General features: G+C 35.7%; 1 protein-coding gene across 1 annotated transcript; it reads right to left on the reverse strand.

Annotated features, from left to right (window-relative positions):
• Positions 1–13,015: 13,015 nt before the first annotated feature.
• On the reverse strand, positions 13,016–112,613 carry EPHA5 (EPH receptor A5). Its single transcript, XM_055587405.1, has 11 exons — positions 112,544–112,613; positions 108,212–108,317; positions 59,899–59,966; positions 58,508–58,633; positions 57,608–57,793; positions 42,974–43,035; positions 41,824–42,033; positions 38,212–38,361; positions 24,255–24,448; positions 21,530–21,685; positions 13,016–13,357 (listed from the first exon to the last, which is right to left on the reverse strand). The coding sequence occupies exons 1-11, from the start codon at positions 112,611–112,613 to the stop codon at positions 13,252–13,254; spliced, it is 1,434 nt and encodes a 477-aa protein (XP_055443380.1). The 3' UTR covers positions 13,016–13,251.
• Between the last annotated feature and the right edge of the window lie 31,566 nt (positions 112,614–144,179).

The raw sequence follows: 144,179 nt of genomic DNA on the forward strand, positions 1-144,179 counted from the left end.
CCCAAGGTCATACAGCTAGCAAGTGAGGAAGACAGATTTTGCACTATGTCTATAGAACCCCAGAGCCCATGTTCTGGATCTTGAGTGCCTAACATAAAAGGTGCTTAAATAAATGAGAAGATGAATAAATGAGTTTGGGAAAAGGGATTTCTATATATAATTAAAACTTATCTGATCAGCCAAAATATTAATGCTGGTCTAATAATAGGAATGACACTTAAGGTAAAAGGCATGTGAATGATAGCCACTATAGTAATGCAGGCATATGATAGCAGCAGCTAGGGACAAGCTTGAGTTTAGGTTTAAGATTGTAAACTTGTGCTAAAAATCCTGTTGTGAAAGCAAGCTTATTACATTTCACATCCATATAATTTATTAATTGGATGACTCCTTACTATTTTTTTAAAGCTGTTCTCTATGATAATATCATTGTTTTAGATACATAGTACAATTTGTCTACTGCTTAAAATAGTTTTCCATTTATTTCATAACAAAATAGAAATCAATTGATGTTATCTTTAGATTCCACTACATTATGAAGCAATTACCATCAATATATTTTATCTACTGACCATGAGATACAAGAAGTTAGTCTCCTAAAGTAATATCTCCTTCAGAAAAATAATGAAAATAGTAGGAAAGCCCTATCATGAATTGCTTGCTTACAAATACAAGATGTCACTGACTAGAGGATATTCCATGATTGAGTCATGATTTTAAATATTTTATGGTAGTAGCTCCTTAAGAATTTAATGATGATTGTGAATTCTCCTTTCCAAATTCCAAGTTTTGCGATTTTTCCAACTTCCCTGAGGCTATCATTCATAAGTATTAAACAATATTAAAAAGGTTAACAATATCTGTTTTAAGAACTTTTGTTCTAGGTCATTTTTTTTCAGAAATATCTATGCACAATTACCATATGTATTTTCTTCATTTCATGTATTCTCTACTTTTCTGAGTCCTGTACTTATGCACTTCTATATTTATACTTCTTTTTTCCACCTAACAGATAGTATTCTTAGAGGTTAGCAAAATGTGTGTGTGTTGGGGGCAGGGCAGTGCATGCACATGCAGAATGTTCTCTGGATTTTCAGTCTTATTTTCTGGCCTTGGCCTTTTCCCCTCAGTTCCTTAGGGTTGATGTGTTGTGCTGATGGGCTCATTTCTAATAAGATGCTCACCCCATCAGTAGCTACTTGTTACATGTTTCTTTTTCTCAGAAAATCTCTGTTCCCCTGGTCTGTTGCCTTCCTTAGCTAAGAATATTTGAAGAACTCTATAACTTTTAATATTGGATGACACATTTGCCAGGGTAGTAACTTTTGTTTTAACATCTTATTCAGCAACCTCTTATTTTAGGGCCATATCTTAAGTATCAGAAAATAATAACATATGATACATATTTCAAAGAGAATGGATTTGAGTAATTCATTCTTATCTGTCTTAGGGACCACCTGACTGCATGCAGCTGCATTGTAATTGTGTTATTGCATTGGTTCCCAGGAAAAGTAGGCATGTGTATAGATGGATCATTATTCAGATACAATGCACTGAGGCAGTGTAAACCCAGAGTGGATATTGTCTTGTCATTGCCTATAGTAACAATGGTTGAGAAAATATAGCATTCTTATGGTTAACTTGAAACATGTTCCCACAGATGACAATACACTCTTGCAATTAGCATGTAGTCCACTCCAGTACTCTTGCCTGGAAACTCCCATGGATGGAGGAGCCTGGTAGGCTGCAGTCCATGGGGTCGCTAAGAGTCGGACACGACTGACCAACTTCACTTTCACTTTTCACTTTCATGCATTAGAGAAGGAAATGGCAACCCACTCCAGTGTTCTTGCCTGGAGAATTCCAGGGACGGGGGAGCCTGGTGGGCTGCCGTCTATGGGGTCACATAGAGTCGAACACGACTGAAGTGACTTAGCATAGCATAGCATAGTAGTAATAATTACTACCAGCTAAAAGGATTCCATGCTCACATATTTGGGATTGTATTTAATTTTCTAGGCTATGTTTCCTACCTATTGTTATCTTTGACTTTTTTCTTATTTTTCTATATTTGCTGGTAATATATCTGAGAAACATATTTAATGTGAAACTAATAAAATTTTATAAGTTTTAGATGGAGGTGAGGGTAAAGAACATTTAATACATAAATTTTGGATATCTTCTTTGTTAACTGTATATTAGGAGGTTATCTTTTAGTGTGAGTATGGAATAAGATATAAGGTGTGTTGAAGGTAAGGAAGCCAGTTTGGGATATGCTGATTTTAAAGGCACACATTTCAGTCAACTGGATTTAGTAAAAATTTATCTACATGGAGCTATATTTTTGGAGAAAGATGGGCACTGGAGATTTAGAATGGAAAGCCATTCCCATTTATATTAAAACTGAAGACTTGTGGGTTGATACAACTTTGAAGGGAAAGCATACTGCACGAGATGGGAAGAGTACTCATAATTTCAGTAATTATTAATAAAAAGAAGGTAGAATAATAAAAGGTAGTGGAAAGGATTGAAAATAATTGGCTAGAAATGTAAACAAACAAGAAATACTGAGATCTTAGGTGCCAAAAAAGGGAGGATACTTAAGTTGGACATAAAATCGCAAAGGTCTTACTATTTTTGTGACATTACTCAAGACAAGAATAGAAGGGTTGAGGAAAGAATGTCAATAAAATATTGTATCAGGCCCAAGGGCCATAGGAGGGATGTTTGAGCACTTCATCACTTTTAAGTAATGACAGAAAAACATAACACTATTCTGCTTTATCTATTTTAATTCTAGCTCAGAAGAATTAAATATTAATGAAGGAAAATTAATCTATATAAAGGTAGTGAGCAATTACATGAAGAAAGAATGATGAAAATAATCATCTTAAAATTATAAATAAATAGTGACCTGTTGAGTTGCTAAGTTATGTCTGACTGTTTACAACCCCATGGACTACAGCACATCGGGCTTCCCTGTGCTTCACTATCTGTTGGAGTTTGCTCAAACTCATGTCCATTCAGTTGATGATGCCATCCAACAATGTCATCCCCTGTCACCCCCTCTCCTCCTTCCCTCCATCTTTCCCAGCATCAGAGTATTTTCTAAGGAGTTGACTCTTCACATCCAGTGGCCAAAATATTGTAGCTTTAGCAACAGTCCTTCCAGTAAATATTCAGGGTTAATTTCCTTTAGGATTGATTGCTTTGATCTCCTTGCAATCCAAGGGACTTTTAAGAGTCTTCTCTAGCACCACAAGTCTTTTTTTTTTTTATTTTATTTTATTTTTAAACTTTACACATGTATTCCTGTGGCGGATTCATTTTGATATTTGGCAAAACTAATAGCACCACAATTCAAAAGCATCAATTCTTCAGTGCTGAAACTTCTTTATGGTTCAACTCTCATATCTGTACATGACTACTGGAAAAACCATAACTGACTATATGGACCTTTGTTGGCAAAGTGATGTTTTTGTTTTTTAATGTGCTGTCTAGGTTTGTCACAGTTTTCCTTCCGAGGAACAAATGTTTTTAATTTCATGACTACAGTCATCATCCACAGAGACAGTGATTTTGAAGCCCAATGGGAAAAAAAAAAAAAAAAAGGTCTGTCACTCTTTCCATTTTTTCTCTCTTCTATTTGCCAAGAAGTGATTGGGCTGAATGGAGTAGGAAATAGAAACCTAGTCCAGTATTCTGGCCTGGAGAATCCCATGAACAGAGGAGCCTGGTGGGCTACAGTCCATCCGTCACAGAGTGAGAAACAACTGAAGTGACTTAGCATACACATACAATGGGACCGAATGCTATGATCTTAGTTTTTTGAATGTTGTTTCAAGCTAGCTTTTTCACTCTCCTCCTTCACTCTCATGAAGAGGCTCTTTAGGTCCTCTTCACTTTCTGCCATTAAAGTGGTATCATCCGCATATCTGAGCTTTTTATATTTCTCCCTGAAATCTTGATTCCAGCTTGTGATTCATCCAGCCCTGCTTTCCCCATGATGTACTCTGCATGTAAATTAAATAAGCAGGTTGAAAATATACAGCCTTTCCCAATTTTGAACCAGTCCATTGTTACATGTTCGGTTTGAATTGTTGCCTCTTGACCTTCATACAGGTTTCTCAGGAGATAGGTAAGGTGGCTTGGTACTCCCATCTCTAAGAATGTTCCACAGTTTGTTGCGATCCGCACAAATGCTTTAGTGTTATCAATGAAGCAGAAGTAGTTGTTTTACTGGAACTCCTTTGCTTTCTCTGTGATTCAACAAATTTTGAAAATTTGACCTCTGGTTCTTCTACCTCTTCTAAACGTAGCTCATACATCTGGAAGTTGTTCACGTACTGCTGAAGCCTAGGTTGAGGGATTTGAGCATAACCTTGCTAGTTTGTGAAATGAGCTCAATTGTACAGTAGTTTGCATATTCTTTGGTATTGCTCTTCATTGGGATTGGAATGAAAACTGACCTTTTCCAGTCCTGTGGCCACTGTTGCATTTTCCAAATTTGCTGACATACTGAGTACAGCACTTTAACTGCAACATCTTTTAGGACTTGAAATACCTCAGCTGGAACTCCATCACCTCCACTACCTTTGTTCATAGTAAAACTTCCTAAGGCCCATTAACTTCACACTCCAGGATGCCTGGCTCTAAGTCAGTGACCACATCATCATGGTTCTGCATTATTAAGTCCTTTTTTGTACAGTTCTTCTGCATATTCTTGCCCCTTCTTCTTAATATCTTCTGCTTCTGCTATATCCTTACCATTTCTGTCCTTTAGTCTGCCAATCCCTTCATGAAATGCTCCCTTGATATCTCCAATTTTCTTGAAGAGACATCTAGTCTTTTCCATTCTATTGTTTTCCTCTATTTCTTTGCATTGTTCATTGAAGAAGGCCTTCTTGTCTCTCTTTGCTATTCTCTGGAACTCTGCAGTTATTTGGGTGTTCCTTTCCCTTCCCTTCTTGCTTTTCACTTCTCTTTTCTCCTCAGCTATTTGTAAAGCCTCCTCAGGCAAGTACTTTCCTTTCCTGCATTTCTTTTTCTTGGGGATGGTTTTGGTCACTGCCTTCTGTACAATGTTGCAAGCCTCCATCCATAGTTCTTCAGGCACTCTGTCTACCACAACTATTCCCTTGAAGCTATTCCTCACTTCCACTGTGTAATCACAAGGGATTTGATTTAGGTCATACCTGAACGGCCTATTGGTTTCCCTACTTTCTTCAGTTTAAGCCTGATTTTGCAATCAGGAGTTGATTATCTGAGCCATAATCAGCTCCAGGTCTTGTTTTTGTTGACTGTATAGTGCTTCTCCATTTTGGCTGCAAAGAACACCATAATCTGATTTTGATATTGACTGTCTGGTGATGCCCATGTATAGAGTCATCTCTTGAGTTGTTGGAAAAGGGTGTTTGCCCATCCTGAACCCTCCTCCCTCCTCCCTCCCCGTGGTGAATTCATGTTGCTATACGGCAAAACCAATACAATATTGTAAAGTTAAAAAATAAAATAAAATATATTAAAAAAATAAAGTAAAAAAAAAAAAAAAAAGAAAAGGGTGTTTGCAATGAGAAGCATGTTTTCTTGACAAAACTCTGCTAGCCTTTGACCTGCTTTATTTTGTACCCCAAGATCAAACTTGCCTGTTACTCCAGATATCTCTTGACTTCCTACTTTTGCATTCCAGTCCCCTATGATGATGAGAACCACTTTTTTAGTGTTAGTTCTAGAAGGTCTGGTAGGTCTTCATAGAATCAGCCAACTTCAGCTTCTTCAGCAACATTGGATGGGGTAGAGACTTGGATTACTATGATGTTGAATTCTGTTATTTTTGAGTTTGTACCCAAGTACTGTGTTTCGGACTCTTGTTGACCATGAAGAGTTCTGACAAAATGTGGTCCACTGGAGGAGGAAATGGCAACCCACTCCATTATTTTTGCCTGAAGAACCTCATGAATGGTATGAAAATGAGAAAAAGTGTAGTAATGCAAGTACATGAAATTTATGATGCATTCTTTAAAAAAAAAAATCAAATCTGAGTTTGACTCTCCTCAATTTGTAAATCCAACTGCCAATTTACAGGAAATAAAGGGGACATTTGGAGATGGATTTAAGAAAACTGTAAGTAAAAGGTATGATAAAATGGGAATACTGATTGGATATTTTAAAATGTTTCAAAACATTATGAAACTTTAGGTATGATAATAGTATTATGATTATATATTTAAAATAATCTCTCTATTGTGGACATGCACACTGAAATATTTATTTATGAAATGATATAACTTCCATGCTTCCTTTTTTTAATATAGGAGGGAGATAGTGAAGTTACATACAAAACAAGATAGGCATTGAGTTTATAATAAGTGAAGCTAGTTTACATGACAAGTGAATTTATTAAACTTTTATCAAATTTTATATGCTTGAAAGTTTTGATAATATTAGGTTAAAACAAATATTGAATGAAAGGAACAATTACAGTGAAATTAAAGAGAAGAAGAGATAAGAAAGTTAAGATTATTCTCATGTCTTGACAGTGAAGGGATGATAGGGTAGGATATATAAGGATGAATAATATTTACTGAAGCATTATTGTCTAACAGATACTACATTCACTCTCTGTATCAATATTCTTAAGTTATTTTAACAGTTATTTCCTCATTAATAGTTGAGATACCTGAAGGCAGGGAGGTTAAATGATTTGCCTGAGTTCACACAATTATTAAGTGATAGATCAGGTTATAACATGCTGGCTCCAGACCACCACAGTGCTATGTACTCCCTCACAATAACATAGAAGATGAAGTAAAAGGAGTCAGGAAGACTGACAGCTGAGGATATTCAAGAGCAGGACCAATGGATGGAACAGATTCAAAAATATGCAGGAGAGCATCATCTGAAATTCAGGGGCAAAGAGGCAAACTTTAAAAGAGAGAAGGGATATATTATGTGATCTGGATTAAAATCACTTAACCTTGCAAAAGCTCCATTTCTGCCTTTGATCAAAAGTGGAACAGAATAAATGTCTCAAAGAAGTGTTGTGAGCATTGAATGAAGAGTTTTACTTTCTGGAAATTTAGGATTACTAAGAAACCTCAAATTGAAATTAATAATCCCAACATATTTGTATTTGTCATAACTATTAAAAAATTGGAGGGATGACTTAAAAACTATTGCTATGAAAACAGTCATCTATATTTCAGCATTTCTGCCAACTTTATCCAAATTTATTAATTTTAGGTGCTAAGTTCAAGCAAATGCATTTAATATTTTATATAAAACTCTTCTAAATTTGGCTATTGTGGATTTTCAGAAATATCAACTTATTTTACTTTTGGTAGTAACAGTTTGGTAGTAAATCACCTGTAGACTTCAACGTTTTATAGGGAAGTTCAGAAATCATAGATGGAATTTAGTATAATATAGTTATTATAATTTCCTAAGCTTGTAGGTGAAAAAACATATATTAGAAAAATGCACTGAATTAGACTGTGTTACTACTCAGTGGAAGAATCACAAATAAGGAAAAACATAGTTTTTGACTCCCAAGGTCTCAGCTTATTCTAAAAACTGAGTGTGTTAGAAATGTAATCCATCAGATTCTGGTTTCCAGCCAAGGTTTACATTTTGCTTTGGAAAAGTGTGAACATTATTTTTATCACTAACCTTTAGTTCCAGCATCAGTTAAATTAGCAGGTTGGCTTAAATTAATCCATTATGTACATGGCACAATGTGGAATCAGAATAGTGTGGTAGAAAGTATCAGTACATGGGTTTGGTCTCAAATAAATGTGGGTTTCATCCTGTCTTTGAATAGAAGTCATACCTTGGGTAATTTCTTAACTGGTTTGAGTCATTGTTTCCTTATCAGTAAAGCAGAGACAATAACATGTACCTTAAAGGTAAGTGTAAAAAATTGTAATACAAAATAGTGCATTCTTATTATATGCTAATTAGCCTTTCCATCACCACCCCATCACTTCAACCTGGTCAAGAGTGTCTACTTGCAGGAAAATTTCTTTTATCACAACATCTTTATACCTCTGTAGCACAGCAAGAACAAGACTAGACTACTTGCTGAGAAAGTATTCATAGTCTTCACATGAGAGTAAAGCAAATATCAAATGTTATCCCTTGTCATAGTGGTTTTTTTTTTTTTTTTTTTTTTTTTTTTTTTTTTTGCACAGGCAGAGGGGCTAGGGATTATTTCCACAGGCATGGTGATGTTACTTTTTATGAATGTAAATGCAAACCAAATACAAATATGATTCATTCCCTTGAATACAGTAGATTGTTTGCTATGCTCTTTACAGGAGACCAGTATGATACAATACACAGAGAAGAAGAGCATTTGCATTTAAAGACAGTCCTGTAAGAATGCAACCCCTCCAGCCTATGCCATAAGCACATGCTTGTTGATGAGAAAGGCATCAGAAAGTCTTTTTGCAGATAGTACACAGTTTTCTGCCTTTTTTTTTTAGTACTGTTGTATAACACTGTCACAAACTTCTAATTAGGTTTCACATAATTATGTTCATGTCCAATAATCTTAGTGTCAAACTCTAGTTGCAAAATATATTTGAATGCAAAGATTCATGAATATGTCTTTGAGGGAATGGATGCTCATTGCACTTTAATATTTAGCATAAGAAATCCCAACATATTTATCAGAAGGAACTGAAATCACTATACAAAGATTGCAAGTTTAAAGTCTTTTGGGGGAGGGTTAAGCATGACAATTGGAATTAACTGTATTCAAAGGGTTTTTTATTTTCTGAAAAAATATAAAATTTTGTATCTTACACTACAAAAAACATGTACACAAACCAAATGCACACAGAACTTCAAATGGAGAAAAAAAATACAGAAATACTAGTACTTCCTTGAATTAATGCTGAGGCATGGATTTGAGCAATCCCAGTGCCTAACACAGAATAAAATAACTCTATACAGTTGCTTATAACCTGCCTGAAATTAAAACATTAAAATAAACATATTAACAAATGACTGAGTCTAAGTTTTATTCTCAGACTATTATAAATTAAATTTACACACTTTTTAAAAATAATTAATTGTAAAACTAATAGCAGTCTAAAGAAGAACAAATATGTTGACCATGAGACTTCTACTGTTAAGACAGCATGAATAAACATGACGTATTTTGCCACCATCAACTTTTTTCATTTACATTTAGAAGAAACAAATGACATTTGATTCTGATTATTATAAAAGACTCTTTTTAAAAAAAAGAATTGGTGTCTTTTCCTAAGCAATAATTATGTGGTCATTCTGAACAAGAACATTCAATCATCTATGTGTAAAAAGACTTTTTCATAAATCAACAAGAAATGAAAAGAAAGTTCTTATCTATTTCTTCTTTGATACATTGCTATGTAATTAACAGCATAATAGAGAAAATATTCAATGTAACCAGCTGTGCTACAGAGTTGAAAAAATGATGACTTATTCTCGTTATTAATTCCAAATAAAACTAGCACTTTGTTTATTCATTATCATCATCATCATCTTATTGTTGATCATCTACTTTTATTTTGAGGTTACACATCTGGCAGGACATAAGCAAAGACAGTTTGCTATCATACTTAGCTTTCTTTTTTCTTATTTTTAGAAAGAACAAAATGATAAAAAAGTCTTATTCTACTATGGAACATCATACATCTAGTAAATTTCTAACATCTGACTCAACTGGCATTTGCCATCCAATGCACGATTACAGTAAAAAAATGTCTTCCATAGGTAAGTATCTCTGCTTGTGCTTCTGAGAGCCCACTTTACATGGGAGAAAGAATGGTGTTTAAAAAAAAAATCTTTTAACTTTACATGGAGATTAAATAGCAGACATGCAAACACATTAAGTGCTCAATGATATTAATTTTCCATTTAGACTTGAGATAGGAAACTATTTCTTCACCATTGCGCACTGGTTAGAACTCTTACAAACTGAGTTAAGATTGTTCTGTATTGTTTTGACAACTCTAAAACTAACAATACTGATCACATGTAAGTTTAGATAGAATATTAGAATATAATTTTTACAGTAATCCTACAACTTCAGAATACTGACTTGGTGATTAAAACACAAGAAATAAAACACAGGCACATTAATTTTTTTTAAATGGGAAAATGAAAATTTTTACCTTTTAACATACAATGCATACATTTTCAACGGTCAAGAAGAGAAACTGAGTATGTCATTTTTACATGCGAGCAAATGGCAAGATTAGAAAACAAATTATGATTGATAAAAGTAGTCATTGAGCGACTTTGACAGATATCAGTAAGTTGAAAATTATTTTCTGCTTGTACACCTTTTTCAAAGTTAAACACTGAGAAAGACTTATGGTCTAAAGGTATTGCTATTGTTAAAATAACATTATGTTTAATTTGACAAATCTATCTCATGTACTAAAATTATTGAATCTGTGTTTCACTTTTGGTTGTCTGCTGGGTGACAATATTAACCAAAAGAATAAGAAATCACACAATCAAGATTTGTCAAACTTTGCCCTGGGTTACTACCTCACTGTATTTCACAAAAGCTGCTTCTCTCCTTGTTCCACTTCTCACATTTATAGATGAGATTGGCACTTCCCAATTGGTGACATATCCAGTGGAGAACAAATATTTTAGAAATAAATTATTTCCTCTTTTCTGAGGAGTACATCATATAAAATCATATTGACATTCCTTAGAAAATCTCAACCAAAGTGAGATAGGGATGAAAGCTATGTGTTTATTTAACTTTCATCTCAATTTACTTTTGTAAATATACCTCAAGGTGGCAAAAGAGGCAAACAAATTTAATTAAAATTAATTTAAAATATCTCTTATGAAAAAGAGAAAACCTTCATTAAAACGTCAAATTCCAATCACTTAGATATACTCCATCCTGACCTTGCAATCATCTTTGAACACATAAAGCTGGAGAACAATTTAAATATATTTGTTATGTATCTAACTTGATAGACTTTGGCCAGTTCATCAAATTTAATTTTATGGCAGTTTACCTTTTAAATCAACAAATCTGTTCTTACTTGAAGTTTCTCAATTGTTACTTTATCACTTAGATTAGGTTGGTTTTACAAAATTCAATAAGTGCAACACAATCTCTGATTATTTTGTACAAAAGGAATTAGTTTACTATTTTTCCTGAAATGAACAAATGCATCTTTCATAAAAGTGATGCTTGCTTACTTGTGATTTCATCAAGACAAAGTTGTATCCATCTCTAGTTTCTTCAGGAATTTCACTAAACTGAAATAATTAAGCATAGTCTGTGTGGACCCATGGTACAGAATATACCTATAAAGAATTATAGCTCTATTTGACAGGACTCAATATATCATTTGAAATTGTTTATAACTCTCTCCCTTTTCCTCCCTATATTCTTTAGCAAAGAGCTACTTAAGTGAAGGTGGGTAGGGTAAAAGGAAGAATTTATTCCTATACATGCTAACATTGGACTGAAACAGGTGTTGGGGAGAGAGAGAGGGAATACTGACAATATAATGCAAGTATGTTCCTTACGGATGTCACTAATCCAGGCTACTTCAATACACTATTGCTGTTGACAATCTGAAGTAGGCTGTATTTTGTTTAAATGCTGTGCTTCTTGAATAATCATGTCATTTCATGATTTATAAAGTGTAATAATACAAAAGAACTTGGTTATTTCACCAAGGAGTTCAGTTTTGTTCAGGTTCTAATAAATGGTTTAATTTGTATTACAGCACAAATATCACTCTTCACCAAGTTTGGTACATGGCATGTACACAGGACATTTTATATTTCTTAATAAGGCCAATTGAATAGCACATTAGAACGGCTCCTCAAGATCAATTCAATGTAACTGAATACAAGATAAAATTACCAAAGGAAAAAACAGCCATCAACAAATAAAACAGGTCAAGTCTTGCCATAGAGAAAATTCTAAAAGGAAAAAAAAATATGGATGTATTTGACATCATTCCATTTCTGCTTTAGTATCAAAATTTCTAGAGCCAGGCTACAAAGGAAATGGTTACAAAGGATTAACACTTAGGAGTAATGCTTGGTGCTATGTGCTGGATTTAACAATATTAACAGAAGTCTGCACAGTTAAATCCTCCTACATCCCGCTGAAAATGTGCCCTTTGGTGTCAACTTTGCTTGACAAGATATTTTCTGGGACTCAGAAAGGTGAAATTTCTTACAGGGGTGCAAGATTAATGGCTAGAAGAACTCCATTGTCACAGATATCACAAAATGTTTTTAAAACACCAAAGGGGATTTAGTCTTATAGACATTTCCTGTTACTGAATAGAGAGATTTAGCAGCTTTTGGACACATGAGAGGAAAAAAGACACAAGCTTGTGTTAGATTTTGTTTTACTGCTTCCCTATTTCTCCTATTTCTAATATACCCTGGAATGCGTGTTCCTGAATGTTGCTAAAATTAAAATACTATTAACAATGCAAGCTGAATGGTAATACAAACATGTGCAAGCCACACACACACAAAGCTCCAACTTAAATTGATTCCTGGGTATACAGCAAATTATACAGTATATACACATTTATTACCTAGTAATATCTAGAAGAGCAACTAAAAGTAAACTTTATAACACAGAAAAATAAATATACACCCTGTATTGTACTTGGCCTTGATCAAGCAACATGTTTATACACTAGTTTCTATAATTTAACGCTGTGTAACAGCATTTAAAATTACAAAAGAAGAGATCTATTTAGAAATTATCTAACCATATTGCTCTTCAATACACTTATGTAGACAATTAAGACTTGAAGTAAACGTCAGTAAATTGCAGCTTTTGTTAGCCTACAGATGGCTATCAAACTTTCCTTTCAAGTAGATTCTTGGAAGTTTTGAAAGGGGCTGCCTTTATTCAGTCTAAAAAGGTGCTATTTATAGTTATATATTTCATGTATAAAATTTTGTAGAAGTTGGGAGAAGGATTTTGTTGTTGTAATACAAGGTAGTATTTAAACTTCATGTTCTTATTCCATGCAGGTTATATTTGCTTCATGAAAAATGAAGACACCAAGAGGAAGATAAAGAGATTTTAGTAAAACACTGATTACAAATTCTGTGGCTGAAACAAATGCTTTCTTAATGTTTAGAAATCACTGAGTTTTCCCTTTTTCCCCTTTGTTTTTTGTTAAAATAAATCTCAGAGCTTGTTTACAAAGTGCAGAGTCATTCACTTGACGAAGTGACAATAAACTGAAGTTACAATGGCACCATCCCGTTGACCAGCTGCACCTTCATTTCTTGAAGGCTGTTCATAATCTTCTTCTGGTGACCAACAAGAGTCACTCCAAGCCGTCTCAAATCCCTGCATGAAGAAAGCACACATAGGATGTATGTATTGACTCAGTTTGTAGCACAGCACAATACCTCACGTTGGCAAAGAGGCAAACCTTTTGCAGAAGCTAATTAGATTACAGTCCCAATTTAGATATATGGGGTCCAATTTTCAAATGCAGGCTCTAAAATTGTACCTTAAAATCTATTTGCAGTCAAAATATATTTACAACAAGAAGTGAGATATATATATTTGCCCTCCCCTTTTGGATTTTTCGGATGGCACAGAGCAGAGAAAAAACAAATTTGCACGTTACCAATGAATATTTAAATTAAACGGTACAATTTCATTGCATGGTTTTGAAAACGTGGACCTACAATATGAACAAGCACTTTTTATTTTACTAAAAGAAGTAAGCATAAAATATACTTTAAAAAATTTCATAGCTAAGCAGTCGAATACCAACCTTTTCAAATGACTCAAGTCAGCACAATCATTTTATATATCGGGTATCTTCAGGGGATAATCATCACTACATTGCTCTCATAATGCTTAAAATATTTTATTTTTCACTTGGAATCCATAGTAGCACAGCTTTTTTCCTTTATCAAATATATCTTGGTTTTATTGGCGTTTAGAGCATTCTGAAGATTACACGCTATCAAGAGATCTTTTCAAAAGACATTTTTATATTATTGCTTTTTAACAAGCTTATTATTCAAAATAAACTTACAAATGTTTAGATTCCTAAACTAATAGCATATTATGGCATTCAAAGCCAGAGCTCATGGCTTTTAAATATTATTTCACAGGATACCCAGGAGTTCTATTTTTCCAAAATATGCATTTGACATATATAATAATTCAGATATGTTTGACAAATAACAATGTTAATTATTAAAAAAACTGAGCATTAGTGATTCAAGATTTTTCAATGACAAGATTTTAAAATGTTTGCCATGTTAGATTTCTTTAGATAATTACTCTGTTTAACACATTATGCATTCAGTAAATGTACTAATTTCAGACTGTCTTAGAATTCTTTATAATTAGATTCAATTGCACTGGAATTATAGGTAAAACTGAATAGTTTTGGACACTCAAAAAATCTCTTAATTATCAGAAGGTAGAAATTGAGTAAATGGGTACTTAAGCTTTATGTGTATTAGTATTAGAAATATTATTTATCTAAGAGATATGGATTTGATCCCTTGGTCAGGAAGATACCCTGGAAGAGGGAAGCCCACTCCAGTAGTCTTGTCTGGAGAATCCCATGGACAGAGGAGCCTGGTGGGCTACAGTTGGTCCGTGGGGTCACAAAGAGTTGGACGCAACTGAGCAGCAGAGTTGAAGTGACTTAGCAGCACCAGCAAGTAATACATTAGGTGTCTTTTTCCTTTTATGTTTTGTTGATTTCTTATGAGAGTTTTAGCAAATGGCAAATAGCTAAAGAAAAAGCAATGAACACTTATGGTGGAAACATTTCTTTCTTTGAATGTAAATGTGAAACATTTAATTTAGAAATTATTATAGCTACAAGACACCAGAGTATAATAAAACTAAGAATAATGAGGCAATGAAGACAATCATCAACAAAACTTAAAAAGCAGTAAAATTTCGGTTTAAACAAAATCACTATTGTTAGTTATGAATGGTCTTTCTTGGTGGCTCAGCTGGTAAAGAATCCGCCTGCAATGAGGGAGACCTGGGTTTGATTCCTGGGTTGGGAAGATCCCCTGGAGAAGAGAATGGCTACCCACTCCAGTATTCTGGCCTGGAGAATCCCATGGACTGTATAGTCCATAGGGTGGCAAAGAGTTGGACACGACTGAATGACTTTCACTAGTCATGAATAGATTGTAAAACAGCTAATGGCAGACAACATAGGAACAAAAGAGATGTGAGTTTAATCTTGTCTTTTTCAATTAAATCAGGGTTTCTGAGCCTTGCCCCTGTTAACATTACAGGCTGGATAATTCTTTGTTTGTAGGGGCTACCATTAAAGGACATCTATCAGCATGCCTTACCTGGTCCCACCAAATACCAGAAATACTGGATGGCCACTGGCCCTTTGTCGTAACAAGACAAAATGTCTCCAGACATTGCAAAGTGTCCCTTGAGTGGAAAAATCTCCCCTTAAGAAGCATTGCGATAAATATAATAAAATAGATAACAATTAAGATATCCTCTTCCTATATGATAGGAAAATATATAAGCAATATGATATAGATTTTTGTTAATTTCCTTTTGTGGATCAGAAAACAATTTCTCATTTCTCTGAGATATAATATTGACCAAAGAACTTCAAATTACATGCAAACATTGATTAATCTGTGAAATGAGAAATCTGTATATATAACATCAAATATCCAGAATTCCAAAAGAAAGAAGATATCTAATGAAGGAAACAAAACACATGATTATTTGACTGAATTTATGGTAATCCAGTCTATACTTCATGGCAACTACAGTTATAGGCTAATTAACACTGTCATATTTCCACATGTAACATGTATTATGAATTATGAAGAATTTATGGGTGCTCACTACCAACTTTTCTTAAGTCAGGAGAAAAGGGGATAAAATTTCTTAACCTGAAAGCAATCTCCACTAGAGAATGTAAATAATTAGAACTTGAAATAAAGTTTAAAACATATGTTTTATCATGTGTTTTATAAACCTACATGTGATTCTGACAAAGGTTTGAAAGTACTGATTTAATATATACATACTTAAACTGCAGAATCCATATGGCTAATCCAATTATTAAGAATGAGTTTTTGAAAATAGCTATTATAGTTATTCTGACAGACCTGAAAAAATATTACAGACTTTCCTGCTCAAACAGGGTGAACTTTGCATGTATAATACCGAAACCTTAATTTAAAGTGTATGTGTTTCTGGAGTGTGGTGCATGGGCGTAAGTGTGTATGTATTCCATATTCCAACTCTTGGTTGCTTTGCCTCTTATTAAATCACTAGTTTGACTTATTTTTTTTTTCCCACTGTCTTAATCTGTTAATATATGTAAATATAACTTTATTTTCTGCAAATAACCACAAGAAAGAATCTGGTTCAGTGCTTTGGGAATTTACATTTTTCATGACATCTATATCATGCTAAAGAATGAATATTTTAAGGAATTGTATTTGATTAATACAGTTACAGAGTTTGTGTTTATAGGCAAATAAAACCTGACCTTTTCCAGAACATTTCATATATCTAGATGTTAAGTTAAATTTGTTTAAATTTTCCCAAGCATAAATTTTATTTAGGATCATTTTATGACCTGATAATCCCTTAACATTCATACAGAATTTCAGACCATTGAAATTCTCTATCCTTCTCCTCTCTCTTACATTTCACCTCCCACCTCTATCTACACCTCTTTCCATGGGATAAATGGAATTATGAAAATACAGCACTCAGTTTTACATACTGCCATAAATTATGTGTCTTTAATGGAATGCTGTTTTTGAGGTCTGACCTGTCATTTCAAAAGCTGTCAAATTAATGTGCAGAGAATTAGAAAGTAGCATGATTATAATGCATGCAATGTACGTTTATACAGTGTGATTTTAAAAATGTGGGGAAAACCAAGATTATTCATGCAGTTAAATCTGTTCTCAGGAGCAAAGTTGTTTCTTTAAAAATTCCATTTAATATTTTCCTACTAAAATTACAAATGAGAATTAAAAAGGTATTAGGAAAATGTTTCCTGTAAAGGTTAAGTAACTTTATTCCAATATTGATAAATACATTATGGTATTTTCTTTCATGTAGCTTTGTCTCACATTTTTGTGATTTTCAATAATTTCTATTTTACTTCTTAAAGCACCTATTAAATGGTCTATTTAACAGTAATAATGTAAGAAATTTGATAAAAATAAAAGTATTTTCCATTACATGATAAAGGTGCTACTCTATAATTATTTTTGAAAAAAATACTCGAAAATGTGTTATTTTACTCATTTCATTTATCTATATAGGAGTTTTTGTAGCAAGGGAAAGTTTTAGGTGTGTCCCCTTACATATATGATACTAATTTTATCATGACCACGTGTAATCTTAAGTAATACACAAAGCCAATTTAACGATAATAAACTAAATTTCAGCATAGGCTTATGAATCTAAACATGATAGACTGATATTGTTACATAAAAAAGTTTTAGTTTTGTCAACAAAACATGATTAGTTTTAGAAAAGCTGTAAATATAATGAATTGCCCTTGTTGTGACAACATTCCAATCTTTTTTTCAAATGTTATTTCGTAATATAAAATAATGGAAAACACTGGTATTATGGTGTTAAATGACAGAATGAAAAGTAGAAACTAAATAGGAGGTTTAGTTGATGTTGGAGCCAACTCTTGATTATTCAGGATGTAATTTATCCACTGGTATAGGAAATGTTCCCTTACATTCTTCTCCCTTCTGCTTTACACATCTTTTAGCCATATCACTGGTACTTAGCTCCACCAACACAGGCTGGATAGGAGAAGGGAGAAGAGAGGTTAATGAACATTCACTAAATTTCAGTGTTTATTCTTATTGTCATAGTTTTATGATGCAATTGTATATTTGGGATTTTTTTTGGTCACTTCAAAGAATTCTGATAATCATATATGTACTGTACAAGGTATACATATATCTTGGCAAGGGAGGACTTAACCACGACCTGGCTATAACTTTCAATGGATGAGACCTTGTGAGGGTTCAGTTCAGTTCAGTTCAGTCACTCAGTCGTGTCCGACTCTTTGAGACCCCATGAATCGCAGCAGGCCAGGCCTCCCAGAGTTCACTCAAACTCATGTCCATCGAGTTGTGAGAGTTACACTGGATGTTTTAGCATATGCAGAAGATGGAGGATATTAAGTACTCATATGTGTTCTGAGGCATACACTAAATTATGCATAATGACTTTATCAATAAGTTAAATTTGAGTAGAAAGTAAAAGTGAAAGTCGCTTAGTTGTGTCCGATTCTTTGTGACCCCATGGACTGTAGAGTCCAGGAATTCTCCATCCGAGTTAGTGGGCACAAATTTTGGCTCTAGATTTGTGACACTTAATTTTAATATTTTAAGACCTCAATTTAATAAATAAGTAAATAGGAATTGCTTCAGCTTACACATGATTGGTATAATAAAGTTTATTGGATTTTATTCATTTTCTGAATAATCAAAAGTTGACAGTACTGATCTGACAAGAAGTTTAAAAAACAGCTGTGCTACTGTCCTTAATTCCAATATTTGGATTCAATATGCAACTCACCTCAAGCTCACAGATCCCCCTGTAGACCAGAACTCCCTGCACTTAAACACCATAGTACAGATTGCATCATTGCTGCTACAACAATTGTTGTCATATGAGTACTGCACACAGAACAGCCAAGGTTAGGTACAGAGAACAGCAGACAGAAACATCTGAAGTTGAAAGCCACTTTTGTTGAATACATTTTAACTCTAAGTTCTTAAAATATTTCATTTCTATTCCACATCAAGCCTTGCATACATGTGCTGGCCAAAAAAACATAAATCAAATGAAACCTCTATGAAGGAAATTTTCACCAAAGTATGTGGTTCTGAAAAATTATAATTGTTTCCTCTTCCTTGTTCAAAATCCATCATGAGAACGAATTTGATGGCACAAATTATATTAATAACATATTTTTCTTATGTATGTATATGGCAGCTTGGTCTTTTGCTTTATATTAATTAATTTTAACTTTTTTCTAAGCATTTCTTACAGTATGAGTATATTCTTCCAGTTCTCAGTTTCAAAATTATGCTCTGGCAATAATACTGGTATATTTTATTTCATTATAGTTTATACAGGCTACATAAAATTATTATTTAGACATGGGCCTAGTGACTAAACAACAAAAAAGACCATGTAGAAATAAATCTTTAATTATTTAAGATTTTGTCTTTGTCTTTACTAATATTTTAGTTCCTTTGCCACAGTCCTTAATAATGACTGGCTTTTTTTTTTTTTTTCTTTTTGGTCAAGAGCAAGCAAAATGCACATATAGTCTTTTTTTTTATATTCTTGACCAAACAAGTAACTGATTACTCATTCGTCTATGCGTTATTTAACATAACATTTTGATAAATACGTTCTTACTAATAGAGGGAAAATGTGGTCAAAATACAATAAACAAGAAGACATGTGTTGGACTCTCCAATAAATCGGCTTCACTTAAGTTTGGCTGGCTCAGTTCCTTGTAAGGAATGTGGTATTTATAGTCCCAGGAAACTGAAGCAATTGACACATTGACACCAACATTCTCTGAACAGGAAGATGTTGGTAAATCTCTTAATTTCACCTTATTCTTAGGTCAGAGTAAATAAATTAAAACATAAAATATATGAAAGGAGGCAATACAGAAGGCAACATGCTATCAAAGCAACAGAGAGGGAAAAAACTAAACCATGTAGAGAAGATTTGACCAGACAAAAATACAGGAGAATAGAAGTGAGTTTTAGACCATCACAAGATGAGAGAAGAAGATATTAAGTCTTGAAAGAAAACATACAAAATGAGAGAGTTTTGAAACAGAAGGGAAAATAGAAAAGTAAACAGAAAGGAATTATTAGACATAATAAAAAGTGAAACCATAATGTAAAATATTTAACATATTTATAGTATTTGGGGGCCCCAATGAAAGTAAAACAGAGGAATCAATGCAAAAGCCATTATTAGTGATTATAACTATTCTGTTACGGAGAAACAAAAAAGTAGTGGATGTAAATATATACACGTATATGTGCTATTTTAATAAAAAGAGAGACATGGTTTAATGCAAATAGTTTTATTACATATTTACAAGTAATCTGACATTGGGTAGAAGAAATACCTACAGTATCATTTTAATATAAAATGACAAATGACTTTAATAAATTAAAATGACCATTTTTACTGAAAAATTAAATAGCAATCATGTAAAAATAGTTTTAAATTATCAATAAATTTTTCTGTTTACTATTTCAAATATAGTACTAATGAGTTTTTCGAGTGTCCAAAGAAATAATGGGCAAAGTATATGTGCTCTCAAGTAGATATGATCTAGTGGTGATGGTGAGAATGATATTCAATAAATTAAGATAGCTAGCTGAGTGGTGATTTTAGGTCCTTTTAGTTATAGTTATGAAGAAGAGAAATTCTGAGAAAGTGACATTAATTAGTGATCAGTGATGGTACCCTGTTACCTTTTCTGTGGATAGGCAGTGAGTTCAATGAACCAGAGAATGCCAGAGTAGAAATGGTGAGAACAAAGTGCTCAGTGTTCATATTATGTGATGTAATGGAAGAAAGACTGTGGTTTAGTGCTTTAGAAAGTTCTACCATGCTTTAAAACTTACAACAATATTTTAACCTTTGAATGTGTAGGCAATTTGAACTGTTATATTCATAGGTTAAAACATCATTTTTGTTAATGTTATCCAGATGTAACCACCATAACAACAGTTAGTTTTCACAAATTACAAATATTAGGCTAAAATAATAACACGTACAGAGTATATAATAAAATACAAACAACTTACAACCCTAAACAATTCAATTTTTAACTCTAGTGATTTTTATATAATAAGATTTGATAGATTTTATCTTAAACGTGCAAACAGAAGAGGGCACAATTGGTTTCCACTGAGATTGTACCAAATAACAAAAATCAAGGCAGGATCTAATATATCCTTGGACTGCAAGAATATAAGATGCACCACTTATAGAGTAAACGGGATGAGATTCCTGCCCAGGAAGCTTTGTTTAAGCTGTTGTTATTTGGGTATTCGTCAAAGCCGAAACTTAAGAGTATGTTTTGTTGTTACAGGGCTAGCAGCACCAATTGTGCTTACAGTTTGTTTTGTATTTACATTCATATAACACAAGTATCAGTAGAAAAACTTTGTCAAGGAAACATCTTTTCTACAACACAAAGTACCAGTATTTTGCCAAGATGGTATTCCAATCAATCAAATACTCAAATGTTATTTGTTTGAAGCAAAGAAGCAAAGATACTGGCCACAAGTAGCATTAATCATGCAGTTGTTAACAATACAGGCTAAAAATGAAGATGCTTCTTTGAAAGCTGCCACACATGGACAAAGGTTAACTGATTTCCCTTGATCTCATCCAGATTGGTTTCTGAACAATTTTTCTCGCCCCAGCAATTACGTAAAAATTATCAGAAAAATTACTCACTCCAAGGTCACCTGAGCCACAGCGTCCATTGAACTGTATCCATTTTCCATGAAAATCTCTGTATATCGGCCCATTTTGATTGCTTCTAGCCATTCGCCTACTGATCTGTAGGCCCCAGATCCCAGTGAGCCATGTTCTGCCAATAAATTAGATACTCTAAAACACAAAAAACACAAATATTAAAAAATTTATTGTAATATTAACTCATTACCAATGGATCTTTGAGTTTATAAGTATATTTATAGGAGAAAAATATACAAATGCTAACAAGGAAGAAAATAATTCGAAAAACAGAATGAAAAAATCAGCCTATTCAGATTTTTTTCTATCCATAATTAACAATGACTTATAATGGTTTGATAACTGAATTTTCTGTAATATAAAACATTAGAAAAAAATTTCATGTTAGTAATTTAGATGTATTAATTTCCTACTTCAGTTTTGTTTGTAAAATACAGAAAATGCTACCAAATAGAGACATGTAGGATAATTTGTGTAAAGTCAATTGCTTCTAGACTTTGCTAGAGAAACTTATACTCATTTAATCTTATTTCCTAGAAGACCAGAAATTAGTTATCCTTTATTTTATGCTCTTACATAGGAGTGCTTGTTAACTCACCTAGGAGTAGAACTGGAAAGCAAAATGTAACCCTTAATATTAATACATAAGAAAACAAAATAGAATTAATCAAACTATGTGATGCTCTTAACTACATTAAATTTACACTCCTTGACCAATAATATATGAAATGATTATGATGATTTCTGGAAATTTTACTCTCACTCTCCACTCTAAAACTAAAGTATTTCTTTTTAAGTTTTTATTTTATTTCATCTCTCTCTCCCTCAAGAGTTTGTTACTCATTTCTGCATACTCAGCACCTAGCCCACAGCCTGACAGAGAATACACACATGAATATTTATTGGATGAATAAATAGACATTTTGTAGTAATTTGTAGTCAATAAATAGTAGAGTCAAAGATTTGTTGAATTTGGAGAACAGGATCTTGAAATTGAGATAATAGAAGAGATGCAATTTGGGGTAATAGCAAAGTCTAGAATATGACTATGAAAAAGAGTCCAAGGTGGGTTAGAGACCAAAATCACTGAAGGAGAAAATTTCAAGGTATTGAGAAATATTTGAATATCATCTACATGGTTACTCAATTCACCTAATTTTGTGACATGTGTCGGAACAGAGAGAAAGAGACAGTGAATCAGGAACTAACATCTTCGAGAACCAGGACTTGTAGATGAATGAATAAAAAATCAGGTAGAGAATGATACAACCCTCCCCCTAATATCTGCAGCTGACTGATTGCAGGACCAGCCCTCCACCCAGTTAATACCCCAATCCATGGATGCTCAAGTTTCTTATATAAAATGATGTAGTAGAGTCAGCCCTCTATGTCCACCCATACAGAGGGTTGGCCATAGAGTCTTAAGCTAAATCTGTTAAATGAAATCTAGCAAGTTGAATTCAATGTAATACATATGTAAAGTAATATGAAATTCTGTTAGAAAATTTTCAACTGCTCTCAATCTATAATGATGATGTTGAAATTAATACAATTTAGAACTTAGAATTTCTCTTTATGATTTCCTTTCCTTACATCAATTTATGACAACATAATTCAAACAACTAGAGAGAAACACAATATTTTAGATGACAAAAAACAAATTAAAAACAGTTATTTTGGGAATAACATAAGGAGTGATCTCTAAGATGCATTCTCCATTTGCTACCAGAGAAAGCTAATGATGCCTGAACAGAGTTTGAAGATTCATTCCTCATTTGTATTTAAAAATGACTCTTTGTCTAGTAAACAAATGTTTATACCAGAGTCACAGAACTTATGTAACTTTATCAATAAATTGTTTCTCATTTGGTGTATACTACGGGCAGTCAATTCAGCTAACAGCAGGATACCTTTTCTTGTAGAGAATGATAACTGCCTTATATATAATGAAAATAATAATCTGGTATATTTCCTAGTACATAATCAAAATGATGTCCTTTATTGAGAGGACAATTTTGTAATTTTTCAAGTAAACGAGTTAAGAATTCTTTATATAAGATAACATTATTTAAATGCATTTACAGGCATTCAGAAAAATTTAAAAAATGCTCATTTGCTCACACAAGTTTCTTCCACAAGATTACTCATTTATTAGTTTCAAGTACTGTTCAAACTACACAGTAAATGATTATCCAAATGTCTATACTCAACTGGATAAGAGGAAAGAGTTTCTTAAGGAGTTGTTGATGTTTATAGAATATGACAGGTTGATAAATCTAGCTAAGGAAATCAAGAGTAATTGTTATATATTTCTGGTTTAAAATTTTTTCAGTGATTAACTGACTTTTTCCCGTGATCTTATAATCTTATTTCCCCATCCAAACCTATATGGGGTTCAAAGCACTGGAGAGTACATATATTTGGGGATTTTTAAGAAATATTACCTGAATTTGACTACAGTTAACATTTATCTGAAACTGGTAGGTTACACTATTAGATTAGGTATAGGTGTTTTTAAGTATAATTTAATCGTTTATATTTCATTCATGTAAAGAACATTATGCAAAAACCATATTCAAATAAATTAGTGTAATATAGGTTCATAGGCTAGTATGTGTACAAAAATAATTTCATTAACTCGATATCTGTGGCATTAATATGAATTTGCAATATTCAGAAAAATCTCCCCGGTCTGGCCCTGTACCTGCTTGATGCATTAACCAGTGTCTTCAAGCTACTTGGGTTACGGATCAGCTTGTCCAACATGTTGACAATTTCTTCGAACTTGGGCCTGCTATTTCGATCTTTCTGCCAGCAATCCAGCATTAATTGGTAGAGAGCAGCAGGGCAGTCCATGGGGCTTGGCAGACGGTAGCCTTCCTCTACGGCTTTAATCACCTGCGTAAAGTGAAAGAGAACGGGTCCCCCAACGCCACAGATTAAATACAGAATAGTTTGAGAAATTTCCCACTGCTCAGCTTGCATCCTTACTCTTACTCTTGCAATAACAACCAGCATCACTGCCTCTAACACCCTTCATTACTCCTTTTGCTGCAAAATACGATGAAAAGAAATAATAGGCTATCATACAATATAAGATAGGCTTTCCTCACTTATGATAAAGAAAATAAATGATAATCATTTTTACCTAAAATATTGATAAAGGGTGATTTATAAAATTAACTGACATAAAAGTAAATAGTTCATGCTTTATTTATCCTCACATTCTGGAATCAAATAGAGATTAACTTTTTTAGTGATTTCTCTGAAAATGTAATGTCTTTTTAATGAAAAATTACGTGTAGAACCACATTTTTTAAAATAATAGAAGCACAATTTTACTTCTAAAGAGACTTTTGGATGGCAAATGATGGATAAGTCAAAGGCTAAATTAGTACAACTGTCTCATGTATCATTTTATAATATCAAGGTCTGGCTGTTTATTATAATCTACTGTTTTCAGTCGGGAATTTGGAATGACTGTTTAGTATGTGAGCATTACAAACATCATTGATTTTAAATGCAACCACACATATGAGTATCAGTCTAATTGTGAGTTTTTTTTTAAAACAAAAACATTCTTAATGTTGCTGCTGCCATCAAACTATCTAACTCTAGAAGAGAATTGTTTATGTTATCAAACAATAATACATATGTTATTCAATGATTTAAATTCTAATATTTAAATGATACCAAAACCCAATAATGATGAGCATATTTCTCAAATCCTATTTGAATATTTTCTTAACGATTGTTAAGTGTTTGTTTCAACAAACACTTTAGATTTGACCTGACAATTAGAAAAAATAGGATTAGAATAGAGAGTTTATAAAGACAATTTTGAAAGGTTGGAGAGAAATCAGTCTTCTAATGATAAAGGAAACAGCATCTGAACAAAAGCAGGGGCAGATGGAGGAAGACAAAATGGCAGATTTCAGAGACATTTATAACACATGGGTAGAGGTGCTAGTAGAGAAAATTTTTGAGAGAAAGTAAGTTCAAGCCTTTCATGCTGGTTGATTTTTGCTGTTAATTTTAGGTAAGAACATTTATGGGGGTGGGAAATGTTGACAGGTATAATTTGGAGCTTGTTTTATTTGAAGTAAGTTTAGGCAACTGTAGATGGCAATTTGCAGGAATCTGGCTAGAGTACAGGAGATATTTGGGCTGATAATATGAATGTGAGGGTCATCAGCACTTGGTCACAGCTTGAGGTCGGGTGTAGTTTATAGCTCCTTGGGAAGGACACAAAATAAAGGTTCCTGAGAAGCACCAGTAGTTAATTAAGTTCAGGCAAAGAAATAAAAAGAACTCAAGGACTCTGAGAGTCATCTACTGCTTTAGTTGACTCAAAAAATACAAAAAGTTAAAAGGCAAATCATAGTAGAAAATATTTTAAAAATTATAAGATACAGTTAACATATCTAGTGTATTAAAATCTCACAGTATTGAGAAGTAAAATAAAAAAACAACAAATAAGAAATAGGTACTAATAAAAAATTTACAAAAGAAAAAAGTGCTAAATCAATTCTGAGAAATTATTATCACTAGTGATCAAATAAATGAATAGTAAAAATTAAAAGTGCCATTTGCACTCCTATATTTATGAAAGTTCATTAATTTGCTTATTATAAGACTCCACATTGTTTATAAGGACAATGGTTATTCTCTAATAATGTCTATGTAGCAGAATTAAATGTCTTAATAGAGTTTATATCATGAAATATTTTACTATGCAGTGAAAATAGTCATTCATATTTACATAAAACCTGATATATCTTATAATGTGCTTGTCCTCAAAGCTTGATACTAATTATGTCTACTTTTTTTTCTTTGACATCTATTTTTAAAAATTATTTTTTTTCCTTCTCTGACCATCTAGTCTTACAAGTCAAGGGTCCCCAAACTCCGGGATCTAAAGCCTGATGATCTGAGGTGGAGCTAATGTAATAATAATAGATATGAAGTGCACAATAAATGTAATGTCTTTGAATCATGCTCCCTTTTTTGTTCTCCCCCAACAACCCATACTCTAGTCCATGGAAAAATTGTCTTCCATGAAACTGGTCCCTGCTGCCAAAAAGCTTGGGGACTGCTGTTATATGTTATCATGAAATGAATAAATTAAACCAATTCCTTAGTTTTAAAGGAATTTGTAAGTTATTTGATCTGAGAAATTATTTCCAGAATATATTACTTAATTTTCTTTTCAGCTGTAATTTTATATATAGATATAATATTCTGTCTCTAAGCTAACTTAGAACTTGGCCCTGTAATTAGGTCATTGAATTTAATTCTAAATTCATCTTTAGAATGTATATTTAAAATATATTTAGTGCTATAATTTTAGATTTTATATTTGGACATTGTGCAGTTTTTGTTTTTTTTTTCCATTTTTACCTATTGTTCCTTTTATAGCTTGAGGGAGAAATGAATGGTGTTACTACTCTGGTGGTTTGTGAAAAGCTAGAAATCTACCAAAGTTCTATGTAGGCTGTTCATTTTACCATAAAATTTACAATGTATGGCCAATGAATCATAATCTAATGAATTGACTTTGTTATTATGATTATATTTCTTAATATACATGGTTGAGATGAACAAATGAAAAGATAATAAACAGATAGCCAGAATTTTTACAGACAACCTGGCACCATTTCAGACTTCTATAACTGAAATATTGTCATATGCTATGCATTTTCTTGGCACTGACATGTAAATCAATAGTCTGAACACAATTTAAAGAATGCTGCCTCTTCTTCCAATACATATGTCCCAACACTGAGCACTATTATGATAAGGCAGTAATTACCTGATGGTGACTCTGTTGGGCCCTTTCCATTATGCAAGTATCAGGGGTTTCATCTTTCAGGTACATATACCCTTTTTGGGTATGGTTTGCTTTTGCTACCCACAGAGCTCTAGCTAGTATTTACAGGTTGGAATGCCTGATCCACAAACATGAACTCACACCTAACATATCACGTAATGAGAATATCCACATCATAGTAAAGGATCTGTGAGCTTATCACATAGATAAGGATATGCTGGTAAATATTTAACAACTTTCTCTTCTTGAGGGGAATTTATAACATTGCTTTGTTGTTGTTGTTCAGTTGCTAAGTCGTATCTGACTGCTTGCACCCCATGAACTGCAGCATGCCAGGCTTCCCTGTCCTTCATTATCTCAAATTCATGTTCGTTGAGTCAGTAATGCTATCTAATCATCTCATCCTCTGTCACCTTCTCTTTTCGTCTTCAATCTTTCCCAGAATCTGGGTCTTTTCCAATGAGTCAGCTCTTCACATCAGGTGGCCAAAGTACTGGAGCTTCAGGTTCAGCATCAGTCCTTCCAATGAATATTCACGGTTGATTTCCTGCAATGAATATTCACGGTTGATTTCCTTCAGCAGGGACTGGTTTGATCTTCTTGCTGTCCAAGGGACTCTTCACTGTACCACAATTTGAAAGCATCAACTCTTCAGCGTTCAGTCTTCTTCATGGTCCAACTCTCACATCCATACATGACTACTGGAGAAACCATAAGCTTGACAATAAGCACCTTTGTTGGCAAAATAATGTCTCTGCTTTGTAATGCACTACCTTTGTCATTGCTTTTCTTGCAAGGAGCAAGTCTTTTTTTTTTTTTTTTAATTTCATGGCTGCAGTCAGTCTGCAATGATATTGAAGCCTAAGAAAATAAGATCTTCCACTGTTTCCACTTTTTCCCCTTCTGTTTGTGATGAAGTGATGGTACCAGATGACATGATCTTAGATTTTTTTTATGTTGAGTTCTAAGCCAGTTTTTACACTCTCCTCTTTCACCTTCATCCAGAGGCTCTTTAGTTCCTCTTCACTTTTGCCATTAGAGTGGGATCATCTACATATCTGAGATTGTTTATATTTCTCCAGGTAATCTTCACTCTCCACTTCACTTCATTCAGCCTGGCATTTCACATGATGTCTCTGCATAGAAGTTAAATATGCAGGGTGACAATGTACAACCTTGAAATATTCCTTTCCCAATTTTGAACCAGTCAGTTGTTCCAAGTCCGGTTCTAATTGTCATTTCTTGTCCTGAATGCAGGTTTCTCAGGAGACAGGTAAGGTGGTCTGGTACTTCAACTCTTTAAGGATTTTCCACAGTTTGTTATGATCCACAACAAAGGCTTTCACATAGTCAATGAAGCAGAAGGGTTTTTTTTTTTGTGTTTTTTTTTGTTTTTTTTAAGTTTCCTTGCTTTTTCTATGATACAATGGATGTTGGCAATTCGATCTCTGGTTCCTCTGCCCTTTCTAAATCCAGTTTGAACATGTGGTAGTTCTTGGTTCATGTATTGTTGAAGTCTGGATTGAAGAATTTTGAGCCTAACCTTACTAGCATTTAAAATGAGTGCAATTGTCCGGTAGTTTGTACATTCTTTGGCAGTGCCCTTCTTTTGGATTGAAATGAAAACTGACCTTTTCCAGTCCTGTAACCACTGCTGAGTTTTCCAAATTTTCTAGCATATTGAGTGCAAAAATTTAACAGCATCATCTTTTAGGATTTGAAATAGCTCATCTGGAATTCCATCACCTCGACTAGCTTTGTTCATAGTAATGCTTCCTAAGGTCCACTTGACTTCATACTCCAGGATGTGTGGCTCTAGGTGAGTGACCACAGAATTGTGGTTAACTGGGTCACTAAGACTATTTTTGTATAGTTCTTCTATGTATTCTTCCCACCTTTTCTTACTCTCTTCTACTTCTGTCAGGTCCATGCCATTTCTGTCCTTTATTGAGCCCATCTTTCCATGAAATGTTCCTTTGGTATCTCCCATCTTCTTGAAGAGATCTCTAGTCTTTTTTATTCTACTGTTTTCCTGTTTCTTTGTATTTTTCATTTAAGAAGGCTTTCTTATCTCTCTGTGCTATTCTCTGGAACTTTGCATTCAGTTGGTTATTTCTTTCCCTTTTTCCTTTGCCTTTCACTTCTCTTCTTTTCTCAGCTATTTTTAAGCCTCATCAGACAACCACTTTGCCTTTTTACATTTCTTTTTCTTGGGGATGGTTTTGATCACTGCCTCCTATACAATGTTATGAACTTCCAACCATAGTTTTTCAGGCACTCTGTCTATCAGATCTAATCCCTTGAATCTACTTGTCACTTCCACTGTATAATTGTAAGGGAGTTGATTTAGGTCATACCTGGGAATGAAACTTCACTGTTGCTCAGATAGTAAAGAATCTGTCTGCAATGCAGGAGACCAGGCTCGATACCTGGGTCAGGAAGATCCTCTGGAGAAGGGAATGGCAACCCACTCCAGTACTCTTGCCTGGGGATTCCCACGGACAGAAGAGCCTGGCAGGCTACAGTCTGTGGGATTGCAAAGAGTCAGACATGATTGAGCAACTAACACTCCAAACTCCTGAATGGCCTAGTGGTTTTCCCTACTTTTTAAAATTTAAGTCTGAATTTTGCAATAAGGAGCTCATGATCTGAGCCATAATAAGCTGCAGGTCTTGTTTTTACTGACTGTATAGAGCTTCTCCATCTTTGCCTGCAAATAATATAATGAATCAAATATTTTCTTACTTGTCTGATATAAACACTTCCTCTATTCAGCTGCAAGCTACCAACACAATCTCATTCAGGTGGAAATGTTCTGAAAATTCTCTGTTATGTGCTGGTTCCAGCAACCATTATACATAGTTCATTATCCAGAAGCAACAAACCTCACAGAATGCTGGAAGACTTTTAAAGGCACCACTGAAGCACAAACATGGAGGCAACATTTTGATAGGATTAGGTGTCATTATTCAGGATGCAGTTTATGTATTGAATCAGAAATTTATACATTGTTCTTTATTCCCAGTGACTCTTGCTAGGTGACAACAGGTTATAGATGTGACCCAGGGCACTCTGGACTATCTGTGACCAGGTAGAAGCACAAGACAAGAGGTGTCTTTCACCATGATGGCCAAGGTTATTGATACTGAAGAGCAGGAAGCACTGGAACTGCTTTCACACAGTTGGGGCAAGGAGAAATTTATGTGGACCCCAGGTAAAACTCTAAAGGGCTCTCTTGTTACTTCTTTATAACAACTGTGAACAGAAAATGCTTACCTCCAAGAATGAAAGATTGATTCAGCCTACCAGTTAAGCCACCATGATTTGCCAGGTTGTTGGTGATGGGAAGTCAGAATGGATGCTGGAGGAGGGAGAGGTTAAGAACTATATGAGGTCCTGAGATCAGCTGAGGGGCTACAGTTTGGTCTGTAATTTGCCTTTTCTGAATTTTCCTTCAGAAAGAAAAGCCTACAGAATCATGGAACAGATGCTTCTGGAACTCATGTGGAAAAGTTGCTTCGTGTTGCAAAAAAAGTGGAGCATGGCAACCACAAAAATCTGTCTCACATATCTTCATCTGCAGGCATGGTAACTGACCTACAGACCTTAACCCTAACACCTCTAAAATTCATCATCATGTTATACCAAGGCCATAGTCTGTGTAGACTGAAAGTGAAAGTTGCTCAGTCATGTCTGACTCTTTGTGATCCCATGGATTATATAGTTCACAGAATTCTCCAGGCCAGAATATTGGAGTGGGTAGCCTTTTCCTTCTCCAGGGGCTCTTCCTAACCCAGGGATTGAACCCAGGTCTCCAGCATTGCAGGCAGATTCTTTACCAGATGAGCCACAGGGAAGCCCAAGAATACTGGTGTGGGGAGTGTATCCCTTCTCCAGTGGATTTTCCTGACCCAGGAATCAAACCGGTGTCTCCTGCATTGCAGGTGGATTTTTTTTTTTTTTTTTATTAACTGAGCTATCAGGAAAGCCCTTGTATAGATTACTCCCAATTACTGAATATGCTACTGCTAAGATAGACACATTCCTATGAGACTCCTACAACAGCCAGTGTTGGCTTGGGGACTCCTTGGCAGCCTTAGCAACCTCTCTTAGAAGTACACTTTGGTCTCAGATGCTGACCTCCACCATCCTTCCTCTGATCTCTATCTGGGACCAGATTTGCATCACAGTCTGACATCTCTCCCAGCTTCCTCTCATCCTTTCCTCTTTTTCCTCACAAGCACTCCCTTTAAGAATACAATGTATAAGGAGTTCCCTTTTGACATAGGCTTCTTGGAGGATCTAAACTATTCCAGGCATTATATAATAGATTGTTGTTGTTCAGTCACCAAGTCGTCTCTGACTCTTTGCAATCCCATGGACTGCAACACACCAGGGTTCTCTGTCCCTTACCAACTCCTGGAGTTTGCCCAAGTTTATATCCATTGAACTGGAGATATCATAGGTACTAAGATGCAAAATATATGTACATTATCTGCACTCATTTTTAACACATATCTGCAAAATAAGAATTAATACACATTTTATAAGTGAAACATGTGACATTCCAGAAGGTTAACCACTGCACACATTCACACAGGTAACAAGTGGCTGTGGGAAGACTCACATCTAAGTCTCTCTGGCATGCAATTATGTAGATCTTTCTATCTAAGTGCTGAGTCACTCTACTGAAATGAGAAATTATTACCTCCCCAGAAAATAATTTGGGACAAGTATGGATATTACTGGGACTTCCCTGGTGGCTCAGACGATAAAGTGTCTGCCTACAATCCGGGAGACGTGGGTTCAATCCCTGGGTTGGGAAGAGTCAGACTTCTTCCACCAAAAGAAAAAAATTAATATCCAGAATTAAAATGAGCTATTTTGAAAGACAGTGCATTCTTCATCACAGGAGATGTGAAAGTGTAGGCTGGGTAAGTGAGTGGCAGGAAATCGGTAGGGAAACGTCAAGCATCAGCATGAGCTCTGAAGAATTAGGTTCTACATAGACTGTGAATGCTTCTGTTGCTTGGTATTTACTCGAACCTTCACAGATGAGTCCTTCATAGATACGAAGCTCCTCCAAAGTAAATGGAGTTTAATAATATATTCCTGGAAATTATCTCAAATGCCATAGAAATAGTTTCATATAGACTAATTTTTTTACCCTAGTATTTCTTCCCTGTTTCCAATAGCTATTAAAAAAGTATCAAGTGTATCTTTTTCTTCATACATCAATCTGAGAGAATTCCAGAGATTAGAAAGATCTTAGAAATCTGTTCAAATCCATTTCCTTTATAATCACTGAAGCTTACCAAGAGCTATCAAATCAAAGATTATTCTATTCTTTCAATTTATGATTTTTGTTTTAGTTGTTTTTAAAAAGCAAGGTATAGAAATTTTAGACTGATATTTGTTTATGTCTCACTTTTTCCCAAAGGGTAGGAATTTCCATGAAGTTACCTACCAGTCCCTAAACTAATGAATTGCATCCAAAGGCAGCGTTATCCTTAGAAGAGCAATAATCATTTGTCCAATAGACTCATTGAGACCAAGAATAATTTGCTCAAATTATTGATAATTTGTCAAATCTTGGTAATTTGGAGTATTTGGGTGAGAACTAAACTTCTCATACTTCAGTTAATTACAGTATGCTGTATGTTACCATAAACTATTCTTTTTTGTTTTGCCATTAAAAACTTCAGCAATGCTGTATACATATACACACATCATTCTATCCCATCAGAAACTGAAACAAACAAAAAATTGAAAGAGAAAGGGAGGCACATCTAGTACAAGGTGAGTTCACATCCTTTGGAAGTCAAAGATATTTGTCACCTTAAAGGTATGATTTAGGCTAACAGAAATGGTATTAGAAATCTGAATGAGAGAATAGCATTGGAACATGTATACTACCATATGTAAAATAGATGATCCAGTGCAAGTTTAATGCATGAAGCAGGGCACTCAAAGCTGGTGCCCTGGGACAAGCCAGAGTTTGGGGTGGGGAGGGAGGTAGGAGAGGGGTTCAGGATGGTGGGACAAATGTGCACCCAATGGCTGATTCATGTTGATGTATGGCAAAAAAATCACAATATTTTAAGGCAATTATCCTCCAATTAAAATAATTAATTAAAATTTAAAAAAAACCCACTTAAAAATTTTTAAAAATGTATTGCTTAAATAAGTTTTTAAAACACTTTATAACTTATGTGCTTAGTATACACTATGTATTCATTTTGTTTTTCAGTTGCTAAGTCATGTCCTACTCTGCAACCCATGGATTGCAGCACTCCAGGCTTCCCTGTCCTTCATCAACTCCCTGAGTTTGCTCAAACTCATGTCCATTGAGTTCATGTGGCCATCCATCCATCTCATCCTCTTTCACCCCCTTCTCCTCCTGCCTTCAATATTTCCCAGTATCAGGGTCTTTCCCAATGAGTAAAAGAGATTGTCACTAAATATAAAAATGCAACACACATCCTCTTATTTTGTTCCAAGTTCTGAAAAATGTTGACATTTAAAATGTTTGTTGTAAATAAGGAAGCTTCTACTGACAACAGGATATAATCTTAGCTTCCCAAACTTGAATCAGAGTTCATGGTCTGATATTTACCTAAACTCATATTCGTCATCTTAGCTGATTTTTATTATATGTTGTCATGGCTGTTCTCTGATGATGGAGGCAATCCTAAATCAAAAGAAACCTACTGCAGCATTCTGTCTCCCTGACACAGCAGAAGGGCTCCTCTGAGAGATTTAGATTATTCTGCATGTCTTGGTAATGTAACATTTTCATGGTAGCAAAGCCCTTTTAGAATCAGACAATATCTAGAATGCAGAGATGATAGAAAAGATCATTTAAAACTGACAAATCAGTACTTCTATTTTGCTTTCTGAGAATCATTTTTCAAAAGAAATATTCAGTGATCGTGGTTTTCAAATATAGTAGTTCTGTCATGTTTCTTGGATACAAATTTTTATAAGAAATTGAGGCATACCAAACTTAATATTTAACTTGCTGAGAAAATGCAAGACATGTGTTGGACATTCTATTAAAGGCAGACATTTTAAAAAGATCTTTAATTGTATAGTAATTTTCTGTAGGTTCTTAGAAAACCCAACCAAAGCCAAAATATTAGCTTTTATTTTTATTGTGTTCTGAAAATATTACATTAGCACTTCCTTGTATCTTCTAAATAGTTTTAAATAAAGTTATCTGAAAAAGTATCAAGACTATCTAATGGCTGCAAACAGGAAAAATATCTTTTCCCAATCCTTCACACCTCTTTGTTTCTATGTCCTTTTCCATGTAAATTTAGATTGTCCATTCACAACGAGTTGATTATGGGAACTGGACTGATCCTCTGATTATGGGATTGGACAATGGAATGTGCAGGCTGAAGTGCAATTGGGCTTATTCTCACCCTTCAGTCACCTGGCAAATGAGCTCATATCTAGGCTAGCCTGCTGGTCTCTGATAGAAGATGAGGGCCATGTGGAACAGAGCCAGGGTGTACCAGTATATATCAACCAGTCCACAGGACATGAGCAAGCCCAGTCCAGATCAACAGAAACACATATGAGCTTTCACATAACATAATATTCTACTTTGATCTACCATATTTGTGACAGATAAAGCTATGTCAGGCATGATGGTCAATAATGTGAATAATAATGCTACATATATTATACACATATTTCAGTTCAGTTCAGTTCAGTCACTCAGTCGTGTCCTACTCTTTGCGACCCCATGAACTGCAGCACTCCAGGCCTCCCTGTTCATCACCAACTCCCGGAGTCCACCCAAACCCATGTCCATTGAGTAGGTGATGCCATCCAACCATCTCATCCTCTGTCATCCCCTTCTCCTCCTGCCCTCAATCTTTCCCAGCATCAGGGTCTTTTCAAATGAATCAGCTCTTCGCATCAGGTGGCCAAAGTATTGGAGTTTCAGCTTTAACATCGGTCCTTCCAGTGAACAGCCAGGACTGATCTCCTTTAGGATGGACTGGTTGGATCTCCTTGCAGTCCAAGGGACTCTCAAGTCATCTCCAACACCACAGTTCAAAAGCATCAATTCTTTGCTGCTCAGCTTTCTTTATAGGCCAACTCTCACATCCATACATGATCACTGGAAAAACCATAGCCTTGACTAGATGGACCTTTGTTGGCAAAGTAATGTCTCTCTGCTTTTTAATATGCTGTCTAGGTTGGTCATAACTTTCCTTCCAAGGAGTAAGTGTCTTTTAATTTCATGGCTGCAATTACCATCTGCAGTGATTTTGGAGCCCAGAAAAATAAAGTCAGCCACTGTTTCCCCATCTATTTGCCATGAAGTGATGGGACTGGAGGCCATGATCTTAATTTTCTGAATGTTGACATATTTGGGAAGGACTAAAAATAATTTCGAGTGACAAATCAGAATTAAATATATCTCAAGAGTGAGAAGGAGCTATAACACCAAATAGGGATAAATGTTTTCCTCGAGAGAAGGGAGCAGCCTTGCTGGCATAACAGAATGAAATACTTTCATAAAGACTAAAGGAAACAGTGGCATTGAAATGAGCCTTGAGAGAAGTCCAAAGCCAAACCATATGTTTCAAGTTAGCATTAGACATTTATCTGGAGAGTGTAGCAAATAGCAAAATAGGTCTGGTTTCTGTCTAGACTAGATTAATCCATAGTAATTATTACATACTGAATTTAATATTTTATATTCAGTTAGAAGACTGATTCAATTGGAAACAATGTGGAGGTTAGGTATAAAATTTTGGAGAGCCAAGCTGAAACTTCTGGCATAACTTATATTTTTGTGGCCTAAAGAAAGTCATTTAATCTCTCCAGTGTATTAACTGGGAAATGGATAATATGCCTCTGATTGATTGCTAAACATGCAATGATTTCATCACTTTGGCCACAGTCCTGGCCCTAAAATCATAAAGTTGATGACAGTAGATGACATTTTCTCTCAAATTTAGAGAAACATAAAAGTCAGCATCCCTTCTTTGCTTGACTAAGTCAAGCAAACAGGGCACAAAGAAAACTAGTTGTAGCACTGTAGATGACAAAAAGAAAGGGAGAATCATTGCCTTGCAGTATGCTTGCTGAGAGGCAGGAATCAATCAGCTTAATTTCCTATTGCTATCCAAGAAGAATGATGTTAAATATTTCTTGAGAAAGCCAGAGGGCGACCTTGACTTCTCATCTAGGGAATCTGAAGGAGGCAGACTGGCTAGAGCAGCACTGAAGAGGGATTCTTTACCAGCTGAGCCAATAGGGAAGCCCAAGAATACTGGAATGGGTAGTCTATCCCTTCTCCAGCAGATCTTCCTGACCCAGGAATTGAACCGTGTTCTCTTGCATTCAGGCAGATTCTTTACCAGATGAACTACCACGGAAGCCCAGGACAGCCTGCAATAGTACCTAAAAGAGGGGACACTGGTAGAACAACCAACAAGAATGTGCTGTCCTCTGGTGAAGCAGACATATGTGAGGCATCATAAGAGGCTATGAGGTGGAGAGCAGGCAGTAAGTATGGGAATTCTTGGATATCAGCTGGAATACAACGATCTCGCAGAGAGGATGGCAAAAATCTGACAATTCTTGCTTCCCAATCTCCCTTCCCAATCTTCCTACCTGGTGTCAGGCTGACCCTGTCGTTATAGAATACACTTTGAAATGGATGTAGGATTGACTTTGATTTAGACTGGGCTTGGATTTTTTTATCTGAAAGTGAATCTTAATTACTAGCATGGTACTGCTGATTCACCAAAATGCAGCTGGAGAGCTACAGTACCTGTGTAATAATCCCTAAAGGCATAGGAGAGGGAGACTTTAGAAAGCATGGACAAAAGAAATAATTGGGGAAAAAAAGAAATGTTTTAAATCATCATGGTGATTTATTGAGCTAAGCTTGTTCATTATGTTTTTTTTTCTACAAAGAAGTAATGAGCTATTAGTTGTTAAATCATTTAAAACAGTATAGGCATAGAGTATTGTTTTTGTTTTTGATACAGTAAGGACTTAATACTTGTTAGCTTTTATAATTGTTTATTTGAATAAAAATATCAAATTTCAATGTGATTCAAAATAGAAAGGGCTGTATGGAATGTTAACAATGGAAAATTACAAAGGAAAAGACCAGAGAGTCATATGTCAGACATCATTCTGAACCTGAATAGAAGATTCTTTTCTGGGGTCTTTAATTCCAGGATTCTATTATTTTAAGCTTGAATTATTTCTCCATATGGGAAAAAAAGCAGCTTTTTTTTTTTTTTTTACTTTTTACAAAATTAAACAGACAATATAACTCTTCATCTATTTTTAAATGTAAAGAAACATAGATTATTTCTTTTTACTCTCTAAGAGCATCCACTGTTAAATCAATATCATTCATCCTTTTCATATGGAGTATTAGCTCCTTTTATCAAGCACATGTCATAAAAACTTGCCTGTCAGTATTCATTCTTTGATGGCTCTTTCTTCATTTTTGCAAATGATACTGACATGAAATGAGTGAAACATCAGGATAGTATAGCTTGAACTGTCCTGGCAAGGGACTATGCTTTTATATAACAATAACTTGCTTTCCTTTGTGCTAACTTATTTTGAGATTTTGTATAAAGGATTTTAACAACAACAGAACAGACCAGAGGTTAAGCAAAAATCATTTCACTTTTTTAAGCACCTGTCATTTTCAGAAATACACATATATATATACACATATACACACTTATATTTGTGTGTGTGTGTGTGTGTGTATAAAAATCGCATGACTCAGAGAACTATATCTCATTTCAAATTTTAAGGGGACTAGTTTTGTACTTACATCTTGGTTGGTCATCTCCCAGTAGGGTCTTTCTCCATAAGATACAACCTCCCACATCACGATTCCATAGCTCCAGACATCACTCGCAGAAGTAAACTTTCGAAAAGCTATAGCTTCTGGGGCAGTCCATCTGATTGGAATTTTGCCTCCCTAAAATTGAAAAAGAATAAAAAAATTCCCACATACTTCAAATGTATCTAAGGATACTTCTGCCTCACTGAAAAGATGTAGAAAGAGATGTAGCATTTTTAAGTGAATCTGTTTGACAGCATGCAGTCTCCTTTCACATATCTCAAGCCCATAAGCACTTGTAGACTGACTACTAATTGGCTGTCCAGAAGCCTTCTAGTTTAAATTCTGTCTGACTGCTGGAACATATACAGGACCCACATCTCAATTACAGTATCAGGATGGCAACTTTAAGTGGGGAAAGCAGGCAGTAAGGCAAATCAATAAAGTATACTTTCATGACTTGCTAACAGAAAGTAAAGGACTCAAATTCCCAGAGTATCACTTTTTCCTTTAATATAGGGATTGTAAATAGAAATTCTTGATTGCTGAATGCAATCCTGAGAAGTTTCAGAGTTAATAAGACAAGCATGAAAATCAGATATATTAAAAAAAAAAAAAAACGTAGTTATACTTTGTCCTGACACTGTGCAATTTATTTTAGACTTGATTTCTCTTATTTTTTGTTGTCATACTTCTGTGTGTATTTGATCAAACTGACTATTTTTAAAAGTAAAAGGCAAGTATCTAAATTAGAGTCAACCAAATTAAAAATTATTAAAATTAGACTATGGTGGAACACTCACAAGGTTATCAAGTTTGGGTCTTTACATGATAAAAACTATGATTTGGTAAGTTTTCTCTTAGTTTACAAAATAGACAATTATATATCTCACCCATTTCAGTGTAAACTCTTTTCTCTTAAGTTTTCAAAGAAGGAAAATCCATGCAACCAAATATTTCATCTATAAGCAAATATACCTTAAAATAGAGACTGAGAGAGAGAAAAATGTGGGTTTTAAATATTTTCTTGGAAGAAACTAAAATATGTATTCCTGTTTTGCAGGAAGAAAAAAATTTAATTTACCTACTAAAAAAATGGGACTTAAATTGCTCTTTATGAACCAAAGTTTCAAGACATATGAAGAAATAACAATTTCATGTAATGATTGAAATTTCTGTGAGTTGACTTTAATTTAAATTATTCAAGCTAATTTTGAATTATTTGCTCCTTATAAACATGATAATACCACTTTAAGAAGACTCTCCTGAAACATACTTTTGTTAATTAAATATTCACAGGCAAGATCACATCATTAGGCCAACTAGGTGGCATTGGGATGGCCTATATTACATATTTTATTATATGTATTATTATATACGTGTACATACACATATGTATACATAATAATATATGTGTTAACATATATAATAATATATGTATACATAAATAGTTATTCAGTCGTGTCTGACTCGTTGCGACCCCATGTGGTATAGCAGCCCACCCCGCTCCTCTGTCCATGGACTTCTCCAGGCAAGAATACTAGAGTGGGTTGCCATTCTCCAAGGGATCTTTCTGATCCAGGGATTGAACCCAGGTCTGCATGGCAGCCAGATTATTTACCTTCTGAGCCACCAGGGAAGCCCTTATGATATCTCTTCAAATTGCAATTTGTTGATTATTTTAAACTTCAGCCTGGAAGTTTTCTCCTGGTCCTCTGACCATCATATTGTATATCAGTATTATCTGAAGTTCCCTCACTGACTCATCTCTCAGTATATGGATTTTCCACAAAGTGTAACCATACCCCATTTCGAGGAGTAAATCTTGAGGGCCTCATCTTTGGCTTCCTTCCCCCTCCTTCTCCACTAGCATAACACATTTACACAGATCTTGACAAATTCACTTTATACATTTATTAATAACTAAGACACCAACCAACCATACTGGGAACAGATTTTTCTATAAACTCAATCTTGTTTAGGCCAAGTTTATTAAGTGTAACTCTAATCCCAGGAGAATCCCTACTTGAGGTTTCAGTTAACAGAAGTAATGACAATAATAATTAGGTCTAGAACACAGGAAAATCCCACTAATTAATTTATTGATTTATTAGGCTGACCAATGGAAAGTTTTGTTTGCTTAGGTAAGTTACTCTTGATCTTAAGCATAGTGTAATCCTAATGATCCATAAATCACAACACAATGAAAAAAAAACAGCCTTATAATCTAAAGTAGACTAAAACAAGTAATTTTAAAGCATTGAATTAAATTAGAAAATGTGAACATTTAGCATAAGCGATGTCAAAAGTATTCTGTATTGAAACAAAAGTTAACAACATTGTATATATAGTGAAAAAGATATAATGATAAATTCCTGCCTTCATAAGATGTTTAAACATTGAGGATGTTTTGATGACCTTCAAAAGATTTAGAACAAGTTTAGTTTATTATAAGGCATTAAAACTCAAGAAATGCAGTACATAGACTGCCCAGGAAATTCTGTTCCATCATTACCCATAGTTTTCTACAGAAAGAACTGTCAATTGTATTACAATGATTCAGGAAGCAATTACTTTGCTGGAAAAGGGTGTTGATTTATGCTCATTTTGACAATATGATTTAGTGACCAATTTTCCATAGAAGCTGGCTTAACAGTTTACATGGTATAAAAGAAAAGCAATTAGGCATTAAAATACTTCCAGTAAATCAAAACTTTCTGAAGGAATAGCTCTTTTATTCCCTATCATGTGAATATTTAGAATTTTATATTCTAAATATAATATTTATATTTAGATATTTAGATATTTCTATACTTGTTTTATACATGAACAAGTATATATACACATGAACCCTATATATAGGGTTTATGCTAAAGGACTGATGTTGAAGCTGAAACTCCAATACTTTGGCCACCTCATGTGAAAAGTTGACTCACTGGAAAAGACCCTGATGCTGGGAGGGATTGGGGGCAGGAGGAGAAGGGGACGACAGAGGATGAGATGGCTGGATGGCATCACTGACTCAATGGACATGAGTTTGGGTGAACTCCGGGAGATGGTGATGGACAGGGAGGCCTGGCGTGCTGCGATTCATGGGGTCACAAAGAGTCGGACACAACAGAGCAACTGAACTGACTGAAATGCTATACATGTTTACATATTCACATACAAAGCATATTAATATATTCAGATACATAATATGAGCACATATTAAATGCATACATATATTGTATGTTAATATATGTATATATTTATTACTTTTAATACAGGACATTCTTTAACTTTTACATTTAATACTCTATATTATTTTTATCAGTTGTATCGACTCTGAACCCAAACTTTTTATTTTCAGTATCTGTAGAAAAAAAATAAACAATTAAGACTCATTACATGAATACTTAGCTTATCTAAGTTTAATATTTGAATTTTCTGACATCTAACAAGGAAATTATTTGGACTTTTTTAGCCACCCTCTCTGTTTCCTCCCTCTTTCTTCCTATATTGGAGGAACTTCTTTTTCTTTTGGCTATTTCTTTTAAAATCTTTAAATATTCAATGTCTCCAGTGTAGTATTTCAGAAGGCATTCTGTTAGATCTTACCCTTGTGGTGTAGGCTGCCTCAGGATCATCTTCCAGTACCCTGGAAAGCCCAAAGTCAGACACTTTGCACACAAGGTTACTGTTGATTAAGATGTTTCTGGCAGCAAGGTCTCTATGCACGTAGCCCATGTCGGAAAGGTATTTCATTCCTGCAGCGATGCCTCTCAGCATGCCAACCAGCTGGATCACAGTGAACTGCCCGTCATTTTTCTGTAAAGATTATACAGAAATATTAGTCCTGCAACACCTACCACTGGGGAAAGATATATAAGGATCTTCCTTCAATCCTTAAATTAATACATACTACTACCAAATTCACATTGCAATTTCTATCTGAAGGAGAATGGAAAAAAATTAAGCAATAGACAGTAAACCTGATAACTCTATCAGTTACTAAGTGTATACAAAGTGTCCTCTACTCAGTGAAAGGAGATGAAGGCTTTGAAAACCGTGAACCAAAATCCTTTGTATTGCTGCTCTTTTCTGCATTGTAATTCCTTTCTTAGTCATCAGAATAGTGTTTACATCACTCCAATTTAGTGCCTGCCTTGGGTTAACACTGCACATTTTAGAAGTGATTTAAAAGAAGCTGGATAGGCTTTGGGGTAAAGAAGTGGCCAGAAGAAATAAGTGAGATTCTGCAGTAGCAGATGAGGGAGGGAGGGACTGAGCAATGACCAGGAGAATGTCAATATTTCTGGGAGGCTTGCAGGCACTGGATTTGGTGCAGACACACCGAATAAGGCTCAACTGATGCTTATTTTGAAATAAAGGAATGATGTGACCTTAAGGGGCTGATAAACTTATGTTTGCAGGCCTGATTAAACCTGTAGACTGGCAACCTTTCACCTTCAAATGGCAACAGCTGTCATTGATTAGAAAAGTGAAGCAACAGTGGCATTAGTTACCATCATAAGAATATGACAGGGGTCCAATGGTAAGGTAACTAATGCCACTGGATTTGTATAAGTTTCAAGCCAATTTTCAAGCCAAAGTTAATTTTTGTAGTACAATATCCTGAGTCCAGATATTTCTATTTAAAATTTAGCTTTAAATTTTAAATAGAAATATTCTATTTCTATTTCTCCTTCAACATCACAGTCAGTATATAAATAACACTTTCAATGGTTGCATTTATATAAAATCTTACCTTTAAAAATGTATCTAAAGAGCCATTTTCCATATACTCTGTCACGATCATCACTGGTTTACCTGAAAAGAGCACAGTGGTATAAACTGCTGCTTTTTTATTTTGTAGTCTTATCTAGGAAAAGTATGCATACTAAGTCGCTTTTGTCATGTCCAGCTATTTTGCATGCCTATAGCCCACCAGGCTCCTCTCTCCATGAGATTCTCCAAGCAAGAATACTGGACTGGATTGCCATGCTCTCTTCCAAGGGATATTCCCGACTCAGGGATCAAACCTACGTCTTTTGTGTCCACCGGAGTTGGTAGGCAAGTTCTTTATCAGTAGTGCCATCTTTACCTGGAAGTTTTCATTTTTGTGTGCAAATTATATATATATATATATTTATGTAAATATATATATAAATATATATATATATATATATATATAAAACTGTCCTCTTTGAGTAGCAAGTAAATTCCTGGCATGATGATATCTTAGCATATGCTAAATGGGGTCAGAGAGAAGACAGTATCACAAGAATGATAAAGATTGACATTTAAGATGAAAAAAATTTCAATATCAAAGTCCATTTGTGTAGAAAATGAGTTTAAGGATGAATTTCATTTTAATAGAGGTAATGATATGAAATGCCAAATAATAATATCCAGGAAACACATTCATTTTTCTCACAAGTTAGTTCAGTTGCTCAGCCGTGTCCGACTCTTTGCGACCCCATGACCTGCATGCAGCATGCCAAGCCTCCCTGTCCATCACCAACTCCTGGAGTTTACCCAAACTTATGTCCAATGAGTTGGTGATGCCATCCAACCATCTCATCCTTTGTTGTCCTCTTCTCCTCCTGCCTTCAATATTTCCCAACATCAGGGTCTTTTCAAATGAGGCAGCTCTTTGCATGAGGTGGACAAAGTACTGGAGTTTCAATTTCAACATCAGTCCTTCCAATGAACACCCAGAACTGATCTCCTTTAGGATGGACTGGTTGGATCTCCTTGCAGTCGAAGGGACTCTCAAGAGTCGTCTCCAACACCACAGTTCAAAAGCATCAATTCTTTGGTGCTCAGCTTTCTTTACAGTCCAACTCTCACATCCATACATGACTACTGGAAAAACCACAGCCTTGACTAGACAGACCTTTGTTGACAAAGTTATGTCTCTGCTTTTCAATATGCTGTCTAGATTGGTCATAACTTTCCTTCCAAGGAGTAAGCGTCTTTTAATTTCATGGCTGCAATCACCATCTGCAGTGATTTTGCAGCCACAAAAACAAAGTCAGCCACTGTTTCCCCATCTATTTGCCATAAAGTGATGGGACCGGATGCCATGATCTTAGTTTTCTGAATGTTGAGCTTTAAGCCAACTTTTTCACTCTCCTCTTTCACCTTCATCAAGAGGTGCTTTAGTTCTTCTTCACTTTCTGTCATAAGGGTGGTGCCATCTGCATACCTGAGGTTATTGATATTTCTCCTGGCAATCTTGATTCCAGCCTGTGCTTCCTCCAGCCCAGCATTTCTCATGATGTACTCTGCATATAAGTTAAATAAGCAGAGTGACTATAGACAGCCTTGACGTACTCCTTTTTCTATTTGGAACCAGTCTGTTGTTCCATGTCCAGTTCTAACTGTTGCTTCCTGACCTGCATGCAGATTTCTCAAGAGGCAGGTCAGGTGGTCTGGTATTCCCATCTCTTTCAGAATTTTCCACAGTTTGTTGTGATCCACACAGTCAAAGGCTTTGGCATGGTCAATAAAGCAGAAATAGATATTTTTCTGGAACTCTCTTGCTTTTTCGATGATCCATCAGATGTTGGCAATTTGGAACCAGTCTGCTGTTCCATGTCCAGTCGCTAAGAGTCGAACATGACTGAGCGACTTCACTTTCACTTTTCACTTTCATGCATTGGAGAAGGAAATGGCAACCCACTTCAGTACTCTACCCTGGAAAATCTCATGGACAGAGGAGCCTGGTGGTGGGCTGCAGTCCACAGGGTCGCTAAGAGTAGGACACGACTGAAGTGATTTAGCAGCAGTAGCAGTACCAGAGTGGATTGCCATTTCCTTCTCCAGGGGATCTTCCCAACCCAGGAATCGAACCCAGGTCTCCTGCATTGCAGGCAGATTCTTTACCAAGTGAGCTATGAGAGAAGTCCACAATAAGGGAAATGAAGCCTATCAATTATGAAATGCACTATAATTAATTTAATGGCATTGTCCAGAAAGGTACCTGTATTTTACTTGAGAAGTGACTAAATAATAACTGTTTTGGCACAGGGACCTACATGTCCAAAGTTCCACCAGCCACAATGCTGGAATATTGAAATGTGCTGCTATACGAGACATCACTCCTTCATCTGTCTGATTTCAGGAATTCAGAAGTACTCGGAGATGAAGCTGAGTAGGCATACAAAAGGGACATGCAGGTAACCCTGTCTTCAGCTTTTTATCAAACAGTATGGAAGTATTTTTAAAAAATTATAGGTATTAGCACCAAAGAGTGTGTACTTACTGAACACCAGCTCTGAACAAACTAGAAAAAGGGCTACGTTTTCAGGAATCAGCCTGCATTTCAGGAATCTGCCCTGTGAAGCTCTTTGTCTTTCATTTACAGAAATCTGCTGAGGGCATTGTCAGAGTTTAACTGGAATTGGAAGAACTGAATTCCAGCAGATATCTAAGGGATATGGTTGAAACTTTCTTTCATCAGCACCTCTCAGTCCCTACCATGTGAGAACTGAATTCCAGCAGATATCCAAGGGATGTAGACGAAGCTTTCCTTCATCAGCACCTCAGTCCCTACCATGTGAGCAGATGCCTTGTCCATCAAAGTGAAGACTTTGTCAATATCTACCTTTACCTCCTCTACCCCAAGTCTTTTACGATTACAGTACCACCTCTATATTACTACAACACAAACTTCAGTTTCCTTCTGTTCTCTTTTTCTAGAATTTCTTCTTTGCATCTATCCTCTAATTTTTTAGACCCTCTTCTTACAGTTATGGGTTAGTGTAAATATTTATTATGGCTCTCCCAAGGTCTCCTGAGCAGGAGTTGGATAAATCCTTATGTAAAAAATCTCTTTCTTAGGCAAATTTGTTTCTTAAATTCAACTCAAGTTCACTGAGCTTAGATGAAAGAATTCACAATCTAAAGAGAATGAACTGATCATAAACCTTACTGTTATTAAATAGTATATATTTGGAAACAAAAAAAATGGCTACTTTTTTAGGGAGTTAGACACCTGGTTTCTCTCCTATAAAGTTTTTCTGGGGTTCATCACCTAATTTTAAAAGTTTGGGAGAATGGCATTGAAACATGTATAATATCATGTATGAAACGAGTCGCCAGTCCAGGTTCGATGCTGGATGCTTGGGGCTGGTGCACTGGGACGACCCAGAGGGTATGGGGAGGGAGGAGGGAGGAGGGTTCAGGATGGGGAACACAGGTATACCTGTGGCAGATTCATTTCAATCTTTGGCAAAACTAATACAATATTGGAAAGTTTAAAAATAAAATTAAATTAAAAAAAATAAAAGTCAGATACATTGTTTATGATGGTGTAGGTTGTATTTTCAATAGCAAAAGTGTTATTTGAAAAATATGATAGGGACCTAAAATGCCTCTCATATTTCAGAAAATGATGCTACTGCTGCTAAGTCACTTCAGTCATGTCCAACTCTGTGTGACCCCATAGATGGCAGCCCACCAGGCTTCGCCACCCCTGGGATTCTCCAGGCAAGAACACTGGAGTGGGTTGCCATTTCCTCCTCCAATGCATGAAAGTTAAAAGTGAAAGTGAAATCGCTCAGTTGTGTCCGACTCTTCGCGACCCCATGGACTGCAGCCTACCAGGCTCCACCGTCCATGGGATTTTCCAGGCAAGAGTACTGGAGTGGGTTGCCATTGCCTTTTCGGTCAGAAGATGGGGGAAAAGCAATAAAAATGCATATTTGCAAATAAGCATGCCCTTCTTTTCTTGACAAGAATAAAAAAATTCATGAACCATCCGATTATTTTTTTTGTTTGAGCCATTTTAATGATAATTATATTTAGTTTGGCTTATGTTTTGTCTCAGTTCCTGCTAGCCTGCAAAGATGACATAGTAATAATTAATGTGGCTTACTCTAACCATTGTAAACTCAATAAAATGGTATAAATCATTTTCCATTATCCAGTTGAAGTACAAAGAGTAGATTGGCCAATAATTTTGAAAGCATATTATAAAAAATCAATATAAAAAGAGCTCATAAAGCATGTTAAAACATGATTTTAATCTGAGAGTGGAGTTTTTATATTACTTTATGTTATTTACTAAGGACCCAGTTCAGGCAGAGTCTAAGCAGTAATAGAAACAGATTATTCGAGGAATTTGCCTAGGTCATATTTTATCATTTTGTATTGATAATCATAAAACAGCTACAGTTTGTTGATTTATGGAGCATCCACTTCTTACAAGTCATGATATTAATTTTAACTGTCATCAAGATTGTGTAACACTGATATTACAAATGAATCTTTTCAGAGAGAAAAAGTGTGGCTTAAAAAGATTCAATATATTACCTGAGTTGATTAGTGCAAGTTATAAAAAACAAAGCTGGGAATCAAATTCAGGTCTACCTATGAGAGCTGTTTTCCTTCCCTCCACACTATGATGCCTATAATTTCCAAATTTATTTTAAATTTCATTTTAAAACTTAAAAGATACTCTTTTGTGTTATATTAAGTTTGATAATAATGACTGTGCCACACCATCCGGCTCATGCATAAATGGTAGATCCAGTGGGAATGCAGTTGCTCTCAATAAATAACATATTCTTACAAACAATCATTACTTATGGATGCTCCAAGCATTTGGCAGTGTTCAATAGTGAAGTGGATAGGTCTTGGGTTCTATAATACTTATCTGAAGAATCTAAAGTGTTCAAACCCATAGAAAAATAAAGCAGAATGGTGGCTGCCAGTGCTTTGGGAAGGGAAAGGGGGGATTTCTGTTTCATGGGTATGTAGTTTCAATTATGCGAGACAAGAAGTTTCTAGAAATTAGCCATACCACATTGTGCTTACAATGAACAAAACTGTACTGTGTAATCTGCACTTAAAATTTTAATAGGGTAGATATCATGATATATGGGTTTCTCTTGTCACAATAAAACAAAACTTCATCTGCTGCCTTACTGATGTTTTTTTGTTGCTCATGTCCAACAAAATTCAAGAAAGGAGATAACACATCATTTCTTTTAAAGCAGTCTCTTTTCATAAGCTATCTCAAAATTAGGTTAAACAAACTTTGGGGAATGTTGACTTAGCCCTTGTTTTTCAGAGCATGGCCCTTGACAAGTGGCATAGCTATCACCCAAGAGAGAGCTTGTTAGAAATGCAAAAATCTCAGAGCCCAAACCAATCTATGTAAACAGAGTCTGCATTCTAGCAATATCTTCAGAGGCACATTATATTTTGAGAAACACTGAAATAGGCTGCATCACAAGAGTTGTAGCTAAATCCAGGCTTATTCTTTTATTTGCATTGATACTAACCTGCTTTTCTGAAACCAGGAGTGCATCAGGAAACACAATGTATCACTTAAGGAGATAAGGGAGCATTTAATTTAGAAACATCATAATTCACTGGAAAACAGCTGTCACTTGGTTTCTCTTAGAAACATTTTACCAGATTTGTAAATAATTAAAAGTAAGCCTATGCTTATAGTGGCCCAGCTGGTAAAGAATCTGCTTGTAATGTAGAAGACAGAGGTTCAATCCTTGGGTAGGGAAAATCCTCTGAAGAAGGAAATGGCAACCCATTCAAGTATTCTTGCATGGAAAATCCCATGGACAGAGGATCCTGGTGGGCTACAATCCATGGGGTAGCAAAGAGGTGGACACGACTGAATGTCTGAGTATATTATTATATTTCTATATCTGTAGTTTTATTTTGCTATGCCATTCTATATATTTGGCTGGTATTCCATTTAGTGCATTAATACTTGTAGCTTCTTGAAATTACTTTTATTTTTATTCCAAGGGAAGCTTGGAATAACAAATATCACAATTCAATTATTAATGGTCAACCAGAAAATGGGATCTTGTGCTTGTAGTAGGAATAGATAATGCTTATTAAGCAGTGGAGTGGGAAGGGAGGAGATCGTATGGGGCAATCAGAACTTAGCAGGGCACTGAGATTAATTCCACTTATAAAATTATGCAATTTTAATTTTGGGAAAGATTATAAAATCAAAAACCTCTATACCTTACCTGAGACAGGAGCATGGAAAAGCTAAAAGTTTCTTCTATTAAGTAGACATTTCAAGCTTTCCATAATATCCTCTTTTATTTCAGATTGTTTACATTGATATAAACTTTTTCATTAGCTGCTCATTTATCAAGTTAAAAATGAATCAGAACGTCTCTGACATTAGTGAAGGTGGATAATTACTTGTGAACTCAGAGATTATCAACTTTGTACAGGAGCTGAGGAATCTAAGAATTAAAATTGTGACAGCTTTCTTTTATTAATAATGAAATTGACTTTAAATCACAAGGTTTGATTTACTAATAGTCAATCTTTGAGCCAGGAAATCTTTCTTTCTACAGGTATCTATCTTTCTGGTGAGTAAGATTTAGCTTTTATCAGAGACAGCACTTGGAGAAGGAAATGGCAACCCATTCCAGTATTCTTCCCTAGAGAATCCTGTGGACAGAGGAGCCTGGTGGGCTGCTGTCCATGGGGTTGCACAGAGTCAGACACGACTGAAGTGACTTAACATGCATGCATGCATTGGAGAAGGAAATGGCAACCCACTGCAGTATTCTTGCCTGGAGAATCCCAGGGACAGACAAGCCTGGTGGGCTGTTGTCTATGGGGTCACACAGAGTCGGATAGGACTGAAGCGACTTAGCAGCAGCAGCAGCAGAGACAGCACTTGTAAATATCTAATAAATATTTTGTTTATTTATTATACCTCTCTCTATGCCCTTATAATGCAAAACAAGTATCTGGGGGCAGCATGTTGTAGAAAGAAGAACCTGCAAGGTTTGGAACTTGCAAAGAACATTCATGAAAGGACAGGGAATGAATGAGAGGAGTCTGGTAAGAGCTTAATTTGAAGATGTAATAGAATAATAGATGTCTGGCATCCATTCTACTTCAGTGTTAAATTTGTTTATTTCCATCATGGTTTATCCTGATAATGGCTCATAGAATTGTTTCCTTTTGTGAAATGGAAGATGTAAAATCGAAGCATACTCATACTGCAAACATCTTCATTTATACTTTCAGGGTCCAATCTTATACAACTGGATGCTTATAAGCTTCTCAAAAGTAACTTGTCCACAATGGAACTACTGATTACCAACCACAGTCTTGCTCCTCCTGAAGCTTTCCCCATAAATGGCAATTCCTTTCTTTAAGGGACTCTGGACAACAGTAATTTAAAATTATCATTGACTCTTCTCTTTATCTCACATTCCACATCTAATTCATAAGAAGCTTTCCTGTGATTGCCTTCAAAACATCTACAGAATTCAACTACTACTCACCATCTTGTTAGATTACTACCCTGATCTAACCCTAATGAGATGTGAATGACTGTAGTCTCCTCACTCTCTTTCCATTTCAACACTGACTTCTACCATCTTTATTCAACACAGCATCCTGACTAATCCTATTAAAGTAGAAATAAGATTCCATCACATCTTGGCTCCAAAGCTCAGATTAAGAGACAGTCTTTGCAGGGACCAAAGTGTTCACATACCATATAAGCTCCTATTACATCTTCAACTTAAGCTTTTACCAGGCTCCTCTCATTCATTCCATTGTACCAACATTGGCCCTGTGGTTTCCATTTTATGGAATCTTCCATTTTATACAAGTTCCATTCAAGCCTTGCAGGTCCTTCTTTCTATACTACACTGTCCTCAGATATCTGTAAGGCCCACACCTTCAATTTATTCAAGCATTATTAGACAGATCTTTCTCTAAAATAGAAACCAACAACTCTCAATAGAAACAATCCATAATCTCCTAATTTAGCGCTACTTTTTTTCATTTAATGTATTGTAAATGTATTTGTTTAATTAGTTTCTGTCTCCCTAACTCAAAGGTAAGCTCCATAAAGGCAGGAAATCAGTTTGTTTAATCTCCACTGTATCCTATGGATTAATAAGGATAAACATTTAGTAGGTGATCCATTAATACCTTTTGAATAAATAAATGTTTCTTGTCATATGTATAGTGAATAATGATATATGAAGTTAGTTATGTACACTGCTTAAGAGTTTGGATTTTGGAGTCATATAGAATCATTTCTAAATCTGGTATTGTCCTATGTTATATTTATGATATCAGATAAGGTATTTCACCTCTTTAAAGTTAAATTTTCCTATCTGTAAGTTGAGAACAAATACTATCTTCAGGATAGCATTGTTGTGCACATTAAAGGAGATAATACATAAAAAGTATTAACATACCACATTCTTAAAGTAATGTTAATGATAAGTAGTGGTTATATCCTTGGATTGGGAAGATCCCCTGGAGAATGAAATCGAAACCCACTCCAGTATGCCTCCCTGGAAAATTCCACGGACAGAGGAGCCTGGGGCTACAGTCCATAAGGTCTCTAAAGAGTCAGACATGACTTAGCAGCTAAACAGCAACAACATCCTTTACTTTGAACCTATGTGTGTCTTTAGCTCTGAAATATATGTGTGTGTGGTGGTTATAACTGCTATATGCAAGGTCTTGTGAAAAGATCCTCATGCACTTTCCTTTGTATGCCTTTTAACTTTTTCCCTAAAACATTCATGGTTTTATAGAACAAAGTTATTTAAATTAAAATATAACCTTTATATCACTTTAACTCATTTAAAATTTTTAGATAACTGCAATTTAGTCATTGAGTCATTTAATATTATTATTTTTTTAAACTTATTTTATTGATTTATTTTTGGTTGTGCTGGGATTTGTTGCTGCACAGGTTTTTCTCTAGTTGAGTTTTCAGTGAGTGGGGATTAGTCTCTAATTGTGATGTATGAGCTTCTCATTTCAACGGCTTCTCTTGTTGTGGAGGACATGCTCTAGGGTGCACAGTTCCAGCCTAGCTCCCAGGCTCTAGAGCACAGATTAGTTGTGCCACATGGACTTAGTTGTCCCATGGCATGTGGGATCATCTCAGATCAAGGATTGAACTCATGTCTCCTGCATTGGCAGACAGATTTTTTTACCACTGAGCCATCAGGGAAGCCTAATCAATCCTGCATTTAAAAAAAAAAAAAAATAGGGTTAAGATTACCTAATGTGTCTGGTCCTATGACAGACACTAGAGACACTGTAAACACATATCAAGTTCAAGAAGTTCATCATGTAGTAGGATAATATATGTATAGAGAGATAACTATGATATAACGGGAAGCAGATAAATGCATCTAGAATTTGTAAGATTGTCTCTGGCTGAGAATTCATTCATTCAACAAATACATGGAATCCTATATGTGCTGAGTACTGATCTAGAAACGGGTGCATGTGTGCTCGGTTGCTCAGCTGTCCGACTGTTTGCAACCCTATAGACTGTAGCCTGCCATGCTCCTCTGTCCATAGGATTTTTCAGGCAAGAATACTGGAGTGGGTTACCATTTCCTCCTCCAGGGTATCTTTCCAACCCAGGGACTGAACCTGCATCTCCTTTATTGCATGTGGATTCTTTATTTACTGAGCCACTGGGGAAGCCCTGATCTAGCAACCTGGAGATGAGCAAAATAAAACACATGTAGAGCTCGGATGCTTTCCTTTACTCAGCTACTCAACATTATTGAGTAGCTTACTCTCTGTAAGGCAGACAGTGAGGACAGAAGGGAAAATTAAGATAAATCATGCTGGTCTCATGGAGAATGTCTTATTTGAATAATCTTAAAGGTCAAGTAGAGCTGAGGAAAATGGAGAGGACACACTAAGGCTGAATGAAGTATCACCAAGGGGAAGAACAAGAACTAGGTAGAGATTTCTGGAAAAGAAATAGTATATAATGGAGATATGATCAAATTATATCAAGTATCAAAATATATGTATTCTGCTTGATTTGTTTGCTCCTGGTGATGAAGCAGGAGAGAAAAGTGATTTTGTGAAATGTATGAAATGGACTAATGTCCATTGGAAAATACCAAAATGGCAAGACTAGTTTGAAGACTGTTGGAATAGCCCTGGGCAATATATAATAAGGGCCTATAAAATAAAATGGACTTCATAGGATAGAAAATACTATATTTGAAAGATAATTACAAATTTACATAATAAGTCAGAATTGTCCTACAATTTAAACAATTAATTGTCATTGAATGTGCTATCTCCTCAGACACAGAAAGAAAAATAGGGAGACATTTCTTTCATTGTTATCTAGCATTTTGTTTAAAAGTATTAATTTTACAGGAGAACTAAAATATAACTGGCTTCCCTGGTGGCTCAGACAGTACAGAATCTGCCTACAATGTGGGTAACTGGGGTTGACCCCTGGGTCAGGAAGATCCCCTAATGGCAGGCAACCTACTCCAGTATTCTTGCCTGGAGAATTTCATGGACAGCCAGGCTACAGTTCATGGGATCACAAGGAGTTGGACATGACTGAGTGACTAACTCACACACACACACACAACTATGAATAATTCTAAGACTTTATTGAAATATTTATTCAATTTTGATAATATTTCCATGGGTGAGAAAAATAAATCTTAAAGAACAAAGAATGCTACAGTGGATAAATTATAATTTCCCTCTTAAATTTTGTTTCCTGAATCTATTTAAATAGTAAAAGCAGGCTCCATGTACGTTATATTAAAGCATCTTGCATTGCGAATAAGTCAATTAAGCCAGGAACTGTGGGTTTTTACATCATTTGTCATAAGGCTTCTGTAGAATATATATCTATTTATGATGTGACCTGTTTAACAACAAATCACAGAAGGAATCTGAAAGAGAGCCCATGTTTCTAGCAGGTGGGGTAGTAATACAGGAAAGAAGGTTCATGATGGCACCACCCTAAGCAGTGCTACTTCAGGCTCCCCACCTTTGCTTCAATCAGAAAAATCACAAGATTTAGTTGCACTTATGTCTCATTATCTGTGTGCTGCAGGTTGAGAATAATTGCTGAATAAATTAGCATCAGATCAGAGAGCATGAAATTAAGGACACAAATAAAGTGAGTTGCAACATGGTAAATTAAAAACAAGTTGAAGACTTTCTAGGTTGAATATCAAGAGCTACATTTATTAAGGGGAAACAGTTTCAACTCATATAGAACAAATAAGACAAAGAAATATTTTAAATATTTACATTTTGCTTTACACATATGTGTAGCTTCATGGCAGCAACATCAAAGAGAATATTTGATTAGAAGATTGGAAATGTTAAATCTGTATTTTCAACCACAGTCTTGTTTTTTTAAACTAGACTTTACAGAATTTAAAGATGATCATTTGTTGATGATGACATTTGCTTCCAAAAACAAAGGTCTCAAATGCATATAAAATAGTATATGACAAATTCACTTGTCTTACTTTGAGAAGTTTAGTTGTCTTTTATTGTCTCAGCCAGGACCATTCACATAAAACAAATTCTGTAATAAATTAAGGGTCTATAAAAGTAGGTGAATATTAGTTTTAATAATTTTTGGATCTTGTCTAATATTATCTGATGGTTTCCCTGATGGCTCAGATGTTAAAGAATCTGCCTGCAGTGCAGGAGACCTGGGTTCAATCCCTGGGTTGGGAAGATCCCCTGGGAAGGGAATAGCAACCCACTCCAGTATTCTTGCCTGGAGAATTCTATGGACCGTGGAGTCTGGTGGACTACAGTTCATGGGATTGCAAAGAGTCGGACACAACTGAGTGACTAACACTATTATTATCTGATGCATTTACTTAAATAGATTAAAATAAATACTTATTCACTAATACAATTATCTTCAATTTTATTCACACACACAAACATATCTTAATTTCATCTGCATAAAATTTTTATAAGGTAGGTATGATTTTTTCTTTTGTGTGACATTGAGGCTCAAAGTTTTAACTAAAGTGGCATGGATTGGTTCAGGTTTAAGTGTAATGGGTTAACATAAATATTTAGGATATTTCTGCTTCTTCAAGGAGCAAATATTTTTAGCCAGGGAGTTAAAAATATATATGCAAGAGAGAAAAAAAATAAATAAAAGATCTGAATAAGAGGTTTGGACCCAGTAAGGAATACTGCAGAAATTTACAAAAATCCTTACATTAGCACAGTGTTCAAAAGAAGGAGAGATTATTTCAGGGTTAAGTGATGAGGAATTATTTTGTGGAGTGGTGATGGAATTTGAATAAGGTTTTGTAGGAACTGCAAAGGTAGTTAGGTTTCAGAGAAAGAGGCAATGTAGGCAGGGTAACATATCAATTAAAATGGATTAGTAATGACATGGATATGGAGAATTTTAGAGTATAGGAAGAAAGATAAATGGAAAAGTAATAACCATGTATTTATTAATTACTTGCTCTGTGTCATGCCCATTTAAACATTACTTGTAATAATTCAAGTCACCTTCACAACATCACTATGAGGCATTCTTATCCCATGCCATTAGTGAGGAAACTCAGGTTCTGAATCTATCACTAACTTGTGCAAAGCCACATAGTAGTTCATGGCAGAAGCAAAATTAAAATCAGTGGATAGATCCATAGCCCATGTTCTTGATCATTATGTAGTACTGCCTTCTGTGATCATAATAGTGATCTGACACTCTTCTACACATTACAGCTTAACTCATTACAGGGTAGATTGGCTGCCTACGTATAGCCATTAGTTTTACATATATCCTTGAGGAAGTCATGGTCAGTGTTTATTTGAGGAAGTGAAATTTAACAGTCATATTAAGGATGAAAAGAAGACATAAAATAAATCAAAGATTTTGTATACTATTATACTGTGACTGTCATTAAGAAGTATGTTTTACAATAGATAGTACCTTTTTTGCATAGCAAATGATTATTCAATCACTGTTAACTCCTGTTTCCACAGCATCTATCCTGGTATATGCTATCACTAATGTCCTTCCAAAGTCCTTCCTCTCACATAGAATATAGCCCTGTTCAAGTTCTGATTTCATTTTACTGGCCCTGTGACACTCTCCCTCAGATCACATTCTAACTTAAAATATTCCTCCCCATTCATCACAGGACATGATTTTTGTAAAATCTTTTATTTTATTCCTTCCAGAAAAATTATTTTATTTGTCTCTCATTTGCCTCTTGCCCCTGCCCCTTACTTTTTTTTTAGGCATCAAGTGGAGGAAAGAAACATATCTAAGTTTGAAGAAACCCACATGTCTGCAGGTAATTTTATTTCTGTGTTATGTTCCTCCTCTGTAGGCATTCTTACTGGAGATGTGTATCTCTCTGATTCATAGAGAAAAACAATCTTCTAGCAAAACAGGCTGATTCAAAAGCTCTGTCAAGCATCAATATGATACTCTTAGCTAAGGTCTTTTTCTTCTGTGTTTTCATCTGTGACCTACTGTGAATGAATCATGATTTGAGAATTGACTGGTAATAAATCAGATTTTTTTTTTTGTTTCTTTTGTTCCTTTTTATTGTGAAAAAGCCATCTTTACTGCTGCTGTTGTTTTTGTTTTGTTTTCCATATTTAAAATCAAAGTGGTAAAAATGGACATCTAATCAATTACATTACTTTGTAGGATAAGAACACTTATTGAACATACATTGCTGCTATGCATATTTGGCATATATCATTTAAAACTGATTCATAGCAAATGGAAGTTGAACCAATGTTTAAAAAAAGTTTAAAGACTGTTCCTTGCCAAAAGTTTCAGATGATTTTACAAGTGGTATGTAGGGTATGAGGACTAAGGGAAGGAAAGAGAATACATAGGAATGGCAAAGAGAAAATGGATTAAAAGAAAATAAAGGCCTCGGTTATGTGTTACATAAATACTTTACTAGATGACTGAAAAATTATCTGAAATCCTTGTATTGAAACATTCAACACACAACCATATTTACAAGAAATTAACAAGAATTTGACAGATGAGAAATTTTAGCTATTTTTGAGTAAAAACAGGATTTGCTTTAACAAAATAATTAGTCTTAAGGAATGTTCCCAGTCTTCTGAGGCTATTGCTTTCTTTAGAACTATTAAAATATCTCAACCAAAAAAAGGAATAAAAGAAATACACCCAGCTCTAAAGAGCCACTTAAAAGGTGGCAGGCACCTATGGTTACAGTAATCCTATTAAATGTTAAACTTCAATGCCTCAATCGAAACTTTGAAGTTAATATTTCATTAGGATAAAAAGTGAAAGAGCCAAGAGGAAAAAAAAAAATGATACTTTTACTGTTTCTTTTATCTGGATACATTTTCTCTGGTGCTGAATTCATAGTAAGTGAGTTAATACATATGTTTAAAAAAATAAACAGAAATTCAGGCTCATTGAAGATCAGCTTTGACAAGAACCCACTGAAGTATAGGACACATATGAATATCAGAGAAACTCTTAATCGAATTATCATGCCCAGTGTTACATATATCCTGAAATTAACAAAACTTAGTAGAAGAAATTCAGATATTTATGGTCACACACACATGCATAGTTTGCCACTGTACTTACTTTTGGTCACGACACCCTCTAAGTGGATGATGTTAGGATGGTCAAACTGCCCCATGATACTTGCTTCCCCTAGGAAATCTCTGCGCTGTTTCTCAGTATAGCCTACTTTAAGGGTTTTAATCGCCACAGGTAATTCTCTCTTTCCTGGAAGTTTCAAACGTCCACTACAAACTTCACCAAATTCACCTTGTGATAAAGATGTAGAAAACACATAAACTCATTAAACATCTTTACTCTAAAATAGTACTCTAAAGTTCTCTTAGAATAGCAAGGTTTAGACAAAACAAAATTAAATGGGAGTCCAAATTTCCTTGTCATTGCTGAAAGACATTCATGGTCCATAGGGAAAAAAAAACACCTATGCGTGATCATGAAACACATTGGGGGTTATTAGTTTCATCTGTCTTACATATAGAACCCTTAATGGAAACATTAGAAAGAAACCAAAAGCAACTGACTGAAAACCACTTCCTTCTTCCTTTGCTTTCTACTATAGCAGTGACACTAATGAGAAAATAAGAAAAGATCATAGCAGGACAAAAAGGAAACAATCGTAATGAAGAGATGATTCATATACAAAATAATTGGATACTTGAATTTTGTAAATCTTTCTGGGCATTAAAAATTACATATGTATGACATATAGTAAATAGTAGATAGTAAAACACCATGTTTGAATATTTATTTTTGCTGGTTTATTTTTTTCATAAACTAGACATTTGCAGGTTTAAGTATGAGCTATGTAGAGGGTAGTAGTAAAATATGATCAATTATATACAACTTTGAAAGCAAGACAATTACAGAAGATTAAAAACATCTTGAGTTAGATCAGAACACTGATATTTTACACTCTATAATATAAACACAAGTTCAAAGTCCGAATTAAACACACTGTCTTACCTGCTCCAATAACTCTTTCAATGGTGATGCATGAAGCTTCTATCTCCTTGGCAAATTCATGGACAGCTTGATTGGGGTCCTCATAGGTATGTGGATCAATATAAGTTCTTACTCCTGGCAGTTTAACTGCAAAAATAAACAGGCATTAAAATAGAAGTATTGGTGATGGATGAATGAAATTACAAATGTTATTAACGTGCAACTATGGCTTAAATCCGTAATTTCTAGAAGTGGCAGAGCTGCAAGGACAGAGTCTTCTCCTGAGTTATAGGAGTCATTTGTACAACTATCTCACTTTTATAATTGTAGAAATCTGGATTGCTGGCATGCACATGAAGTGCATATGTGAGGACATATTTGAATAAATACATCTTTTAGCAGTAATGTTCAGGGAGTCAGTCTCTGAGGCAAACTAAGACATTTTTGCTTACCAAACTGAACAATGAAATGCTATTGGCTTAGTCGTCGGTTTGTTCTATTATGCTTTACTTAAAACCTCATCACAGATGATTTAGTTTTTATAAAAATAATTTAAAAACAAATTTTCTGGTGCTTTGGTCCTATAAAACTGACATAGAAGTCAAAAGAAAAAAAGAAATTCACTCTATTTTTACTGCAGGGCATTATACAAGTCTCGCATATTCTATGAGCCTCAGTTTCATTACATTTTAAAGACTACCAATATTATCCTCAATGATATTTTTTGAGAATAAATAACATTAAATAAGATAGGACTAAAAATGGACTCAAAAATCCTTTCACGATTTTGATATGGCAGAATGACAAAAAAAACAAAAAAAAAACACTCTTTTTGTCCTTTACTTGGCAAATCAACTCACACTGTACTCTTTATCTAAAAATGAACATATTAAAATCATAAAATTAGAACCCATTTAGGCTAATTTTTAAAGCTCATGAATAAAACTTGATTTTCTGCATTTCTTAAAAGTGTAGTCTTTTTCAAGTCATTTGAACCAAGGTTGCTGTTACAGGATCTGCTCAGGGAAATTCCTGCCAAAATGCTAGAAAAAAAAAGAAAAATTTATTCATTTATTCTTGTGGTTTTATCTAATGATATATTTCTATTGACTATTGCTAGGAATTAGAATTGGCCAGAAATACAGTTTGACATATAACAACTTTTTATAAAGCAAAAAGTTTTTGTTTTCATTATTATAAGGAGAGTTTGCTTTAAAGAACTGAAAAAACCATTAAGCTATTGCCCAGGATCAGCCAGCAACACTGCAGCCCAGGAATGTACCAAAACACACTTTTTAACACAATATTTTTGGTCAGTTTTTACAAATCTTTGCCTGAAAAGAAGCCAAAGTAACAATAAAGTCTCCCCTACTTTGCTTTATTTTGATTTTTTTTTTTAACAGTTTGCTTACTGTGCCCATTATGAAAATGCATCTTTTCCTCTTCCGGGTCTTGTTTGGCTTTGCTGTAACCACACCGCCTGGAATAGAGTAAGCCATCATTAGCCACATCTCCCAAGTGGTGAATCACATCAAGCCCAGAAGCACACAACACGGTTGAAATGACTGCAATCTTAAGTGATTTTCACACCAGCAGGATGGAACACCAACACTCTTGGATGAATCGTATTTCCACAGCCAATATCCCTTATTTCTGCCCAGATTTCATTGAGAAGTCTGAAACTCTCCAAATCTATTTTTAAACATCACTTCACCATACACCACACACCAGACACTTCTCTGTTCCCTTCCTCTTTTACTTTTTTTAACCACCTCTGAGGCCCCTGCCTTTTTCAGATGAGCTGCCCCAATATGTCTCTGATTCAATAGTCTCCTTCTTTCAGCACCTTACATCATCATTTTTTATTTTTTTTTCCTCTCGTTTTGGAGTCTTTAGTTTCTCTGCTGGCTCTTTTCCCCTTGCACCTACTCAGAGATCACTGTCAAGTCCCCAAGGTTTGCAAACCCACTCAGCTCCACTCCCCAAATCTTAGTCTCTCCTGTTTTTCTCTTCTTACTAATTTGTAAGTCATTTTAAATCTGCTCTTATTACTTACAAAAAGCTTCCCCTCTAATGTTCACTGATGACATATTCATCTCTAAATCCAATGACTTTTTCTTAATTTTTAACCCATGATTAATTGAAATCCCTTACTACTCCTTTTCTGATATTTCTTACTGCTCTTTTCATTTATATGGACAATTCCTTATGTCCTCTGCCCAGGCTTCTCTGGTTCTCTACTGTAGATCTATCCATTTCCATCAATTTAATTAATATCTCTATCCCTCTGATTTTATCCTTTCGAGAGTTATATTTTTATTCCTTGTAGATTTACTTTACAGGAATATTCCCCAGGCATTCCACTCAATAGATTTTGGGAAAAAAACAACAAAAACAATATATTTCTCTTTACTTTCAATATTGATCTGCTGCCTTCTTTTCCTCTTAACAACACATACATGGCTTGGTACCTTAAGATCAAAGCCCTATGCTTGTGTACCTCACAATAAATTTGTTGTCAAATCCCAAGCATTATATAACATAAAATCTTATGGTCCATCTCGTCCATCTCTTTAGTTCTACCCCTTCTTCAATTAAAGCCTTGTTATTTTTCATTTGGATTACTATCAGTGCCTCTGAACCTTCCTGAACTATACTAGACATGGCTGTAGCCACATTACCATAAACAAGGTACTCTGCTATAATGTTACCTCTCTCCTGAAAACATTTCAATAAAAATGTAAAGATTCCTAAGTGTAGCCCCAATGCGCACTTCCTACCTCATCTCCAGGATACTTCTCCATGCTTCCATATGTTCCTATATACTGGTTCCTACACTTAGGATGCTCTTCTTAACAATCTCCAATTAATCTAAGTCCAGTTCAATTGTTGCCTTCTTTATGTTTCCCCACCCCCCACCATTACCCCTGCTTATTTCAATCTTCCTCACTATGAACCCAGTAGTTTTCAGTATTCCTCTCATGGTGAGATTCCCAGTTGACAATACAACGTAGTCATTTGAGAATATTTTTTGGCTGTCATGCTTTATTGTTAGTTTCTTAAATGGCAACAACTACTGTTTATAAATTTCTTAAGTCACTTGGCACCTGGATCGGACTTGGCACCAAAAATATGTGTCACACTGATGAAATGAATAAATGAATGAGTGGATGATATTCTGATTGAGTCTACATAATGACAAGTGTTTGAGAGAGAACAGGCTGATGAATACTAAAGTATATGAACAACAATATAACATTAAAACAATTGACCAAAATAAAAATATTTTGACTACTTTTAGTGAAACTCCTAAGGAGGTGAATTTATTATTCACAAACTCTTAGAAAAAAAATTTTGCTTATCAAGAACAAAATTTCATTTATTTCTGCATAAAGAAAATACAGCTGAAATGTCCCATTGACAAAATATTTTCATTAAAAAGTTGACTGAAAACTACTATTGGATGTAAGGGAAGTGGCCACCTGACATGCACTGAGGGACTGTTCTTGGTTTCAGATTCTAAAATATTTCTTAAATATATGTATATTTTGATGTAAAAATAAAACCTATTGTATTCTCTATTTTTCCTAGCGTATAATTACACATATTATACAAAATAGATTAAAAAACCTGTTTTTGTGCCATTTTTGATGAAAAATATAGTTATCTTAATTTTATCATATTAAAGAACTGGCAATTTATTAGTAAATTACAGTTAGCAAAATTTGAATAAACTTGAAATAATGTGCTTAATACATATAGTGTTCTTAGGTGAGGAGCATCACACAGTGGGGATCTGTGGCCTTCCAAATTGTATTCAAAACACGTAGATGCAAGACATCTTGAATCACTTCACCACAGTGAAATGGAGAGAAAAAACAAATACATGATATAAGCTGATATTTAAGTTATTTTAATATTGTTCATAATTTTAGGTATTACATTCTTCTTTCAATCGATGTATGTGCCTTTACAGAGAAGGTATTGATACTGTTTTTTATTTTTAACAATATTCTACATATAATTGTGAGAAATCATCCTGAGATTTACGTTATGTAAATAACACTGACAGAAAACTTCATTAGAGGAATTCTAAAGAGACTTAAAAAGTATACAAGTTCTTGCAGTTTACATTAGAAAACAAACATCCATTTTACCTTCAGCTCTCCTACGTTCAGAAAAAAATTAAGCTTTGAAACTTGTATCCTCAAATAGTCTTTATCATTAAATAAGTCTCATGGATATTTAAATTTCATGCAAATTCCTTATATGAAAATGGAAATAAAACTTTGGATCTAATCTAAAAAATGATTTGGGAATACCTTGTTGAGGAGCAGTTAACATTTTAATACCTAGGGTGAGAGTCAGGAGGGCAATAGGAAGGAGTTATTTTTGACTATGGGCTTCTCTGGAGTTCTATAACATATACAGCTGCATGTCACATTAACATATAAAATTAAGTTCTGGAAACCCCCAAAGCACCATTAAAACAAACCTCAACAAGATACAGCAAGTAAAAGTGCAGCTGGCAGAGACTGCACTCAAGCAGTGGTTCAGCCTCACTGACAAAGCATTGCAGGAAGCCTGTTCATTCAGTATCATTTTCGGTACCTTGTCCAGATACATATTGTAACCCATCTGACACAGTCAATAAGTATGCCCTTCCATATGTATATTGTGTACATATATAAATTACAACTGCCACCTTCTGTAACCTTTTTTCTTTCTGAACAGAAAAGAAACAGTTTCTTCATTTTGCTTCAATCACAATTTTAATGGATTTTGATATCATTGTGCTAAAAATATTTTAGATATCTTAATATAATTAGAGGAATCATTCTCTACCCATTTATGCATATCTTCTTCTAGAAAATGATATTATTTTATTTTAGTACTAGAGGGGACATGAGAAATTACATTAAACGTAGGCATAGTTTATACTCATTAATGAAATTTATTAAAAGGTATTGAGTCATGCTTCCTATATAATATATAAGTGATTTCATGGTTAATTTGGAGATCAATCTATTTTCCCCCATATCTATCCTAAAGATTTAATAATACAACCTTGATATTAATGTTGCTCTTAAAAACAGCCCAAGCCATTAATTCTAAATTTGGATATTTGAAACTTCAATAGACATGAAATAGTAAACAATAATCTTTATGAATGGATGGAGGTACTAATGAGGAATTTATTTCTCAGATGTAAATTGAGGATTAGATAATAAATTAAAGGTAGGAATGTGAAGCTCTCAAGGAGTACCAAGTAAAGAACAGAATCAGAACTTTCTAAATGACACTACTATGAACAATGAGGAGAGATGAGTGAACGAAAAAGCAAAAGGAGATTGTAGATCCTTACTCCACAATAACCTCCACAAAATCAGATTTTTCTTTATTTTAGCCTACTGAAATGAACACTGAATAAACACTCTTTTTTCCTTAATTTTAAATATGGTGGGGAGGAAGCAATGGTGAAAGAAGTAATGGTTCTGCATTTTGATGTTTTTGAAAGAGTGAGCATATGCAGTACCTGGCTCAGAAATGGACATGCCTACAGCTGCTCCTCTATTGTCCAGATGGATTAAGAAATGCTTTACCAGTAAAAATATTCAAAAGGAAATGTTGCAGCAAACATTAGAGTCCATATGTCTTGCTTATAGAAAAGTTCCTTGTATTGTATCCTCTTTTCAAAACACAGTTCTTCATATATGCACACACTCTTGTTCTGACATAATAATGACCTCAGCCACTGCATAATGTTGCGTTTAAAATTTTATTGCTGGCATCTTAAAAAAAAAAGTTACAGTTTTGTGGGAAAATAGTTTGACCTTTTCACTTCAAGTTTCTCTCCAACTGAAAAATGGTAGTTTTAATAAAAGCTCAGGTAACTCATCCCCCATAAAATAAAGAAGCATGTGAATGTTAGCTTATTATTAATAATAGTTAATAAATACTTAAAATAGATTGCTTTATTTTTCAGGACCACAGATCTATAGGAATGTGAGTGCAAATGCAGTAAAATGGGATATTGGATATATAGGTGGTCCAGCTAGCATTTGTATACAAGGTACGGGATTTTGATTTCCTTACAGATAATATAAGTTACACAAAACTGTAACTCATGTATTATCATTTACTGAAAATTCCCAGATACACTTTTAAAAGAAAATATACTCATTTTGGGAAACATGCTTTTCCTGAACAGGAAATGAGAGCGATGATTACACTACAGAAACATAGCAAACATAGCTGTGTTCCCATCTCACATTCTACCAAGGCCACAAACCTCCTTATGACTAACGGCAATGTGGGAAGTGGACTTACGTCTTTTTTCATGCCTTGTATATTATTTTTAATTTCTATATTCTAAAAGACAAAGGAAAAAACTTATGAACAACACTTTCAAAATAATGCAGTGTATATGAATTTGTAATTTGTTTCATTAATAAACTCTTCAAATCCTTCCAGAATTAGCAATAATGGGAAGACACGAATAATTTGAAATACTTTAAAGAATTCAAAGATGAATTATTGACTCTTCGTTATTGAGTTAAATTTTAATTACCTTAGAATTCTGACATGAAATATAATTTATAAAATATGACATGTAAGGATTGTGTCTCCCTGTTTTCAACAAATTGGGTTCTAATGCAAGAGTAGGAAATTTCCTAGTAATTTTTAAACTAGTTCATGGATAAATGAACTAGCTTATATGACCAATGATTTTCTCAATTAGAGTAGTCCCATTTAATATCTCCTATGGTCTGAAGTGCCACAGGTATTATAAAAACGGGTTTGGAAGCAGTTTATAGTTACATTTTATATAGCAAGCCTTCAACTGGAATTTAATATATTATCTCTCTATTGTGTGGAAAAGCTTCACACTTGCCTGCTATGAGCACATTAAATGAGGGTCTAGAATTATAAGGGATGATTTTTATTCTCTATGTATTTTTCCTAACTATAAGATAGAATAGTATTTCCACATATCTCCTGGGCAGAAATCTGTTGTAAATGAATGAAATAATCTGTGAAATGTATGTAAAAAGAAAACCTTGTTCACTTCAAATGTCAAGAAACTTTCAGTTCATTAAACTAAGAAAAATAGCTCCTTGAAACATTAAGAAAATAATGTTTCAATGTAATTCACAACCATTTTTGTCAGAAAAATGTTTTATTTTAGTTTTATTTTCTGAATTATGATAGAAGAGTTTATCCCTTGTACTTCTGATTTTAAATATTATTAAAAATAAGCAATAATAATTTCTTAAAGAATAAGGTTGACTTCCTAAAAATCAGAGTAGGTAAATCAACAAAATAAGAATTTAATATCTCTATTTTCAGAATAGTGAACTCCATTTTCCTTGCCATGTGCACCCCTCAGAAGTAGTAAGTGCTGCAAAAGCATTGGAAAGCTTGAAACCTAATAAATGAAGAAAACAATCTAATGTGTTTGAATTCAAGAAATGTAAGAAAAACCCACCTGGGGACTATGGGATATTTCAGAACTTATAATAAACATGATGTTTTATATACACACATATATATATATGTTTTTGTATTCATAGACAAAAGTGAATATCAAGGAGCAGATAATAAGTTTATTTTAGAAATTTCACATATTAATATATCATTTACATTGAAGATTATCAATTCAATATTGGATGCCTGTAAAAATAGATTGGATGTAGGGTGGGAGGACTAGAATCTGAAACCAGCTGTGATTAAAAAACAAATACTTCTGTTAAAAATGTAAGCAGTCTTGGGGATAGAGTGCTTAAAATTTAGGTATCTGGGTTTCATTAGAACATATTACAGAAATATCATCCATAACTGGGTAGATTTTAATCAAAGCAAGAAGAATATTGTAAAAATTAACATTATGCCTATGTTTACCGATTTCACAACAAAGTAAGCAACTAGAGTGACAAAAAATAATTTGAGATCAAGACAGCAACATGTAATTAGCATTTGAAAAACAATGGAGCATGTTTTTGTGATGGAAACTACAATAGTAAAACTCAGAACTCCATAGCCCTGGAGAAAATTTAATAAATCTGAATTGCAAAATCAAGGATCTAGATAAATGATGTTGAAATTATGTCTTTCAGACCCTGAGATTTCCACAAGGTATATTAAAATACTTCTAAAAGCCAGTATATTTACAATTGGCAATTTTCATCTGTAAGCACTGCATTATATTAAGGTCAAAACCAAGCACACATATTTATGAGTAGTCTTTCAGAAATGAAAAAAAAAACACACAAAAAACAAGATTCCAAAATCTCAAAATGTCCAACCTCTGTCTTGTAATTGTATATATGTCAGTTCACAAATGATGACAGAATGATCCTTGTAAATTATTTATGTGGTAATTGACAAATCCTAATACGATTATACAAACAAAATTAAGAGATAAGATTTTAGGTCAAGGTTTCATAGTATTTTACTGATTCTAGTAGGAAAATTCTTCTCAGCCCTTAATTTCCACTATCTAAGGTTGTTTTTTCCCCAAGGCTTTAATCTAAAGAAACATTATCTTTAACTGAAACCTCATACTGACCAGAAATTATGAAATGAAAGTTGAGAAATCAGAGAATAAAAACATATTTAGCTTCCATTCACCCCAACCAATAATTTTGAACAAATTTCTGATTGTCTAATTTATGTAAACTCAATTAAAGTTTGTTTCTTTTGCTTTATTTTGTTTTGTTTTACTAAGAATGCATTAAAAAATTATGGCTCTTCCATAAATATTTGCACACAAACTGTTATCATTTTATTGGATACCTAAGCCCATTTGTGGCTAAATAACTTCTGTTTTTGGTGCTACAGACACACTCAAATGCACATGCACACACAAATATAAATGCACACACACAAACACACCGATTGAGTCAAAATTACTGACATTTTTAGAGAAAGATGTTAGGGAAAAAAGGGAAGATGATAGGAAATAAAACATGTTTTCTTAGGTTTCCTGGTATGTTCCTTGTGAAGGAAGTGTTCCACCTTTCCACTTTTCCTCCTTTATTTGTTCATTTTACAAACTCCCTGAAGTCAACTACACAGTAGAAAAAGATACTATTTTTAAAACATCAAGCAATTTAAATCCAGTTAAAGTTAGTTTTCACCAATACTTTTCTGAGTCATGGCTTCATTAATGTTCATATATCCATTAAGATATATTTGAGGTTTAGTTCAAGGTATGTCTGGATGTCATTTTTTTCTCCAAGATGTAAATTCTATTCTGCTTCAATGATGATTTTATCTCTTATAATATCTATATTTGAGAGTCAAGTTAGAATAAGCAACTCAGTGACTGTTTTTAAGTTTTTTATAGAGCAGTAAAAAAAATAAAATAAAATCACAGTTTCAAGCCATTTATATTATACTTCAGCCACTGTCAGCCAGATTTCAGGGTTTTTTGTTTTTGGTCTGTCACTGAAGTCCCAGGAACAAATCTGTACTTTCATATTAACTTCAAAATTTTTTTCAAATAAAAAAATTTCACAAGATTTAAAAAAAGATCAAAGAATCTTATCAGTCTGTGTTTACACTCTCTTGTTCTCAGAAGATCATTGGTATCTCTTCCACCACTTCTCACATCTTCTACACACTCAATCACACCACAGTTTTTTGAATCAACAAAAATTAATTTACACCTAGAGAATAAAAGTAACAATTTTAAAGGCCCAATACAACCCTCTAATTCTCTAAAATGTATTTCAGTTCTTTTCTTGGCAAATTTCGCCTACAAATAATAGCTCAATATAGTAGTGGAGGGATTCAGACTCCTTAGTCTAGACAGAAATTATCTGGTAGTTTTTACAAGGTAGCTCACTAGTGTGTAGGAGTCCCTCTAAATCCCCTGGAGCAGGAAATGGCAACCCACTCCGGTATTCTTGCCTGGAAAATCTCAGGGACAGAGGAGCCTGGCAGGTTATAGTTGATGGGGTCGCAAAGAATCAGACACGACGGAGTGACTGAGCACACAGCACTCTCTAAATCTGTAAAGAGAGTTCTTTGTTCTTATGTTCTAGCCTATAAGTTTATTGCTATAACCCAAATATATATTTAAGATTTGTATTTGTAAATAATTAAGACTATCTCATTTGGACACCGACCCCCAAAATATGGGTATTTTTTACTTCACTGGTACCAAATTAAAAATATCACTTATAATATCTGAAATAATTCAAGCTTAAAACTATTAGCCATTTAAAATTAAATGTGGTTCTGTTTTCCAATGCAACATATATCCACAATGATTATGAAAAAAGAATATTTCACTTATGTTCATTTCATGGTTCTGGGAGACAGAAAAAGTGACTTCACCTTGACAGAAGTAGCATTCTACTTCCATATATAATATGGTTTTAATCTTAATGGAACAACATAAACAGTGACATGTTAAATGTAAAACAGATGTTAAAATCTTACAACTTCCTGGTTTAAATCAGGACCACAGTAAAAGCCTTGGAAGAAAAGTATGAATGCTTTACATAGGGGTGATATACTTTAGGGATATTTTATTTGAAAGTATACATAGTGAAATCACTCAAGATAATTTCTGGAACAGTTTCATTCTACTCTTCTTTTAAACTGTAACTGGTGCACTAACTACTAAAATGTACACAAATGGAAAAAAAAAAGAAAAGGATGCTGACGATAATACATATAGGTGGGACAGCACATAGTGAAAGCAGGAGGGGAACACTAACCATATTAGGCTTGGATGGGCAACAGCGCACAGGGAAGAAGCCCTTCCACAGCCACAATCGCAGCAACTGAAAAGCAAACAAGAGAGCCCAAGATAAGGAAGAGATCCCACTCCCTCGATACAGCATAAAGACACTACCAATTCAGACAGGTGTCTGTTTTGCTTTTTAAAAGCAAAAATTCCTACATGCACACAATTAATTTTTCCACAATGCCCTTCAAATTAAGAAGCATTTTATGGATTTAAGAAATACCATGCTGTATTAAATTGTTCTTTTTATTATACTTAAAGAGCTTATTTGATAGGAAATATAATGTATTTGATTATCCAATTAAACAGACAAAGAAAGCTATAAGCCCATTTGAATACATCTTTCCTCAGAAATGCCTGCAAAATTTATATTCAAAAGACATTCTAAACAGCCTTGTAAATAAATTTTTTGAGTAGAACCTACAAATTTAAGATGGAGAATAATGCCTTGCTCATTTGACCCACTGATTTCTTATAGCAGTGGCATCATTTATCATAGACTATTGACAATGCTATGCTTACATGACTTCACCAATCATTTATGGAAAGTGACCATTTAATTTACATTTCAGATTTTAAAAATGCATCTCCATAATATATTCACAGAGCTATTGCTATATATAAAAAATCAACCTATATATATAATACATGCACCTTTCTGGATATTGCAAGATTCAATATTCTTTTAATTTTCCACATATTCATAGCAAAACAAAAATCCAGAAAATACCAAGTAAATTGTTTAATATAATGTATTTTATTGTTAGAAACCACATAAACTATTGGCAGAATAGAACACAAAAGCTATTTAGTGTTTCCATGCATTCATTTCCAGTTTTTATAAATTGCCCTTAGAGTGATTTCAAGACAACTGTGGGATGAGCTCAGTAATGATACCACATACCAGCAGGCCAAGACTTTTATCTAAACTCTGTTTATTTTGAACTTTAATTATGAAATATTTATATCATTTATATCAAATAAGGAAAATACAATATAAATATTCAATATATTTGGAAATGCTAACAAAATTAGATAAGTATTTCCAAATCAAATTCCAATGGACTTTTCTCAAAGGAAAACTAAGCAAAGTTCCATATAGTTTCTTTGGAGCACCGATAGTACTTTAATTTTTTCCATTACTAAGTATCTGAGAATTTGGCTGCCACTAAAATGGCAATGTGACACTTATTTCCAATTTGATTATATGTATTTTAAAAAATATGCCAAATAATTATTTTCACTGTAGAGATATTAAAAGTCAAAGTTCAATATATCAAATTATTAAAATATTTATAAGAGTATATAAAGCATCTGTACAATACTTTGGCAAATCTTGATCTACTTCCTTAAAATTATATTTATTTCATTAATATCTCTGATATCTTAGATATGTTAACTTTCATATTTCTTCTGCTTATATAAGTACTCATATTTAGGGGTGGCAAACTATATAGTCCATGGGCCAAATCTAGCATACCATTTATATCTGTAAATACAGTGTCATTGGAACATAGCCACACTCATTATTTGCCATTAATGGAGGAGTCCTGCTTGCTGTCATGGCAGACTTAGGTAGTTGTAACAGAGAATGAGTGGCCTGAAAAGCCTAAAACATTTATCTGGCACTTTAAAGAAAGTCTGCCTTCCTCTTTTAAACTATTAGTTTTGTTATATGAGGATGATTCCTTGATCTTTTTTTCTCCCCCCTCACAGTTTAAACATGATGAACGGCACATAAGTAGTTTCACTGTAATTGGCATTACCTAATGGCACAATTGAGCTTCCCTGGTGGGTCAGATGGTAAAGAATCTGCCTGCAGTGCAAGAGACCTCGGTTCAATCCCTGGGTTGGGAAGATCCCCTGGAGAAGGGAATGGCTACCCACTCCAGTATTCTTGCCTGGAGAATCACATAGAGGAGCCTGGCAGGTTACAGTCCATGGAGAATCCCAAGGACAGAGAAGCTTGGTGGGCTATAGTCCATGAGGTTGCAAAGAGCTGGACATGACTGAGCCACTAATGGCACAATTATCTCAATTTATTAATGATTATTAATATGGAACATTTGCATATATGTGTTAATTTTGAATAGTAGATTTACAAATTAATAAATAATAAATAATATTAGATTGTTGAAAATGTACACAATTGTTTTTTTAACAGTTAAAAAAGCTGATGTCATCTCTAACAAAGTATAAATATCTTTATAGTTGAGTGTGCAGTTTATAAACTCATATAGAATTGTCCTTAGGAAAGCAAGAACTGGGCTGTGATTGGTCATTACCTATAAGGACTTGTTTAATGCTTGATCAGTGTTCTAAGACTCAAAAAATACACTCATGATTTCAAAAATAATAGCATTTTATTCAGTCCTCTTCATTTTAAAGAATATAATAACACTTTTTTCTTACAAATTAGTACATATACATGCACATACTCACACACACTTCACTATAACACTGCAAATTTTACTTCTGAGGAATATAAATTTTATTACTTATCATTACATTTCAAATTTATAGTTGAAATCATGTAAAATCAAACACTCATACTTCTGTTTTTTTCTGTCATTGTTTTAGATTTGGTACTGATATTTTCTTGGACTTGTTTTAAGATGGCATATTTATTTAAATACCCTAGTTAACTTATTTTTGTTTCAGATTACAGGCATAAAATAGGGATAATAATGGATTCTATCTCATAGGTTTTGTGAAAATAAAGTGAGAGAAAATATGTATTCACTTAGATCAGTGTCTAGCACATTGTATGCTTTGGGAGAAAAGTAATAGCTATTGCTCTTAGTAATATCATAATCAAAGTGATAGAATAGATTCTCATTATCTCAGAGAAATTTATTTTTTTCATGATCCATATACTACTACCATACTAATTATTTCCATTTATAACATAACTAAATATCTAGTTCCATTCAGACCAACTCACATAAATACAGATGGCCAGTGTAATTTAAAAAATCATTTCCATGGAATAAATTTTCTGAGGGTTTAGTGATCAGAGCATACTGTGCATTAATATATCATTAAGAAAATTAAAACTGAAGCTCCTTTTCTATAAATATCTGAAGTGGAATAGTAATCCCTCAAATTACCCGTTTTAAATAAACTCTGAGGATGCTGTCACAGTAACACTTCAGCACCAGATGGTATAAAAAACATGTTCTTTCCTTAATCAATAAATACTCAAAGTACAGGTTAAAAACGCTTACAAGTCTCAGAAATAATTTAGAAACAGAAACTAAAATATGCTAGAAATAGCAGCCAATCTAATTTACATGAGCTATGGTTCAACACAGAGTCCATCTGCATTCCCATCAGATTTTAGCACCTGGAGTCTGTAAGTAACTGCGTGCAGCTATAATAAGATCATTATTATCCAAGTTTAAAATAGTTTAGCCTTTCTAGACTTAAGATAAAATGATAGATCTTTGTTTTAACAAGATATTTTGATTTGTCCTTCTGAAGATTAACGTGTTATAAGGGAAGCTTTCCAGACCCAAAGAAGATCCAAATGAAATTACTTTAGCCAGGTCTTACACAGAGTTGATCAATAAATGTACTAAGTGTGTCAATGTAAGATAACCTCCCGTCTACTGAAGAAAGGTGATTATAAGGCTAGGGAAGAAATCCTCAAAGATACTAGATCAGAGAGCAAGACTACAGACTGTGGATAAATGATGACTTAAATTCTTAAACAAGAGATCATACAAGTGGATAAGAAAAACACAATGATCCTAAAAGATAAATGAGAGAGGCAGAAAGCAATTCCACCAAAGTATTTTAATTAAATAGAAAGTATTTTCAGTTTACTTTAAAAAAAAAAGGAAATGAAAAAGTTACTTAATTTACCCATTTTAAATAAAACAATGACAACAACAAAAATGATGGAACTTAGTGCTGGAGAAGAGAGTGTAATTTGTGCCTTCAAAGGTCACACTGAAAAGTACCACCAATACTTTAGAAAACAACCCTCTGAAACTTATTAAGAGCGACAAAAATGTCCTTACCTTTTGATTGTGTAGCAAAATGATTAAGATCATGGAATTTGTAGTTAAATTAGCAGCAATCCCCAATGTATTCACTAATAAATGTATAGCTTTTGGTAAACTAGACACTGATGTAAATGAGACAAATAATAGAAACTATACCACACAGGATTGCTTTGAAGAATGAGTTTGATTATATATGCAAAGCGTTCTGCACTGTCCTGGCTTCACAATCAGCACTTAAAAAATGTTTAAACTGATATTATTTTAATGACATGGTCTGATGGCAAAAAGTCAGGAGCAGACAATATGCATGAGGCTGGCTATAGACTTTAAAGGAGCCAATGACCAACACATAAATATCCTGCAGTTAACAATATCTATTTGTGGAGTTTATGAAGGAATGAAATTAATACAGTATAATATTAAAAGTTTTAAACATTAGGTAAAAATTAGTGTGCAGAGAAACAAAACGATGACAAAAAAGCATACAAAATCTTTGAGAGTTACTGTATTCGAGCATTTCATGAATTTGCATTTTTATGAGACAATTTTAGTTCTCTCTGATTTCAATTTTTGTGGTAATTTCACTTAATTTTAAGAAAAGCAAAGAATTCAAATAATTCCAATTATAATGCTTATCACAATATACTGTAATTTGTACCACATTAGTTTTAAAATGCTAAAAGGAACTTAAATATGTAACACATTTACAACAAAAGAAGTTTAGGATATTGTTCAGTTAACACTGATAATGTTGTTTTATACATTTCTCAAAAAATCTCTTACTGTAGTATTTTTTGCATCTGTGTCTTAATTTACTGTCACCCTTCTTAGATTCATTATTGATTTCCTGATGAAACCAGACTAAACTGAAAACATTTTTTTGCAAAAATTGGGAAATAGATAAGAAGCATAATGATAAACCCTGCACCTCAGTCCCCATACTTCTGACAAAAAGACAGAAAATTATTCCACCCTCCAAGAGAAGGTAATGCCAAATGGCTGGAAAGAGACATGTGCATGCGTATTTATAAGTAACTCTTAGAGGAAACACACATCTACAATACATTCACACATCTACAATACATTCATCAAATTATATGTGTAAAATCAATCACTATTCTCTAGTCATTTTGTAAGCAAATTGGGATATAGTTTTTTGCAGTAATTTTAAAATATTTTCCAGTAGTCTGCCTCCTTCCTACTAAAAATATTCTAATCCCTCATCAATAATAATAGCTGTCTCGATATTACACCTTAGGATCCCACATCAAAAACTGTGCTAGGACTCCCCTGGTGACTCAGTGGTGAGGAATCTGCCTGCCAATGCAAGGAATATCGGTTTAATCCCTGTTCCAGGAAGATCCCACATGCCACAAAGCAACTAAGCTCGTGTGCCTCAATGACTGAGCTTGTGCTCTCGAGCCGGGGAGCCGCAATGACTGAGCCCATGTGCTGCAACTACTGAAGCCAGTGTTCCCTGGAACCTGTGCTCCACAAAAAGAGAAACCAGGCACTGAAATGAAGAGTAGCCCCCAGTCACTGCAACTAGAGAAAGCCCATGCAGCAATGAAGACCCAGCACAGTCAAAAATAAAATAAAAAATTATTAAGGAAAAAACACCTGTCCTAGCCAAGTACTACTCCCTGGTAGGTGAGAGGTGAGTTTTGAAACATCAATGGATGTTAGTCTTACCTAATCAAGTTATAAACCTGGCACACTTAACATCTTGCTTTGAAATAATAAGAAATATGCGTGTGTGCTAAGTCACTTCAGTCATGTCCAACTCTGCAACTCTATGGACTGTAGTCCACTAGGCTCCTCTGTCTATGGGATTCTCCAGGCAAGAATACTGGAGTGGGTTGCCATGTCCTCTCCAGCGGAATCTTCCTCATCCAGGGATCCAACCAGCTTCTCTTATGTTGCCTGCATTGGCAGGTGGGTTTTTAACCACTAGTGCCGTCTGGGAAGATATAGATATAGATATAGATATAGATATAGATATAGATATAGATATATCAGCTCCTGGTTCCTGACAAGGAACTCCTAGAACCTTTGATACATAGAGGCAATCTTTTGTTCTAACTTTCAGTTCCTGACTTGGGTGCCTAAAATGCTTGTGATTTCCTAAGTAATAAGAGTTCTAGGACCATCTCTTCTTCTAATATTTGGTCTTTAATTCTGGATTCTGACACAAAGCTCCTATACATCTTCCAATTTTCTGGGTGATAGGAGTGTCTTTGGTTCTACTTATGTGACTTCTTGGTGGGCTGGTTGCCAGAAAGAACAAATCATGATTAGAAATGTCATATTTACAGCCTTACCTCTCATTCTCAAGGGAGGGGAGAGGGGTTGGAAATGGAGTTAATGATTTATTATGCCTACATAAGGAAACCTCCACAAAAATCCCCAAAATACACCCATAAACTGGAAGGCTGGGATACTGCAACTCCACAGGATAGATGTTCCTGCAGTTGACCTCTTCCTATGTATCTCTTCACCTATCTGTATCTTTTACTAAATCTTTTATTATATAATCAACTGGTAAATTTAAGTAGGTGTGTCCCAGAATTCTGTGAGCTGTTTTAGCAAATAATCTAATCTAGGGAGGGGAATCATGGGAACCTTTGATTTGTGGCCTAGACACAGAGAAGCTATGAGTAACCTGGGGACCTAGTATTGATGGATATGTCAGAAGTAAGGGAGAGCCTGGGACTGAGCCCTTACCCTGTGGGGTCTGTGCTAACTCTGTTTAGTATCAAACTGAGTTGAATTTAGGACACTCAGGGAACTTCACAGGGAATTGCTTGGTGTGGAAAATATAACCCCAGACATCTAGTATTAGAAGTGTTGGGATTGTGGTAGTAGCGTGAAAGTAAAGGAGAAACACACAACAGGACTCTGTTTTTCCAACACACTTGCTTTCTCCTGTGTTTCCTGTTTCAAGCCTGAAAAATCCTATGGTAATATTCATACTAAAGTAAAGAATTCTGGGACTCAGAGACAGGTGTCGACTAAAAAAAGATGTACAACTTGAGAGTTGCAAGTTAAGTTTCATGTGGGGCAAAATGAAGACTGTAGCCTCTTCCCAGGTACTGGGTAGGGAGGCGCAACTGGAAAAAAAAAACTGAGGAATACTCAGGGCTCAGCTGAAAGATGCTGAGTTCGATCTGTTATAGGGGACTGAATGGTCTTCACTGAGTGGTTAAGTAACAGGCTGATTTGACACTTTTCCTCAATTTGACTGCCATTATAGAATTTGTCAGGATAAAAGTGAGGAAAATAGATGAGTTTTGCTCTGAAGAAAAGGGTCATGACTCCACCTGGCCAGTTTGTTTTCTAGGGTGATTGAGAAATTTACAGGAGTGGTGGAGGTCTCATTCCATGCAGTGATCCCATAGAGAAACCCACTCATTAATTAAAATACTTGCTCGTCCAGGGGCCGCACATAAGAACTGGCCATTCAGCGACCTAAGAAGCCACAGTAATCTTAGATTGCCGGAGGCAGAATCTGACACATAAAATGAGCTGAAACGACTCTGGGGTGACTCCTGGAGGAGTTAACCTCACAAATAGCACATGGGCCCACTACACAAGTTCACTAGTGATTTTTATCCCTGACAAATTCAGCTTAAAATGAGAAACAGAATCTCTCAAAAACAGAAACAAAGGGGTGTCAGAAAGCCAGTCTCTGACTAAAACTACAGCCAGATTCATGTACAATACATAACGGAGCTCATACATACAAGTACCTAGTTAACTGGAGAAATAATATTAAAAGAGATCTTAACCTAAAATGGCCAAATTGGGTTTCTTTTGATATTTCAAAATTTATATTGTTGCATGCATAATTCGAAAAGGCTGGCTACACTTACCTTGACTGGTATCTAGAAGCTTCTAAAAGAGTAAACGAGGGAGTAATTTTTTTGCAGGAAACCAAAAGAAATTGTTTGAAACTATATCAGAACCAAAAACAGCTGCTAGTACTGACACACGAGGCCAGGGGTGGTGGCCGGGAGGACCAACCCCACGTCCAAGGAGTGGTGGCTGCGCGGGCACAGGAGGACCTAGAGGAGCGATCCCACGTTGAAGGTCAGGAAGGGCGGCAGTGAGGAGATACCCCTCGTCCAAGGTAAGGAGCAGTGGCTGTGCCTTGCTGGAGCAGCCGTGAAGAGATACCCCACGCCCAAGGTAAGAGAAACCCAAGTAAGACAGTAGGTGTTGCAAGAGGGCATCACAGAGCAGACACACTGAAACCATACTCACAGGAAACTAGTCAGTCTAATCATACTAGGACCACAGCCTTGTCTAACTCAATGAAACTAAGCCATGCCCGTGGGGCAACCCAAGACGGGCGAGTCATGGTGGAGAGGGCTGACAGACTGTGGTCCACTGGAGAGGAGAATGGCAAACCACTTCCGTATTCTTGCCTTGAGAACCCCATGAACAGTATGAAAAGGCAAAATGATAGGATACTGAAAGAGGAACTTCCTAGGTCAGTAGGTGCCCAATATGCTACTGGAGATCAGTGGAGAAATAACTCCAGAAAGAATGAAGGGATGGAGCCAAAGCAAAAACAATACCCAGCTTTGGATGTGACTGGTGATAGAAGCAAGGTCCAATGCTGTAAAGAGCAATATTGCAAGGGAACCTGGAATGTCAGGTCCATGAATCAAGGCAAATTTGAAGTGGTCAAACAAAAGATGGCAAGAGTGAATGTCGACATTCTAGGAATCAGTGAACTAAAATGGACTGGAATGGGTGAATTTAACTCAGATGACCATTATACCTACTACTGCGGGCAGGAATCCCTCAGAAGAAATGGAGTAGCCATCATGGTCAACAAAAGAGTCTGAAATGCACTACTTGGATGCAATCTCAAAAATGACAGAATGATCTCTGTTCGTTTCCAAGGCAAACCATTCAGTATCACAGTAATCCAAGTCTATGCCCAAACCAGTAACGCTGAAGAAGCTGAAGTTGAACAGTTCTATGAAGACCTACAAGACCTTTTAGAATTAACACTCAAAAAAGATGTCCTTTTCATTAGAGGGGACTGGAATGCAAAAGTAGGAAGTCAAGAAACACCTGGAGTAACAGGCAAATTTGGCCTTGGAATACAGAATGAAGCAGGGCAAAGACTAATAGAGTTTTGCCAAGAAAATGCACTGTTCATAGCAAACATCCTCTTCCAACAACACAAGAGAAGACTCTACACATGGACATCACCAGATGGTCAACACTGATAACAGATTGATTATGTTATATGCAGCGAAAGATGGAAAAGCTCTATACAGTCAACAAAAACAAGACCGGGAGCTGACTGTGGCTCAGATCATGAACTCCTTATTACCAAATTCAGACTTAAATTGAAGAAAGTAGGGAAAATCACTAGACCATTCAGGTATGACTTAAATCAAATCCCTTATGATTATACAGTGGAAGTGAGAAATAGATTTAAGGGACTAGACCTGATAGAGTGTCTGATGAACTATGGAATGAGGTTCATGACATTGTATAGGAGACAGGGATCAAGACCATCCCCATGGAAAAGAAAAAAGGAAAAAAAAGCAAAACGGCTGTCTGGGAAGGCTTTACAAATAGCTGTGAAAAGAAGAGAAGCAAAAAGCAAAGGAGAAAAGGAAAGATATAAGCATCAGAAGGCAGAGTTCGAAGGAAGAGATAAGAAAGCCTTCCTCAGCGATCAATGCAAAGAAATCGAGGAAAACAACAAAATGGGAAAGACTAGAGATCTCTTCAAGAAAATTAGAGATACCAAGGGAACATTTCTTGCAAAGATGGGCTCGATAAAGGACAGAAATGGTATGGACCTAACAGAAGCAGAAGATATTAAGAAGAGGTGGCAAGAATACACAGAAGAACTGTACAAAAAAGAGCTTCATGACCCAGATAATCACGAGAGTGTGATCACTCACCTAGAGCCAGATATCCTGGAATGTGAAGTCAAGTGGGCCTTAGAAAGCATCACTATGAACAAAGCTAGTGGAGGTGGTGGAATTCCAGTTGAGCTATTTCAAATTGTGAAAGATGATGCTGTAAAAGTGCTGCACTCAATATGCTAGCAAATTTGGAAAACTCAGCAGTGGCCACAGGACTGGAAAAGGTCAGTTTTCATTCCCATCCCAAAGAAAGGCAATGCCAAAGTATGCTCAAACTACCGCACAATTGCACTCATCTCACACGCTAGTAAAGTAATACTCACAATTCTCCAGCCAGGCTTCAGCAATAAGTGAACCATGAACTTCCAGATGTTCCAGCTGGTTTTAGAAAAGGCAGAGGAACCAGAGATCAAATTGCCAACATCTGCTGGATTATGGAAAAAGCAAGAGTTCCAGAAAAACATTTATTTCTGCTTTATTGACTATGCCAAAGCCTTTGACTGTGTGGATCACAATAAACTGTGGAAAATTCTGAAAGAGATGGGACTACCAGACCACCTGACCTGCCTCTTGAGAAATCTGCATGCATGTCAGGAAGCAACAGTTAGAACTGGACATGGAACAACAGACTGGTTCCAAATAGGAAAAGGAGTACGTCAAGGCTGTATATTTCACCCTGCTTATTTAACTCATATGCAGAGTACATCATGAGAAACGCTGGGCTGGAAGAAGCACAAGCTGGAATCAAGATTGCGGGGAGAAATATCAATAACCTCAGATATGCAGATGACACCACCCTTATGGCAGAAAGTGAAGAGGAAACTCAAAAGCCTCTTGATGAAAGTGAAAGTGGAAAGTGGAAAAGTGGGCTTAAAGCTCAACATTTAGAAAACGAAGATCATGGCATCCGGTCCCATCACTTCATGGCAAATAGATGGGGAAAGAGTGGAAACAGTGTCAGACTTTATTTTTTGGGGCTTCAAAATCACTGCAGATGGTGACTGCAGCCATGAAATTAAAAGACGCTTATTCCTTGGAAGGAAAGTTATGACCAACCTAGATAGCATATTCAAAAGCAGAGACATTCTTTGCCAACCGAAGGTCTGTCTAATCAAGGCTATGGTTTTTCCTGTGGTCATGTTTGGATGTGAGAGTTTGACTGTGAAGAAGGCTGAGTGCTGAAGAATTGATGCTTTTGAACTGTGGTGTTGGAGAAGACTCTTGAGAGTCCCTTGGACTGCAAGGAGATCTAACCAGTCCATTCTGAAGGAGATCAGCCCTGAGATTTCTTTGGAAGGAATGATGCTAAAGCTGAAAGTCCAGTACTTTGGCCACCTCATGCAAAGAGTTGACTCATTGGAAAACACTCTGATGCTGGGAGGGATTGGGGGCGGGAGGAGAAGGGGACGACAGAGGATGAGATGGCTGGATGGCATCACTGATTCGATGGACGTGAATCTGAGTGAAGTCCGGAGTTGGTGATGGACAGGGAGGCCTGGTGTGCTGTGATTCATGGGGTCGCAAAGAGTTGGACATGACTGAGCGACTGAACTGAACTGAGTACTGACTCTGCCAGGTCGCAGGTCTATTGGAACTGGGAAGTCACGTTTGGCTTTTAAGCCACTTGGCTTTTGATTTCTGAGCATCACTTTACCACCTTTTGGGGGCACTCTTGCCACTTGGCTTTTGATTTCTGGGCATCTCTTTGCCTTTTGTTTCATTTGGAACATGACTCCTGACTGGTGAAGTTCTGGTTCGGTTTGGTTTTGTTGGTTTGGTTTGAGCGCACAGATATCTGGTACAAACTCCTAGAGCTAATATGGGAATTATTACTCTAAGGTTCAAACACTCCACCTGGGAACTCCTTGGGGGAAAATAAATTTTTTTTTTTTTTGACTGGTCAATCTATAGCTATGATCTAATGACAAGAAAAGTGGCCTAAAAATATTAAATCTTTATTGACATAGGATAGGAAAATGAACTGAAGTTCCCTTATGTTCAGGACTTCCTCCTATAATCAACAGCTTGGGGCTGATAAAACTAAGGCCAGTATTTCCCCAGAGGGACAGTCTCTGCTGGGACCAATCTGTCCTTATTATCAGGGCCAAGTTGAGCACTATCTGATTTAAATTTTGGCTATAAAACTATAATCACAGAAAAAACGATTTTTGACAATGTAGTCACAATATTCTTTAGACTCCAGAGAAAGCTTCAAGAAAAACATTTTCTTTAAGAATTCTTGCCCTGAGGAAATAACTCCTCTGATATCTTTAGACCAGAGCTCTCTGGATCACTTATCTAGACCTTCTCTAATTCCTGAAACCAAAAGGAAAAAAAAGGTGGGGGGAAGCCTTTTAAAATCTTATTCCATCCATTTGTTTACAACTAGTGACTTTTGGCTCAGAGGTTAAAGAGTCTGCTCGCAATGCGGGAGACCTGGGTTCGATCCCTGGGTTGGGAAGATCCCCGGGAGAAGGAAATGGCAACCCACTCCAGTATTCTTGCCTGGAGAATCCCATGGACAGAGGAGTCTGGTGGGCTGCAGTCCACGGGGTCGCAAACAGTTGGACACAACTGAGTGAGTGACTTAAGTGACTTTCATATTGTGATATCTGATTCATAACTAAGTCTGGAAAACAAAGCTATAGGATCTCTTGTTGCATCTATTTGGATGTATGTATGTCTCAGTGTGTGTCTTTTTTTTTTTTTGGATAATATTGCTGATTGCTGAGATCAGTTTATAAATGAGCTCTAATCTAATTGGCCTTAAAAAAAAAGGTAAGCACTTACAAATCAAATAATTCTAAATACAAGATAAATTAACCTAAATGAATTTCAGGTTCAGGTGAACTGGGAAATATTCAGAATTAAATACCTGATATTAATGTTTGTTTGTTGATCTAACTAATGTAGACATGTCTAAGAGTAATTAACATTAAGCAGAATATTATCATTGTGGTGGTGGTTTAGTCACTAAGTCGTGTTCAACTCTTGCGACCCCATGGACTGTAGCCTGCTTCTCTGACCATGTGATTCTCTAAGGCAAGATTACTGGAGTGGGTTGCCATTTCCTTCTCCAGGGGATCTTTCTGACCCAGGAATCAAAGCCAGGTCTCCTGCATTGCAGGCAGATTCTTTACCAACTGAGCTACAAGGGAAGCTACATTTTCATTGTACCTAGATTTAATATAAGTTAAATATTATTATACCTGTTACAAGTTTGTCAGCAAGGAAATTACCTTGAGTGAAGAAACTTCTAAAAAATGTAAATGAGATACGAGCCTTTAGAGAGACTCTATTAAAAATAATTATGCTTTTTAGGAATATGTGTCTAAAATAGTCTCTCTAGATTGGGGTAACTTGAACTTCTAAAGGTTGTGCTAAACTAAGTGTTGGAAGTCTATTGAATAGCTAAGTCATTTTCAAATAAAATAAGATTTTGATACATTCACTACTAAACACTAATTTCTTCTTACAAAGAAACTAAAGAGATTTGAGGTAAAAAATAAATGGTGGCATCCTAAAATGTTCTTTCTGAGAAAACAAAAGTTTTAGAAATTATCACTGGTATTTATGCTCACCAATCTATAAAATGCTAATATAAAAGTCAGTTCTTGGTTGCTTAAAGAAAGTAGGAAGTGTGTTTTCAGTAAAGAAGGTATGAGGAATGGAATTGCATTTTGTGAAGGGAAAAGGAAGTAAGCCTGACTTATAGGTGGCTTTTTAGGATGGAAGAACAAAGTAATGGGTACAGAAAGTGATAAGAAGGTTTGTGGAAGTGAACCATGAGAAAAGAGTTTTGTATATGGTTTAAAATAAGTTTAAAATAAAGTTAAGGTTACCTTTTAAATAAAGTAGCAGGTGCAAAAACTTGAATTCAGCTTTTCTTTCATTTAGAGGACTCCTTTTTTTCAGATATTGAACTGTCTTTGGTAATGGATTTAAGTTTCTGTATCTCTTAAATGATCTGTTTGAAAATCCTTTATTGTTACTTTGGCTAAGTAAATAGCTATTGTTTGACAATGACCCATAAACTTATCTGACTGAATGTTCTAAACTTTTTGACATTTATTGACAAAACTTCCTAAATCTTTCTAATGAAGATTTCTAGCTAACTTTGGGATGCTTCAAAGGGCCCCTGAAACATCCCAGAGAGAGATATTATACTAATTAGGTTCATTTTGTAAACAGAATTACAGGGGAAATATTGTCAAGTAAGGAATAAATCTTGGGTTATATTTTATGGTAAATGTTACTAATATAGATATCCTAGAAACTATATGAAGTTCCTAAAATTCTGGTATATTTGGGTGCAAAGTTATTAGTCATAATTCTAGTTACTATCTCAAAATATTGTCAAAACACTAACCAAGTTTTGCAAATATGCTTCCTCTTAAAGAAGATTTATAGAAAAGACTTTTGGATAAATACCAGTTTCTGAACTAGGTAAGGATTCTAATGGAAAACAAGATGACTTCACAAAAGTTAACAAAAGGACTGAATGAACAGGCAAATATACTTATAACATTTATGGTTTCTATCTGAAAAATTACTGGGTTGAATCTTTTGTTTTCAGGTGTAAGAAAAAACCTTCTCCTCAAACTAACTATGATGGTAATTTGGTAAAATTATATTTTATAAACAAACTGAAACATTTATCTTTTCTCTCTATCTGAGCCCTCCTGAGATTGGAAGCTCTTAGTTTCCAGTAACTTTATCAGATAAGTTAGGAAGGTTATCTCACTAACAGGTACAGAAATCCCAAGGAATTTTGGAGACCTTAAGAAGCAAGGAATTCACTTACATCTGTTAGGCAAAATCTATAAGCCTTTGGCATGACTTTCCTATCCCTAAAGGTTTTATTTTAAAAGCTCACTCTGAGACTTTATAAAAGTCTTAGCAAAGAAAAAAAGTCTATGATCAATTATGGTTACATAAATGATCAGGCCAAGTTTATTGAGAGCAGACCTATATTACAAACAAGTCTTAATTTGGTAATATTATGTAAAAATGACTGTGATTTTAGGGAGAAGAAGATGTTTCAATAAATGTTAAATCCCAGTTTGTTAATGGAGGTCTGTATTTATTAAGACTCATATTCTGGATAGTTCTTTGCTGTTAGGGTATATTAATGTAAAATTTAATTGAATTATTAAAGGACACTCTAGGGATGTTTCTGAAGCTTATCTCAGTAATCTGGCTTTGGATGAAGATCAGATGGCTGACGCATGACCTGTAACCAAGACTGGAAGAAGACATAATTTAAGGAACTGTCTCCAACCTGGATGGAAGGACCTTTCTATCAGGTACTCTTAACTAGCTCATGCCCAGTGAAACCAAAGGGAAATTGATTCTTGGGTTAACTCCTACTTTCAAAGCTGGACTGGTCTATAGAGAGGCCTGCTGACTTCAAACTCACCTTAAAACAATGCTCAGAGGAAACTACACTACACTAGGATGAGAAGAAGAAAACATCAGAAGAAGACAGCTTGCCCAAGATGCTGATCTGATTTGTATGATTATTTATAATGTTTTCTTGATTCCTTGGACTTATTCCCTATCAATCAAATGCTTTCTATCATGCACATGATTCTATGCTAGTTTAAAACTCAATCCAATTGTTGGGTTGTGGCCAATTATCTGTGTCCAGTACTTTTGGGTTACCTTGGTGGATTTCTGTTTTCTAGGGCTCTGACTGGATACCCCCTAGGAAATTTATTTTAGATGAATGTTCAGTCCTGTTCTATCTATTCATGATATTACTGGATGGGAACCTCTCACCTGGTCAGTTAATAATACATGCTCTGATGCTGGGCATAGATTTAAGTTTTATCTTAGGGTCATTCCAACTCAAGTGAGCTATGTCTCAATAAAAATTAACCTCTCATCTATTAAAAGGAAAAATCCCAGAGATATGTGGTGGATCTACATGGTTAACATAGGACTCTACACATGGACATCACCAGATGGTCAAGACTGAAATCAGATTGATTATATTCTTTGCAGCCAAAGATGGAGAAGCTCTATACAGACAGCAAAAACAAAACCGGGAGCTGACTGTAGCTCAGATCATGAACTCCTTATTGCCAAACTCAGACTTAAATTGAAGAAAGTAGGGAAAACCACTAGACCATTCAGGTATGACCTAAATCAAATCCCTTATGATTATATAGTGGAAGTGAGAAATAGATCTAAGGGACTAGATCTGATAGATAGAGTGCCTGATGAACTATGGACGGAGGTTCGTGACATTGTACAGGAGACAGGGATCAAGACCATCCTTATGGAAAAGAAATGCAAAAAAGGAAAATGGCTGTCTGGGGAGGCCTTACAAATAGCTGTGAAAAGAAGAGAAGCAAAAAGCAAAGGAGAAAAGGAAAGATATAAGCATCTGAATGCAGAGTTCCAAAGAATAGCAAGGAGAGATAAGAAAGCCTTCCTCAGCAATCAATGCAAGAAATAGAGGAAAACAACAGAATGGGAAAGATTAGAGATCTTTTCAAGAAAATTAGAGATATCAAGGGAATATTTCATGCAAAGATGGGCTCGATAAAGGACAGAAATGGTATGGACCTAACAGAAGCAGAAGATATTAAGAGGAGGTGGCAAGAATACACAGGAGAACTATACAAAAAAGAGCTTCATGACCCAGATAATCATGATGGTGTGATCACTCACTAGAGCCAGACACCCTGGAATGTGAAGTCAAGTGGGCCTTAGGAAGCATCACTACGAACAAAGCTAGTGGAGGTGATGGAATTCCAGTTGAGCTATTCCAAATCCTGAAAGATGATGCTGTGAAAATGTGCACTCAATATGCCAGCAAATTTGGAAAACTCAGCAGTGGCCACAGGACTGGAAAAGGTCAGTTTCATTCCAATCCCAAAGAAAGGCAATGCCAAAGAATGCTCAAACTACCATGCAATTGCACTCATCTCACACGCTAGTAAAGAGATGCTCAAAATTCTCCAAGCCAGACCTTAGCAATACGTGAACCATGAACTTCCAGATGTTCCAGCTGGTTTTAGAAAAGGCAGAGGAACCAGAGATCAAATTGCCAACATCCGCTGGATCATGGAAAAAGCAAGAGAGTTCCAGAAAAACATCTATTTCTGCTTTATTGACTATGCCAAAGCCTTTGACTGTGTAGATCACAATAAACTGCAGAAAATTCTGAAAGAGATGGGCATACCAGACAACCTGACTTGCCTCTTGAGAAACCTGTATGCAGGTCAGGAAGCAACAGTTAGAACTGGACATGGAACAACAGACTGGTTCCAAATAGGGAAAGGAGTACGTCAAGGCTGTATATTGTCACCATGCTTATTTCACTTATATGCAGAGTACATCATGAGAAACACTGGGCTGTAGGAAGCACAGGCTGGAATCAAGATTGCCAGCAGAAATAACAATAACCTCAGATATGCAGATAACACCACCCTTATGGCAGAAAGTGAAGAACTAAAGAGCCTTTTAATGAAAGTCAAAGAGGAGAGTGAAAAAGTTCGCTCAAAGTTCAACATTCAGAAAACTAAGATCATGGCATCCAGTCCCATCACTTCATGGCAAATAGATGGGGAAACAGTGGAAACAGTGTCAGACTTTATTTTTTGGGGCTCCAAAACCCCTTCATATGGTGACTGCAGCCATGAAATTAAAAGACACTTACTCCTTGGAAAAAAAAAAATTATGACCAACTTAGATAGCATATTAAAAAGCAGAGACATAACTTTGTCAACAAGGTCAATCTAGTCAAGGCTATGGTTTTTCCAGTGGTCATGTATGGATGTGAGAGTTGGACTATAAAGAAAGCTGAGCACTGAAGAATTGCTGCATTTGAACTGTGGTGTTGGAGAAGACTCTTGAGAGTCCCTTGGACTGCAAGGAGATCCAACCAGTCCATCCTAAAGGAGATCAGTCCTTGGTGTTCATTGGAAGGACTGATGTTGAAGCTGAAACTCCAATACTTTGGCCACCTGTTGCGAAGATCTGACTCATTGGAAAAGACTCTGATGCTGGGAAAGATTGAAGGCAGGAGGAGAAGGGGACAACAGAGGATGAGATTGTTGGATGGCATCACTGACTCAATGGACAGGGGTTTGGGTGGACTCCAAGAGTTTGTCATGGACAGGGAGGCCCGACATGCTTCAGTTCATTGGGTTTGAAAGAGTCTGACATGACTGAGCAACTGAACTGAAGTGAACTGAATTCCCCTAATGTTATTAACTATACCATTTGTATTTTGCTTGTTTCACAAGATTATTATTTCTTGTATGTACGTGTATGACTGAGCCTCCAATGAAAATAATGACTAGACTTGAAGCAGTTGATCAAATGTATAGCTTGGTATATGATCAATGATTTTAACAGTGTAAGTCTCGATATGGGAAGATGCAACAAAGGGAATACTTTCCTGGACCATAACTAGAAGACAGGTGTCCAGAGATCTTTGACTATTAAGACCTAGTCCAATAATAGCACACTGAGTGGCCTATCAACAAAAACCTTCTTCAGAACTGGGAACAAGCCTTTCCAACAAAGCGGGGAAAAAATGGTCATTAAATGCCCCCAAAGTGTGGTTTGATTTATGACCACAAGGGGGCCACGTAAACTACAAATTGGCATTTACCAAGAGCACTGAACAACAAAGGCATTTGCCATCTGCCTCTGTGGAGACTGAACCCCGTGCTGCTATAGCTGTTGACCTTCAACAACCCCTGAGGGAATTCAGGGTGGAGTGAGATACTCTGCTCCAGGGAAGCTGGTGGGACAGCTCTTTAGATAGCTAGATGTTTTTAGGAACAGGTTTTATGATCTCAATCCTTTTATCTCCTCATCTTTAGAGAAGCACTAAATCCCTTCATGGGACCATCAGATCCTCATGACTAACAAAAAACCTTTTGTAAAATGAGTGCTTCATAGTATTGAACTCTCCTTTCACCAAAACCTTATATATTGATTATCCCCCACTGCTGCTATGGAGCAGTCTCTCAGAGCTATCTGAGATGCTGCCTTCAGGGCTACAGTCCTCACTTTGCCCCAAATAAAACTTAACTCACAACTCTCAAGTTGTACATCTTTTTTTTTAATTGACACAAGGAACCACTTTTCCAAGATGGCACTCATAACAAGTTGTGGAGGTAGGATGTAGGCACTGGTTACTGCATCAGGATGTACTAGAAGCACAATTTCTTCTTTCATATCTTCCAGCTCCTTTCATTGTTATTCCTCTTCTACTCTCAGCTCCCTCTCCCTCTGTTGAAAATTTAAATACATTTGCATGGGGAATCTAGTTATGAACCTTTCTCTCTTCCTTCACTAATAGCTAGCTACCAGGTTAAAAATATCAGATAAATTGTGTTCACAAAAAATTACATACAACAACTAAATTGCCTTTTTCTGAGTCTAGCCTTTATTATAGCAAAACATGCCATAGTTTGTTTCAAAGTATTAAATGAAGGTTGCCATAAAAAATACTCACTGATACAATTCTACTATATTACTCAAATGCACGTATAAAACTGAGAATAAATTGTTAGGTAGAAGAGAGAAAAGGAGTCCAGAATGGTGGTGGCTAAAAGACAAGAAAGGGAAAAGCCAAAATAGAACAAAGGAAGGTCCAAGGAAGAGTGAGGACCTCAGTTAAAACAAACAGCACTCCTGGCTAGCCCAATTTACATAGGGCAGGCCTAGGGGAGGAGGAAAAAAAAAATATGAAAAGAGGAGCCAAAATTGGGCTGGGGGCCTCTCTTCTCTTCACTTCTTTTGGGTCAGCATGCCCTCATGCCTTGAGGATGTATTTTCCTTTACTTTCTAAATAAAACTGAGCTGTAACACAGAGCTGTAACATTGGTCCATCTGAGGGCTATAACACTGGTCCGTCCATGGCTTCAAATTTTTGTTGTGATGAGACAGAACCAAGGAAATTACAAACTCCCCCGACAAAATCATATAAGTGACTCAGGTAAACCTTAAATAAGTCATACATAATCAAGGATTTCTAAAATAAAAACACCCCCCAAATCCTACAAATTTAAGTGTTCCATGTGCAGCCATCCTTTGTCATAAGGACAAAGTGACATAAATAAACAAATTCACTTTAACTTTGGAATCAGGAACTAATCTCATTTCTTACTCTAAAGACAATTATTAGGCCCAGGAACATCAAACTACATGAAAGTAATACCTATTAGAACCCTATGGGCCTCCTGGGCACAAAAAGCTTATAGTGCCATTTTTTGATTATGGGAAATAGGGTCCATTCAGTCTCCCTGACCTTCCCTGAGTTCCAACAGGCAGATTCAAATATGCTAAGGGAGGCATTGTGGAGATAAGTAAGGAATAAACAGAAAACAATAGGGTAGCCTTGGGGCAAGGTCCTGGTTCCCCCTCAAAGGATATACATAACAATATACTTTAGACATTTGCAGGTACTGAAAACACAAAATTTTCTTCTGTGTTTTATAGATACTGAAGGCTTCCCAGATGGCTCAGGCAGTAAAGAAAGTGTGTCATCTCTCAGTCATGTCCCATTCTTTGTGACCCCACAGGCTGTAGCCTGCCAGGCTCCTCTGTTTATGGTATTCGCCAGGCAAGAATACTGGAGTGGGTAGCCATTTCCTTCTCCAGGGGATCTTCCTGTTAGGTACTTAGAATAGGAAAAAGGACTCCAGAATGGCGGTGGCTAAAAGACAAAGAAGGGGAAAGCCCATGAAAATAGAACTGAAGAAGGTCTGAGGATGGGAGTGAGAACCTCAGGTAAAACAAACGGCCCTCTTGGCTAGCCCAATTTACATAGGGCAGGCCCAGGGGGAGGAGAAAAAACATAAAAAGAGGAGCCAAAATTAGGCCGGGGTGGGGGTTGGGGGTTTCTCTTTTCTTCATCTTTTGGGTCGACCCACCCTCATGCCTTGAGGATGTATTTTACTTTGCTTTCTAAAGAAAACTGAGCTGTAACACTGGTCTGACCGAGGAAATTACAAGGGGCTATAACACTGGTAACACCCGTTGCTTCAAATTTTTGTAGTGACAAGACAGGCCCGAGGAAATTACAAACTTCCCCGACATGCCAAATCCGTTTTGAACCCAGGTCTCCTGCATTGCAGGCAGATTCTTTACTGTCTGAGCCGGTAAAGAATCTGCCTGTAATACAGGAGATGCAAATTTGAACCCTGAGTCAGGAAGATCTGCTGAAGGAGGCAATGGCAACCTACTCCAGCATCCTTGCCTGAAAAATCTCATGGACAGAGGAGCCAGGTGGGCTACAGTCCACAGGGTAGCAAAGAGTAGGGCATGACTGAAGTGACTTAGCATGCACTCAGACAGATACTGAAACCCCCAACAGGTGGCAGAAGTTAATGGTTTACTGCACACCAGCACATAGACCCCAGACCAGCTGAAACCAAAAGGTTTTGATTCTGGTTCCCACTTACTTCACCACCAACACATCAGAAGAATCTCCACGAGCTGATCACATCCTCTTTGAACCATTGCTATAAAACTCACTAACCCTCCAGGTTAGGACACATAGTTCTGAAGGCATTAGCCCATTGAGGTATCCTTTGCCTTGGAAAGTAATAAAGCAATTCTTTTCTACTTAATCCAAAACTCTATCTCTAAGACTTAATTTGCTGTCAGAGGACAGAGGCTGGATTTGGCTTCAAAAGCAGAAAGAAAACTTCAGGCAAGTTATCTTTAGATTATACTTCAATTGGTTTATTTCCCAAGCTATACTTTAATGATGATTCATTGCACTTCTTTTACTCATTCTGTTGGGTCAGAGAGATCATTATAAAATGAGCTTGTCCATGAATGCCACAGGTAAAAGAACTGATGAAACTAGCAAAGGTTTTTGAACATGTTAGATTCAGTTTACTTATTCCAGTATACATTTGGGGACTCAAAATGAAATTCATCAAATACCTCTTGTAAATTATTTGCTACAGCAAACATGATCATTCTCATTATCTCCAAATATTTACTAAGAATCCATGTGCTATGATTTAAGAATAAGACATTATATAAAAAATGTTTTCTGCTCATATTATATAATGATTCTAAACTTGGCTATAGGTTAGAATCAACAAGGGAGTTTTGGAAAATAGACAAAATAAGACACAATGCCCAGACCTCACCCCAGAACAATAAAAATTAAAACACTTTGACTGTGGGACGAAAGATTATTATTTTTCAAAACCTGTTAGTTTCTTTTTTCCAGTTTGACAGTCACTGACCCAGTAGGCATGTAACAAATACTTGCTGTATTGAATGATGGGTCTTAAAACAGTCTTAGGGGAATTCACTTAATGAATACAAAATAAAAGGTTTGTAATTAGTATATTAATAGTCTGCATATTAATAAAATCTTCTAAAATAACTGAAGGTACTTAAAAACAATTTTTTCTGTGGTAACTCCTTTAAATAATTCTCCTACAAATTGTTTACAGTGCTAATTTCTATTATCTACACACAAGGCTAGTTTTTTAATTAACTGTAAATTTCATCATATCTTTTTTTTTTTTAAACCACAGGTTTTTCTTTCCTAACATTTAAATTTACAGGCTTTTGTCAAATGTAAGATTATGATTAATGACAGATATTTTGCACCTCTATATTCCAATACTAGTTACTATCTCAGAGTCATAACATATCAAACAAAATAACAAAACTGTAAAATTAGTGACTTCATTTTGCCCCCTGAGCTATTGACCCACAGATTTATACAAAGTTATATAAAAGTAAAGCTCAGTTTTCTCCAGAGTTTTCAGGAAAGCCTTCAAGAAAAGATGAATATTTTGTTGTAAAACATTTTCTCTTTGAGGTGTTTCTGAGCTAGAGTAAAATAGAACTATACATATACATTTTTAGTTATGTGTATGTACTTCATATATATATATATTAATTTATATATGATAAGTCATGCCATTAAAAAGGCAGGAAGGAAGGATAAGGAGGCTAGGGAAAGTCTCAGGCCGAGGTTTTGGGAGGCCTTGCTGACTGGTCTAAAGAGTCACAGTGGCTAGAGCATGCCAAGTGCATTCATGTTTATATTCCTTCTCCATCACATGCTGTCCTGGTAAACTCTTAAAATTCTCTTCATCTTCCAGTGTCAGGGAATGTTTAATTTTAAGGAATCCTATATGCTATTTTCTGTTTCTCAAGGGCCCTCTGTTCCTTATCAGTTCCTGGAAAACAGTAATGCGCAGAGCTGCACACAGTTCTCAGGACTGAGGTCATGAGGTGGAATACATACATGGATTCCTTTCTGTAACTTTTTACTTTTCTATAAAACTACTTAGTCATGTTCCTATTTCCAATACATGGATTGTCTTCTGGCCCTGTGATGATTGTTATTCCCCTAGTTACTGTTGTTATGGCCCTATGATTATTGTTATTCCCTTAGTTACTGTTGTTATGCATCTGGTTTTGGTATTTCTTACTCAACTTTATTTTTCTGCCTAAAGCTTCCTTGTATAACAATATATAAGCACACGCTGCCATGAATAAAGTACCCTTGTTCCACTAGAGACTTGGGTCCCCTGCATCCTTCTTTTCTTTGCCTTCTTTTCGTGGACTCCTTGTCCCCAGGTTCCGGTCTGTCAAGAAGACCATAACATTCCAGGTCCACTCAAACTCACAATTTCTCTAACAATATTTGTGTATCCCTCACAGTAAAGATAAAGGGCTTACTAGGTAACATAGTGGTAAAGAATCCCCCTGCCAATGCAGGAGCCCCAAGAGATTCTGATTCAAGCCCTGGGTTGGGAAGATCCCCTGGAGGAGCAAATGGCAACCCACTCTAGTATTCTTGCCTGGAGAATCCCATGGACAGAGGAACCTGGCAGGCAACATCCCATAGAGTCACAAAGAGTCAGACATAACTAAAGTGACTGAGCACACACGCACAAGGTCAGAAAAATCAAATGAGCCCTTAACAAAAGAGTTTACATGATTCTTGAAGTAATTTTGCTAAAATCTGCCCAGTGTGGTATTTTGAATGGGAAAATCAAACCGTTCACTTTTTCATACATTTCATCATTTAAGTTTTAACAGGGCTTCCCTGGTGGCTAGCAAAAAAGAATCTGCCTGCAATGCAGGAGAGGCTGGAAACGGGTTCAATTCCAAAGATCCCCTGGAGAAGGAACTGGCAACCCACTTCAGTGTTCTTGACTGAAGAATCCCATGGACAGAGGAGCTGGGCAGCTTACAGCCAATAGGGTTTCAAAGAGTTGGACATGATTGAAGTGACAACAGTTAAACATTATTCAAATTTACATAACCAAATGCCAGTAGTATATTAGTACACACTGTATATTTGTATACAGGTATCCGTTTCCAACATTTCATGGCAAATAGATGGAGAAACAATGGAAACAGTGAGAGACTTCATTTTCTTGGGCTGTAAAATCACTGCAGATGGTGACTGCAGCCATGAAATCAAAAGACACTTGCTCCTTGGAACCCCTGGAGGAAGAAATGGCAGCCCACTCCAGTATTCTTGCCTGGAGAATCCCCATGGACAGAGGAGTCTGGTGGGATAGTCCATGGGGTCACAAAGAGTTGGACATGACTGAGCGACTAAGCACAAGCTCCTTGAAAGAAAAGCTAAGATGAACCTAGACAGCCTATTAAAAAGAAAAAACATTGCTTTACCCACAAAGGTCCGTATAGTCAAAGCAATGGTTTTGCTAGTAGTCACGTACAGATGTGAGAGCTGGACCATAAAGAAGGCTGAGCGCTGAAGAGCTGATGCTTTCAAAATATGGTGCTGGAAAAGATTCTCAAGAGTCCCTTGGACAGCAAGGAGATCAAACCAGTCAACCCTAAAGGAAATCAACCCTGAATATTCATTGGAAGGACTGATCTGAACCTGAAGTTCCAATACTTGGGCCACTGATAAGAAGAGCCAACTTGTTGGAAAAGACCCTGATTCTTGGAAAGACTGAGGAAAGGAGGGGAAAGGGGTGACAGAGGATGAGATAGTTGGATGGCATCATCGATTCAATGGACACAAGTTTAAGCAAACTCTGAGATATACCGAAGGACAGAAGCTTGGTGTGCTGCAGTCCATGGAGTCACAAAGAGTTGGACATAACTGAGCCACTGAACAACAGAGGAAGCTTAATCAATCACATGGGATGACCTACTTCCTGTTAGCCCACCTCAGGCTATCCCAAGCCAAAACCTCCAATCAGGGCATACCTGAAGCCTTCCCTTTTTTTCACTGTAAAGCTTTTACACTCCACTGTCTGCCTTTGAGTCTGTTTCAGGTGTTGGTGGCTGATTCCCTTATCATAGCAAGCATTATCTTAGCTTTGTTCTGGCACAAGAACAGTGTTGATATATAAAATACTGAGGGCTTCCCAGGTTGTAGAATCCCATGGACCAAGAAGCCTGGTGGCCTCAATTCCATGGGGTTGCAAAGAGTCAGACAGAACTGAAGTGACTTAACACACATGCATGCATACATTACTGAATCATGTGTTTCTCTTGTGGGATGATACCTCCATCCTCCATGAGAAAACATCAATCACCTCCATTTCTAGAAACTGAAAGTTTCTACAAGCTCCTTCCACTAAACTTCTTCTTTCCAATCATTTCACAGCTGAATCAAGTCTATCTTCAAGGCTTCTTTGAGAGGAGTGTACCATTGTCATCACTAACTTGACTGTGCTAACCTATTTTAGGTTTTATTTTGAGAGAAGTAGAAGGGAAAAAGCAAAGGGAAGCAAAGTTGCAAAGAAAGTGATGCTAATTTTGCCAGCCAGCCAAAAAAAATTAGAATATTTTAAGCACAGTTTTGTGATAGTAACATTTACTTTAAACACTCCTTTGTCTTAGTGAAAGTGTAATGTTAATTAAAAATATGAGTGGGTCCAAAAAAGGAAAGAGATTAGTCAAAAAATAAGCCAAATATTTAAGTTCTAATTTATTTAGCTGTCTGCATTGTGGCTGTCAAATTACCTGTGGCGGATTCATTTTGATATTTGGCAAAACTAATACAGTTATGTAAAGTTTAAAAATAAAATAAAATTAAAAAAAAAATAATAATTTTCCAAAGTAGAATCACACCTATCATTATTAAATTTGTTGGGTAGAAAAACTGGGACTAATCTTTCAGTTTAATTACATCACTCACAAATAATTAAAGTAACTGGAAGTACACTGAAATTATAAAAACAAAAGGAATGTGTGTATTTTGTGATAAAAATTATGAGAATTGAATTAATTATGAGAATGATTTAAAAGAAACCTAAGTGCTCATTTTCATATCAAACTATTCAAATTCCATGTAAACATATACTTGGCCTATTAGTACTAGTCAGTAGTTTCCAAAGCATATATTATGGTAGTTATGTTTAAAATTAAATACAACAGTGACAAATGTTAACTATTTTAATGCATTATACACATATATAACAGTAGTTAATAATGATAATTGCTTTATACACATGCAATGGCATATACACATATGTGTGTGTGCATGTGTGTGCATGTAAAATACTTATTTTACATGCACACACATGTCAAACATTTATAATTGTGACCATATGTGATTTCCCAATATGAATTTTCCTGAACAAACATTGAAAAACGTTGCTAAATTATAATATTTAAACTAATATGATCCTGATATAAAGTAGAAGAATAGGTTTTATAGTCTAGAGGTAGTATAGATAAAAGATTATCTACATAGATACTTTTTTTTAGTAAATGTTACATGTAGAGACCTAAAACAGAATAAAGAGAGGGTGATAAATAGTGCTGGTACTTACATAAGTCTATAGAGAATATCAATTTAGATACTCAACCACATAAAATTTATATTTTTTGTACCTCATGCAAAATTAATATTATTAAAAAGCAAGCAAATTTTGCTACTTCTAATGATATATTTTCACTATATGAAAAGCTAAGATCTCACTAGGCTAAATGGGTAAAGAACATGTACACATAATTTATAAAATAGGCAGTAAAATAACTAATGAATATACTCATTGCAAATATATAAATGATCCTATTAAATCTCAAAAATAAAAAAAATGCAATTAAAAACACAGAACTATTTTTCTCCTATTAAATTAGTAGAGACTAACTAGTTTGTAAGCCATCAGGCAATCTCATGTACTGTTGGGGGAATGATAATTGGTACAATGTTTTAGAAGGGCCATTTATCAATAAATATCAACAGTCTTTAAAATATTCATATCCACTGTCCCTTAATTTGAATTATACAAATGTGTTCTAAGAATATTAGAGATAAAACAGCAACTCCCTTCCCCTACACCAACACAACAAAAGAAAGCAAACAAACAAACAAAAGGAAAAATAGATGGGAAATGTTAGCTACTAGAATATCAAAGAAGCAATAATTTTTTATTTTTTAAATATTTTCAACCGCATAGGAAATTTTCATATTATAATTTTAATCAAAGAAAAACAGAAAATAAAACTATACATTTTGAATTCAAATATGCATACATTGTTCAGTCATTAAGTTGACTCTTTACACCCCATGGACTGCAGTATCTCCCAGACTTTGCTGAAACTCATGTCCATTGAGTTGGTGATGCCACCCAACCACCTCAACCTCTGTTGCCTCCTCCTCCTGGCCTCAATCTTTCCCAGCATCACAGTCTTTTTCAATGAGTTGGCTCTTTGCATCAGATGGCCAAAGTACTGACACATCAGCATCAGTCCTTTCAAAGAATATTCAGGGTTGATTTCCTTTAGGATTGACTGGTTTGAATGGCTGATCTTCTTGCTGTCCAAAGGACTCTCAGCGGTCATCTCTAGCACCATAATTTGAAAGCATCAATTCTTAGGTGCTCAGCTTTCTTTATGGTCCAATTCTCACATCCATACATGACTACTGGAAAAATCATAGCTCTGACTATACGGACCATTGTGGGTAAAGTGATGTGTCTGCTTTTTAATAGGCTATTGAGGTTTGTCATATTTTTCTTCCAAGGAGTAAGAGTCTCTTAATTTTGTGACTGCAGTCACTGTCTGCAGTGATTTTGGAGCCCAAGAAAACAAAATTTGTCACTGTTTCCACTTTTTCTCCATCTATTTGCTATGAAATGATTGGACCAGGTGCCATGATCTTAGTTTTTTGAATGTTGAGTTTTAAGCCAGCTCGTTCAATATCCTGTTTTACCTTCAAGAGGCTCTTTAGTTTTTCTTCACTTTCTGCTTTAGAGTGTTATCATGTGCATATCTGAGTTTGTTGATATTTCTCCTGGCAATCTTGATTCCAGCTTGTGATTCATCTAGCCCTGCATTTTGCATGATGTACTCTGCATATAAGTTAAATAAGCAGGGTGACAATATACAGCCTTGATGAACTCTTTTCTCAATTTTGAATCAGTCCAATGTACTGAGGTGATCCCTAATGGACTTTCAAGCTGGGCTATTTAAGAATTCTCCGAGAGAGAGAGAGAAGTCACTCAGTCATGCTGGACTCTTTGCAACACTATGGACTGTAGCCTACCAGGCTCCTCTGTCTGTGGGATTCTCCAGGCAAGAACAATGGACTGGGTTGCCATTTCCTTCTCCACTCTTAGAGTGAGGGTAGTTTCAAAGAGTTGGAGACACACGAGCAGGACCCAGTCACCCTGGCAAAGGGCCAAACTGCATAGGCTCAGACAGATACTTGAAATATACAGGACTTCCACTTCAATTTCTTGGATGAGGAGTTAGAAGCCTCAGGACTTGGGTAGAAAAATACTAGATGGTAAAACTGACATCAACTTCAAAGTAGCTATTTCCCTCTTATTGAGTGACAGTATACACTATCACAGGTTTGAATGATTCCTTATAAATCATTAGGACTCAAGGAAAGGTCCAGTTTGTCTTGTCCCTTTACATTCTAAATGACTAGAGAAGAGGTGAATCTAACAGACAATTATAAGTACGTTTGAAACAGCTAGACTAGAAGGAGGTCAGAGAAAGTCAGATACCAATGTCAAAATATATCAAGAGGTCCTTATGTATTAGAAAACATACAAAGTCATGGAAATTTAGAATTCTGATTGATCATATACTTGTCATCAAACTGTATATAAACAATGCTCAACATTACTATTCACATAAACATTAAACTCATGCTGGTTTGATGATGACAGATTTTATATCATCTTTGGCATGATGAGATAGAAGTGAGGCATTTGGGTGGTTAAATTTTATCTTAAAATTTTCTGAGGAAGGCTGGACCTACAGATTGTCATTTTCCAGATAATTTTACTTGCAGCAAATTAAGAACATCAGAAAAATTCTACAAATTTAATATCTGTTGGAACAGATATGCTGAACTTGGTAGCCTTAAAAATGTAGCATAGTGTTGTTGGCACATATGGAGATCTCAGAAATAACTTTAGCAATGAGGATTGGTGGTAAATTCTATTATATCTAGGCAAAAATTCAATTCATATTAGTATAGAAAATATTCACTTAATTTATATTCTTACATATTTTAAAGATATTTGTTCAATTCTTTGCTCTGTGATTGTATGTTATGATTATCTTTTACATTCTTATGTGTCCTACATCTCTATACTTTGAAAAAGATAGATCTTTGCATTAAACAGGGGAAACATTGAGCAAAGTTTCAACAAGTTAAAAACAATCAAAATTATACGAACAGAATTGAACTCCACAGATAAGATTTTTTTTTTTTTTTTTTTTTTACAGGAATGGGGAGGGAGGAGGGAGGAGGGTTCAGGATGGGGAACACATGTAAAGATTTTTTTTTAAATGTTGGCAAAATGTGTACATCATCAATGAATAGAATCAGTTTAAACCAATGTCTATTAAATTTGCCTCAGGAAAATCATGTAAAATAGGCGTAAGAATGTGAAAGCAACACTAGGATATCTCAGTGTCAGTGCAGAGTTCTTGGAGGTGGAGAAGTGGTGTTTGTGAGATACGAGGGGATATTTGAATCCAGTGGAATATTTGATCTGGAGGAACACGGAAGAGGATTTACGTAGTTGGTCTAAGAATGGCAAAAAAACCCCCTAAGAAACAAAGAAGCTTATTTCCACTAATCAACACACAGATGTCTCAGTTTGCCAATTTGATGATATCTTGCCAATCAGGATGAAAGAGGCGGTATGTAAAGCAAGTGAAAACAAAAATAAAAACAAAAAACTCAATGGTCTGGCTTGCCTTTCAATCCACCCTGACTCAAGAGAACTCATGACCATCACAGAGATGTGCAACTCGGCAGCAGACCACAAGAACAGGAACAAAAGATAAGTCTTTACATAAATAATCATTGGAAGCATATAATTAAACATAAAATAATAATAAAAACATAATTCTAACATTGTTATCTGCAATACTGATGACTCCAAGAAAGTGGAAAATGCTTACAGACTATTGACAGCAAATGTATGCCAAAGATCGGATACAGAAAAGTTTGTCATTTTTCTGTGAGATTAGGAAGTCAGGAGGGTAAGAAATAAGAAAGAAGCAGGTGGTGAGGGATGATTAAAAGAATTTGGTAAGAAAGATAACTGGGATATAGTATGTATTGTAGCACTATAACCATCACAGCCATCAGGCAGATCTGAATTCAAAACTTCCACACAGCATAATATAAGAATTCAGCTGTTTGAGTCTGAGTTGCTATTCCATTTGAAACATTTATTACTTGCCAGGTTCACGCAAGTTTTAAAAAAAGAGCACAGGTCTTGAACAAATGTAGCTTTATCCTAGTGTTTAAAATCACTTGGAATATTTTATTGTTCATTTGCTTCATTTCTCAGCAGTAAGTATATTCCTAGACATGGCTCAGGAAATTAACTGAATTTTTTGTTGAATAGATGGTCTACCCTTTGGCATAGGGAAGTGCTATTGATTTTGTCTGCAGAGCTGCCTCTCAGGCTCCTATGAAAGCCTGTGCTATCATGGACTCTGAAAGATGTGGTGAGATTCCCAGAAACCTAGAAGGGTTTTCTTTCAGAGCCCAGCATCTTCTGGTATGGCAGCATGCTCGCTCTTTCAGATGGGGATCATGTTCTCATAGAAACACAGCTTCAGGCAAACAGAGATTAAAAAAAAAAAAAAAAGGGTATTTGGCTCTTGTGGTTAGGCTTTTGACCTGTCTTGTGTTTCATAGTACATGAAATATGAACCTCTAGATTCTTGCTAAAATAATTTTCATCTTTGGAAATCAATGAGATTAACTTGCCTCTAGTACCATGAAGAGAGGTTTTCCTTTCAAACGTTTGCCTCAGTATAACTTCCTGAGAGTTGCAGTGATGTTTACATGCTTGATCTGTGAAAAGTCGCAGGTGGGATATTCAATAACGTTGAGCAATTGAGCCAGTAACCCTCTTGGGTTCAGTTTCCTAGGATGATTAACTTCCCACAGTGGGCAATTAGTTGTTGCTATGCTCCCAGTCTTTCTGGCACTACTGTGCCCTGATCCCCATTTGTCCGTTATTAATAAATTATGATCTGGTCGCTAATTATCTTTGATTCAGAGCCTTTGAAGAAAAAAGCATGTAATCATGAGAAAATAGAAGGGATAACAACTCCCAGATATTAAATCAATACACATGCTTGGATTTATTAGAGTTTTATAATGTCACATCTATTGATAATTCATAAAATGTTGAATTTGTTTTTAATGAGCTCTTTTCTGAAATCAGTGGTTGCATGTGATTACAAATATTTGCCTATTTACAATTATTTTAAAATAAAATAGTATCTGATTAAAATATTTTGTGTAATACTTACTTTTATCAAAGCTTATCAAGCTCTGAAAGTACATAATCCTAGTTGTTAATGTGCCAAATATATCAACAGATGCATGATGACCATAACTTAAGGAGACTGAGAGAGAGGTACAATCACGTTAATGTTATATTATCATTTATAAAACTGAACACTGCTTGATATCACCAGGTATGTCACCATATTGGCATTAGCATGTCCAGATGTTAAATAAATAATGCAAGCTAGTGAAGATTTCTTAATTCCTATGCAATACTTCTTTGACGTCATTGCATTTATTTTCTGGATGACACCAAAGGTTTCATTACTTGGGAGAAAGCACATTTATGGTTTAGGTATTTTATTGTGCTTATGTCAGTGTTACTAACATTTTTTTTTTCCAAACTATGAACATTAATAGGGGAAAATGAGACAAAGCACTTCAAATAGAGATTGATGCCCAGTTTATCTTTAATTCAATAATTTATGAGTCATTCATTCAATTAGGTTATGTGGGAGAGCCACACAGGTTTTTATCCTCTAAATACTTACTGGCGAGCAGAAGAGAGAACATATTTACAATAATTTGTGGTTGAAAGCACTACATTCCATGAGAAATACTGGTACATTGTTGGGACTTAAGCAGAGGAGAGAATAGTTTGGCTAAAGGAATTGAGGAAGGTTTTATGATAGAACAAACAGTTGATGTGAGTCTTGACATGTGAGTGAGGTTTACATATTGAAAGATGAAGTGGGGGATATGAAAAAAGACACTGGGTGAGAGCCTCTCTCTTCATTCTTTGGTCATGTGCTTTGTCTGAGATTGACTCTACTTCAGATTCAGGCATAAGCTCTAAATGTACTGCCATGCAGTATGCCTTCCCATACTGTTCTTAGTTAAGGTCTCAGTGCTACTGATTGATTTACTCTGTGGGGCTGTGTATCAGGTTGCTGTCAGAGCCTGTGCCACCTATGAAGATGCAGGTCAAGAGCTCTAACATGGGGGCTGGATTCAAGTTGGTGACCAGTCCCACTTTAGGAATCCAACAATCATCTGGTCTCCTGCCTCCTCATGGACCACTCCTTCTCTGTCTCCTCTGGATGGATATTCCTCCTTCAATCTATCTCTCAGTACCTATCAGAGCCCTTGGGCTCTACCTAAATAAGCTCATTTTGATCAGTGCCTTTAAACACCACAATAGTGCCAGAGCATTCCTGAATCATGGATCTTCAATTGCATAGCAGGGAATATTTTAGCATTTGGATCTACAAGTGTCTGTACTTTCAATTTTTAAAAAATCTCTGGAACTTTTTATCTATATGATCTACAATTATCTTTTTGATAAACCACTTTGAATTTGGCTTCTGTCATACGCAACCAAAGGAACTGAGGTCTAAAACACATATAGTGATAATGCTGAAAAGCTAGTTTAAAGCATGTTTTCAAGAGTCTCAAACTCTGGCTTCACTTTGCCAGTCATCCAATCGTTGGATATTTACTGACAATTAACACCAGAATCACTTCACGGGAAATAGACGGGGAACAGTGGAAACAGTGTCAGACTTTATTTTGGGGGGCTCCAAAATCACGGCAGATGGTGACTGCAGCCATGAAATTAAAACACGCTTACTCCTTGGAAGGAAAGTTATGACCAATCTAGATAGCATATTCAAAAGCAGAGACATTACTTTGCCAACAAAGGTCCGTCTAGTCAAGGCTATGGTTTTTCCAGTGGTCATGTATGGATGTGAGAGTTGGACTGTGAAGAAAGCTGAGCGCTGAAGAATTGATGCTTTTGAACTGTGGTGTTGGAGAAGACTCGTGAGAGTCCCTTGGACTGCAAGGAGATCCAACCAGTCCATTCTAAAGGAGATCAGTCCTGGGTGTTCTTTGAAAAGACTGATGCTAAAGCTGAAACTCCAATACTTCGGCCACCTCATACGAAGAGTTGACTCATTGGAAAAGACTCTGATGTTGGGATGGATTTGGGGCAGGAGGAGAAGGGGATGACAGAGGATGAGATGGCTGGATGGCATCACTGACTCGATGGACATGAGTTTGGATGAACTCCGGGAGTTGGTGATGGACAGGGAGGCCTGGCGTGCTGCGATTCATGGGGTTGCAAAGAGTCGGACACGACTTGAGTGACTGAACTGAACTGAACTGAACACCAGAATCTGTGCTCAACACAAACACATATCTATCAGGGCAGACACATATAAAATGATGAACTTAAGTTTTGAGTGAAAACAAAAGTGAAATTAACTAGCTTTCACAAAACCAGGAATGGCTATGGGGGTGGTGACATTTGATATGTATGATTCTAGAACAGACATAGTTTACCATGTATAATTTTCAAGTGTATAATGAAGGGAAAATTTACTACAACCCAATATGTTCTTTTCTTATTAGTTAATTATTCATTTTGGCTACATTGAGTCTTTTTTACTTTTGCATGGGTTTTCTTTAGTTGCAGTGAGCAGGGGCTTCTCTTTGCTGCAGTGCACAGACTTCTCATTGCAATGGCTTCTCTTATTGCAGAGGTCAGGCTCTGGAGCACATGGGCTTCAGTAGTTGCGGCTCACAGGGTCTAGAGCATGGGCTCAGTAGCTGTGGTGCACGGGCTTACCTGCTCTGCAGCATGTGGGATCTTCCCAGACCAGGGATCAAACCTATGTCCCCTTCCACTGGTAGGTGGATTCTTATCCACTGCACCACCAGGGAAGTTGCTAACCCAGTATGTTCTTTAATTTACTTTAGGGTCAAGATATCACTGAGATTAATTTCTAAGGGTTATTTTATTCATATTATATCAGTTTAGAAAGTTTTTAAATGTTAATACTATTATTTTTAGCAGTAGAAACCCACTGGCTTCACATACAAGAGTTCAGAGTTTCACCAAAATCATATAGTTGAATGATATTAGTCATAGGAAAGTCAAATAGTGAAGAGTAAGGATCTTAGAGTTACAGCTGTGCCCAAGACCCAGGCCCTTATCAACTAACTATATAATTTATATTCTAGACATTGTCCTAAGGTGAGAGAACCTGCTGATAAAAATCCCTGTCATTCTGAAGCTTATATTCAAGTATGGGAGACAGAAAATAAACCAAATAGATACAAATATACACACTTTCTTCCGCATTGCAGGCAGACTCTTCACTGACTGAGCCACCAGGCAAGACAAAATATACACACAAATATTAATACGTATATTATAATGGCAATGGGTACTGTAAAATCAAATCAAGGTAAGGAAGATCTGATGCACAGAGGAAGAAATCATGGGCTGTTATTTTAGAAAACTCAATTGAGAGAATGAGGTTAAACAAAGAAAGAAGGAGAAAGTCCTGTTTCTTTCTGGGGCAAAAGAGTTTTAGACAGTGAGAAGAGCCAGTGCAAAAGCCTTACAGTTTGGCTATTTTTACAATATTCAAGAAACATCAAGGAGATAACTTTTATGAAGTATAAATTGGAGATAGAGCTAATAACGAGATACAGAGTTGTGAGATATTACATTTGAAGTCCTTGAACAGTGTCTACTAGCAGGTCATATGTCATTCATCTAGAAAATATTAAACTTACTGTTATCAATATTATTATTGTGTACTTCCACCAGGCAAAGATGCTTCTCTGAAGGTTTTAGGATACTTCATACTCTATACAAAGGATTCATTTCAGAAGCTATTGTGCTTTTATATAAAAGCTCTGTGGGCAGAGCTCTGGCACTTGTCTGAACTAAATAGCTGCATTCAAAATGCCTGTACAATTATCTTATTTGGCTACAAAGGAGCTTGAAGAAAAGTTTCTAGATCCAGCATATTTTAGCATTAAGCCATTGTTTTTCCTAACATAAGAATTATGGCAGGCATTTAATAAGAAGTCAAATACTTCTTGAAATTATGAATCATACCACCATTTTTTCCAAAAGAAAAAAAATACCATGAAAAAAATAATTTTGGCTTAAAACTCTTTTATTTAACTCTGAAACTTCAATACTTTGGCCACCTGATGCAAAGAACTGACTCATTGGCAAAGACCCTGATGCTGGGAAAGATTGAAAGCGGGAGGAGAAGGGGATGACAGAGGATGAGATCGTTGGATGGCATCACTGACTCAATGGACATGAGTCTGAGTAAGCTCCGGGAGTTGGTGATGGACAGGGAAGTCTGGTGGGGCTGCAGTCCATGGGGTTGCAGAGTCAGACACGACTGAGCAACTAAACTGAACTGACTGATGTACCTTCAAGACATACATTTTCCCATGCCCAAATGATGACATCAACTTCAGTGACTATTACATACAAATAACAGTAATATATTTGCAATATATCAAATTTAAGTCTATATCACCACTGAGAAGTTAAATTATTTGTAATTAAAAGACATTTTAACCAGGAGCAAATATCTGGTTTATAAAATATTCAAGAAGTTAAAAGGTGATCAAAGAGAATAAGTTCAAAGTGAGGGTGGAGTCTAAATGCTATTATATTTTTGTGTGTTTATCAATCATATTTTAGCACAAGGAGAAATATGTATAATTCAATGTCAGTGTCCTCGATCATTTCTAGTACAGACTTTCAGTAATTTGCTAGTGCTTTAAAGATAATTCCCCAAATTTTTGTTAGGTTTTTGTCCACATCTCTTCATTTAGTTTTTCTTTTATTTGACAAAACTTCATTAATTCAGTATACACCAGGTACTACAAGGTAGATAAGATTTTCTTAGTCCCAACAAAAATTGCCTTGAATGAGATAGGAAAAGTCCCATTAGACTTGTATCATTTAACTTCTAAATAAGTCTGTTTAAGTTCATGAAAAGTAAAATAAAATAGCCGGAGATATTTCTATCATAAGACAAATGCTCCCTGAAATTCAAGAATGCACATACAACAAAATGAAGTAATTAAAGTTTCATGCCAAAAATTTGCTGGTAAATAAATATAAATCTCAGATTAATTTTTAGTAAAGTGTATTTTCCTTTAACCTGAAAATTCCTAGTCTCAACACCATAGTCTGTGTAATTAAAAAGAATTAATTTGAATGAACAGTGCCCAAATTATAATTGCTGATATTTTTAAAAAAGTAATACACTTCAGCAATACACTAGATCCAAAATTATCAAGAGTTGGGTTTAATAATGCTGAAAATTAAGCTTCTCTTCTTAGGGGTAGATATCATTTTAATTCAACTGAGAAATACACTAAATATTTCTAGACACTAAAATTTAGTTATTCTTGTATGATAGTTTCTGATGCATGTGGAATTTGTGTACGTGTGTGCATGCACACTAAAGCTATACTGTTCTTCAGTTACTAAACAGTAGGTATACTGAAACTTCTCTCACTTTGTCTAATGCTGCAGATGTAACAAACTGAATTGCTTTTAAGTCAGTTTTATATATATTAAGGAAAAAATGAGGGTGGGGGACAGTGTTTGATTCATATGTAGGTCAGCGAGGATCCCTAGCTGAATGTCATCAGTAAATTCACATTAACAATACTTAGGTTACATAGATAAACTGTAAGTCTACAGTAAAATGCTTCTTACATTTTATCTGTTCTCTAATAAATCTTTAAACACACAAACGTATTGGTCTCTAGACCTTGCCCCTTTCCTCCATTTTTATTCAGTAGACTAGACAAATAATATCTTCCTATGATCCCCATGTGCCTATACATGAGTAATGCTTCTGGATCTACTGGAAAGGAAGAGGCTAACCAGTATCTCAGTCACAAGTAAATAACTGATATCACAAACCTGCAAATGTATGATAGTCAACCACCTTTTTGGGTAGAAAAGACAGATTATATCATCATAGTTGTTTTAGTAGTTACAATTTACTCAATTCAAATACCTTACTTGATCAAAATCTGAGCAAAGTTTTTATGACAAGACTGGTGGAATTAGCTTCTCTTCCAGAAAGCAAGGACAAAAGTAGAGCATTCTCCCTAAGTGACTTCAGAGAGAATAGATCATTGGGGCACAATCCAGCCAGGCTCTGGCTTGAGCAGGGCTGGCAGTCCTCAATAGAACACAGACTGCTTCCCAGCTAGCAATTCTGAAAGTGAATCACTGCTATTCTAATAGTAAAAGTAAGCAACAATTTCTTAAGAAAACCTTGAACACTCTTAAATGAACAAGAACTAGAAGAAAGAGAATTCTGGGGAAAGAAAAAGGATGTTCAAAGGAAGTAACAATGTTTTATGAAATTTATTTTATGAAAATAAACTGTCTCGACTGTAATTTAAAGATGTAGTCATAATGCTTTTCGTAATACAATATGCAGGATACTGAAAATGCCTAATTCTATATATTTATCAGTTGAATAGGTGCCGAAGAGTCAAAAGTAAATGAGTAAAATAGTACAAAATCAATATGAATATTGATTTCTTGACTTTTTTTGAATCATATATTTTCAAATATTTCTTTAGGTTTAATACTTTCATGAAGACTTATCAGGTTTTCTATAATAGTCTAACATCAGAACATTTTCAAATGGACAGCTCTCATGACTGAATATCCCTTCTAACAGTGGCCTGGATGAAAAATGGAAATATGTTTGTTGCAGGAATAGAACACACTCATGCTTTTATTTATTTTTTTAGAAAGATTGATTATGCTTTGATCAATGTCAGGAAACAGCTTCCTCATGAGCTCTTGTTGGGGGCTCTGCCTCTTTGTTCAAAGTGAAAAATATAGATATTTAATGCACATATTAATGTATATATTGATATAACATTCAATAAAATTCACTATATTCACTCTGATTGACATATTCAGGTTGAAATCATTCAGAAGCTGAATTTAAATGCAGTCAGAAAAATGGGGTGGTTATTTCTCAAAATGCCTGTTTGTCAGAGTGTCTACTTTGTATCCATCACCCTATTAGGATAGAACGCTGGCTAAACTGGAATTATTAGGCTTATTCTTCTCAAAAAATAAGCACAGACACAGGCCTTCCTAAACACTAAAATTGAAACCTTTGAGAGGATATATTGATAAATGCTCTTAAGGAAAAGAATAAAACTCAGGTTAAAATAAACTATATCAGGAAAAGATATGGTTATATTAACAACATAATAAATAATAACATGTTAATACTATTTGTGTGAAGAGAATATACCTGGATATACCTGGAAAAGAGAAATTGTGTGCTTAAAAGTTAGCACTCACATGGACAAGGTAAAACTTAAGAAATATATCCTACATAGAGGCTATCTAATGATATATCACTTGCCTGATTTGTTTTGGGATGTGATTAACAGTCAAATGGTCAGATCAAGGTAAGGCAGATATCAGCTGCAAAAGTTCAGAAGCACAGCTTCCTGTCTTACCTTCCACTGAGGAGGAAGCCGATAACCACTGCCAACAAAATGACTCCCACTGTCACAGACACAGCAATTATAGGAATCTGGCTTTGATCGCTGGATGCTGCAACTGCTGATAGGAGACAGAGAAAATAGAGCCTGTGGTTAAAGTGATCATATGCATTCAAAAAAGAGCTGCTTAATAGTCAGTAATCAATGCACAGTTTAAGCAATTCACCCACATTTGGCTGAGATTTCCCCCTAATATCTCTTCTCAACCATGTGTAATTGAAAAGACATTTTTAAGAGAAAATATTTATTTTCCAAATGGAAATTTGGAAGACCAGCTAAGTCACTGATTATTTCTTTGTCATCATAAAAAATGAATGTCATTGTTCACATAGTATTCATTTAGCAATCTTAGGCTTGCAAGAAAAAAATTGGAACTTAGTCTTTAATTTCAAACACCTCCTAAATAGGAGATAATAAGTATATGAGATTTGATATTTTTAGAGTTTGCATGTGGCTGTTCTCTAGGAAAAAAATGCCTCATTATCTTAGATAGGACTTTTTATTAGAGACATCAGTTGAAATGTCAAAAATGATGTGGCTATGACCTCATATGATATCACTATTATCAATATAATTTTAAAAATCAATATTTCAAGGAGAATATTATCACTAAATATACCTCCATTATTGGGACCACATTTTCAAAAATATCAATATCATTTAGAATTTTAAGTCTAAATTAAGATTAGGTTTGTTTACACAATTTTTTTAATACATGTATTTAGATGAAATATTTTATATTTTAATGATATAATTACCATAATAAGAGGAATATGGACATAATCAGATAGTTGCATCTAAATAAAGCAAATAAATTTTTATTTTGTGCTGATAACTAAAACTAAGTTGATTAAAATAAGAAACCTATAGCGCAAAATATATTTTATTAATGTTCTCAAGAAACCCTCAGTGGGATACTTGGCATGCTTATTGGGTAATGACATTATATTTTGATAAATTCAGAGTGAACTTAGATAAGTTCACCTCCATGATAACAAATTTTAAGTCACCAAAGCTAATGACAACTATACTTCTTGTTTTGTTTTTTTACAATCTCTCTGATCTTGGCCCTATCAATATTTTTGGACATTCAAATGTTTCCCCTTTGAGGCTTGTCACCTCTCCATTGATTCTTTCAACCAAAATTGACTGATTCTCTGACAACCTTCTTACACAGATCTACATTTTCACCCTTTCAGATCAGTCTTCAAGAGTCCAGTATTGACAACAACTGGTTCATGGATGAGAAAAACTATTATTTACAATCTAAATCTGTACTCTTCCTCTCCCTTTTCTTGGATAACAACAGTTGCAATACAAAGTCTCTTTACCCTGCTTTTTCTTGTCGTGATACTGAGATGCATGGTAGAGAATTTATTACCAGTGAGCAGTATAAACGTGGTAGGGCAAAGCTACCCCACTAGCATAGGTAGTAGCCTCCCCCAAGATTAGCTTTATTAATTTTCAAATTCAAATTACTTTTTTCTTCCTCAGTTCTTTAAATCTGCTTTAGGCAGGTGGCACTGTTTCTAGAGAAAACCATGAAGACTTGGTCCAAATAATCTCAATGTTATTTCATTTGGACTTCAAAGCTTTTGATCCTCTCTTTTAATTTCCTTACAAAGTCATGCTCATAATGAGTCTTCCTCATTTTCTCAGTAGAATAATCCATTCCCACCTCCTACATTTTAGAAATGTTAAATTTTATAGATAAAAAAGACTGATCAAGTCTGAATTCCATGGTTAAATATAATAGCATACCTTTCTTTTGCTTTATCTAACTCCACTGTTTGAATTTTTCCTGTCTCTTCCAAGGCACTGATCTTTAAAATCTCCCTCTGGGGGAAAATTTTCATTTCCTTACAGTCTGCTTCTTTGCTATCTACAAGCCCATGAGATAATTTCTCTTGGGGACAACAAATTCTTATACCTAAATTTACTGATATTATTAATTTAAATTGAGTCTGAAAACAGCTCCAGCATTTACTACACATATGGATTAAGGCAAATTATTTAACCTTGTAAAGTCTCATTTCATTAATCCCCAGAGAGGGATAATTTCCAGGGATCATTATATATATATATATATATATATATTTTTTTTTTTTTTTTTTGCTTAGCGATAACTCGTAGCATAGTGCTTCAATTATTGCCAGCCTTATTTAAACAGGAGATATAATATATACATATTATCTCCTGTTTTATCCATCATTCTTATTCTCTTCTATTTTTCAGCATCCTGATTGACTCATTTAGAACCAGCCTCACTGATTTAACACACATGAGTCTGAGCAAGTTCTGGGAGATGGTGAAGGACAGGGAAGCCAGGCAAACTGCAATCCATGGGGTCGCAAAGAGTCGGACATGAATTAGTGACTGAAAAACAACCTCTTCTAAGAACCAACATTATTAATTTTTTTCTGAAACTTTTCTTCTTCTGCCTTTGAGTTCTGTGCATGATATGATATCTGTCAAATGCAATGAGCAACTCTCCATTTACTTCACAAAGTGAAAGTCAAAGTGTTAGTCGCTCAGTCATGTTTGAATCTTTGTGACCCTATGGACTATGCAGCCCACCAGGCTCCTCTGTCCATGGAATTCTCCAGGCAAGAACACTGGAGTGGGTTGCCATTTCCTTCTCCAGGGGATCTTCTGGACCCAGGGATTAAACCCAGGTCTCCTACATAGCAGGCATATTCTTTACCATCTGAGCCATCAGGTAATCCCCCATTTACCCTACCATACACTATAATGAGGTATTTGATCTTGTTGAACATACACTCCATCTTTAAAACTCTCCTTCTCTTGGTTTCTATGAGAAATCAGATGAGCTGATTTCTCTTTCTCCCGCTCTGAAACACTGCTTTGTCAGTTCTACTGATGCTCTTCCCATATTTTACATGTGAACAATTCTTCATGAATGCTGGTTCTTTATCCTGCTCACTTCTTTCTTTCTCTTTCCATCTTACCTCTTTTTCTTCCTGTCTCTCATAGATATTTCTTTGCTCATGGCATCAGTTAACTAAAAGTTGAGTCAGATATGACAGAGTGACTGAACAAAATAAGCTGAAGAGTCCCACATTTATATCTCCAACTCTTATTTCTCATCAAAGGATCATTCTATTAAAAAAAAAAAAACTGTTTCCATTTATTTGGATTTTATTTTCACATAAAAATAAATTTATGTGAAAAAAATTATGTTTAAAAAATTGATTCTTGGGCTTCCCTGGGGGGCTCAGTGGTAAAGACTCCACCTATCAATGCAGAAGACACAGGTTCAATCCCTGATCTGAAAGGATACCACATGCCATGGAGTGACAGAGCCTGTTGCTGCAACTATTGAACCTGTGATCTAAAGCCTGGGAGCTGCAACTACTGAGTCCACATGCTGCAGCTATTAAAGCTCATGTGCCCTCACGCCCATGCTTTGCAACGAAAGAAGCCACCCCAATGAGAAGTGCACTTACTGCAACTACAGGGTAGCCTCCAATTGCTGTAAGTCGAGAAAAGCGCACATAGCAACGAAGACAGCATAACCGAAAATAAATAAATAAGAATAAAAATTGACTCTTAAACCACATCCACCTTCAAAGGCATTTAAAAATAATATCTAAATGAACAGGCTTCCCTAGTGGCTCAAATGGTAGAGAATCCACCTCCCGTGTGGGAGACCTGTGTTCAATCCCTGGGTTGAGGAGATCCCCGGGAGAAGGAAATGGCAACCCACTCCAGTATTCTTGCCTGGAGAATCCCCATGAACAGAGGAGCCTAGTGGGCTACAGACTGTGGGGTCCCAAAGAGTTGGACAGGACTGAGGGATTAAGCACAGCATATGTAAATAAACAAACTAAATAAATCTAACAAACTAGACTAGTTTTGTCTCTTTCTGATTTAAGTAGAACTGAATTTTTCTTGATTCCTGCTGCTGCTGCTGCTGCTAAGTCGCTTCAGTCGTGTCTGACTCTGTACAACCCCATAGACGGCAGCCCACCAGGCTCCCGCGTCCCTGGGATTCTCCAGGCAAGAACACCGGACTGGGTTGCCATTTCCTTCTCCAATGCATGAAAGTGAAAAGGGAAAGTGAAGTCTCTCAGTTGTGCCCAACTCTAGTGACCCCATGGACTGCAGCCTACCAAGCTCTTCCATCCATGGGATTTTCCAGGCAAGAGTACTGGAGTGGGGTGCCATTGCCTTCTTGACTCCTACTTAGTCTTAATTACCAAATATGTTTTGTTTCTATTCTATATTTCTCCCCATGTATTACTTTTTTTTTCATTAACTATTCACCTATTTGATCAAAGTTGCTGTAGTATGGTTCACAGGTGTTTTGATTCAAATTCGCTGGAGTATGGTTCATAGGTCCTTTAAGTGCTCCCTTTGACCTCTAGGTACTCACATGAAACATCTAAAAATATCACTTTGATCATGTTTCTCGAAACAAAATGTTAATAGACACCCACTGCCTATGGAAAAATAGTCTCAAATTAGAAGGGCATTCAATAGCCCTACTAATCTGATTCTAACAAATCCTTCTGGTCTCAACGTGCCAGTTCGGGACACTGAGAGATAATTTATTGGCAGAAATAGGTGTGATTAATCAGAAGTAAAGATAAAAACAGGACTATTTCAGACTAACGAAAGTATTAATTTTGAGGGAAAAAATGGGTGCTGAGAAGTATGAAATGTTTCATTTTTAGCAATTTCCAAGAAGTCTAACTTAATGTGCTAAAATATGGGAGAGTATTTTGCATTAAAACAAGTATTAATGGCATGCCAAAAATTTTAAAAATTATTTAAACTAGTACATTTTGTGAAAACACTTTGCAAGTAACGTCAAATCACAAACATTCACATTTACCTGTTTACATCTACTGCCCACTGAAATCATATCTATTTGTATAATGAAAAATTTAGCAAAAGAGCTGTGAGGAATAATTTTTTAAATATATTTACATTTATTTTTTAAAAGCTTGAAGTATTTTTCATGTTTCTTGATGTGCTTTAAGTATTGATTAATTTGCACTGATTAATTAATTTGAGTTATCTCAAAATAATTTAAGACTTTTATTATTTATTCCTTTGTTTGCCTGACAGCATCAATAATATTCCCAAACATCAACTAAATTGAAAATAAATAGAATTTATAGGATACTGTCAATGCCTTCATAATTGTTCATTCTCTATTAGTGGTCAAAAAATGGTAAGCACAGTATGATTTATGATTATCCTTTTACATACTGTTAAAATTTCAGTATTTAAAGATATGAATTTTAGTCATTAATATTGCCTATTTTCTTATATATATTTATTAAGAATTGGTTGGTTAATAATGTAGTTCTCGAAAAATAGTGGAGGAATGTTTTGGGAATGCTTAAAAGCAAATTTTGCAGCAATGAAACATATTACTATTAAAAGGATGTTAATTATGAAAATTAATGTTCTTTAGTAAATAATAATGCTTCCTTTTGCTAATTATTATATATTTGCATCATCTCTGGAAACTTTAAGATAGCATCTATTGAGAAATTGTGTTGTGTTCCCTTATTTTGCTTCCTCACTTCTGGTTGCAAATCCATATTACATAAATAGTCTCTAGATAAATTGTGACATATATGAATCACTGAGTTTAATCACTGAGGCTAAAGAGATTTGTTAGAGACAGATTACAAGGGTTTTCTAAGGCCAGGCTGAGAATTTAGGATTTTCTCACATATAAATATATATCTATTAACTTTCTTGATCAGAATAAGCTGATCAAAGTTATAACTTTTGATTTGCAATGAGTACACAAGAATTAGTAGGGAAATTTAAAGCATCATGGCAGACAAATAAGCACAAGAAAAGATTTGGACCATCATTGGCTGTTACAGGTTTCAATTAAATCAACAATGAGATATTGCTACCCACCTGTCCAAAAATGACAAAATAAAATAGTGACATTATAAAATGTTGATAATTATGTGGAGAAATTGATCACTCATACATTGGTGGTGGGCATGTAAAATGGTACAGCCACTAAGGAAAAAATTTTGGCAGTTTCTTACGAAAATAAACGTGCAATTACCATAAAACTCCAGTAACTGTACTCTTAGATAGTTATCCCAGGGAAATAAAAGTTTAGGTTGAGACAAAAATATATACATGAATGTTCATAGCATTTTTATGTTAATAGCAAAACTGTTAATGTTAATAGAAAAAACTGGTATCAGCCCAGACATCTTTCAATAGGTGAATGTTTAAAGAAACTACGGTACATATTTATCATGGCATCAGTTCAGTTCAGCTGTGTCTGACTCAGCTGTGTCTGACTCTTTTCGAGCCCATGGAGTGCAGCGTACCAGGCTTCCCGGCCCATCATCAACCCCTGGAGCTTGCTCAAATTCATGTCCATTGAGTTGGTGATATCATCCAATCATCTCATCTTCTCTAATCCCCTTCTCTTCCTGCCTTCAATCTTTCCTAGGATCAGAGTCTTTTCCAAGGAGTCAGTTCTTCCCATCAGATGACCAAATTATTGGAGTTTCAGATTCACCATCAGTCCTCCCAATGAATATCATGGATACTGCTCAACAGTGAAAAGGAACAGACTTCATATGCACAACCTGGGTGAATCTACAGGGAATTAGACTGAATGAGAAAAAATTCCAAACTCAAAGGGAATGTACTATATGATTCCATTTTCAAACATTTTTAAAATGTCAAGATTTTAGAAATGTATATTAGAAATTTATGGCTCTGGGACTTCTCTGATGGTCCAGTGGTTAAAAATCTGCCTGGCAATGCAGGGGAAGTTGGTTTGATCTCTGGCTGGGGAACTAAGATACCACATGTTGCAGGGCAATGAAGCTTGTGGTGCTACAACTAAAGCAGCCATGCACTACAATGAAAGATTTCTCATGATGCAATGAAGATCCTATGGCACAACTAAGACCCGGTGCAGCCAAGTAAATAAATACATTCTTTTCAAAGAAATTAGTGGTTGCCAGAGATTAGTTATTGGGCAAGAGTTGTTCCTGAAGGCCGTGGTTGTGGCTATAAAAGGGCAACAAGAGAGATCCTTGTGAGGTTGATACTATTCGATATCTTGACTGTGATGGTAGCTACACAAACCCTCACAAGTGACCAGATTATACATAACTTAATACACACATGTCTGCACACTCACATACATAGGAGTACAAGGAAATGTAAGACTTCATCAATTCCAATATCCTAGTTATATTATAACTTTGCAAAGTGTTAAAGAGCTCTCTTTAACTTCCTTACAAAGTCTACCTCATTATTTTCTGTAGACTAATCCGTTCCCACCTCCCACATTTTAGAAATGTTAAACTTTATACATAAAAGAGCCTGATCAAGTCTGAATTCCATGGTTAAATATAACTCCATATCCTTCTGTTGCTTTACGTAACTCCACTGTTATAATTCTTCCTGTCTCTTCCAAGACACTGACCTCTAAAGATCTTCCTTCAGGGTCGTCTCAGTGCACCAGCCCCGTATACCTGTGGCGGATTCATGTTGATATATGGCAAAACCAATACAATATTGTAAAGTTAAAAAAAAAAAAAGATCTCCCTTCAGAGGGAAAATTTCATTTACTTACAGGCTGCTTATCCACTACCTACAAGCCTAAACAGATAATTTATCTTGGGGACAACAAATTCTTATACTTAAAATTACTGATATTATTAATTTAAACTGAGTCTGAAAACAGGTCCAACATTTACTATACATATGTGTGGAAGTCAGGATTGAAATAGCTCAACTGGAATTCCATCACCTCCACTAGCTTTGTTCATAGTGATGCTTTCTAAGGCCCACTTGACTTCACATTCCAGGATGTCTGGCTCTAGATCGGTGATCATCCCATCATGATTATCTTGGTTGTGAAGCTCTTTTTTGTACAGTTCTTCTGTGTATTCTTGCCACCTCTTCTTAATATCTTCTGCTGCTGTTAGGTCCATACCATTTCTGTCCTTTATCGAACCCATCTTTGCATGAAATGTTCCCTTGGTATCTCTAATTTTCTTGAAGAGATATCTAGTCTTTCCCATTCTGTTGTTTTCCTCTATTTCTTTGCATTGATCGCTGAGGAAGGCTTTCTTATCTTTCCTTGCTATTCTTTGGAACTCTGCATTCAGATGCTTATATCTTTCCTTTTCTCCTTTGCAATATGCCGGCAAATTTGGAAAACTCAGCAGTGGCCACAGGACTGGAAAAGGTCAGTTTTCATTCCCATTCCAAAGAAAGGCAAGGCCAAAGAATGCTCAAACTACTGCACAATTGCACTCATCTCACATGCTAGTAAAGTAATGCTCAAAATTCTCCAAGCCAGGCTTCAGCAATATGCGAACCATGAACTTCCAGATGTTCTAGCTGGTTTTAGAAAAGGCAGAGGAACCAGAGATCAAATTGCCAACATGTGCTGCATCATGGAAAAAGCAAGAGAGTTCCAGAAAAATATCTATTTCTGCTTTATTGATTATGCCAAAGCCTTTGACTGTGTGGATGACAATAAACTGTGGAAAATTCTGAAAGAGATGGGAATACCAGACCACCTGTTCTGCCTCTTGAGAAACCTATATGCAGGTCAGGAAGCAACAGTTAGAACTGGACATGGAACAACAGACTGGTTTCAAATAGGAAAAGGAGTATGTCAAGGCTGTATATTGTCACCCTGCTTTTTTAACTTGTATGCAGAGTACATCATGAGAAACGCTGGGCTGGAAGAAGCACAAGCTGGAATCAAGATTGCCGGGAGAAATATCAAGAACCTCAGATATGCAGATGACACCACCCTTATGGCAGAAAGTGAAGAGGAACTAAAAAGCCTCTTGATGAAAGTGAAAGAGGAGAGTGAAAAAGTTGGCTTAAAGCTCAACATTCAGAAAAATAAGATCATGTCATCTGGTCACATCACTTCATGGCAAATATATGGGAAAACAGTGGAAACAGTGTCAGAATTTATTTTTTTGGGCTCCAAAATCACTGCAGATGGTGACTGCAGCCATGAAATTAAAAGACGCTTACTCCTTGGAAGGAAAGTTATGACCAACCTAGATAGCATACTGAAAAGCAGAGATATTACTTTGCCAACAAAGGTCTGTCTAGTCAAGGCTATGGTTTTTCCAGTGGTCACGTATGGATGTGAGAGGTGGACTGTGAAGAAAGCTGAGTGCTGAAGAATTGATGCTTTTGAACTGTGGTGTTGGAGAAGACTCTTGAAAGTCCCTTGGACTGAAAGGAGATCCAACCAGTCCACCCTAAATGAGATCAGTCCTGGTTGTTCACTGGAAGGACTGATGCTGAAGCTGAAACTCCAATACTTTGTCCACCTCATGCAAAGAGTTGACTCACTGGAAAAGACTCTGATGCAGGGAGGGATTGGGGGCAGGAGGAGAGGGGGACGACAGAGGATGAGATGGCTGAATGCATCACTGACTCAATGGACGTGAGTTTGACTGAACTCTGGGAGTTGGTGATGGACAGGGAGGCCTGGTGTGCTGCGATTCCTGAGGTTGCAAGGAGTCGGACACGACTGAGCGACTGAACTGAACTGAACTGAACTGAACTGATGTGTGGAAGTCACTCAGTTGTGTCTGACACTTTGCTACCCCTGGACTATAGCCCGCCAGGCTCCTCTGTCCATGAAATTCTCAAAGCAAGAATACTGGAATGGGTTGCCATTCCCTTCTCCAGGGGATCTTCCTGATTCAGAAATTGAATCCAGGTCTCCTACACTGCAGGCAGATTCTTAACTGTTTGCGACACCAGGGAAGATACCATAAATCCCGCAATGTTGTATTTGAAGGCTGTTTTAGAAATAATACAGTAGTATGTGAAGAATTAAATTATAATATCAAGTAAATAATTCCTCAATAAAACAACTGAAGTGTTTTCACAAAATATTACACAAATAGTTGTCAAATGAATGGCATATAACACAAATGCTATAGAAGTCGAAATGAAGTTGTATTTCAACTGTATCTTTTGATGTGTAGGGAGTTAATAACAAATTTAAAAATAATGAAAAAACTATTATCTGACAGGCTTCCCAGGTGGCACTAGTCATAAAGAATGGCCTGCCAATGAGCAAAGAGATGCAGGTTTGATCCCTGGGTTGGGAAGATACCCCGGAGTAGTAAATGGCAGCCTGCTCCAGTATTCTTGCCTGGAAAATTCCAAGCAATTGAAATCGGACAGAGGAGCCTGGTGGGCTACAGTCCATGCTGTTGCAAAGAGTCAGACATGAATGAGTGACTGAACACACTCACACTATTCTAAAATGGTTCTTGACATAAACATTCTAATTTTCGGAATTAGACTGTGATTTTATCCCCTGGGGAGAAGTTTCATGTATTACTCATGTCAATTTCTCTAGAGTCTAGCAAAGCCAACATATAATAGAGGCTCAACACATTCTTGCTGTATTGTATACAGCTTTCTACATGAAGGTCAAAGGGGATTGGTATGTAACAGATACTTGATACAAAGAAAAATTCAGTCTTAAAATGCTTGCATATACATGTATATATACTTAAGTAAAAATAAAATTCCACACTAAAGTTAAGAGGGAGTACAGAATACATCCCTAAAAGAGTTTCATTATCTAGTAATAAAAACACTAAAATCTGATTTTGTAATAAAAACATTCATGTGACATTTCTTTCCCTCTAGAAATTATGTAGGAAAAATTTAAAAGAAGACAATTTCAGGTGAGACTCTGTAAAAACTATATGGAAAATGACCTCATATTGTTTATCTCAATGATCAGATTGATGGGTATTGGCATCCTGGAAACTACTATACAAAAAAAAGGGGGGAGGAGTTTATCAAATAGTCTAAATAAAAACTAATTGCTGAACATGCCAATCTCTTAAAACTAAGTATAATTCTGTAATTTTTTAAAGCGACACTTTTCATTTGTAGAGTTGTCTGAGCACTAGAGCATAGTGTGAAACACAATGTACCCTACGGCTTTGTTCCCAGAGTTGGTAAGCCACATAAGCATAAATAGAAACAAGGCCTTTGAGGGTGGCCAGAGTCACCGACTCGATGGACATGAGTTTGGGTAAACTCCAGGAGTTGGTGATGGACAGGGAGGCCTGGCGTGCTGTGATTCATGGGGTCGCAAGAAGGCTGAGCGCCGAAGAATTGATGCTTTTGAACTGTGATGTTGGAGAAGATTCTTGAGAGTCCTTTGGACTGCAAGGAGATCCAACCAGTCCATTCTGAAGGAGATCAGCCCTGGGATTTCTTTGGAGGGAATGATGCTAAAGCTGAAACTCCAGTACTTTGGCCACCTCATGCGAAGAGTTGACTCATTGGAAAAGACTCTGATGCTGGGAGGGATTGGGGGCGGGAGGAGAAGGGGACGACAGAGGATGAGATGGCTGGATGGCATCACTGACTCGATGGACGTGAGTCTGATTGAACTCCAGAGTTGGTGATGGACAGGGAGGCCTGGCGTGCTGAGATTCATGGGGTCGTGAAGAGTCGGACACCACTGAGCAACTGAACTGAACTGAACTGAAAGAGTCGGACACGACTGAGTGGCTGAACTGAACTGAACTGAACTGAGAGTATGTAACACACATTTTGTCATAAATCCAGATCAGTGTTCAAGGTACAAGAGTAAATAATTAATTCATTGCCAATATTATGGAAATTTTCTAATTACATTTATTCATGTTAAACATATTTAAAAACTTTTCTAAACAGTATCAAATGTTTACATTTCAATAGGTCAGTTAAACTTCAGACAAGGGACTGTCCTTGAACGGAAATAAAATAATTTATCTTTTTTCCACAAGGCATCCTAATCTATATAAAATCAAGTGAAGCAATATTTAGAAAGTTACTGTTAAAGTAATAAAAGTTATTTTCTAGATAATTCAGTTAAACGTGCTTTAAGCCGAAGTATATCTTCATTTTCTTAAGATTTGTATTATATAGATTTATAAAAATTTAAATTTAATAATTCTTCTAATCATCATTTCCCTTTCTGATATCAGGTCTTTATTTTCACATTTTATGACCATATCATTTCCCTCTGTAGCTTCACGTGTTGTGTTGCTTCCTTCCTTCTGGTTTTTCCACTGCTGAATTGTACTAAGCTGCAACTTACACTCTATGTATGGTGCTACTTTACATGGCACCTTCAATACCCTTAACATTCGAAAAGAGTCTACTTTCTGTTTCTTATAGAATCTTTTTTTTCCTACTCCTTATTTTCTTGTGGTTGGAGAAAAAGCTTCTCTCTGAGTGTGGCAGAAAGAATTATGGGTACTCCCTCCTCTCCAAGGTGTCTGAGTCTCAATACCAAGAACCTGTGATAAATATGTTACATGGCAATAGGGAATTAAATTACAGATGAAATGAAAAAAAAAAACAACAACCAATCATTTCAAAGTAAATCTGATAACTACGCTCTCATTATGTTGGTATTCAGAGGAAGGAAATATGCATCTTATATTCTTCATTTTACAATCACTAATTCTTACATAACTTGACTTTAAAATATATATATATATATGTATTATATATGTTCAAACATATACATTTACACATATTTGACATTTCACACTACTTGTTATTTTCTTCCTAATAAGACTTTAGTAGTGTCTTTTCTTTCATCTATAAATATAACAAATTATTGCCTTCTGCTAAGTCTGCTTTTAATGTGTGCTTTAGTACAAGCAAATCTAAATATTTTACTTGACTTTAAAGAAAAAGCTTTCTGCTATTTTTACTCTTTTATGGGGAAAAAAAGGCACAAGAAAGGTTTTTACAGAAATATTTCCAGACCTGCACTCAGAGTTGCTGCCAGAGATTTTGATTTTGATTTTTTTAAACAATCAGATTGGTTCCTGAAAGCACCATTTTCTTGCCAAACTCAATAGTAATGCAAGTTCCCTGTGGAATTTTCGTAGAAAGACTAAGCTTAGTAGGGCAGTTCGATAAAACAAGTAAAAAGTAAATGGCAATAATTCAATAAAGTATGGCAGCAATGGAAAGAGTCTTTAAAAGCAAGGTTTAAACAGTTCTTAAGCATCTCCTGATGTTTCATCTCCCTGTAGACCAAATGCAATGAGGAGTGGGGACCAACATGTGTTAACCCGCTCACCTACCATAATAGCATGACAGATGCTTCCTACCTGAAGGGGTCATGCCTGGGAGACAGAGGAGAAGCGGGAGACTGACAGAATGCCCAGGGAGAATATTGATCCACTGACTCTTTTCTGGTAACCATTAGAGAGACATGAGTTGACAGTAATTAAAATGACTTACACACTGGGATGGTTTCAAACTCAAATCTTCGACTGAAGACACCATAGCCTGCTGCCGTGCGTGCTCGAATTTGGAAGACATACACTGAAGCTGGTTTCAAGCCCTCTGCAGTTATAGATGTCTCTTTAGATTTGATAATTGTATAGCTGGTCTCTTGGTCCTTGGATCACATATGTAGATAAAATAAAAAGAAGACAACAAAGGAATTACTAATAATGGCAAAACTTAGAATCAGAAATGAGAAAAAGATTCAGAAACTAACAGATTTGATATTAATGCAAATATGATGATTTTAGAGAAAAAAAAAAATCCCACATATCCTAGGAGTGCTAGTTATACAGAATGCTATTTTCTAGAACTCAAAGATGGTGCATGTGTTTTCCACCCATCCACCCATCCACCACTTGCCCTGAGCAGAAATAGATATGTAAAATTTAAAAATACAATTTCTAAAAGATACACTATTTTGCAGACTCTATTTTAGTATTGCTAATTGTGTGCTTATTTTTCTCATAAATGACTTATTAGAGTGCATCTAACATGATGCTTGTTTACAGAGAAAGGTGACAATGTCCATTGTACTGCCAGATAAGACATATATCTTTTATCTTTAGTGAATTTGATTTCTAATTATATTTAGGTGTTGGGAGAAGGAATGAGTACTTCACTGGAGAACTTTAATTTCAGTTCACTATGCTGAAATTGAATTTTAAAGAAAAAATGCAAATAAGCAAAGTTTTTTTTTTCCTTTTAAAAAACTTTCTAGTTTTTCACTTTTATGCGTTTGGGCCAGGTTACTAGTGAACAGAGATGGAAGAGGAAAGGAAAAAAATCACTGGAAAGATAGTTCTAGAAAGTGAAACAAAGAGGAAGTATTCCTAATTTGACTAGTAACAAAATTCTAGACAAACCATCCATCAGTTCAGTCAGTTCAGTCGCTCAGTCGTGTCCGACTCTTTGCAACCCCATGAATCACAGCACGCCAGGCCTTGCTCACCAACTCCTGGAGTTCACTTAAACTCACGTCCGTCGAGTTGGTGATGCCATCCAGCCATCTCATCCTCTGTCGTCCCCTTCTCCTCCTGCCCCCAATCCCTCCCTGCATCAGAGTCTTTTCCAATGAGTCAACTCTTCACATGAGGTGGCCAAAGTACTGGAGTTTCAGCTTTAGCATCATTCCTTCCAAAGAACACCCAGGACTGATCTCCTTTAGAATGGACTGGTTGGATCTCCTTGCACTCCAAGGGACTCTCAAGAGTCTTCTCCAACACCTTATCTATGAAGTTTACTATGCTGAAGAAAAAATTTTAGATCTATAAAGATTTAAAACAGTTCCTGTTTTGAACTTTCTCTTCCTTTATATTTTTATGTGTGATTCTTGGCTAAACTTGTTTTTTCCTTAAGGAAATGTATTACATTTATGATTGATATTATAGGATGAATTAAAGATAGGTTGTAGTTAGAACATTTTTATTCCTTTTTAAGAATTTATCTTTACTTACAATAACTGGTTAATGACTATAGATCATTGTTTTCTAAATATTTCAGTGAATTTTGTCTTTACAAGCAGAAAAATGTATTTTTTAAAAATGATCTAAGGGGACCAACATGTAAAGGATTTATTTTTTCTAAATGAGAAAATAATTGAAAACATGAATATATATATAAATATTTACTTCTAAAGTACTCTTGAGAAGAATATGCCAAACTCAATGGGGAGTTTGGGAATTCCCTATCCAAACTTATCATTTGGATGATGACATGAATATGGTTATTATTTGATGTTGATAATGCTGCTGCTGCTGCTGCTAAGTCACTTCAGTTGTGTCCGACTCTGTACAAACCCATAGACAACAGCCCCCCAGGCTCCACCATCCCTGGGATTCTCCAGGCAAGAACACTGGAGTGGGTTGCCATTTCCTCCTCCAATGCATGAAAGTGAAAAGTGAAAGTGAAGTCGCTCAGTCGTGTCCAACTCTTCGAGATCCCATGGACTGAGGCCTACCATGCTCCTCCATCCATGGGATTTTCCAGGCAAGAGTACTGGAGTGGGTTGCCATACAAACACACAAAACAAATGCAAACCACACTCACTGTCCCTTGAAGTTTACAGCATGCTATGCTGTATCTTTAATGTGGACACTGAAATCAGGTGTTAAAGTACAGCAAACCCATTTTTATTTTTATCCTCAATTTCCTTATCTGTAAAATTGGGGTAGAAACTGGTACTTGGATATCTTCAACAGAGATGTAAGGATGAAACAGATAATGCATGTGAAAACATGTAAGACAAGTTTTAATGTAATAATTTTTTTTCCTAATTTGACACATCAAAGTCAACTTCTAACCAAGTTCTATGCTGCTGCTGCTGCTGCTAAGTCGCTTCAGTCGTGTCCGACTCTGTGCGACCCCATAGACGGCAGCCCACTAGGCTCCTCTGTCCCTGGGTTTCTCCATGCAAGAATACTGGAGTGGGTTGCCATTTCCTTCTCCAAGTTCTATGCTACCAAAAATAAAATATACAATGTATAAATATGTTTCTCTTAAAGTAGTTCACCATTCTTCATTTAATACATTCAAACATATAAAATTTTCTTAGCGTTAAGTATATCCAAATTTCTTTAGGTAAATATGGTTTAAATTCTAATCCAAATGGGTTTTTCTGATTTATTCTACATAAACAATTTATCTTTATTTTTTAATGAACATATTAATTTAAATGCCTAGTCTTTAAAGTGTCTAGGAATTTTTTTTTTACAATTTTGCTAAGAATTTAAAGTAGATAATTAAATTCTATAAATTTTACCTAGTAATGTTAGCCATTTTCTCTCACAAATATTTAAAATCTCCTCCTGTCTACTCTAGTATCTCTTCTATGCGCTAGAGGTAGAGAAGTAAAAATGTAGACAATTTCTTGATGTGTTCCTTTAAAAAGGGGTAAATAGCTTCTATAAACTATTGTAATTACTGATGTTCTGGGTATACTCAAGTTTGCGACTGAGTGGGCAAGACTTTCTCAGTAATATACCTTACAACTTGGCTGTGATTGAATCAGAAATTTTCAGTAAGAAATGATAAAATATATATTCACTATTATTTGTAATTTGTTTGAAGGGAATTTGAGTTGGTGAAAAAAATCCAGACAAAACTAACGATTCTCTAATATTTGATATAATTAGGATTTTTACATTAAGTATAAACATTTATATATAAAATAAGACGTTCTTTTTAATGAAAAAAGCATAGGAATATCAGGGTTAGAATTCTAGCCGTTATTAACTAAAGTATGTGTGTAAATGTGAGTATGCAACACAACCTAAGTTTTTTTCTTCTTTAGAATAGAATGAAATTATTTATTAAGAGCTTTGTGAGGACACAGAGATAGAGATAATATACACAACACCTAGCACAATCTTCTGGGCATTATAACTTTGATTTGCCCCTATAACATGATGGCAAATTTTTCTACTCAAAAGAAAAAAAAATAAAAATCTTATATGATTGTAACTTCTAGGTATTAAAAAAAAATAGAAATTGATAATTTCATCAAAAAAGAAAAAAAACAGGGAAACTGGAATGCTATTTCTTGACATAAAGTATAATCTGCAATCACTTGAACACAATTATACAACATTCCATCTGATTATCTATTAACATTATGCATGTCTCAGTGTTTCCTCATCACAGATCTAACTGTACAATGTCTCTCTGAGTTAGTTGAGTAGGTTATCAAGGGGACTTAGTGAAGCTTATACTAAGGGATCAAAAGCCATAAATATACATTTAAAATCATTTAAGTATCTTCTAAAATTTGCTTCTGTTCCACGCCTTTAAATCATACTCAGAATTTCCACCATGTCACAAACTATGTACACATGTTCAACACCCGCCACCAAGTGTTGTCAAGTCCTTGGTCGGGGCAGTGGCTTTTGCTGTCTTTATGTCCCAGCTGAGCAAATGAGCTATGTTCCCCAGCTGCTTAGCAAACATTGTTCACAGGCAGCAAGGGGACAGCCTTCGCAGAAAGAGCCAGCTGGCAAACACTCTGCCAAAGGGCAGCTTCCCTTTCCCTCTGTCTTTAATTAAGAGGTGGCAATGGGCCCATCACCATGCAGGAACAGAAAGGCCCAATGACCTCTATTAGAGCAGGGCAATCACAGGCAGAAATGCCAGCTGGCAAGTGTGTGAGCCCTGGAAAGCTCTGCCACCTGTGTCTGGCCAAGAGCCATCCAATAAAATGGTGGTATCATTCTGAAGATTCCAAAATAAGCCCTGGCAACCTATCAGGACCCCCACCTTAATACATGGTATCAAAGCTCATTATCCTTTTTTTTTTTTTTTTGTCCTTTTGAAAGTGTTAAAAAAAACACAACTATTTGTGTATTTTATTGGTATGCTCAAAAATTTTACTTGGCAAAAGTCTGGGAATTAATATCCTCTCTGTAAAAACTGACCAAAAGATAATGATAACTTCCCCAAAATAATATATAAGGGTTTTTGCTGCTTTTAAAGAATGTAGGTAGGTAATTTTATTCATTTATTGAATATGTGAATATAAATCTTTTTTCCCAAAATCATTTTTTCTTACTTTGAGTTGTGCAGGTAATAGAATATATTAACACAGCATTAAATATAAAATATTAAGCATAAAGCCAAATCTTACTGAAACGAATATTACATAAAATGGACTATAACAAAAGTATTTCCACAACATGGATATGATTAATTAGAATAAATATTAACAGACAAGGCTCTGCCCTACCACCTGTTGAATAATTCTTTGTTTTAACAAAAGCAGCAGCTTAAATGAAACAAACAAACAAAAAAGGATAAATCCTTTCTCTTAAAGCTCAACATTCAGAAAACTAAGATCACGGCATCTGGTCCCATCACTTCATGGGAAATAGATGGCAAAACAGTGGAAACAGCATCAGACTTTATTTTTTTGGGCTTCAAAATCACTGCAGATGGTGACTGCAGCCATGAAATTAAAAGACACTTACTCCTTGGAAGGAAAGTTATGACCAACCTAGATAGCATATTCAAAAGCACAAGGCTATGGTTTTTCCAGTGGTCATGTATGGATATGAGAGTTGGACTGTGAAGAAAGCTGAGTGCCGAAGAATTGATGCTTTTGAACTGTGGTGTTGGAGAAGACTCCTGAGAGTCCCTTGGGCTGCAAGGAGATCCAACCAGTCCATTCTAAAGGAGAGTAGTCCTGGGTGTTCTTTGGAAAGACTGATGCTAAAGCTGAAACTCCAATACTTTGGCCACCTCATGCGAAGAGTTGACTCATTGGAAAAGACTCTGATGCTGGGATGGATTTGGGGCAGGAGGAGAAGGGGATGACAGAGGATGAGATGGCTGGATGGCATCACTGACTCAACGGGCATGAGTTTGGATGAACTCCGGGAGTTGGTGATGGACAGGGAAGCCTGGCGTGCTGAAATTCATGGGGTTGCAAAGAGTTGGACATGCCTGAGCGACTGAACTGAACTGAACTGAACTGAAGGAATATCATGTATATGAGACTCATGCATATGCTGAGAAGCAAGTGTTAAAACAATCAAAGGTCACCCATAATGGGAAAAAATAGGGATCATTTCCTTAAAGACAAAAAAAATAAACAAAAAAAAAACCCACTAAACTCATAGGTTCAGCTATGAATAGTTGTTTCAGGTAAAGAAAAACCAGACAGGAAAATAAATAATAGTCAAAAGTTTAATATTCCTGCTGAAAAACTTTATTACATCTAAGATATGTATATTCAGGTATATGGACTATATGCAACCCCATGGACTATAACAATCCATGGAATTCTCCAAGCCAGAATACTGGAATGTGTAGCCATTCCCTCCCCTAGGGGATTTTCCCAACCCAGGGATCAAAACCAGGTCTCCTGCATTGTGGGCAGTTTTTTTACCAACTGAGCTACCAGGGAAGCCCAAGAATATTGGAGTGGGTAGCCTATCCCCTCTCCAGAGGATCTTCCTGATCCAGGAATCAAACCAGGGTCTCCTGCATTGCAGGCAGATTCTTTATCAGCTGAGCTATCAGAGAAACCACTATTCAATTACATAGGTTTTTTTTGGTGTATAGCTATTCTAAAGTGCCAGTATGAATCTCAACTTATTTTAAAGTGAAAGTGAAGTCGCTCAGTCATGTCCGACTCTTTGCGACCCCGTGGACTGTAGCTCACCAAGCTCCTCTGTCCATGGGATTCTCCAGGCAAGAATACTGGAGCGGGTTGCCATTTTCTTCTCCAAACTTATTTTAAAAATCAACTGTAATTACAATAAAAATCTGGAAACTTAAAATGTTTACAAAAGAATTCATAAATTCATATATTTGCCTAGCTTTGAATTAGTATGCAGTAATAAAGTTTACAAAAACTTGAAAAAGGAAATGTAAAACTAAATTTAACAAATTATTTTTGAATACAGCATGTGTTTGTAGACTTCTAGCATCAGCAATTCAGTTTGAACCATGACTCCCAGAGAAACAGGAATCACTGAAGTATATGTATAGTAGTGTTGTAACATTTTACCTGGAGAAGGCAATGGCACCCCACTCCAGTACTCTTGCCTGGAAAATCCCATGGATGGAGGAGCCTGGTGGGCTGCAGTCCATGGGGTCACTAAGAGTTGGACCCGACTGAGCGACTTCACTTTCACTTTTCACTTTCATGCATTGGAGAAGGAAATGGCAACCCACTCCAGTGTTCTTGCCTGGAGAATCCCAGGGACGGGGGAGCCTGGTGGGCTGCTGTCTACGGAGTCGCATGGAGTCGGACACAACTGAAGCGCCTTAGCAACAGCAGCAGCAGCAACATTTTACTTGATTTACTCTATTTTTTTTTAGTAAACACTATACACCTTATTACAACATAGCTTTGTATCAAAGTATTTTCCTAGAACATTCTTGGGAATAATGTTATTTGATAATATTTTTTTCTGAAATATTTTATCAATATCTTCATTTATGGTCCCTAATAATCCACTTAGTTGCATTTAATGCTATCAATAAGTCATTCTTAGACAATGATTTCCAAAATAATAATTGAGTTATTTATCTATTTATAAAATCAATATATGAACATTGTAGAGACATTCAAAACCTAGAAAAAAGATGTAGATAGCCCCACTTACCCCACATAAACTATGTTTCATTCTCTGTTGTATCTTTACACAGAAAAAAAAGATAATCCAAAAAAATGAATCCATGATGAAAGAAGCAAAAAATGTTATGAATTACTTCAATGTGTTTCAATGCATTTACTTATAATGTTTATCTATCATATATGTGGAATTCCAATTTTAAGTAACTTTCATTAATAGGAGATCAGTATTTCTCGTGATACTTTTGCATTAGTATAAGGAAAACGCTTATTCTCCTTCTTAATTCTAGCGTTCTAGCTTGGACAATTTCTTAGGTATTGCGAAATGAGTCTTTAAACTTCCACCCTCTTCACTCTCCCCTAAGAGAGGAGTGACGTCTCTGGGAGTTTATGAGAAGCAGTTGGATAAGTGTGGCTTCCCTTCCCTTTTGGGATCTGCTTCTCAGCATTATGTCAGCAATCTTTTCTACTCCTACTTCCATAGGACATATACTTATGGGCCAGGGTTTCCAAACCACCTCTTAGAGTCTGGTTTGAATATTCATCTATTTTTATCCTTGTTCTATTAGAACTCAAGCTGTTCTAAATAGTGCATGTCATTCAGATCTAGTCTGTACAAAAATCACAATACAGTACATCTCCTACATACAAATAAGTTCCATTTTGACAGCCCATTTGTAAGTCCTATTTGTTTTTAAGTCAAATAAATTTAGCCTAGGGCTTCCCCAGTGGCTCACACAGTAAAGAATCTGCTGCAATGCAGGAGACCTGGGTTTGATCCCTGAGTAGGGAAGATCCCATGGAGAGGGAAATAGCAACCCACTCCAGTATTCTTGCCTAGAGAATTCCAACGATAGAGGAGCCTGGCAGGCTACAGTCTGTGGGGTTGCAAAGTCAGACGTGACTGAGTGACTAACACACAAATTTAGCCTAGGTACCCAACTAACACAAATCAACTACATGGTATACCATAATGAGTTTACAATACTTTCATACAAATAATACATAAAAAACAAACACAAAAATAAACATTTTTGATCTTACAGTAGTATACTTTGAAAAGTACAGTAGTACAGTATAACAGCTGGCATACAAGGGCACATTCACATCTTTGAATGATTGCAATTTAAAGGTTCATATGTAGGGAACTTACTGTAAGATAGGAGTGGAGTTTAGAAAATCTAATCTAACATAATATATCTAAGCCAAATACACTATCTCAGCTTTAGAAACTTAAGTGCATCTTTAGTTTCTACCTGTTTATTCCTTTATCAATAGTTTACTTGGTCGTGGATTCACAAAAGAGAAAGAGGAATGATTATTGCCTTTAGATTTCAACAACTATTATGGCAAAAGAACAACTCAGGGAAGAGGAAGGAAATCAAGAAACTATAGGGAATGTGAAGCATACACTTCCAATTTTATGCCCTCAAACTTTAAAATAAATTTTATGTGACAGTGTTAGACTTTTGTCACAGGTTTTCTAAAACTATAAGGTATATATACACACTACTTGCTGATACTTCCAAATAGAATAGGTATTATGCAGAGTTACTGGCCATGAGAATGTGTTTTTCCCTATAGTACACTGCAGTCACTACTGAAGGTTAACAGCTTCATCATTTGGGACACTTTGAAAACGTTCTGTGACTTTATCTTTCAATGCTGTGAAGCCTAGTGAAGCTGATGCTAGATTACATTGCAGTATTCCGGCAGCGTGAACTATTTGGCAGCAACAGAACACACAGAAAGCACTCCCTATACACGTCTGGCCTTCATAATCATGACTGCAAATCAACTGTCATGGATTTACACCTAAAATTGTAAAATGCTTCTCTACAAATTGGATAGCTGCAGTTGCTAAAATTAAAATGAAAAGGGAAGAAAGGACATTTTTTATTCTGTTAGTCCCACCTTTTCAAAATATTTGATTTCATACTCCAGGATGATTCCATTGGGACGATCTGGCTCTTGCCAAGACAAGGAGATGCTGTTCTTAGCAATCTTCCCCTTTTTCACATTGGTGACTGGAGAGGGGGCTGAAAAATGGAGAGTAGCATGATTAACAGAGCCTTAAAATTACACCTGTCTATCATGTATATTGGCACACTTGAATGTAATATAATAAATATACCAAGCATTTAACTTTGCATTTTACCTGGAAACAGTTATTGTTTATATACAAGTATTTATAGATTTAGAAGTGTTTTTAAAATATAAATCAACTGAGAGAGAAATTTCTATAATAAAATTATAGTCACACAGAATCTTAAGTCCAAATTTTCTCTATAAAGTTTAGATACATAAAATATCTTCTTTTTATAGAATAAAGATGTTCTTAATGATCTTATGTCTATTCTAAGATTCATGGACTCAACATATTCCATAACACTAACACATACATGGTTATCCCTATTACCAAATTTTTATAACATTAAGACTTTTATAATTTCTTATTTTTGAAATCATATGAGTCCTATAGTCATTGAAATTTCATATATTGAATATAGTGGAGGTCTTTCTTAAAACTATGCTTAAATATGTGTAGTATATATAAAACAATAGCAAATAAAAGAAGCATTCCCTTCATATCAATTTTCCCCAAATATTTCATTAGAAATCACAATTGCTTATGATGTTCATCGTTATTTGTCAGTGTCTATTAAATGACTATTTATCTGATAAAAATAGAAAAAAAATGCTACTTTCTGAGTATTTTGAACTCCCACACATTTCAATATTTGACTTGGCATCCATTTTTTATCAATCTGATGAGATTTGTACAGACTCTGGGTTTGACACCATAAAGAAGTGCTGACACACAAATTTAGCCTAGGTACCCAACTAACTAATTTTCTTGATGTAGATAACCTTTATTTTTGTAGCTTTCAGATTTTATAGAAGACAAAGCAAAAAATTATCATGGGCATGCAGGTTCTTTACCACTAGTACCACCTGGGAGGCCTATATATATATATATATATATGCACACACACACATCATGAGTGTATGTAAGTGCAGAGACAGATAAATAATACATAGTATACACATTTTATATATTTATAATGTATATGTAATAAGATGGAAAAGATGTCAGCTAAAGTGAGTAGTGTATAACCACTATGTGATAGCCCTATGGTAGTGTATAGCCTTATGTGAACAATATTATATATCTACTGAGATTAAAATTTATAGATAGATAGATAGATAGATAGATATACGTTGGGCTTCCCTTGTGTCTCAGATGGTAAAGAATCTGCATGCAATGCAGGAGGACTCAGGTTTGATTCCTGGGTTGGGATGATCCCCTGGAGAAGGAAATGGCAACCCACTCCAGTATTCTTGCCTGGAGAATTCCATGGACAGAGGAGCCTGGTGGGCTACATACAGTCCATGGGGTCACAAAGAGTCAAACACGACTGAGCAGCTAACAAAAAGAAATAACAATATACATGTTATATTGTTGTTGTTGTTTTAGTCTCTAAGTTGTGTCCAATTCTTTGTGACCCCATGGACTACAGCCCATCAGGCCCCTCTGACCATGGGATTTCCCAAACAAGAATACTGCAGTGGGTCGCCATTTCCTTCTCAAAGGGATCTTCTCCACTCAGGCAGCAGACTCTGGTCACCTCTGTCTCCTGCAATGGCAGGCAGATTATTCACTGCTGAGCTACCAGGGAAGCCCTATATGTTATATACATATACATATGGATGCATAGAATTTCTATTTTAATTTCCAGCAGTATTCAGTCAAAATAATGGACTGTAATTTGTCATGTTTAATTATCTTTTCCACTCCTCGGAAAATGTAATCAAATCAGAGGCATCATTTTGAGCAACAGACAGCAAGAACAAAGTTTAGAACTATTTTGCGGGGCTCCATGCTAGTATAAAAAGGGGATGGGAAGAGGTCATCATTTAAAAACAGAAGTGAGATCACGTCATTCCTCTGCACCTCTGTGTCTCACTGCAGAGTAAAACCCAAATGTGGAAATACACATAAGCATCAGTACTGCCTGGCTCTCTGCATTTTCTTTGACCTCACCACCTCTTGCTACTTCTTCAGTAGCTCCGCCCAGGCTGGTTGCCCCAGGCACTTCTGACACACTCCTACATAGTGTTAGCTGCTCGGTCGTGTCCAATCCCATGGACTGTAGCCCAACAAGCTCCTCTTTCCATGGAATTCTCCAGGCAAGAATACTGGAGTGGGTTGCAATTTCCTTCTCTAGGCTGGCTGCCCCAGGCACTTCTGACACACTCCTGCCTAAGGATTTTCCATCTGCATCCTTACTCAGAGGTGCTTCTCACTCTGACTCCAGAGCTCGCTCCCTCTTCTGGATTTCTCACTGAGACCTTTCCTGTTTGCTCTCTCCCTTAGCCCCCCTTATCTTGCCACATCCTCTGATCTTCACAATTTTTCTTCTATTACTTGCACTTCTACCATCTGATATTCACATCTTATTTCTATATGAATTCTTCCTTATTCCTATTTGCTTTTTTCAATCCTCTCAAGTAGAGTATAATTTTTATGAGGGCAGTGATATTGTTATTCTCATTCGTTGCTGAATCCTAGCTCTAGAACAGTACCTGGACAGAGGACGGTCCAATAAATATGTATGGAGTAAATGAGTGGTGGTAAAAAATCAAATACATAGGAACCTTTTATTTTTATTATGTATTATATCAGCAAACTTATCTATTAAAAGTGACATGTCTTTCAATAAAATTAAAATAGAAACAACTATCTGTAAGAGCAAAGTCTGGTAACTGTCTAGTGTCTTATAAACCCATAGGTTATATTGACTTTGATCCTATAATATGTACTTTTATTCTTTTAATCATAGGGCTTTGTGGTGTTCAGATTCAGAGAATGTATAGTTTCAGCTTTATCTTCTATTCTTTTTTAAAAAAATATTTTTAATTGAGGCTAATTGTTTTACAGAATTTTGTTGTTTTTCTGTTAAACATCAATAAGAATCAATCTTAGGTTTATATATGTCCCCTCCCTCTGTCCAGCTCCACAAATTTTCTGGACTCTGGTGGCTTGGACGGTAAAGAATCTTGTCTCCAACACAGGAGATCTGGGTTGGGAAGATGCCCCTGGAGAAGGAAATGGCAACCCTGGATGACTCCATGGACAGAAGATCTGGTGGGCTATAGTCCAGGGGTTCACAAAGAGTCAGAGACAACTGAGCAACTTTCATTTTGGGCATTCCCTGCTGGCTCAGATGGTAAAGAATCTGCCCAAAATGCAGGAGACCTGAGTTTGATCCTGGGTCTGGAAGATCCCCTGGAGAAGGAAATGACAACCCACTCCAGTATCTTGCCTGGACTTTTCAAGTGGCACGAGTGGTAAAGAATCCTCTTGCCAATGCAGAAGATGCAAAAGACATGGGTTCAATCCCTGGGTTGGGAAGATCACCTAGAGTAGGAAATGGCAACCCACTTCTAGTATTGTTGCCTGGAAAATTCCATGGACAGAGGAGCCTGGTGGGCTACAGTCCATGGGGTCAGAAAGAATCAGATAGGACTGAGCTACTGAGCACATATACACACTACAGAACACAAAGTGTGTGTACAAATCCAAAATTGTTTAAAGGTAGTTTTGAAATTGAAGTTTATTTCAGTTCAGTTCAGTCGCTCAGTCATGTCCGATTCTTTGCAACCCCAAGAATCGCAGCATGCCAGGCCTCGCTGTCCATCACCAACTCCTGGAGTTCACTCAAACTCATGTCCACTGAGTCGGTGATGCCATCCAGCCATCTCATCCTCTGTTGTCCCCTTCTCCTCCCGCCCCCAATCCCTCCCAGCATCAGAGTCTTTTCCAATGAGTCAACTCTTCCCATGAGGTGGCCAAAGTACTGTAGTTTCAGCTTTAGCATCATTCCTTCCAAAGAAATCCCAGGGCTGATCTCCTTCAGAATGGCCTGGTTGGATCTCCTTGCAGTCCAAGGCACTCTCAAGAGTCTTCTCCAATACCACAGTTCATAGGCATCAATTCTTCAGTGCTCAGCTTTCTTCATAGTCCAACTCTCACATCCATACATAACCACTGGAAAAACCATAGCCTTGACTAGATGGACCTTTGTTGGCAAACTTTCATGTAAATCCTTTACTTGACTGGTGGGTCTCACAGTCACATTCTGGAATAAGTTCAAAGTCCCTATTAATTCCCTCATGAGGGAAAAGTCATGCCATCTTCGGTACTATGGACAAATCATCCAGAATACAGGGAAAGAAGGAAGAGCAAACTATAGGCCCCCTAGTTCACCATAGTGTTTGCAGCAAAGCAGCAAATTTACTGACGCAGAAACAGGAAGAGAGAATTCAGGAAGATAATAGAATTTTTTTAATATACTTTGTTTGATAGTGTGTATCTTTATGAATCACATAAACTACACTCACTGTCCCATTACCACTATATATGTGTTGCATTATACTTTAATAAAGATCTAAAGACTGTCTTTGAAGTTCTTCACTCATTTCACCACATTGCAGACATTCTTATTTCGACTGATGTAGTATTTATAGATAGGTTTTAGTTTTCACTTAATTAACTGATGGTGTTGCCAACTTTCTATTCAAAACTGCATTTAATATGTATGCTCCATGAAGGCAGGGATTAATTTGATATAGTTCACTGTTATATTGCCAGCACCAGAAAATTAATTGGCATATAGATATTTCAGAAATATTTGTTGAATGGATACATGCATGAATGAATGAGAAATACATACATCATCAAGTATCATTCAAAACCAAGTTTATCTCATCTTACATGCATATACTAGGATCCTATTATTTGGGAAATTGAATTTTATTTAAAATAATCCATTCTTCAATAAAATAAATAACCATTTCAAAGTGAAGCTATCAAATAAATATCAACATAGACATAATCATCCCGAAATGAAATTCTTTGTTATTTACTTACATCCATCGAAATTAAGCATAAACCATACGGCTTTCAAAGACTGTTTGATTTAATAAACATTGTTTTCCATACTTGGTTGTCTCAGAGGCTAACAAGTGCCCTTTAAATCATGGTTCAGAATGGAAGAAGAGGAGACCACTTCTCAGCTCAGAGTCCTTCAAGAATAACTTGCTCGGTGAAGAGATGACCTCTTCCTCATTTGGGTAAAGCTGATCAAAGTGGGGACACTGACAGCTCCTGGGGCATAAGGATGATGTGCAAATTGTAAATGGCAGCACTCTCACCTTATTGTGAAGTATTTTAGAGATAATATGTATATTAAAATAACTGTAACAAGATTTGTCAGCATCAGGACATGTTTAATTTATTTCATTTATCTCCCTTACCTGTTGTTCATTCTTTATCCATTCGACCTTTTATTAAGTAAGCCTGGGACAAACTGGGAATGATGGACAGAGCATTACTGCCTGTAAAACTTCCTGCTGCTGCTGCTGCTGCTAAGTTGCCTCAATCGTGTCCGACTCTGTGCGACCCCACAGACGGCCTCCTACCGGGCCCCTCTGTCCCTGGGATTCTCCAGGCAAGAACACTGGAGTGGGTTGCCATTTCCTTCTCCAATGCATGAAAGTGAAAAGTTAAAGTGAAGTCGCTCAGTCGTGTCCGACTCTTAGCAACCCCACAGACTGCAGCCTACCAGCTCCGCCGTCCATGGGATTTTCCAGGCAAGAGTACTGGAGTGGGGTGCCATTGCTGGATGATGTTAAATGATAAATATTACCATACTAGGGCTTCCCTGGTGTCTCAGACAGTAAACAATCTGCCTGTAATGCAGGAGACCTGGGTTCGATACCTGGGTTGGGAAGATCCCCTGGAGGAGGAGATGGCAACCCTCTTGTATTCTTGCCTGGAGAATCCCCATGGAGAGAGGAGCTTGGCAGGCTACAGTCCATGGGGTCGCAAAGAGTCGTTCACGACTGAGTGACTAAGCACAGCACAGCACAGTGTAAGAAGAACAAAAATACCAGAGAAATAAAGTTGACTAGAACAAAATAATTTGCATAGCTTCTAAGTTTCATCTTACGGATATGTGGAAACATTCCAAATTGCTTCTAAGTATTCTAGCTTACATATTGGAAGTGAACTTTGAATATCAGTATAATAAGCAAGATGTTTATCCTTTAGACAGTAACATTTCTCTAATTCACCTAATCACCTAATTGAATTTAAAAAACTTATATCAAGAATGATTTTATATTTATAGAAAGATTATTAAGGTAGTATAGAGAGATTCCATGTATCCCACATCTAATGTCTTCAATTTTCATTTTAGGATGTTTTAGAAATATCCTAAAAAACAGTGGATGTATGTATATGTATAACTGATTCACTCTGCTGTATAACAGAAACAGTACATTGTAAATTAGCTATAACCCATAAACATTTTTAAAAAAGAAACAACTTACAACAGTATAGATCTACCACAATTAATGAACCAATATTGATACATTATTAAAGTTCATATTTTATTCCAATTTCCTTAGGTATACTTATTATTCTTTTTTTTTCCCAGGATCCCACTCAGCACACCATATTACATTTAATCATCACGTTTCCTCAGGCTCCTCTGGGCTATAATAGTTTCTCAAACTGCTTGATCTGATGACTTCGACATTGCTGAGGCATATCGGTCAGGTATTTTGTAAAGTATCTCTCAGCTGGGATTAACATGATGTTTTTCTCATGATTAGATCTGAGATATAAGTTATTTTTGGAGGAGAGGTAAAGTGCTTTTTCCACATCGTATCAAGGGTACAGGCATAACTCATCTATATTAGGTTAACTTTGATCACCTGACAGAGGTAGCATTAGATTTCTTCACAGTAAAGTTATTCTTTTCCCAGTTTTCCATACACGTGGAAGAAAGTGACTATGTGCAGCCCACACTTAAGGAAGGTGGAGCAATGGTCTGCCTCCTTGAGGGTGGAGTATCTGCCCAAATTATTATCTATTCAACCCTATGTGTTTGCTTCATTATTTATTTATATTCTTGTGGAGTACAGACACATGGGGTTTTTTTTTATACTTTACTTATAATCTAATACTTTATTTTTTATTCAAATTGTTAAAGTTTTGGTCACTGATTACTCTTTCAGTTAGCAGATTCTATGTCTTTTTGACATACCTCTATCATTATGGGTTTTCTGTCTGTATTCTTCATCACTTTCTTACCTCTTGGCACTGCAAGACTAGATGCTTCAGGCTCATCTTGTTTCATTTACTGTCCTCAATCCTAGAATAAATCATTTCTCCTAGGAACACTGGTTTCCTACATTGGAGAATTCTACTGGACACCAAGGTCTGGATTATAAGTGTGCTCCTTGCTACTGGGGTGTTGTTTCTTGGCCTTCTCAGATGACAAAGCCAGGAAAGAAATGCATGTATGTTAACCTGTGTATATCTATGAACATTTCTAAATATAGCTATAGTTATTTGTGTATATACATATATATAAAAAGATATATGTGTGTGTATATATATATATATAGAGAGAGAGAGAGAGAGCGCGCGCTAAGCATGAATATACACTGATGCCACTAACTAATCAGCTATCACACAGGTTATTCTAGCCTCTTTAACTTATCTGTAATCTCCAACTTCAACAGTGGCTCCCACCATCCACCACCGATTTACTTTATTTTCAGTATGTATTTCTAATGATTAAAGAATTGCCAATCTGTGTGTTTGACTTACTGATACTTACATAAATGTAGAAATCTTTAACATCTCAGTGGCACAAGCAATGATAAAACAAAAGTCTGCTATCTGTTATGCAAAAGAGCATGTCATCCTAACTTTTCAAATACAGAACCTAGTTTAGTGTTCTCAGGTAGGAAAGGGTGCCATGGTATAGACAGCTTTGAAATCAAGCAGAATTGGCTTCAAATTCCTTGGCAATCAGCCAATTCATAGCTGAGTGACCTTGTTTAAGTAACCTAACAACTATGAATGTTTATTCTATCTTTAAAATTGGAACACTGATACAGACTTTTTACCAAACTGCAATCTGATTCTGTATAACGGTATCAGGTACAGCGTGTGTATGCCTGCTAAGTGGATTCAGTCATATTCGATTCTGTGGGACCCTGTGGACTGTAGCCCACCAAGCTCCTCTGCCCTTGGGATTATCCAGGCAAGAATACTGGACTGGGCTGCCATGTCCTCCTCCAGGGGATTTTCCCAACCCAAGGCTCCTGGGTATCTCCTGCATCTCCTGCTGAGCCACCTGGAAAGTCCCAAGTATTGGTTACTTGTATTCGTTTTTTTTTAATAATACATCTCTATGCATTTGACCTATTCACATAAAATTTTATCTTAAAGCATTGAGAAAGATAAGATAATATGGATATGTACTGGAAAAACCCCTGATGCTGGGAAAGATTTAAGGCAGGAGGAGAAGGGGATGACAGAGGACGAGATGGTTGGATGGCATCTCCGACTCGATGGACACGAGTTTGAGCAAGCTCCGGGAGTTGGTGATGGACAGGGAAGCCTGGCATGCTGCAGTCCATAGGATTACAAAGAGTCGGACACGACTGAGTGACTGAACTGAACTGATGGATATATTTTCAGTCTGTGACAGTCCACAAAAATGTTAAAAGTTCTTCAGATGGATCTTCTTTTACTTGCCTCCAAAAGTCCCTCCACACAAGTCATGTGTTCATTTACACACAAGCTTTAAAAAGCATGCATCTTACAATTAATTCCATTGGCAAATTATGGCCAATGGATATCAAAGTCAATATCTGCTGGCTGAAACCTACCACTCCTCTCTTCCACACACAGTTCATCATATTTAGGTGATTCTTTTTATCCAGATGAGTCTGGGCAGATTTTCTTAAAAACAAAGATTATTAGTCTTCACTCCAAGAAATTCTGACTCAGGAGATAAGACTGGGGCCAAGGATTCTCTGTTTTCAATGAACAATTTAACTGAATCATTTTTTCAGTAATTTTGGGAAGTATTAAAGGAAACCATACTAGAATCAGTTCTTTTAACAAAATTATATAAACTTGGAAACCTTAGGCTAGAAGCCGGATCAGTGTTGTTTTGTGAAGTGTTGCCTTCTTAAACCTTTGGCTCACTCTTATTACCTTGCTATCTTGATGCCTTATACAATATTTGCCTTTTTTCATTTGTGTACTGTTTCTTAATAGGTTGGGAAAATATAAAAATAAACAGTCTATTAATACTTGGTAAACTGATGTGTTTGTACGTTCATATGTAATCTGTTTTAGTCCAACCAGACTATAATCTCTATAAAATCTGAAAATTCTTGTGCCCTTTTTCAGTATTGTCTGCTAGTTTTTCAAACAGTTTCTGGATGATACTATGAACATGCAAATATTGATAAATAAAGAGGTGAATAAACAATTACTCATTATATTACAATAGATTTGTTTGCATTTTTTAGAGTTTTACACAAATGACATTAACAATATGTATTTTTTTTTGGTTGGATTAATAAGGGACATGAGTAAACGTGTTGGGAGAAATGGATATAAGCACTGTCTTATTTGCGCTAACGTTTCCCAAGTATGTGATATGCAAAATCTTATCAAATTGTACACTTTATGTGAAGTTTATTATATATCAGTTATACACCAATCAGGGCTTCCTAGGTGGCACTAGTGGTAAAGAACCCACCTGCCAGTGCAGGAGACTAAGAGATATGGCTCCATCCCTTAGGTTGGGATGATTCCCTGGAAGAGGGCATGGCAACCCACTCTAGTATTCTTGCCTGGAGTATCCCATGGACAGAGGAGCCTGGCATATTATGTTATATAGGATCTCTTTAGTCTCAAAGAGTCAAACATGACTGAAGCCACTTAGCACACATGCAACAAACACATTAAAGTATATGTATATGTGTGTGTTTGAAATGAAAGGTATATGTGCCCAATGACCCTCTAAAACATCTATCAAAATGTGAATTACTAAGAAAAGGTAATAAACCATTCCAAAAGTAATAATTTTGGGGAATATTTCAATCTATATTATAGATAAAAATCTATTTTCATAATCTATTTTTACATAATTCATATTTAGTGGCTTTGATAAATACTCTATATGGATAATTACTTCCTTGCTGTTTATACAGACTGAAATAAATATAAAAATTAATGACTACAATCCTAGTTACAGACTTGATATTTTTGCCTTTGTATTGTATTGACAGTCTGAAATTGTAAAAATGGAAAAGTGGGCAGATATTTTAAAAGTATATACATGGCCATTGAGTATTATATCACATATTTAATATTCTATGTATTATATAAATTATATTAATGCATGTGTATACATTTATTCTGTACTTCATATATATTTAGTGCTATATTTAGTTGTCATCTGATACCACCAGACCAAGGGAAATAACTAGTGTATTCTCACCACACCTGGTATACATGGTCTCTTCCAAAGAAAAGGTTGAAGTTTCTTGCTCAAAATAAAATTTCAATCTGCTCATTCAAACAAAACCTACAATCACTCCATCTTAAAAGCCTGCAAGTGGATCTTTTGATATATGATCCCAGAGAATTTTTAGAAAGGACCATTCCAAAAAAACCTAGCTTTAAATGTCAGTAGTTCTAGGGAAACAATACCCTTTTTAATAAAAAGTACCTATGACGTGAAATGTCCCATTAGGTATAGTTTGCTCTTTTTAAAAGACTTGAAAATTATAAGATACTGAAAATTAATTGTTTTCAGTGGGAAATAAAAGCAACTTAATTGCAAAGAAGTAATTTTGATGTGATCTGACTTAATAGTATTAACCATATGCTTCAAATACCGTTCTGAAGTCATATGCTCAATGATGCTAATTAGAAAAGAAAATGGCAACAATAAAAATAAAGAACTATATCACTGGCATTTATAGTCAACATTTTTCTGAAACAATCATGCAGATTACAAAACAAATATTAAATGTAACAATGTGTAAAATGACACATGCCTCTTTATGAATTAATCCCACACCAAATAAACTCTTATAGAATCTGTTTTCCATTTATTACTTCTTATTACTTTATAATAGAATTTTTAGTACACAAAATGGTATTAATATCAATGGCTATTTAATCTTAACCACAGTATCCACTTAATGAGAAACAGAATTTAAATAATTTTTACAGTATCCTTTCAAAATAAAGTGGGGTTATATATAGCAAGTGACATGGCACAGCTTCCATTAAAGCTGGAAAACTTTAATCAACACTGTATTCTTAATATACATTATATCCAAGGGAATATAGTCCCATGTATAATTTTCAATATCATTTATCAATATTACACCTCAAGTATAGGATATGGCCATTAGTTTTATAAGTAGATAAATAGTTATTAGGTCAATAAAAAAAGTCTCATAATTCATGTCTTTTTTATAAGAGGAAAATCAATTTCTTATAAATCCACATTATGTAAAGTCTTGTTAACCACAGAATAAACCACAGATAGATATAAAACCATTAAGTGGTAACTTTAATTCAATTCCTAATTACTTCAAGGTTTTTATAATATAAACAAATCTTATCTAGCACTTTGAAAAGCAAAATAAACATATCATAAATATAAAAAAAAACTATTTTTTTCTTTCTACTTCCTATTGGTCTCAATTGTATTTATTAATAGTCATATAAAAATAGGGATTATTTATTTCAACAAAGATCATGATAGTAAGCTATGTACCTACTGACTATTTAAAGAACCAGATTAGATTTGTTATAACATTAAAGTTCAAGGCCATCACATCTTCTTTCTTAAATATATTCTCTCTGGGGCCATTTGACAAGATTCTTTTATTAATAAAATCTGAAGTTGTGCCTGTAGAAATAAGATATTAAACTTTATGGCTACAAAATAACCAGAGAGACTTGAGTAGTGCTTATCAGCTGGCTTCATATACATCACAATTACAGTATCTTTAAATAGCATAATTGCTAGCAGCAACATGACAGGCATTGAGTAAATATAAGATTAATGATTAAAGCTTATATATATGGAATTTAGAAAGATGGTAACAATAACCCTGTGTACGAGACAGCAAAAGAGACACTGATGTATAGAACAGTCTTATGGACTCTGTGGGAGAGGGAGAGGGTGGGAAGATTTGGGAGAATGGCATTGAAACATGTAAAATATCATATATGAAATGAGTTGCCAGTCCAGGTTCGATGCACGATACTGGATGCTTGGGGCTGGTGCACTGGGACAACCCAGAGGGATGGAATGGGGAGGGAGGAGGGAGGAGGGTTCAGGATGGGGAACACATGTATACCTGTGGCGGATTCATTTTGATATTTGGCAAAACTAATACAGTTATGTAAAGTTTAAAAATAAAATAAAATTTAAAAAAAAATGATTAAAGCTACTCAGCCTTTTAAAGTCCAGACAAAATCCAAATCAAGATATTCTGTTCCAAGTTAGTAACATTATCAGATACTCAATTCTTCAGCTCTTACCATGGGACAAATTTTAGTGACTCTAATCACATATTCTCCAAGTGGTGAGAAATCTCAGCTAATACTGAAGTTGCATGTGAGGTCATTTTTTTTTTTTTTTTTTGAGTGACCATGCAGAGAAGTTTTTAAACCCACCTCTTCCTGTTCTCTTTTCCTAATTACTGAAAAACTAATATGTCAGAGACTAGTGACGTGGCTGTTGCATTCAACAGCCCCACATGTTAGGTGAGTGATTATAAAATTGAAAATAGTTACAACAGACATAGAAAGTTAGACCATTCCTCTGAGAATCTATTTATCTGCCTCCAAACTATATAACTATACAATCTCAGAAAGGACAGAATGATCTCTGTTCATTTCCAAGGCAAACCATTCAATGTCACAGTAATCCAAGTCTATGCCCCAACCAGTAATGCTGAAGAAGCTGAAGTTGAACAGTTCTACAAAGACCTACAAGACCTTCTAGAACTAACACCTGAAATAGATTTCCTTTTCATTGTAGGGGACTAGAATGCAAAAGTAGGAAGTCAAGAAATACATGGAGTAACAGGCAAATCTGGACTTGGAGTACAGAATGAAGCAGCGTGAAGAGTTTTGCCAAGAGTTTTGCCAAGAGAACACACTGGCCATAGCAAACACCCTCTTCCAACAACACAAGAGAAGACTCTACACACGGACATCACCTGGTTAATACCAAAATCAGATTGATTATATTCTTTGCAGCCAAAGATGGAGAAGCACTATACAGTCAGGAAAAACAAGACCATGAGCTGACTGTGCCAAATTCAGACCAAAACTGAAAAAAATAGGGAAAACCACTAGACCATTCAGGTATGACCTAAATAAAATTCTTTATGATTGTACAGTAGAAGTGAGAAATAAATTCAAGGGATTAGATCTGATAGACAAAGTGCCTGAAGAACTACAGTTGGAGGTTCATGACATTCTACAGGAGGCAGTGATCAAGACCATCCCCAAGAAAAAGAAATGCAAAAAAGCAAAATGGTTGTCTGAGGAAGGCTTACAAATATCTGTGAAGAGAAGCAAAAGGAATGATTTCTATTTTT

Source organism: Bubalus kerabau, chromosome 7 (genome assembly GCF_029407905.1).
Source record: "Bubalus kerabau isolate K-KA32 ecotype Philippines breed swamp buffalo chromosome 7, PCC_UOA_SB_1v2, whole genome shotgun sequence".
NCBI classification, from domain to species: domain Eukaryota; kingdom Metazoa; phylum Chordata; class Mammalia; order Artiodactyla; family Bovidae; genus Bubalus; species Bubalus kerabau.

Excerpts from the sequence above, each read along its gene's own strand:
- EPHA5 (XM_055587405.1), bottom strand. The coding sequence starts at position 112,613 with ATGAACCATACTCCAGCGAATTTGAATCAAAACACCTGTGAACCATAC. Across the intron at positions 57,794-58,507 it reads TGAAAGAGTTATTGGAGCAG|GTGAATTTGGTGAAGTTTGT; the intron begins GTAAGACAGTGT and ends CTTTATCACAAG. Across the intron at positions 42,034-42,973 it reads CTTTAGATACATTTTTAAAG|AAAAATGACGGGCAGTTCAC; the intron begins GTAAGATTTTAT and ends TAATCTTTACAG.